Source organism: Tamandua tetradactyla, chromosome 12, assembly GCF_023851605.1.
Source record: "Tamandua tetradactyla isolate mTamTet1 chromosome 12, mTamTet1.pri, whole genome shotgun sequence".
NCBI lineage: Eukaryota > Metazoa > Chordata > Mammalia > Pilosa > Myrmecophagidae > Tamandua > Tamandua tetradactyla.
Window position 1 is genome coordinate 29,213,843 of NC_135338.1, and position 144,179 is coordinate 29,358,021.

The 144,179-nt window shown below is 41.2% G+C and overlaps 1 protein-coding gene, 1 long non-coding RNA gene and 2 pseudogenes across 3 annotated transcripts; 2 read left to right on the forward strand and 2 right to left on the reverse strand.

Moving 5' to 3' along the window:
- Positions 1-7,063: 7,063 nt before the first annotated feature.
- MAP3K9 (mitogen-activated protein kinase kinase kinase 9) lies at positions 7,064-109,926 on the reverse strand. The gene is made up of 11 exons (XM_077122883.1): positions 109,524-109,926; positions 101,104-101,517; positions 43,676-43,856; positions 31,175-31,323; positions 30,075-30,250; positions 25,124-25,364; positions 23,417-23,539; positions 21,700-21,853; positions 17,901-18,013; positions 15,903-16,706; positions 7,064-14,533 (listed from the first exon to the last, which is right to left on the reverse strand). The coding sequence occupies exons 1-11, from the start codon at positions 109,924-109,926 to the stop codon at positions 14,049-14,051; spliced, it is 3,243 nt and encodes a 1,080-aa protein (XP_076978998.1). The 3' UTR covers positions 7,064-14,048.
- LOC143651287 (uncharacterized) lies at positions 51,025-85,592 on the forward strand. 2 transcript variants are annotated; one of them, XR_013159952.1, is made up of 5 exons: positions 51,025-51,082; positions 61,830-61,896; positions 67,262-67,371; positions 77,490-77,660; positions 85,497-85,592. It is a non-coding gene; the product is annotated as an uncharacterized LOC143651287 (long non-coding RNA). The 2 variants fall into 2 exon arrangements; XR_013159953.1 differs by lacking the exon at positions 61,830-61,896 and having other exon boundaries at positions 51,046-51,082.
- On the forward strand, positions 66,354-66,901 carry LOC143652648 (transmembrane protein 87B pseudogene; annotated as a pseudogene).
- A 14,392-nt stretch (positions 109,927-124,318) lies between the features above and the next one.
- LOC143651391 (mitochondrial ornithine transporter 1 pseudogene) lies at positions 124,319-129,617 on the reverse strand (annotated as a pseudogene).
- Between the last annotated feature and the right edge of the window lie 14,562 nt (positions 129,618-144,179).

The window sequence follows — 144,179 nt, forward strand, 5'->3', positions numbered from 1 at the left end:
CTGTCTAAGATGTAGATTACCAGAAATAGAACGAGGGTAGAGAATGGGGAGCTGATGTTTAATTTGTGCAGAACTTTCAGTTAAGTTGGTTGTAAATGTTTGGCAATGAATAGAGGTGACGGTAGCATATTATTACTAGTAATGAGTAACAGTGATGAATTATGGGTATGCTATGGTTGAAAGGGGAAATTTATGGTCGTGTTTATCACTGGAAGGAAAGGTAAAGGATGAAACATGGAACCGTATAACATAGTCAATCCTGTTGTGGACAATGAAGGTGATTATTAGTACAAACATAAGAATGGTCTTCCATGAACCAGAACAAATGTATGCGCCATTGTAAGGTGTTAATAATGGGGTGGTATATGGGGAAAAAATACACCTAATGCAAACTATGAACTATAGTTAAAAGTAATATTGTACTATTTGTCCACCTATTTTAACAAAGGCACCACACCAATATTGTGTCAATAATAGGGTTTTTCTTTTTGGAGGAATGAAAATGTTTTAAAATTGATTGTGGTGATGAAAGCACAACTCTGTGATTATACCAAGAACCACTGATTGTACACGTTGGATGAATTGAATGCTGTTAAAAAACAAAAAAAAAAAACAGCCTATGAGGAGTCGTATGAACATGTCTAGATTTCTTCAGTATTAATTTTTTTCTTAACAAGTCCACATGAAAGCAAGAACCGTGTCTACTTCAATCTCCACTGCAGACATAGTGCCCTGCATAGTGGGTAGCACATAGACAGGTGATTTCCAATCAGTGTTCCTTGAATGAGTGAATGAATGAGTAAACACCAGGGGAGGACACCTGCAAATTCCTACCGGGGAAGGGAGGAAGGGTTGGTATCATGTTACACTCACCTCTCTGGCAGCTCTTTGTCACCTATTTCAGGCTGCCCTTGAAGAGAAAATACTTGGCTTCAAGTTTTCTTTTCCCAATGCCCTTTTATTGTTCCTCAAACAAAGCTCAGTCCTTTATACTGTTTTGTCATCCAGAGGCCCAACTCACGCTCTCAAAGGTAACCTTTTCTCCCACCCCCATCCCCACCTCCTCCCATTTAAGGCTTCTAAAGAGCTATGAGAATAAGCCTCAGGCCATAAGGTTTCTATAATGCACTCCATGCTGGAATGGATCTGCTTAAATTTCACTTTTAAACCCCAGAGATTAATTTTATCTTATTAATAGCACAAAATGGAAAAGATTGAACTTTCAGTTTAATCTTCTTGGTTTCTGAGGCTGCAAAGAATGTGCTTAGTTTTTGTTAGAAGGAAAAAATATACAAATAAGCCAACAGATTATTTAGTATAAATCTGCCTGTCTAATTTAGAGTGTGAAAACCCATTAATTAAATCCTGGGTCTCTCAGGTTTTTTCCCCTATAGAATCTACAAAGGCCACTATTAGGAAATCTCAAACCATAAAACTGAAGACTGCAAATGCCACTTTTACATGTTTTCTCTCTCCCTTTCCTCTCTGCCCTTGCTCTTTCTCATTCTCTCTCTCTCTTAATTACACTTGAGCGGACACACGCATACACACACACACACACACACACACACACACACATGCATAGGGCTCTTTATTTTCACCAGTGCCATCTGGTGGTGTTTCAAATCCTCTGGTATGCTCAAAAATTATTGAGGACCCAAGGAGCTCCTGGGTATGTACATTACATGTATTGCATTATCCATCCTATTAGAATATAAAACAGAGAATTAAAAACAATTATTGAGTAAAAGAGATATATCCATTACATGTTTAACATATATTTTAACGAAAATAGCCATATTTTCCCAAACAAAAAAAATTTATGAGATGAGTGGCATTATTTTTGCACATCTTTTTTTTGGGGGGCGGGGGGATGGTGGTGGTTTTACGGGCAGAATCAAACCAGAGTCTCCTGCATATCCTGCATGTCTGGCTTAATAGAAGACAACTTTTTTTTTTATCTGCTTTTGCAATCATTACGTTTCAATACCTTGTTTTAATTGGAATATATGAAGAAAAAAATCTGGCTTTGTACTGAGGTGTAGTCAGAAAAAGGGATGTTTTAAAAGCTTTTTCAGATAATTGTGAATATTCATCTTCAATACTATACTAAAGCTTAACGACCACTGGTTGTGCACCCTCAAAGCAAACAGGCAGTCAACAGTTCAGTATGATTGTGGAAACAGTTTTGACCTTGCAGCCCCCCAAGGATCGATGGGCCACACTTTGAATACATTGTTCTAGGGAGCAAATTCCCAGTGTGGGCTGGGAAGGAGGGAGGGGCTATTATAGTCTGACCTTAATGCCCATTGCTCAGAGATGGGATCAAGGGAACGATCCCCTATGCGTGGAACCCCTCTCCTAAATCCCTCACCCCAAAAATGGAATGCCATTTTCCATTCCTCATAGAAAGTCTACTTGGAGATATGTTTTTTTTACCTTACCCTCAGGGCAGATTAAATAGCACAGGTGGAACCCAGCTGAAAGCACCACCCACCTATGCAAAAATGTAATTTTTCTTTTTCTCTCTCACTTATCACCTTATGAAAAATAAAAGGCTACAAGAACAAAGTACCCTGTGAGATGAGGCATATAAGAGGCTCATATGTAGCAAGCTGGCAGAGAATTAAAAATCCCTTTTATATGGGCTGTTACCAATACTTGGAATTCCCATCACTGCCACCACCCAGTTGACTAAGTCTTACTTGTTCATCTTTCAGGTCTCAACTTAGACATTGTTTCCCACCTCCTTTAATATATGCATGTATAGATACAATACACACGCACTATATATATATATATATATGCATGTTTACATATATGTGTATACGTGTGTTCTTGTAGTGTCCTTGTTGCCTTACCTGATTTTCCCATCAGATGGTATACTTCAAAAAGGCAGGAGTCATTTTCTGTCCCATTCACTGGCAGAAATTTTAAAATACATTAGTTTTTTCAAGTGAATGCCTTTAGGCTAGGCATGCCTCCTTTCACTCCTGCCTCCCTATCCCGTATCATATTGTCACAAGAGTGCTTCACTCATTGACCTGCCTGGTCCTGTAGAGAATTGGAATTTATTAGTCACACTGAATCATGGAAGAGAGTAGATCCTTAATAAATATTATTAGAGGAACAGAGGGATGAATGGATCATTCTTTTCAGGTTGGATAAAGCATGCACCAAGATGGGGAATCAGCATTTGTTTAACTGGCTGCCACTCAGGACTTCCTTCCACCTGCAGGTGGCCCATGGTGCTTTCTAAGGATTCTTTGGTACATCTCAAGGCATTTGGTCTCACCTGGGAAACTGCAGCCTTCTAGAGGGCAGAATTCCTTTAGAGGGCAGAATTCCAGCCTGTTTTCCTTTCTTCTCTTTCCTTCCTTCTCCTGCCTAACTCTCCCCTGCTCTCTTCCCCCAAGCTTGATCTCTTAATTCAGTGATCACTTAATTACGTTCAGTCTGATTAGATACCTGGGTAAGCAGACAGAGTTTGCTCATAAGGAAGATTGTGCTCTCTCAAGCAGGGGGCCTCGGTTCCTGGAAGATCAACTTTTATAGGAAGCAGGTAAGTGTATGATCTTAGAGGGGAAGAGTTGGGAGCAGGGAGATTGTGATAGCAGTTTGGGAAGTAGGCTGGAACAGATGATGAAGGGACCTCAAGGCCATGCTAAAGAACTGGGAGATTTTCCTACAAACTTTGGGGTATGGCATGATCAGACCTGTGTTTTAGACACATTTTTCCTAGGGCTGATCTTCTGTCCCTCCCCCTTCTCTAGTGCCTCCTATTGAGACTGTAAACAGGCCCTCCTGATTGGGTGGCAGCAGTGTGACCAGCGTTGGAGGAGGGGCAGAACTGAGCCGCAGAGGCAACATTCACCCTTCACCACACCCCCCACACCCCTGCCAAGACATGTTCTCCAACTTGAGCTGGTTGGACTAGATCGGGTGGGGACAAAGGGTTCAGAGGATTAAAACATCAGCCCCAGCCTTGAGTGAAGCACATTCCATAGGCAACTACTCAGGGTGTGGTAGATCTAGGCCTGGCCCAGCTCCTTTCATGGAGGGGTGTGTGCATGTGTTGCAAACTTGCACACTATGTACAAGAGCATGCTATATGCCCATTCAGGACCTGACATTCCTAATCAGCTGTGCCTTCCAGGAGACAGCCACACCTCCTGTGTTAGAACTTTCTGTTTGTGTGTCTCGGTAGGCTCTGCTTGCATTCTGAAGGTGACCTACCTTTCCAGCCCCATTTCTCAATTGGAATGAAAGGTTAAGGAAAGAGAAAAAGGAAGATTCCATTAGGACCAGGAGGCTGGACCTAATCCCAATTCTACCTTCCAAGAGTACGGCTTCTGGAGCTCAGGAAAGGAGGCAGCCATGGAGCCAGTGACCTGGTCCTCTGAACACCTGGAGAGGAAACTAGTGTTGTGGCAAAGTACCCCCAAACCACTTTATTTCACCATTGTTCTGCTGAATGTAAAAGCAATATATAGTCATTGAAAAAGGAAAGAACATTTGTAAATTTTTATTAATTTTATTTCCCCAAAAAAGATATTAATAACTGATTTTATCTTTTCTGCCTGCCTATCAAGTGTAAATTTTTTTAAATAAAAGAAGTATGTATTTTTGTATATAATTGGGATCAAATTGTTTTTGCAGCTTTTTGTATCCTTTTTGTACTAACTTATCATAAACATTTTCCCATTTCCTTAATTATTCTTGGAAATATAATATTAATGGCTACATCTCATATGGTGGTATCATAAAAACAGAGAGGAATGTAGGATGAGATATCACAGGACTTATTGATATGATTCATGACTTTCTGCCTTTTGTCTCCTCCATTCTTTAGGACTGGAGTCCTTTAGGATTCAACTCAAATGTTTTCTCCTTTCTGAAGTCTTCGGTAAAGCCCCAGTTTGAGCTAACTCCTGCTCCCCTAGCTCCCTGACAGAGTGTAACCACATTATATTAAATGAATTTCTTTACATTGCAGTCTCTTCCACTAGTTCAACAGTTCTGTCTAAATAAGCGTGACTCTAGTGTCCAGCCTTGCACATGGAAGGTGCTCAACAAATGTCTTGCATAGAAATGGGCATAACCGACTTCACTGTCAGTCATTTAGATTGTTTCTAATTTGTAAAAGGAGACTTTCATACCCTTATTCTCCCAGATTCTATGTGGGCTAAGAAGGTGGATGTAGATCAAAATAAGCCTGTTTGGGTCTCTTACAGCCACTTGAACCCTCTTGAAAATAGAGCGGGAGTGGCTTGTAAATAAATCTTTGCATCTGACCTGTTCTCATGATACATGTGCAGATGCTAGAATCAGATACCATGGGTTTAAATCACAGTTCCACTCTTTGCTAGTTGTGTGGTCTTGGGCATATTACTTGACTCTCTTAGCCTCACTTTCTGCAACGGTAAAATGGAGATAATAATGGGACGTAGTCTTAAGGATGTTGAGATATTGTCAATGAGATATTGCAGGTCAAGTCTTAGTACAATGCTTGGCTCAGAGAAAAACTGTAACAAGTTTTTAATCACTAAATGGAATTACCAGGCCCATGTTATAGTTTCAAGGCCATACTGCCAAAAGTGTAGCAATTTATATATATATATGCTAGCAAGCTATGGGCACCTTTAATGGCATCCTTTCTAAGGAGTTTGGTCAATTTTTCATCTTTGCCCCATCTGCTTTACAATCTGGACTGATCAAATCTACCATGAGGTTTAGCAAAAGGTCACCATGCCCCCTCGCAGGAATCTATCACAGAACCCCAGCTCACAGGCACTCCTCCCCAAGTGGGAGAGGAAAGTGCTAAGCAGAAAAATGAGAGGTCACAGCATTAAAAAATGAGGGTGTCTAAATATATATTTTCATTCAGAAGACATTTTCCCACGTGCAGCTGAATGATGAAATATGGGGTGCAAGTGGCAAAGAATAACCCCAAACAGGAAATTCTTTCTGTCTGCTTCCACCCTTGTCCCCACCCAATGCCAAATCATAGAAAGTGAGAGCAAAAAAAACTGCTTTTATCACTTTGCTCAAGAAGATCACTTACCCAGAGAGGTAAGTGGTTTGCCTGCAGTCACCAGGTTGACAAGTGCCATTTAAAGTATCAGGCAAGGAAATCCATGCCTCACAAGCCAGCAAATCTTGTCTACCTGTCTACAGCTCCATTTATGTTTGTCCTCTTTGTCCTGTTCACAACACCAGCAGGAATGTCAGGGTGGACAGTGGTAGGGAGTGGAATGCAGCACACACATTTGCTCGTGGCTCTGAAAAGGACAAACCTTTAACTTGTTTGATGGCCAGTGCTTTCCCATACCACGTCAAAAAGGTCCCTGTGGTCCAGCTGCAGCTCTAGCACCCTTCAAAGAGGATTCCCACCCATCCCTTTTCTTGCAAGTTATCTGTCTCTATCTCCATAGTCATTTCTTTTCTACATCTGGAAATTCCCTTGGAACAGCTGTTATCTGGATATCTAGTTTAATTAAAAAAAAAAAAAAAGGAGGGAAGATCAAGTTTACAAAGTGCCACAGCAAACCAGAAGTAATTGTTATAACAGTTTTATTCAAGTCTGTGTGTGCCCTGGTGTTGAGACCAGGCTGAGATCAGCATTACACTGTAATACGATAAGAGGTTTAGCCATTGAACCAAGCCTGCTTGGCATCCCTAGTTAACAATTTACAGTACCTCAAAAAGAAAAAAAAAAAAGCCAAAGAAAAGAACCTGATATGTTTCCTTCAGGACTTTTCTATTTTTAAATATTGTTGACAACAAACAATAACTTAAATCCCAAAGCGAAATGGGAATTCAAGGACACAGGGACAGGACACATGGACAAGCATTGGAGCAGGAACGGTCTTGGGAAAAACTAGTAGCTAACTACATAGGAACAAAATGAATACATATGTGAACTTTCACTTTATCTAGATCAAAGGCTCTAAGGGAGAGGAAAATCCCAAAGAAAGCTTTTCTGAGAACTAAGTCAAACCCATCTCTAACTCCTTTCCTTAATCCTCTAGAAGACAGTCTTGGACTATAAGATGCCTGTGTGTGTGTGTGTCTAGGAGGGGTATTTAGAGGAGGGAAATTTAGAGAAAGTTAATATGTTATTGCCTCCCTTTTTTGCTACAACTTGGGACCAGGGCATGTGGCACGCCACAACAAAAAAGGCAAAAGCCTGATTTCAAATTCCCAATGGGGAGAGACTACGATAAGGCTTCAAAACTCAGGAGCTGGGAAGAGAGTGACTTGAAGCTGTAGTGTAAAGTAATAATGGGGCAATTGTGGGCTGAAAACTGAGGAGAGGGGCCTCATAGGGCCTCAGCAGTGGTGCTAGGACAAAAGCTGTAGAATCACCACCTTCAACTCCCATGTGGTACAAATCCCTGAAAAATCGTGGAGAAGAAACAGTGGAGGAGAAAGCAGCCAGGAACAGAAAGGAAGCCTGCAGAACAAGTCCTGCTGGAGTCTCTAGTCACGCAGGCAGAGGGCAGTTAAGCAAGGGACAAAATTCTCCTTCAGACTGGAGTCATTTCAAAATCCAGGTGGACCTAAGCCATGCAATTTTATATCAGGGCTTCTAACAGAGTGGCCTAAAAATGTGCTCAGAGGAAAAAATGGGAAGACTTTTGAACCAAGAGGATCAGCAACATAGAACACACTAGCCATGTGACCTTGGGCAACTTGCATAACTACCTGAGCCTCGATTTTCACATCCTTTGATGGGTAACACCCACTTCCCAGAATTACAGTGAGGAGAAAAAAAAATAAGAAAGAAATATAAAACACTAGGAAAATGCCTTTGACATGGAAGAAATAATGATTTCTTGTAATTTATTGTTAATCTCCCCAGCTAAGCTCAGGATAAACTCAGGCCTCATTTTGACAGTGATGAAGAAAAAAGCCATGGCCAGCATGGGTTCTGGAACAGTAGGTAGAGATAAATGATGGGAATAAAGAATGACGATAGAGAATACGTCAAGTGAAAATAACACTGGTGGAGGTGGTGTCAATGGCTGACATTTCTGAAGGCTTACGTGTGTGTCAGGCAGAATGCTGGGGGTGCTACTCTTGGCATGCAAGGTACTGAGTGCAAAAGCCTCCATTTCATTCCCTTCTGAAATCTGGGAGAGAATGGGTAGGTTTATTGACCAAAGAAGTTTAAGATGAGACGCTAAAGGATCCATCCCCTCTACTATAATCATACCTTTTGCCCCCAAACACATGTACACCTCAAGTGCTCTCCAGACTTCTGAGAACCTTAAAGGAAGCCAGAGAACATCAAAGACAGTACAGAGCATCAAGAAAAGCTGACCCCAAATTAAAGATCCAAACTTAAAGACTCGGGGAAAATCATCCCAGACGTTTTACTCTTATAAGTCGATACATTCCTTGCAAACACCTCCAGAGAGTTATCACCTTATGCAGGAATCCAGGGGAAGGGTAAGAACCAGGGAGAGGGAAGGTTGGCTAAAACAAGTACACATGGCTGTTCACAGGTCCAGGTGAGGGGCATGCGGGGCTGGGAACGAGAGTGAGGTGAGTGAGACATTCATCTTAAGTGCAAAATTTATGGGGATGGCAAAAATCTCAGTAATCAAGATAGATGATATTTCAAGGTAAAACTTAAAAAAAAAATCACAATTAATTTTAGATAAAGTCAAAATCTGCCTGGGCAGGGATATGTGTGAAGGATTTCAGGAATGTGGGAAACATGACGCCTGAAACCTGCTCTTGGACTTCAGTGGATATAGAGCAACTAATACCAAGTCCCTGAGCCTTCACACACCAGGACCCCTTTTCACAAAACATTTTGACTTCTGGGTTCAGAACCCCTGGGTGTCCAGCCTGCAGGTCCCAGTACCAAAGACCTGTCTTTGAACCTGGAATTGTATTCAAGTGGCCTGTCCTAGGACACTTACCTGTCATGTCCACACCTGCCAATCAGTCCTGTAAAACTATTTGCAGGGAGGGTGGGTCAGATCAGTCAGGGGAAAGGGACATGTGGAAAAGCTCTCAGCTCTGGTAACAGGCTAGGCCCTGAGGCTCCTTTCTCATTTTAGCTACAATCCTGAGCTAACAGCCCAAATCAGGCACAAGGAGTCCTACTAGCTGGAAGGCCTCTTAGGTGCAACCAGCTCCTAAGCAAGGAGGGGCCCAATGTTCTGAAAACCAGACATCAGGTCTCCCTGAGCAGGCTGTGAAGCTAGGGTGCTGTCAGGGCCTAAGACAGGAAATGGACAAGCAGAGGGTGGGGCCTGACCGTCAATATCTTATTTGGAAAACACCAGTTAACAATGTGAGAGGAAGTCATGAGAGGCTCACCTGGCCTGCACAGCCAATCAGAAGCCCAGGGCTAGATCAGGCTAATTAGGAAATTCAGGCACTTATGTTAATTAGCCTTAATTAGACAGGATTCCAGGATACAACTCATGCCTTCCAACACCAGCACCTGAGGTGTTAAGCTCCCTGGAGGGAAGGCTGGAATAGCCCAGGGACTGAGGAAGCTACAGTGGGTTTTCCATTCTTGTATGGATTTTTTATTCATTTGAATTCCTTATCTAGGAAAACTCCCAACTGCCTGAAAGAAGACATGTATCTAGGGGAATATGTTTCAAACAATAACCATATTCTGAGAGGGAGTAATCCTCAGCCCAGAAGCCAAGGAGAGAAGCAGGAGGTCTATTAGGGTGAACCATATGAAACTGCTAATATTCAATAGTTGTTGTCCTACAACCATATGTATATTTACACACAGGTAGTGTTTTCTCCATAAAGGGATGTAATCTGGCAAGGTGAGGCTTATCAGTACTGGACTTGATAGGATAGAAGGGAGGGCAGTAGCACTGTCCCTAATTCATGGTTGGGCTTCTGAGGTCCAGAGTGGGGAAGAGAGATTTGCAAATCACAAAGCTAGTAAGCAGGGAGCTCAGGTCATGAGGCTTCTACAGCTCCTGGGCTGCCATCTTTTCTTATGATCGCAATGCACAGCAGACTCCTCTCACCTCCTACCCAGGTCTACAACCTCTGGCAGAACCTTCAGGAAAACTCTGGTACTACAGAAACAGCAACCTCTGCTTCTCCCTCTAAATCTTTCAAGAGGCAGTAAGCCAGTGTTTCTGACCTGTCTGAATGAGCTCTCACCAGAGGCTCAAGGCACAGGCTCAAAGAGGTGAGGAAGAGGACAAGATTCTGCAAATGCAGAGGACAAACATTTCAATCCTGAGGTGTAGCACTCACAGCCACCCCGTCTTCAGTATCTGCTGCACTTCACTTTGTTAAAAGTAAGCTTGACAATTTAGGAATGTCTAGACAGCTGACTTCCTCCTCAACATATGGGAGGAACAGGGGTGGTAGAAAGAGAAGAGGGTGCTCTATGTGGGAAAAGAGGAGGCAAGAGTTTTGACAAAAAAGTCAGTTCCAGGGTCTAAATAAATAGGATTCTGGGAATGACCATGAGTCAGACACCGAACTACTATTCTGATGTAGCCATCAGCCTCCCCATCTCCCATTTTCTCTTTTAAGACACAAATGGTGAGAATGAGCAGCCTGACAAGTTAAGTGGGGGAATAAGGAAAGGATGTGTGTAAACACCAGGTGCCACATATATGCAGGTAAAAAGCACATGCTCGATCATGGTCTCCATTAGTCATGCAAAGCTAACTCCAAATCAGTCTGCTTTCAGAAGCCAAAGGCAGAAATAAAAGATTGTGAGAACCATGCTTTGTCAACTTCAGCTATTCATCCTGTAAAGATGATGGAAGCTTCCCCTTGGAGCTGGCAAGTAGCCACAGGGCTCCAGTGACCTTCTCTGACACATTCTTCTGTTGCCCTTTTGAGAGAAGCATGTGAAGATTGCTTTGAAGAAAGGGAATTTGAGAGCGGCTAAGGCACAAGCCCAAGGCCATTCCGCAAAAGCAGAATAGAGAATAGAGCCAATAGGTTCAGGTCTCAGAGCCTGGTGCCTGACTCAGCACTCAGTCCAAATATCTTTTTAGCTTTTCTTCACTTGAGTCTTCATTTTTAAACATCCCCCTTTTTCTAAGAGCAAGTACATCAAATGTGGAAGGAAAATAATGTCATTTGTGTAAAGTTCAGGAGGAAAAGTAAGCACTATTTGGAGTGGTCCAAATATGATATTATTGTTATTATTATTATTAATATTAGCAGACCTTAGGAATGCCAAAGGATGCCAAGTTAAGAACATCTCCCCAATCCTCTTAGAAATAATTTAAAAGGACAACATAGACATCTATTCAGCCTTCTGGCAGTGCCTTATGTCCCCAGGTAGGTCAACAGAGCATAATTCTGTTTGGAATCAATAGTAAGAACTGAAGGATCCCAAAGAGATCCCAGAGCAGTATCTGTTTCCTATCACCATCTGCCATGTGGTGAACATAATGCCAAGGGCAGAACAAAAGTATTACTGAGGAAAGAGAGGGAAGGGAGAAGGGAAGGACAGCTTCTGCCACTGAAGTGGCTTCATCCACATCTTCAAGACCAGCTCCTGACCACAATCACGGGGCAAGAAAACCTAAGTGAACAGAAACTAACTCAAACCTACTACTACACAGGTCCCTATCCCAACTCCAGCTTTACCCCCAGAGAGTGTGTGGTAAGCAGAGACTCATGAGAGACTGGGAGGTTTGGCAAGAGCCAAGAGATGGTAACACCCCCATCTTCATGAAAAGTCAAAGCAGTATCTTTAGGATGGCTCTGCTTCTGCTTTTTGCAGGTACAATTCTTCCCTTAGCTCAGCGTTTCCTTGTCTTCCCCTTAGGTGGATGAATTAAGAATTGGGTTTACTTCTCATTCAATTGTAGGTGGCTGTCATTCAGTTTATACTCAGAACTTCAAAGAAAGATGCCTGCAATCCAACAAAGTAACAAAATGTAAAAAGTCAGCAAAAGAAAAATTCCTGCCTCATACCAAAGAGTGCTGCCCAAAGCTGGCATGGTTTCAATTAACACTGTATGGGGCTGCATCCCACATGCCAGCCATTTAGTGGGGACAAGAGTTAACAGATGTGCTAGTGGCTTAGGTGGGGTTATGGAGGGCCTAAGAGAAGGGCACAGAATGGACCATTTGTGCCCAGGAACTGCTGATAGGATTCACATTTTTCCCCCAGCTAGCCAAAGAGTAGGGACATATGGGCAAAAGTATTCTCTTACATATTGGCTTGGCTAAACAAAGATGAGAGAGATGAAATGCAATTTCTCTGTGCAAAACAAATGCAAAAACAAAACCAACAGTGCCTCCCCACCCAAGACTTGGTAGGAGTCTTGCACCAAAGTGCTGTGGGCTCATAAGGCAAGGAGCAACGTGAAAGCCAAGGTCACCCCTTCTATTAACCCCAGAGGAGGATCTCCATCATAGCCACAGAGAAACAGCAGTGACAAAATCCACCACTGTGCCAGCTGAACCACTCTCCCCATTCTGGCATCCAGGCAGCAAACTCAGGGAACCTCCAAATTGGCCTCCAAAGTCTCCAGAGCAAAATTCCATGATAAGAGACAGCAGAGCAACACATAGAGAGTCTTGAGGGAAGAGGAGCATGACCTAAGGACTCTATTTCCAGGCAAGTTGTTATTCCTGTATAAGAACAACTGTTAACACATAATACAGAAGGCCTCGGAGTAAGTAAAATAGCTGAAGACACACATGAGAAAGCTTCCAAAGAAGCTCAACATTCAAGTTAAGGAAACAAATTCCAGAGAAATCAGGGTTGGCTTCTGCTGTCCTTCCTATCTAGCTCATGGTCTAGAACCAAACACAAGAGAGAGTCTTGGTCAATTTCAATGCTTGAAACTTGAAGGCCATTAATAAATCAGTGGGTCACTAAGTACCTTACAAACATCATTCTTTACCACATCCATTTACAGATAGTATAACCAATAGCTCCATTTTACTTCAAAGGCATCATAAAACGGATGGCCCAGCCAAAAAGAAAACCCCAACTCCTAGTGTCCAGGGCCCATCCCATGTCTTCTGGTGCAGTGCAGTGATATTCTGCCAACTATACATGTGACTTAAATTCCACTAATTCCAGGGGTCAGAGAAACAACTGAGGAAAGGGAATAACACATAAAGCTCAGACAACAAAAACAACCCTTTTGATCTTGTCTCTGGCTTCAGAACTGGCACCAGTGAATGAGTCTCCCAAGAAACCATTTCTGGGATGAGCACATGTTTGTATCAGAACTTGGTCTGATCATGTCCTGACCCCAGGTAGGAAGATGGGTACCTTCAGCAGGTGCTGGTTTCTGCCATTCTTTGAGTGTGTCCAGAAGGATCAAAGACAGACTCTTATTCTCTTTACAGCAACTTGACTCTATTTTTCATAACTCCTCCCTGTCCCCCTAGTTCTCACTGAGGCAGTTCCCTGTACCACATGTAGGCTCAAATAAATAGGTAGGGAGCATGGAAGTGCAAGGAGGTTGGTACCAAGCCACATCTATCAATTCCTATGTCCCCACACAGAGGTAACTTGCCTCCAGCCTTCTGGCATGAAAGGGCTCAGATCACAGAAAAGCTTGCATCTCACATCAAAACGAGATTCTGATTCATGGGTGATAAGGGGAGAGAGTTGAAGAGGAGCAAAATCAATCATAGAACATCCAATACCGGTGTTCTGGGAAGGTTGAACTCAGGGCTAACAAGGGACCCCAGGATAGGCTCTGAGCATACCCAGCTGGCCAAGGAGAGGGAGCAGCAGACAGATTTGGCTGGGTGACTGCAGGGTCACCCTAAAGGCGAGGACTACTGCGGAGGGTGGGGAACATGCACGCACCCCTCTCTTCCCTACATAGCCAGAGCTGATGGCCATAGCCTCTCCAGTGGACATGGGTAGAAAGGCCCCACAGGGTATGAGACTCTCTGATGTGGCCCTGTTTCCATCCCTTCCATCTTCAAAGTGCATTATCAGTGCAAGAAGTAGGGCTGGATCTCAGGGGGTCCAACTCTGAGAAAGGGCTGAACCAGCCAGCAACCCCCATCTCCTCCTGCTTCCCCCTTGTTCACCCCTGCCCCTTATCATGCTAAGACCAGAACTCTTGCTGGATCTCATAAGGGGCAGGCCTGTGTGTGTTCAGTTCAGTTCTGCACAGCGGTACAGTGCTGTCCTGACTCTGCCCCTCTGCATCCAGGTCGAGAAGCGTCCGCTCAGCTGGGGGCAGCGATCCTGCTTGGAACGGGAGCAGGGCTGGAAGTCCAGGCCGCTCCTCCACAGTGCTGCTGCTACTAGCAAAGCAGGAGTCCAAATTGCTGGGCGTCTCCGTGCTGGAGCTATTGGCTGGAGAGGCGCTACGGGCATGGCTAGGTGACACGAACCACCAAGGGTCCAGCCGTTGCCGGTTGGCAGAAGGACGTGGCCGAGGCAGAAACTCTAGAGTCTTGGGTCTCTCCAAGGTAGAGTCCTGCTGCGTGTTCCAACGCCTTGGGGTTGGGGGAAAGACCACATTGGGGTCAGGGAGACGGGGAACTTCGCCTGGGTCTCGGCTAGGGCTGGGGGTTTTCAGTATTCCTGGTCAAGGAGGAAAAAGGAGAGGCATCAGGTGATGGCACCATATATCTGGGTGAGAAATCCGCTGTTCCCGCGCCCACCTGGCCATATCCATACTCATTTGGTCAAGAAATATTTACCGAGCACCAACTATGTGCCATGCAGTGTGCTGGAAGGTACCTGGGATAGAATCATGAACTAGAAGGCCATGATCCATAAAAAAGGGACATCTGGGGTCATATCTATAATGAAACATCTGAAGGAAGGGGTCGGCAAACGACAACCAGAAGACTAACCACTTGTGATTGTAAATCAAGTTTTATTGGAACATAACCGCACCCATTCGTTTAAGTATTGCCCATGGCTGCTTTCACACCACACCTGCAGGCTGAGTGGTTTCAACAGAAACTGCATACCCTACAAAGCCTGAACTATTTACTATCTGGCCCTGTTTAAAAAAATTAGCCAACTCCTGACTTGAGGAACTGCCCATTCATTCACTGTTCATTCATTTAATAATAAACATGTGATAGTACCAGAGATAGATATTAGAGAACTAAAGATGAATAATATAGGGTCTCTACTCCCAAACAGGTCACACATCTGAGTAAAAAATCCTAAAGTGGGGAGGAGCAAGCCAAATGGCAAAACACAATCACCACTCACATTCAAATCTTACTGAAAGGGCGATTGCTATTCCTCTCTTCTAACGGACCAGCAGCAGTCTCTAAATCAGATTTAGGTCTTAAAGGGAGCAAGGGATTATGATGGGAAGCATCCAGGATGGCAACGTGTGTGCCTAAGTACATCAGGTGTCAAATGGAGAAGGCAAGTGTTATGCACATGTACGGTAATTTACGCGGACACATGCCCACGGCTGAAGAATCAGGCATGAGTAAGGGGTGAGTGTTGCAGGATATGATGAATGGGTGGAAGCTGCCTTATGAGTGTGTCTGTACTAATGTTATAACGAGAGGCAAGAGCCCAGCTATGTGGCAGAAAATACCTCTCCTATGTGCAGTGCAAGATCCCTTACTGATAACTTCACCTCTTCAGGGAATAACCAAAAGCTAGGTTCCTGCCTTTCCTATCCCCTGAGAGTACTCATGTGGCCTGAATATCCCACAGGGATTCTGGGTTTGATTCTTCCTAGAACCTGCCTGTCTTCTTTCATTCTCATGGGGAAGGACCATGAGGCACAGGACAGAGAGACGTAGGCCAGCCTTGGCCACCTCCCCCGACCCCAGATCTTCTTGACTGGCTAAGAAGGAAGAATAGAGTTCATGTAAATCCAGAGATGGGAAGAGGCAATGAGGCACCTGCAAACATGTCCACTCCCTGGGGAGCCACAAGGAAGGGAAAGAGAGGAGAGGAAAAGGACAGGACTCACCTGTTCCAGGACCGGGGCTCACCCCATTGCTGGAAGGGCTCCTGCTGGCTAGGAGAGCCGCTGGCTTAAGGGCCCCATCAGAAGGCGTCCGCCGGTGACCACTTGGCTGCGTGGGGGCTGTAAGGGTGACGTGGGTGGGAGTCAGAGATTGGTTAGGGTCTCGCTTGAAGCGCTCCACTCGGACGTTAACCAGGGGGTTGTGGGTGCATGGGGTCAGGGGTGGGGCCTCGACGGGGCTGACAGGCATCTCATACACCACAATCTCATCACTGTCGGAGCGCAGCAGGGAGCGGGTAGAATTGCACTCGGAGATGGAGGAGAGAGAGAGCAGCGTTAGAGAGGCAGAGGGGTCTCCTAGCAATAGCATGGGGTCTTCCTTCTTGAAGAGTTTTCGGGAAGGGGGGCTGGTGCTCCGACGAGGACGGCCGGCCCTCTGAAAAAGACCCTCCCGCCTCTTCTTTTCTTCTCGGGCCGGTGGCTCAGGCTCCTCTGGGGGAAGCAGCTGGCACTTGCCGGCTTCCAGCAGGTCAAACCCTAGGCCAGTGGCTGCGAGAACAGCCCCACAGCCAAGTAGGGCTACCTCACAGCGGCGGTGTTGGGTGCCACCCCGCTTGAGGCTATTGGTTGGCGTCAGCTGAGGGGTACTGGTGGCTGAGTTGACAGGGGTGGGCTCCTCATGGACTCCGTCACTGCAGGGCCCATCCCCATCCTCTCCACGAGGAAATGGGATACAGAGGTAGGACTGGTTGGGTGAATGCTGTAGACGACTCTCCCCACTCCTTGGGCCTTCGCTGTCCTCATCCTCTATGAAGGTGAAAGTAGTAGAAGGGAAATAGAAAATGAGAATGAAGCAGCAAGAAGAGATAGAATTTGCTTCTTCCCCCAACCCCAGCCTCTTGGCTAATGTCAGGGATGCAAAAGCCAAACGGGCTGATGGGTGGGACAAGAGCATTGACCCAACAGGGCTCTACTCCCCATACTCAAAATAGTGACCAACATGGGGAAATCATTCTCCACTCCAGAGCCTATTTGCAAAACAGGGGATCTACCAATTTGCTACTTCTTCCCATAGACACCCTCAATATAAGGTGGAAAATAGATCCCAGGTGTTGAGAAACTTCCCAAACATGAAATAGGTAGGACAGACCCATGCCACATCTCTAGATAAAGGGCTAGATAAAGGACGATGTCTGGAGAAGGGCCTGGGTGCCATGTAATGTGGCCCATTCCAGGGAAGCATTCTTTGCAGATTTACCCTTTCTACCCATGAAGCACTTTCCTGAGAGAATAAGAGAGAGAGAGACAGACAGACAGACAGAGTGACAGAGAACACATACATTAGAAGTCATATGTTCAAGGGCAGTATGAGTTTCCTAGAACATTAGACAGAACAGAAATAGTCCTAATTTTTCTTCACCTTAAAATTGGAAAGGACCTTGGCTTTCTAGAAGGAAGGCCCAGAGACTTGTTTTAAGACCAGTCTCCTGCAAAGGATTAGAATCTTCTGTATGGCTGAAAGCAAATATATTCTAAGGACTCAGCTATTAGAACCTTGGAAACTTACAGAGGTAAGCATATTATCTGAGAGAGGGCCTAGACAGCATCTTGCCCACTCGGTAATCACAGGTCAATGCCAGAAAATCCTCCTTGAAGTGAGAGTGTGTGCCTTCTGCCACCATCCCCCAATTGGCTGACTCTTCACATTAAAAGAAGATGAAAACCCAGAAAGGGGAAATGCCTGATTTAACCAGCTCCTTGGGATAGGAGGCTGAGAGCAGGCTCCACAGGTAGAGTAGGAAGAAATTGATTTGGGAAGGCTCAATGAAGTGGAAGTAGGGCAAAGTAGGAGGGAAGAGGGTGAGGGTGGAAGGTAGGAGTTGAATAAAAGAGGAGCCAACCATCGTGAAGTAGTATGAGGGATCCTTAAATCGTCTCAGAAGCTTGATGAAGAATTCTCTGAGGGAACAGGGAGAGAAGCAAAACAAGGGCAATGCTTACCCATCTCCATAAGGCTGGTGAACCCTGGCAGGGCAGGGCTGCTTCTAGTGCCCTTCCCGAGGTTGGGAGCACTGGACGACCACTGTTTGTATCCATCTACAAGGGACTTGAGGCTTAATAAGAGGAAATGGGGAAACTGTTAGAACTGGTTCCCTTACTTACTTCACCTTCAGCGCCATGGGTCTGTGGAAATGTCTCTTCCCATCTGCTCAATTATATCAATACCCAAGAGCCTTGATGTTTAGGCAACAAATCTTACAGAGTACACTTGCTCGAGGGAAAGAAAAGCAGTGGCATGACCCAGTCCCCAACTCTGTGGAAAGAGCTGGTGGGCAGGCAGAAAGAGCAAGGACTGCTCAGCACCAGCCAAGATCTTGCCTGAGCCCATCTTAAGGGAGAGGCAGTCAAGCCACAGACATTGAATACAATCTATTAGTGACATTAGAAGTACTGCAATGCAAGGTAAGCACTGGGCAGATGAGCTAGCTAGTAGAGGTGGACTGGCCACTCCACTCACACAACTTCTCCCTTCAAGCTTGCAGCATGCTTAGGAAACTTTTAAGTCATTCATTCACTATTCAAAAATCAAACAAACAAACAAAACCAACCAACAAAAACTGCCTCCCTAAGCTGCACCAAGCCAGTGCACTTTGGGACAGACCTATGTGGGTATACCTAATGCTATATTGGATTCCTCCAGTTTGGCTGAGGATGGGAGGAGAGGGAAGAGGACCCTGCTTTCAAACACTGTAATCGGCTTATGCTAGTAAGCTAGTAACTTTCCAAAGATATAGACTGGCTAACCCACAAATACCCTCATCTGATGGGGGAATCAGAGGCTCAGAAGCACTGTTTTTTTCCCTCGAGGGCAGTAAGAAGGAGGACCAAGGAATCTGTGGGCTACAGTTGCCAGGATTATAACCAAGGATGGCTTTTTGTGAGGACTAGAATGTGCTATTCAGTTCAAACCCACTTTTCCCAGAGACCCAGCCCATCTTGAGGGACAGAAAGGACCCACTTCTTCCCTGGCCACTGAACTCTGTTTCAAGTGCTATCAGAAATATCCATGAATTCAAGCACATTCCAACCACTGCTGGTTCCAACCAAAATGCAGAGCCAGAGATAAGCATGTCCCTAAACCCAAAGACTGGACTTCTACATGATCCAGCCTTGTATCCAAGGAAATCTGGATCAGCAAAATCAAAATCAGTGCAAAAGATCAAAGGAAGGAAAAATAATCATGTATCATCTCCCTAAAACTAACATGCCCAGGAGTAGCCCCACAAAGGAAGTGGCCAAGGAAGTAAATATCAAAGAAAATTGAGATCAACACAGGAATTTTCCCAAAGTGCACAGTGGTACTGCTTTTTTTTAAAAAAAAAAAAATTAGGCACAAACCTAGCAATAATGAGGCTTGATTCTACAGGATATGATATGAGAACCAGGAAATGGAAGGGGGATTCTTACTAGTACAGGTGATGAAAGGGTGAAGATTAGACTCACCCCAAGTGGAAATGTGGAGATTCTGATGGGGTGCTTAAACCATTAGCTTTCTCCCGTCTCTGAGGGGATCTTCAATGAACAAAGAGAATCAGTAGTAGGCACTGTAGAGGGCACAGCCAGCTTATCTCTCCCATATCAGAAGCCTCAAGGCTGGACTCTAGCCACCAGGCCAGCCGTCCTCCCCACGCCCAGTCAGCAAAGCCCACATCAGGAAAGGTTTTCACAAGATGACCCAGTTGAGCTACCGCAGGTCCAGGACCTCCCAATTTGTGAGATGAAGATCTCTGAGCACCCACAGCATAATCCCAAAGGGCCTGTGAATCCATACATGCCCATGCTCTGTCTATAGACAAGGCATATATTTCCAAAAGATATGCACTATTTTTTAAAAAGGGCTGTGATGCTAAGATCCACAAAACACAGATGCAGTTACCATTACTGAATTCAAGATAACTTTTTGTCATTACGTATTTTATTTAATTGGCAGATACTAAAATATAAACATTATCTTCCAGAGGTTCGCAAAAACCTTTGGCATTAAAGAGGTCTTTACTTGAGATTTTACGTCAATAAGAATTGAGAATCAGAAAAGTTACATCATATATTTTGAATTGTTTTAAAAGTTTACAAGGGTGAATTTACATAAGGAGGAAGAAAATGCCAAAAGTTAATATTTTCTAATGCAAAATAAAATTAAATTAATAGCAAAGCAGGAAATACCTTTAAATGAAGCAGAACCACCGAACCTACTGGAATTTATAGCCACCTTGCAAATCTTATCTGGAATTGTGCTAATGTTAACAATATCAAGGGATTCAGGGTAACTGAGTTTCTCAGACTGAGCTCAACTCCACTCCAGCCAGGGTAGACTAGCTCTTGCTCCTAAGGAACACAGTATAGAAGAGCAACTTGCATTCCATGAAGGTTCAATCACTGAAGTCATTCACAGCTTAGGTACTTTGCTCTACATATTTGAATTTTCCATCCCAAAGTTATTTAATTGGCTTCTGAAACCTGGCTTCAGATAGTCCATCTTTCATGAAACAAATGGTTATTTTCACCTTCAGCCAAAATCTGACATAGGGAAAGAGAGACTTTGCATATGAAATCTTAGTATTCCAAGGATTACCCAGGCCAGTTACAGATTCAAGGCACCTGTAAGCAGGGATCTAAAGCCTAATATTCAATCTCACATGCCCTAAAGAAAGTCACTAAAAAGGGCAGCCAGGGCGAGGGGTGGGGAGGCGTGCTGCTTACCTTCACACCTAGGAAAGTCTAAGTTCTAGACACTCACACCATGAACAAGAAGTATAAACCACTATGGCCATTCTTCAGGTACAGAAACAAAATTGCCTGAGAAGCTGAGAATAATCGCCAGAGCTGATATTTATATATGCTCATGATGAGCCAGACAATCTAGGCACTTCACAAATGTGGATTTACTCGTTTTATCCCACTTTTGTAGAGGAGGACACTGAAGCAGAGGATCACAATAATGGAATAGTGGAGGCAAGATGCACTCCCAGGAAGTCTTGGAGTCAGAGTGATGGGCCTGAGAAGAGCTGGGACCCAGGATAATTTAACTCCTACGCCACAAGGCCACAAACAGAACACAAGCACGAGCAAGATGTCAAGGCGTGCATTGTGCTTTGTTCAGTGGGGGCACACACACATGTCAGTGTGGCTACGGTAGGGGGCCTGAAAGAAGCACTGGTGCCCTAGAGTTACATCCTACTGCACTACCAGGCCGGGTTCATTCTGCCGGCCCCTGCTTCAGTATGAATCTCTAGCAAGAGTTCTGTGATCCCTCTCTTGAACAGATCTTTTAAGAGGAAGAGCCAGGTATGAGTAGCATACTCAGCCAGAACACTTATATCTGGTTAATACCTGGGCTGCTCACCACTTTGAGTGGGACACCTACAGGGGCTGGCAAACTACAGCTGGTGGGCCAAACCTGCCCACCACCTGTTTTTATGAATGAAGTTTTACTGGAGCGCTCTCATTTACATACTGTCCATGGTCCATGGCTACTTTTGCATTACAACAATAGAGTTGATTAGTTGTGTAAGAGACCCTATGGCCTGAAAAGCCTAAAATATTTACTATCTGGCCCATTAGAGAAAGTTTGCTGATCTCTGTCCTAGGAAGTTCCAGAGAACAAAGAGACTGGAAAATTCTGTTGTAAAGATCAGGTGATTTCTCAGAAAGCACTGAAACACCCAACATAGAAAAAGGTATTTTAAAATGGTGCATCCATTTTTCAGTGAGAAAGAATTTCACATCATCTGGCTCTTACCCTTCATCTCCTGAGGCAAGTTCTTTCTGTCCAAGAGTACTTGGCCCCCATGTCCGTCCCTTCTTCTTTGGGGCCCTCTTCTCCTCCTCCTCACCTTCCTCCTTAGGAATGACTGAGCTGCGCCCCCAGGTTTTGCTGCTTTCACTTGGTGTCACTGTGAATTACAAAGGATGGGTGGGATCTGGAAAAAGACACACAGAGCCCTTCCCAGATTAACCTATACTCTGCCAAATAAAATACACACATTTGGAGCTGCAGGGAAAAAGTTAGACTTCATAAAAAAACCTCTGTACCCAAGTAGAGCCTTCCGGGAAAGTAATGGAGGTCTCAGCCACCAATCATTTATCTTTCTCAAAGCACAGAGAACAATTTCCTAAATTCTCCTGAGTCCCATGCAAAGCTGAAGCTCAGACCAACCAGACATCAGAGTTCCAAACAGATCTGACTTAAGCACCTTACTGTTGGGTGGGATGGGGAGGCAAGGGTGGGTGATGAGAAGATAGGTGGGAGAGGAAGAGAAGGGGTTAAGGAAGATGGAAGTGCAAAAGTGCAAAAGAAGAAAAGTCTGGAAACAGAGAAAATAAGGAGTTCAAGGTTAAGGAGAAGATAGTCAAGAGTAGGAGGTGACACGAAAAGAACAGGCCTAGAGAAATACAAAAATAAGAGAAAAGGAACATTCTTCCGACATGGATACCTTAGAGCATCAGTCAAAACCTCAGGGACCAGGCTTCTAGCTAAACTGAGTAAAGTGAGCCAGTTTCCATCAAACAGGAAGTTGAGGGGACTGAGGCAAAATTTAGAGCATATAAAAGCGCCCATCAGTTCCAACCAACTGTGGACTCATGTAAAAGACCCCAGTGATTTGATTTGATCTTTCAACACATGTCATAAATCCTGTTTTTTAGTTTTTGTTTTTTTTTTCACATGGGCAGGGTACCAGGAATTGAACCCGGGTCTCTAGCATGGCAGGAAAGAACTCTACCTGTTGATCCATCATGGCCTGTCCCTGTTTTTTTTTTGTTTTTTTTTTAATTTAATTTTTTTCCTTTTGTTTTGGTGAAATCTCTCTATCTTTAAATTAGGAAAAGCATTTCTTTAATTTATTTTATTTATTTATTTTTTTACACAGCAATAAAAGCAAAATTGGTCCAGGTCCATCTGACCATAAAAAGTATTTAGCAAGTTTCCTCAGGACTCAGACTTTGCAAAAGCCCTTCCCTGGGAAGGACGAACAAAAGAAAAACAATCATGCCCCAAATATGGCAGAGGGCATGCCTGGGCCCCAGGCCAGGGTACCAACCTGTATCGACACAAGACACTAGATTCCAAATCACTTTGCAAATCAGTTGAGCTACCACTGATACCCACAAAATCTTTTGCTGATATCTGACTAAGAATAAAAGGTAGCGGAGGGCGGGCCATGCATGGTGACTCAGCAGGCAAGAATGTTTGTCTGCCATGCCAGAGGATCCGAGTTCGATTCCCGGTGCCTGCCCATGTCAAAAAAAAAAGAAAAAGGTAGAGGAGACCATAGTAAAGTTAATGGAAAGAGACAACAGGAAAGGCTAAGAGTATGTGTATGTGTGTACATGTATATACGTGCTGTCAAGGACAGGTGGCAGAAGTTATGGACGGAGCAAGCCTGGACCCATTGGTGGCTGGACAGAGCAGACACCTGGTGTGTTCTGGCCCCAACTAATTTAGCAAATAGTCTCACACTGGATGGCGCGAAGGCGAGGAATGATGGTGGGGCTTGCAGGAGGACTAGAGCGACTGCTGATCAGACTTTTCCTTTTGTCCATCGTTGGAGATGCCTGCACCGTGAACTTGTGCTGGAAATCTGTTGAGGAAACACAGACAGATGCATGTGCATTTGAATTTTCCCATAATGAAATTCATGTAAGACAACTGACAGGCCTGAAAAGCTCATTGTTCACCTGGAAAATGTTCTCTTTCAGAATCATCTCTTTTTCCCAAAGGCAAGATGGAGATATGGAACGAAGGAAAATTCATTTTCTGAATGACCTTTCATTAGACAGTCTTCATAAAGCTGTCTATATAATACAGACTTACAGGTTATATATGATTATATATCTGGAATAGCTTTTTAGATAATGAGACCATGTGGATTATTCTAGGAAATTTAACTCTATTTCATATAATCTATTAGTACTTGCCCCCTTTTCGCAGGGAATAAAGCAGGGGGACTGATGCTTCTTACTAAGTGGGGGCAGAGGTGGGCATTAAGAACTAGTCCTTGGTGAGAACAACCTAAGGAAATGAGGGAGATGGTCCAAACTCTGATATTTTCCAAAGGCAGTTATGGTACAGCAGAAAGAATGTTGAACTTAAGGACAATAAACCAGAGTTTGTGTTTAGCTCTGAATTTCTGAGTTTCACTTTCCTCATCTGTCAAAGAGGAATAACAAACAGCTGTTTGTCTGCACCTGGGTCTCCCCACTAAGTTGTATTCCCAGCACCCGGCAATATGCTCAACACATGTTAGATGCTCAAGAGGTGCTCACAGACTCAAGGTTGTCTGAAAAGAAAAAGATATGCAACAAGGAGATTGGTAAACACATCCCATGAACGCATTCACTGAATTTCAGTGAATTAATTCCCTTGTCCACACTTAAGCTACCATTGAAAGCCAACCACTGCTGTTCCTATCATGCTATTTTTCCTTAGTTCCTTATACTTCTAATAAGCTTGCTTTCTTGGGCCTTATGTATCAGAACACAACTGAACATTTTTATCTATTGAAACATACACTTGAACACTCACCTTCTTCAATGGGTGCATTATACACCACAAAGATTCTAATTCATAGCTTCACATTTCTTTGCATTTTTCCAAGGCTGTATAAGCCAAAAATGTACATTTTTTTTTTAGCCAATGTGTTTCTAAAGGTTATGTGTAAATCAAAGTCCTATAAGTTAAACATAAACTCAACTGCATTCAGAGAACTAGTCATTTAAATGAACCTTCACATGAGCTATTCTGCAAAGCCAAGATTTCTCTTGTCTCACACATATACACCTTGAAATCTACAAACTGCTCTCCCACCCCACCCCAATCACATGCTTCCTTCTCCAAGTCTGCCTAAAAGGAAAGGTGCCTATGTAAGCAGCCATGGTTCTAGCAGCCTGGACCACACTCACCTATCAGTTCACTCTCTGTGTTCAGTCACAGTCACTAATGCCCCTAAAGTGGGTGAGATTTTCAGCAGGCCAGTGTCTTTCTACTGAACAGAATGACCGATTTCAACAAAGGTCCATGTTGAAACCCTAGGTCTTGTGTTTCCAAAAGCTCAGTCCCCACTATCGGGACAGAGTAGGTGGGGATCCTTGCCCACACCAAGCCCTTGCCCCGCCCCACAACCAGGCTCTCTGTTCTCACTTCCAGCAGGCTCCTGGCCACTGACCAGAGGGAAGGCTGATGCGGTTGCCATCCTTGAGCTTCAGCCGGCTCTTTCTAAACTTGCCCTTGCGTTTTTTCACTCGGGGCTTCTCCTGGCACAGCTGGTGGATGATGATGTTCAGCTCCCGCTCCAGGATGTCGATCTCCCGCTCAGCCAGCTCCTGCTCCCTACGCCGCAGCAGCTCTTCCTGGTTCTTCTGCTGGAGCGCAGCCCGCGTCAGCTCCTCCTCCCAGGTGCGGAGCTCCTGCAAGACAGGTGGGAACCATGAGAGAGAAGCGGGACACTAAGTGCACAGCAGTTAGGGGGGTAAGGCCAGAGAGCCCCGGAGGGCAAGTGCTCATGGCAACCTGAGGGACTGGCCAGGCCCTGCAGAGCTTGCACTAGGTGCCCCATGCTCCAAGTCTCCAGTGGAGAGAGGAGGCTGGTAGTTAACTGATCAATGAGCCCCTAACCACCATGGATGGGGGGGAAACGAAGGTGCAACATAGGCATACTGAGGATGCAGCCAGAGGAGCTAAAGCCACAGGCCAACCCCTAGAGAGGGAAGCTGCGAGCTCCCAGCTACTCCTTGAACCTTGTTTAAAATTGCCTGTGGCTGAAAACTATAGTCATGTATTTGAACTCCACAGTCTTAGTTCTATTTTATTTTTTTTTCATTTTTATAAAGGATTTAAAAAACAGACAAACAGAACCAAATTAATGTGATTTAACTTAAAATATGCCCACTGCAAATCAATCACCCTCCAGGCATCACCTAACATTTAAGTAAAAACAAATATATTTTCAGGATGGCTGTTCAAGAAGTATGTCGGCATGCCATTTAAATCTTTGTTTATTTGGTGAATAAGTCCACTGAGGCACGTGGTTTTAACTCTCATCTGGTCTTAAAGGATAATAATTTGCTCTGGAAAGATCGTGAGAGCACAGCAAGAAGAGAGAACATTCCCTGAAGTCTTTGCCAAAAGCAAACTTGCCTGCTGTTTCGCCACACACCCCTGAAATGAACTTTCAATGAACATGTAAGATGTCATCCCAGAGCAGGCTGTAGCAACACAAGACAGCCAGACAGAGAATCTCAAAAATTGCAGGCAGAGAACTCTCTTTTCCTTCTCAGAAGGAGAGCAGGAGACAGAAAGCTGGAGGAGCAGAAGTGGGGCAAAAATCCCATTTGGAATCCCATATCCTGAGCCAAGAATGCTCCTTTCCACTCTGCTCTGAGAACAGGGGTGGAAGCATACAGGTGGGCAGAGCTCCCTTCCAGTTTCTCCTTTATTCTTCTGCATGAATTTATAAGTGAACACAGCACTGGTTCTCAGGAAGAGGGTGAGGGGTATGGAATCAGGAAACAGGAGAGAAAACAGGAAAGAGAACAAAGGATGTGTATAAAATTTTAAAACCTAGAACACAAACTAATAACACTAGTTCCCCTTTGTGGGACTGAAGTGAGGTGGGAGTTGGAGGTTAAGTCTTAAGAGGACTTAAGGTCATTAACTAGAGACCCACACCTAAAAAGCAGGACGATTCTGTCAATAAAGTAGCCACAACAACACTTTGATGGCTGAAACTTAAATTTTTCCCAACGAAATGCTCCACTACCAGAAGTCATTCTGGACTAAAAGTATAGTAAAAAAGGAACTCAGAGGTAAAAAAAAATATATATATATGTGTGTGTGTGTATGTGTGTGTGTGTGTGTGAACAGGTATTGGGAAAGCTGAGCAGGCAGGTAGAGGACAGAAAAAGCAAGAACAGAGACAAGATATGAATAAAACACTTTTATGAACTTTTCACCCAACTTGCCCTCCATCCCCAAGAGAATGTCAAAATAGCCATGAAAGTGATAGAAAGGAGATACATAGGAAGACGATTAGCACCTTGAAAAGTGTTACAGGGCAGAGGTATCATGGGATTGAGAAAGCCTTCCTGACCAAAAGGGAAATGAGAAAAATGAAGTTCTAGTGGCTCAGAGATTTCAAACAGTAGAGAGGTTATCCTGGAGGTTATTCTTATGCATTATGTAGATATCCCCTTTTAGTTTATGGTGTATTTGAGTGGCTGGAGGGAAGTACCTGAAACCATTGAGCTATGTTCCAGAAGCATTGATTCTTGAAGATGACTGTATAACTAAATAACTTTTACAATATGACTGTTCGGCTATGAAAACCTTGTGTCTCATTGCTCCTTTTATCCAGGGTATGGACAGATGAGTAAAAAAACGAGGTTAAAATAAATAAATAATGGGGGGTGGGGGGGATAAAAGGTAAAAAATTGGGTAGATTGATATACTTGTGGTCAGTGAAGAGGGAGGTATAAGGAGTATGGAATGTATGGGCTTTTTCTTTTTTCTTTTTCTTTCTTTTTCTGGAGTGATGCAAATGTTCTAAAAATGATCATGGTGATCACCAATGTGATGATAATGTGAGTCATTGATTGTATACCATGTATGGACTGCATGTGTTTGAAGATTTCCCAATTTAAAAAAAAAGATAATACAGAAATGTAAAGCCAAAATAAAAAAATGTTACACGGTGGTTACCAATAGTTGTTGAATAATTGTTGAGTCAATGAATGAATGAACTAGAAATAGGAAGAAGAGATAAAAGACAATTTTCTAAATGCAAATCTTTATGTAAACAAAGGTTCATCATAAGTTCCTGAAAGTTGAAATGGAACTTTTCAACTTTTTCTTCTTTAGTGAAACAGATTAATTGCTGCACACCCTCCAAATCCTCGGTTTCCCTGCTTTCGCCATTGAGAACGAAAACACTGGGAAGATGAGGAAAAATTATTCTTAGTTGGATGATTTTTGTTGCCTAACAGAGAAGGCGAAAAGTTCAAGCTAATTTGGACTTTCCAAAGTTCTTCTCTTCCATGTACTCAGGTCTAAGGATAGAGGTTTGGGTCTAACTAAGCCCTTTCCTTCAATAAGCTCAAACCCAGCCCAGAGACCAATGCATTCTCACAATACTTAAAGTAGTAGTTTGAGCCCAGCTGAAGAATAAACTGAACCACACAGTAAACTAGGATGTTTCTGGAGTACTCGTCTATGGCACCATATACCTAGAAGACCTTCAAACATGGTGAACTCCCTACTTGCGAAGCACCTATATGGGAGTCAGTAGCATGCAAACCACATCTCCCATATACAGAATGATTTAAGAGGTTTCTTTCTATAGAGAAAGGTCATATATATCTTATGTTGAAGTTCAACTTCAAGCCTTATAATGGAAAAACATCCTAGCAAGAGCTCTGGAATAAACTGCCTGAATTCAGGTCCCAGCTTCACTATCATTAACTGTGTGGCCGTGGGCAAGTTAATCCGAGAATCATATGTCATAGGGAATGCACAGCACCTAAACAACAGGGTTGTATTATATAAGACAATTAACTCATTACATAAGAATTACTTAGAGCATAACATATATAGCACATGCTTAGAGAATAGCACACAGTATACTAATGTTAGCTATAGTGAGAAAAGACTTGACTTTTCCTAGTACTTACTTAGTAACAAAATCCAACTTTTCTTATTGGCTAGTTTCCCTATAACTTCACTTATCAAAAGAAAGGTAACCAAGAATCAGTGATTCAGCAATTAACAAAAAAAATGTCATTAACTCAGGGGGTTCTTCTAGTTGGAATAGTACTAGAGATAGGCACAATCTCTTTGAATGAATCATTCTGTTCAACGGTCAGTATACGTCCACCCACCAGGACCCATAAAGATTCATTATAAGCTCAACTCCAGTCCCTGCAGGATATTCACGACTTGACAAATAGTGCTGTGTGTAGGACTGCTATGTTGTATAATATGAGTTTAGTTTCTTCGAATCAGTTCCAGAAATGATTTTTGAACAATTTTTTAGGGGAATGACAATGCCTACTGGAAAGAATATAGGATTTGGAATCAGACAGCCCAAGTGTGAGGCTCTGCTTCCTCACTTACTAGCTATACAATGTTAGAAAAGTCACTGACCTTCAGCTATGAGACAGAAGCAGAATGACATCTGCCCTACATATTGGTGGCCATAAGAATCACAGACCTTTCAAGTGAAAGGAATGGCAAACCATAAAGCCATATACAATTTTAACGACCAATATTACTATAGTGCTATTATAAGCTTACTAAATTCCCATAGTGGGGAGTGAGGAGGGAAAGAAGAGGCTAGCCACATCTGTATGACCATCCCTTGAAATCCCAGCTGTGGCCTCACCCACCCCTGAAGCATGAGCAATATAATTGCTTGTGATCAGCTTCACCTGTGTAGTTGCTGACTGCTAGCTAGACACCAAGGGACTCAAGAACTATTCAGAGAATGGTCAACAAAGCAAAAAGGCAGATCCCCCATAGGCTCGGCATTTCTGAACTCTCATGTTGGTTGGGCTTGGAGCCCTTTTCATAAAATCTTGAAAAATGTCCATTTTAGACCTATGTTTTTTTCCAGCTTATATTCTGCTTCTGATTCTGACACCAAAAGACTAAAGAAGGATATTACGATAACTATTCTCCTCAATATTGGAGTATTCCTCTATCAAGTCAACTTTCCTCTAACAGTCCAATATAGAACCCTGAAACCTTTCCTGAAGCCTCTCGTATTTTCAGCCAGTGGGGTAAGATACCCCAGTGGTAACTGCCAAATGGTGCTCTTCCTTGGGTTTAGACAATTAAGTAAATATTTTTTAAGGAGAGGTTTGGGCTCATGACTCTTTGTTCTTATGCCTGGACATCCCCAAAAGAAAAGAAAAGGTCTGTATCATTATAGATCACATCTGAGGCCTGGGGAATTCTCTCCACATAAAACCTGGAAGGAAACAGCTGCCCTGTTAAATCAAACCAGGCAGGAAGGCGCTGCAGTTAGAATCAGGACGGTTAGGCAAACTCAGTCCAGAGGTCCAGTGGAGAAGGTCCACTGATTGAATGCATGCTTTTTTTTTTTTTTTTTTTTTTTTTTTTACCTTTTCTTTGGCCCTGAGTTGGTCAAACATTTCCTGAATCTCATGTTTCCAGTCATCCTGCAGGCAGTGGAAGGAGTCCTTGGGCATTTCAAAGAAACCAGACTCCTCTATGGTAGTTAGCTGGTCCAGGATATTCGTGAAAGATGGTCGTGAATGGGGGTCAGGATTCCAGCAGTCTGAATGGAACATGTGAGTAGACAGAAAGCATGAATGGACAGAGGCAAATGTAAGAATTAGGATATTAAGTGACCTCATTTACTAGAAAACAACCTCTCATTTTTCCTTCCAGAAACAGAGATTGGAATTTAGAAAACCCAAATAGGACTCAGGAAGTAAAGTAAGTGGCCAAAGTCACAACCATTAGTCAAGAGTGAAAAAGGAAGTAAAATGCAGCAATCCCAGTGCCTGTCCAATTCTGAGCAAGCCCAAAGAGTTTTCTCGGGCAAAGTACTACTACCACAATTTACCATGTAACTACCTGATTCCAATCCCAACAATGGGTGGATAACTACCCTCTGGGCCTCAGTTTCCTACAATAAATGAGCTACTCTACCCCACCTCAATGGGATGAAATAAAGGCAAGGATGGAAAAAAAAGCACTAGTGTGGGAGTCAGAAAAAGTGAGTTCTGTCTAATCCCAGCTCGGCCACTAACTAGTGGAGTGACAATCTAACCACTTAACTTCTTTTGGCTTTAGAGTACGCCCTTACAAAATGATGGGGTGAGTAGATGACTTTTAGAGTTTCTCTCTTCTCAGATGTTCTTCATTTCTATATGTAAGATACTTAGAGGTTCTGGAATAAAAGCCCTTAAACCTGTTTATTTTGAATTAAATAATATACTAGATGATGAGCCTCAGTGACTAAGCTAGCTTCTGCAGTCACTGAAGACTGGTTGAAGGGACAACTGTGACATCAACATAGGAGGATGTAGACATCATCTTGAAGTAACTCTTCCAACTGCTCATAGGATTCCTCCTCAGGTGACTCATACTGTATTTCTTCTTTCAGTAACTGATTCTGTACAACTGGCCCAAATCCACTAAGTACTAGTAGGAAAGCAAACTCTCCCCACTCTTGCTCAGGCCAGGGGCCACTTACCTTCCATGAGTTTGGCAAAAGGTTCTGGGCACGTAGAAGGAATGGGAAGGGCGAGTTTGTTCATGGCTACTCCATAAGCTACTGCTAAGCCATCGATTCCTCGAAAGGGCACCTCGCCAGTCAGCAGCTCCCAAAGCAGCACTCCATAGCTAAGGAGAGGAAGAGGACAGAGGCCATGTAATAAACCACAACTACAATCTCCCTGAAACATGAGACTTTACTGAGCATCCTATATTCTCCCCAACACAAAAGGAGGTGAACACAATAGGCGTTCTGGTATAACATAAAAGAGGGGCTGTATCGCATACAAGCTAAAAGCAGAAAGTATTGACTCAAATGTACTTGATTTCAAAGCCATATTCCACTATTCCTTAGTTGTGTGACTCTGGGCAAGTTACTACATCTGTCTTAGCTTCAAACTGCCTATCTGTAAAGCATAAATAACATGAGCAGTTTCCCAAGGCCGTCATGAAATTAGCACAAAGTGCATGCTCAGTTAGGCCACAACTGTTTTTGTTAATGCTGTAAACTGGGTGAAAAGGCAAATTCTCAAAGCATCACATATTTTCAGTTTTAAGGAAACTTCTGCTTTAGTCACAGATACTTTTTTTCTTTGAGCAAAAAACATAGAGCTGACAACCCAGACAAATGGATTTTGTTCATATAAAGTATTTCTTTAAGTGCTCACTAAGTTGAATAGATTCCTGCACCTAAATCAGTGTGAGCAAGTCCTTAAAAGAGAACTCTGTCTAAGGCAAAAAGGAAAGTTTCACAAGGGCAGACCTCATCGGTAGAGCTGAGCAGCACGTCAGCATGGAGAACCTCAACATTCCCTCCCTGCTTTTCAAATCTATATGGAGAATTTCTTTTCTTATATCATATGAGTCAGAGAATGGGGAGTTACAAACCTTTGTGGAATAATTATTCTACAAATTCAGAACCAGGCAAAATTATGTAGTGTTCAATTATTTCAAGAATAAGCCAGAACAAGAAACCATAAATAAAGTTAGGAACAATCAGAAGACTGGCTTTCTTTATATTTTCAACTCAAATCTCAAAGTTCTCATAATGTTCATCAATAGTTTATAATCAGTAATAAAGGTCATATTAATTTTTTTTTTTAACATGGGCAGGCACTGGGAAACAAACCCGGGTCTCCGGCATGGCAGGCGAGAACTCTGCCTGCTGAGCCACGGTGGCCCACCCAAGGTCATATTAATTTTAAAAATAATAATAATATACCCAGCATCTATTTAACATGTTAACATGTATGTGCAAGGTGCTAAGGCACTTTGCAAATATCATCTTTAATTCTCATAATAAACCTGCAAGATAAATGCTATCATTATTTTTCAGATGAGGAAAGCAAGTTTTAGAAAGGTTTAGCAGCATAAGTTGAGGGCATACACAGAGTAGGTCATGGTAAACCCTGGACCAATTCTCAATTCCTTCTGCCTGGAATGCCCTCCTAAATTTCTCTGCTTGGTAAACTCCTAATGTCTTTCACTATCCAACTCAAATGTCCCACTGTTCGTTCATTCATTCATTCACTCAACCAAAATATCTATCAAATATTTACTATGCCTCAAGTTTGATGTCCGGCACTGGAATACAGGATAAAAAACATACAGTCCTTATGCACAAAGAAATTAGTGAGAGGGACAGAAAAGACCATTGGAATAGAGAGTGATGAGTCATGATAGAGATACTGAAGACTCAAAGGAGGGTCACCTAAACCAATCTAGACTAAGAGCAGGAGATGGCCCTTGAACCAAACCTTAACTGCTAAGGTGAAATTAGCTAAGTGAAGGAGGAAGGGCCCGTGCCCCAGAGAGAAGGGTTGGTATGAAGAAAGGCAAGTGATCAAGAGAATGGACTAGTCCTCAAAGAACCCTATGTAGTCTGGCACAGCCAAAGCAGAGCAGTATGCCAACTAATGCACCAGAGATGAAGACAGACCCTCGGAGTGGCCTGGCCCATTTCTTTGGATGATGGCTTTGCCCAGTAAGTTCCCCCAAAGCTCTAATTTTCTCTCTGTATCTTAACAGAAAAAAAAAAAGTCTGGTAGATGGTTGCAGGTCTTGCAACAAGACAAGTAGTTGGATTTTAATCTGAAGCTGACAGGAACCATGCTGGACCCTTTAAGAAGCCTTCCTCGATATCCCCAGGTATTACTGAACCTTTGCTAGGGGCTCTCATGTGTTGTAGCTAGTGTACTTCCCAGTGTATGGGCTCCTAAATGGTAGGGAACATTCCAGGGCCTAGTACAGTCTCTGGTACAGAGCAGGACTTCATATGGTGAGTGAGTGGATGGGTAAGAGAATGAATGCATGGCCAGATGGTCCTGCAGCCTGCCCTGGTGCCCTAGTGTAAGCCCCAAACACCAGCAAGAATCATATGCTGACTCTGACACTTCCTGCCAGCCCTTAATGTGACTTATCCAGACATGGTCATGCTGTGCAGCTTCTACCAAGTGACCTCTAAAAGCCCTCAGCACTGCTGACCATATTCCAAGTGAGGCCGACTCTCACCCATATTTGCCTTTCTTCGGCTAATGCTCTCCTCCCTGGGGAATAAAAACCAAAGTTCCCAGGGAACTCCCTTCTTCCATGTAGGCAAAGACGGGGCGTATCTGAGTTCTAATGGTCGAGTGTTTCAAAGATTCAAACATGTGTCCTGGTTGTGTTCCAGCATCCCTTCTGTGATAGCCTCCACACGTGAGCCCACGATGCCTTGCATCCCATGCAGATGTCTCAGGCAGCCTGGAAGAAGAGGAGCCAGGAAGTCTACTCTCCCCCTCCCCCCAACCCCCTTCACTAAGGGAAGCTCTGCTCTATCTGGCTTGTTTCTTTTTTCTGTATCCAGCTAAGAGAAATGTGAGAAGTGCTGCTCTAGAGGGGGTATGCATCCAAGAAAGATTCAGACAGACTGAGTCAAATGCCAACTTTACTGTTTACTGGTTGATGACCTTGAAAAAGCAACTTAACCTCTCTAAACCTGTGTCCTTATCCCTAAAACAAAGGCAGCAATGCCTCCCTCATAGAGCAGTTACAAGGAATAAATAATAGTAATGACCATCTATGACTGGCAAACACTGCCCGTTTCCCCTTGGAAAGGGTCTGAAATAAGTATGTCTTGAGGTTTAGGTACAGCACTGTTGAGGGATATGAGCATTCAGAGAAGAGGCTCTGCCCTTCAGGGGGTGATCAATCTTCAGTTTCCCTCTGCCAATATTCCTCTTTATTTTTATAACAGAAGGCAGGGGTTATACAGAGTAACACGGACAGAGTGGAGAAGTGTTTGTGGGGTCCTCTTGGGGGACTGGGGAGAAAGGAGATGTCAAACTTTCCCATCTAGGGAGTTTCTGATATTCTCACAGGCAGTAGGGACAAACAATTTGGCAGGCTGAGCCCTCAATCTTGGGGTTCACCTCTATGGAACTTATTCCTGCTGAGGACAGGCTAAGTCTACTTATAATTGTGCCTGGGAGTCACCCCCAGAGAACCTTTTTTGTTGCTGGGGTGTGGCCTCTCTCTCTCTCTAGGCCAGCCCAGCAGGTGAGTTCACTGCCCTCCCCGCTGTGTGGGATGTGACTCCTGGGGATGGGCTGGGACCTGGCATCATGGAATTGAGAGGACTTCTTGGTCAGGGAAGGGAGGAGAGAGATGAGACAAAGTAAAGTTTTGGTGGCTGGGAGATTTCAAGTGGAGGCAAAGAGTTATCCTGGGAGTTGTTCTTGTGCATTGTAAGGACGTCCCTTTTTGGTTTGTGGTGTGTTGGAGTGGATGGAGGGAGGTGCCTGGAGCTGCTGAGCTGTGTTCCAGTGGCCTTGATTCCTGAAGACGATTGTAAAACTGTGCAGCTTTTGCAGTGTGTCTGGGCAATTGTGGAAGCCTTGTGTCTGGTGTTCCCTCTTGTCCAGGGTATGGACAGATGAGTGGGAAAGTGGGGACAAGGGGTAGGTGAATAACGGGGGTGGGGAGATGGGAGGTAGGGAAGATTAGGTGGATTGAAATACTGGTTGGTGGTTGGTGAGGGAGATTAATGGGGGGTATGGGATATATGTGTTTTTCTTCATGTTTCTTTTTTTGGAGCCATGCAAATGTCCTGGAGGCAGTGGAGGTGGTGAGTGCACACCTATGGGATGATGTTGTGGACTACTGATCGTGTACCTTGCATAGACTGTATGTGTATGAAGATGTCCCAGTGAAAATATTTTTAAAAAAGAAGGTGGGGGTATAAACGAAGACCTGGTATTCCTTTGGTATGAAAACAATCCAAGAAGGAAACTGGAGAAACAGAAGTTAAACGGATCTAAGCCCCAGAGATAGATGGGAAGTAGAAATCAACATATTGCCCACCGCCACCCCCACCCACAGTTGAGAAGGTCAACAGATCCTTGCGAGACCATTTAAAAGCTGCCTGGAAGGACAAACTCAGCAAAATCACTGCCTCTGAGTCCAACCCCCAGCACAGAACCATGGGCTCCCTCAGTGCAACCAGTAATTTCCCAGGAGTGCTCCCTGCTTAACCCCAACCCCTTGGGGAATGTGCACTTCTGTCAATTATTAACCACCCAAAGGAGCTAAAAAAAAAAATAATTAACCGCCCCCAGAGGTTCAGTAATCCCTTCAACCATTTGGTAGGGTCAGAGGTGGGGGAGGAGGGAATATTTTATTTTTTCAAAGTAAGAAAAAGCATTCCAATAGATTACAACCCTTCATGGCCAAAGGCACAGCAATTCCACATTTGTGCTGAACCAGAACTTTTTTTTTTTAATTAACCTGCTCTGTCCCTATGACTATCAACTCGGGGGCCTTCATTCTGAAAGGGAAGGGTCACTTTTGAAAGGAGTAGACTGGGGAACCTCTAATACTTGCTAACACATACTCTAGGAACTATACTGACTGTGGTTTTACTTTGGTAAAATCAATCAAACTAATGATAGGAAAGCACTTTCACAAGTTGTAAAGTAACATACAATTATACTTGTTAACAGAACCCTCATTCAAAATGATGATATATTTAATAACATATGACTACATTAATATATTCATTGTATTATTAATACAATAATATAATTAAATCATTGTATTAATACAACTGTTTATTGATACAATAAACATAGCCTGCTTATTAACATGGGAATATGTCTGTGCTGTAATACTTTTAAAAGCAGCTTACAAACCAAAATGATCCCATTTTAATAGGTGAATGACCCTGTGAACAGGAGGAGAAATCATACCAAAATATCAATATAGGTTATCTTTAGACATGGGTTTAGGTGATTTTGTTTATCCATATTTTCTCTCTCTCTTTTTTTTTCCTATTCTGAACAATGTTCTACTAATCTAATTTTTTAAAGTTAAAATTATTAATAAAAGGCCTCCACATCATCCCACATACAACAGGCAGGAAGGCATTGAGGGATGAGTCCTTTGGCTATACCCAAACAGTACAACCAAAGGGAAAAATTTCAGCAATTACTCTTTTCTAGGCAGTTCCCAATACAAGTACATTGGGAAGTTTATGTGGTTGAGGATATCATCTTACCCTCCATCACAGGAAGTGGAGGAGGCTGTGAGAACTGTGATGGAAGAAAACAAACTCAGCTGACCCTGGGCACCTGGCAAGGGGACAGGCCTGCAGCACTCAGGCCCTGGATGAGTTTCAGGAGAGAAAGGGACAGTGGAGGACTCCAACTCAGCCCAGCACCCAGCACAGAGTAAGCACTCAGTAACATTTCATGAATGAATAAAGGAATGACATATCAAATTGAGAACCAGCTTTGTCCCAAGTTTTTAGGCATGCTTTGACCCTCTCTGGGACATCCTGCTGGGTCCCAGGGATAGTGGGCTGATTGTCCTGGAAGAGGCTACTCAAGGCACAGAATCAAGAGAATAGAGATAGGGGCCTTTCCCTTCCCCATGCACCAAACCCAGACTTTCAAGATACGCACATCTTGCCCCAATCACAACTTTACCTCTATTACCTGGGTAAACACAACCACATGACAAACTTTCTGAGCCTCAGTTCCCTCTTCTGTAAAATGTAAATAATACTATACAACTTTGGGGGGCCATTGGGGGGGAAATGACATAAAAGGGCTACAGCATTTCACATAGAGCTCAGCCCTTAAGCATCTGTAGGGGGTAGGTACTGTTATAGGTGTATGTGTATTGCTATATTGTACAGGAATAGGCACAACTTTTCCTCTGGCAAAGATGTGAGATCATTCAAAGCCATGCAGATTGAGTAGCCCTGAGGGATTAAAAAGCCTATCTAGTGGGTTCAATAAATTGTGTCTAAGAAGGAAATCCTGCAGCGTAGATGCTAAGAAAGCTTAAAGGCAGCAAGGTAAATTATGCTTTCAAACTACATTCATCAACCAAGCTGAGTCAGGAGGCTTAAGCCCTGGGAATAATCCTAAATTAGAGACTCACTACAGACCCTGTAACAATTTCCAAGATACTTCACCCAACAGCTGTTGACTTGGAGTTTACCTACAAGCTATTCCCTTCAGAGACTAGAATAACTTCATTAAATGCTTCTCATCAGAGGCTCCTTAAGCTACTCTCAGGATCTGTGCTTAAAGGCAAAGACTGGAGGTTAGCCTTTGGAACCAGGATACTCAGGAAAAGGGAAAGGCCCTGCCCTGTTCCTCCTACAGTAGAGTCAACCCTGCAACGGCCTTGCCCTTCCTTGCCTATTATTTCTGTCACCATGAGAAGACCCTACATTAGGCATTTCGGCTCTTCTTCCCCTCTAAGCATGTGTTTGGATACCTGAGGCAAATAAGTCCAAATCACCGAGGCAGCAGAAACCCTTGGAGTGTGTGCTAATAAAACCTGAGGGATTCCAGGGCCAGGTTTTGCCTAGTAGAATATAGGAAGTAGAAAACAACCATGTTCCTGAGGTATCATGATTTCCCAAAAAGAAGGGTAAACAAAAGTTTAGTGTGGCAAATGGCTAATTGTCCCCCCAAATACATTCTCCCTTTCCTCTACTGTGAGAATTTTAGCTGAGTTTAGCTAAGAGTTGGCCAGCTAGGGCTATCATTTGTCTAACTGCCGTGGAGCTAGGTGTGCCCACAAAAGCAATTACTGGCAATAGGGTGTGTACAGAGGAAATGTGTACACCTTCTGTGTCATATCTGAATTAAAGACAAGCTAGATGCCATGGATAAGCTCTAGTTCCCCTTCTGTGCAGGCTGGAATACAGAAGTAACAGCTATTCAGATCTAACCACTCAGACAAGTACAATGCACACTGAAAGATGGGTGATGGAGCAAAAAACCTAAAAGAACCTGGGTTCCTAGATGATTGCTTGGGACAGAACTGCCCTGCCAGCCTAGACTGACTGGACTACTCTTGAAAAAGGAAACATACTTCTATCTAATTTAAGCACCATACATGTGGGTCTCCTTATAGTAGCAACTTAGCTTAATTAATACATTAACTAATTTCATTTGAACATGGCTAAGCAATAAAAGTATTAAGTTGAAGTACATAAAACTGCTGGTTTTGTAGATAAAAAGCTATTGAATATCAGTATATGGCTCAACCTAACAAGATAAGGTCAGATATTTTTTAAAACAGAAAATTCTCTTCTTTAGGTTAGCTACTTCACCCTGTAATTAACGTGTGGCAAAGTAAGAGTCAATATAAGAAAGCTACAAAACATCACTGAAATAAATTAACAGCTTAAATAAATGTAAATGTTCCTGGACCAGAAGATTTGACATAATTAAGATGGCAATATTCCCCAAATTGATTACAGATTCAACACAACCCTTATCAAAATCCCAGCTGCCATTTTTGCAGAAATTGGCAGTGATCCTAAAATTCATACAGAAATGCAAGGGACCCAAAATAGCCAAGACAATCTTGAAAAGAAAAGACGAAGTTGGAGAATTCACACTTCCTCATTTCAAAACTTATTACAAAGCTATAATAATCAAGACAATTTGTTACTGGCATAATAGATATATAAACCAATGGAATAGAATTGACAGCCCAGAAATAAAACCACATATCTTTGGCCAATTGATCTTTCACAAGGGCATCAAGTTCATGCAATGGGGAAAGAACAGTCTCTTCAAGAAATGGTGGTGGAACAACTGGAAATCCACACGCTAAGGAATGAAGTTGTACTCCCATCTCACATCATATACAAAAATTAACTCAAAATGGATTAATAAGAGTTAAAACTATAAAACTCTTAGAAGAAAACACAGGAGTAAATCTTCATGACCTTCATGGCCATACATTGGTTTCTTGTACAACAAGAACACAAACAAAGAAACAGATAAATTGGGTTTTACCAAAATTAAAAACTTTTCTGATTCAAAACAGGGGTCTAGATTTTAAGCTTTTAGAGAAGACACATTAAGTCTGGAGTGGTGATTATTATTTCTGGATTTTGAGAGGCTGTTTTATATATATAAACTGATATTTAGAGATAAGAATGAAGCCGAACAGGTTGGGGTTAAAGTAATTCAGAACGTAGGGGTAAGGAAGACAGTGTCTATATATTAGAACCACACATACTCTTTGAGACCAATGGAAGAAAGATTTATTTGATTTGGAACTGAAATTTTCTGTAGTGAATAATCTACTTCAACCTATGTGTATAGCTCTTTTGAACAACTGAAACACAGGGAGCACAGAATGAGAAAGAGGTCCTTTAATCCTGTGTAGATTATGGTAATACATGGAAAAATCCTAGAGTATATCAACCAGAATATCAAAAAGTATTGGCAAAGTCCCCTGAGGGAGGTGAGAAAGACTATGGAACTATTAAACCTTACCATCAGGGACTCCCCTGACACTGTGTCAAACTTTAGGGATACCCAAATCAATAGGCCATGCCCTTAATCATGAAGCTCACTCTTGTGAACCTTATGTAGATAGTGGAGAAGCTTAGACTACCTATAGGCATGCCTAAGAGTTATTTCTGGAGCACCTCTTCTGTTGCGCAGATGTGGCCTCAGTCTCTCTAAGCCCAACTCTGCAAGTGAAATCATTGCCCTCCCCACTATGTGGGACATGACATCCAGGGGTGAATGTCTCCCTGGCAACGTGGGAGAGGACTCGCAGAGATGAATCCAGACCTGGCACCATGGGATCAACAATTCCATCCCGACCAGAGGGAGAAAAGAAGTGTAATTAATAAAGTATCAGAGGCAGAGAGAGTTCAAATAGAGCCGAGAGGCTACTCTGGGGGTTGTTCTTATGCAAGCTTCAGGTAGACCTTGCTACCTATCACAACCTGCCAACCCCCAATCAGGACCACTCCAGCCAATTGTAAAGAACACCTGGGGCAATTTCTAAGATTCCACAAGGGTTCCAGGCACTAGAGTAACTTGCCAGAAACCTACAACCTCCAGCTGGGTCTCTGGTCCAGATAAGAACTGAAACCTAGTCCAGCCTCTCCAGAACATCAGATAGTTTCATCTCCCTAACCCGCATTAGTGGAAGACCCTTCCAATATCAAAAATTTAGAATTGCCATAACCCAAACTACCCCAATGAGAGGTATGGAAAGATCAAAGATGATGGTGGAATTATATATAGCAGATAGGACTTAACAAATGAATATGGATGCTGTATTATATCAATTGATATCTCTTTTAGTCTCCAGTATTTTAGAGCAGCTAGAAGTGAATAACCTAAAATTGTGAAATCGCAACCCGTGTCAAAGTCTGAAACTTGTTCTACAACTAATTGTGATGCTGTTCTTGGAAATTGATAGCTTTTTGTATATATGTTATTGTTCACAAAAAAAGAAGAAAAAAAAAGTCGATTGTGGTGATAAAAAAGTATTTGAGTCCTCTAGCCTCCTATATTCTGGAGCAGCTAGAAGGAAAAATATGAGAGGATCATATGGTAGCCTATGACAAACTCAGATCCATCCTGTAACCATTTTTTGAAGAGTGCTTTGAAAACTATTGCTTTTTTATTTCTTTGCTTTGTATGTATGTTATACTATACAATAAAAAAAAATTTTTTAAACAAATTTTAAAAATTTGTCAAAGAAGAGTAGAAAGAAAGTGAAAAGACAGCCAATATATGAGAGAAAATGTCTGCAAATCATATCTGATAAGTGACTTATATCCAGAACATATAAAATAACTACTATAATTTAACAGTAAAAAAAGACAAAAAAAAATAAAAATGGGCAAATGATCTAAATAGACATTTCTTCAAAGATACACAGCCAATATGCACAGGAAAAGATGTTCAACATTATCAGTCTCTAAGGAAATTCGAATCAAAACCACAATGAGACACCACTTCATACCCACTAGGATGGCTATAATCAAAAAGACAGACAAAAACAAGTGTTGGCAAGGATGTGGAGAAATTGGAACCATTAAACATTGCTGATAAGAAAGTAAAATGAGAATGGTACACCGACTGTGGAAAACAGTTTGGCATTTCCTCAAAAAGTCAAATACGGTTAATATATCACACCAATTCTACTCTGAAGTATACACCCAAATGTGCTGATTTGAAAGGATGATGTACCCTAGAAAAGTCATGTTTTAATCCTGATCCATCTTGTAGAGGCAGCTTTTCTTTTAATCTCTATTCAGCACTATAGATTGGAAACTGGATTAGACTATTTCGCTGTAGACATGGTACATCCAATCATGGGTACTAATCTTTGATTAGAGGGAAATGTGACTCCACCCATTTCATGTGAGTCTTGATTAGTTTACTGGAATCCTTTAAAAGAGGAAACATTTTGGAGAAAGCTTGAGAGCCATGAGAAACACGCGAGCCCACGCAGCCAGAGGCCTTCAAAGATGAAGAAGGAAAGGCCCCTGGGGGAGCTTCATGAAGCAAGAAACCTGGAGAGAAAGCTTGTAGACATTGCCATGTTCGCCATGTGTCCTTCCAGTTGAGAGAGAAACCTGAACTTCATCAGCCTTCTTGAACCAAGGCATCCCCTTAGATACATTTTTGGACATTTTTATAGACTTGCTTTAATTTGGGTATTTCTATGGCCTTAGAACTGTAAACCCGCAACTTAATAAATTTCCCCTTTTAAAAGCTGTTAATGCAAACAGTATATTACATTCAGGCAGTTAGCAAACTAGAACACCAAGAGAGCTAAAAGCATACGTCTGCACAAAAACTTGTACAAGATGTTCCCAGCAGCATTATTCATAATAGCCAAAAGTGGAAATAACCCAAACGTCCCATCAACTGATGAATGGATAAACAAAAGGTGTTACAGTCATGCAATGAAATATCTACTCTTCAGCTATAAAAAGGAATGAAGTTCTGATATAAACTATAACATGGATAAACCTTAAAAACATGCTAAGTAAAAGGTTCAGAACAGGCATATTCATAGACAGAAAGTAGATTAGGTATTGCCAGGGGCTAAGGGGTAGTGAGGAATGACTGCTAAAATGTATGGGGTTTCTTTCTGGGTGATAAAAATATTCTGGTATCAGATAGTGGTAGATTGATGCACAACCTTTTGAATATACCGAAAACCACTGAAACGTACATTTTAAAAGTGCAAACTCTATGGCTTATGAATTATATCTCAATAAAGCTGTTATTAAAATAAATATTCATGTTTTATATCATATATATTTACTCATACTTACATTACATTATATTATATATAATTTATTTATACACATACTCACACATAGAAGCAACATCAGGAAGCATCAACTTCATAGACTGAAATTCACTGGTAATCTGTACACCTTTCTTTTATTTGCCAAGGCAATGCGACTGTCCTACAGCCACGAGAATGTATATTCTGTACTTAGCTTTTCGTCCTAGCAGTGGGGACAAGATTTTTTAGATCCATGTCCTCATGACCTCTGGCTGCATTTACTAGGGGGGCTATTAGTCATTTCTAGTCTGTAATTCTACAGTCCTTGGTGCATACTTGGGACCTGTCTTTCCTCATTTCTAAATCAATGCCCAATAGACAAACAGAGCCTTGACCAAAAGATTAACTGGATAACAAGAAAGGAAAATTAATTAGCTCACCAAGCAAATGACAAAAAGAATTGTCATCTGCCCAACAGCTTACAGCAAGGATATTCAGTTGATCCCTTTCCCAAGTCGCTAAAAGCAGTAACAGCCACTAAAAACTTAGTACTGCTGCTAAGCACGCCAGGCCAATCCTGGTAAGGATCTCCAGGAGTGTTGGGATGCTCTCACCATCCTACTGGCCAGAGATGAGAAAAAACATGGCCCTGGAATTCACTGGTCTTTCCCAGAAAGCAACCACAGAGGCCTGTATAAAGGTCACACTTTCCACAGCAATGGAGGAAATTCTGTAGGTGAAAGCATTGGGAACTGTGCCCAGGCAATGTGGTTATTAGCACAGACTGATCTGAGTAGGTCAGGTCACTTAGACCTATCTGGGCGTGGGATCCTTTGTGACTTCAAATTCTTCAAATCGTGAAATGGGTGCACAGCTAAAAAAGACCTGAGAACCCTGTGCTTGTTCCTCCATGCCTTACCTCCACACATCGCTGCCCTTGGAAAACATGGAGGCACGAATCACCTCAGGGGCCATCCACGCGTACGTCCCTGCCGCACTCATCTTGGTGGTCCGGTGCCATTCCCGAGCGAGACCAAAATCAGTGATCTTCAGAATCTTGTTGCTCAGGTCTCCATTCTCCACCTTCTGGAGGATCAATACTGGGCAAGGAAAAGAATACAGAAGAAATCAGAGAGGCTGCATTAACAACAGGGAAACCACTGGCTATCAAGCCCTCCTGTCATCCTCTTGCCCTCACCTATGGGTTCCATCATTCATCTCCATGACTGATGACAGGAGCCATCATTTCTTAAAACCTCAATCGGTTCAGCGTTGGGCCAACTATTTCGCATTATGTTCTTTAATCTTCACAAAAACCTTATGAGGTTGGTGCTATTGCCGTTTTCATTTTACGAATGAGGAAACTGAAACACAGTGCTGTGAAATTTCCCAAGGTCACAATACTAAGCCATGACTAGAAACCAGGCTGCCTGATTCCAGAAGAGCTGTGAGATCCCAGCTTACCCTTCTGAGGAGTGACCGTGTGGGCTTCCTGTCTGCCAGGGTTCCCCAGGGCTGTAACTCCTCACCGACCACAGGTTGCGGAGGGGCATAGCAGATTTTCAATGTTATTTTACCCAGCTCTTAATAAAGGAATGTCTTGATTTAATTGTATACTTGAAATGGATACATCTTATGTATATAAGCGATACCTCAAAAAAATTAATTTTTTTTAAAAGGAAGGAAAAATGTCCTTTGGGGACAGAGACTTTTCCTTATCCAGGAACTTGCCTTCATTCATTGAGAATTGGCCAACAAGTTGGTGAGGTCAGAGGGCACACTCGTGTTCACATCCCTGATGTTCTCTGTGAACACATCCCAGGAAGGAGAAGCTAGGATTGATTATGCTCTGGGCCCTATCTCCCAAGTTCTCACATCAAAACTCTGTAATGTGGGAGTCATCGTGGCTTTCCCAGGAAGCAGCTGAGGCAGCCCCTCACCCACATAACAATCCCAGCAAAAAGCACACCTTCGTGGGAGCCAAACTCCTGAGAAAGAGCAAAAACGCTAATTGAATAAAGTGCTATAAGCTAAGCCAAGGAGCTCTGCCTGACTGAGCAGCTAGCTGATGCCTTGGATATGTGAAGGCCAAGCCTCCATTTTCACAAATGGTTCCAAAAGTCCCAAGCTAGAACAACCTCTTCTGGGCCAGATGTTGAGTCACCCAGAGTTCACAGAGCTCTGTACACAGGACTGCAGAAAAGAAAGAAAGATTTTCTCCTCACCCCTGCCATTCAAGTCCAAACGAAGAATGTGGAAAGAGGAATCTACTGAAGACAGAAGAGCAACTAGAAAAACGTTGACTTAGTTCCACCCAGTCAGCTCTGTCTAGGCAAACAGTAGAAAAGAAAACACTCAAATTAGTTCTGAGCCCTGTTTGTTGCTGGGATACCTCATGGTTTCCAACGGGGGCTTTGTCCACCCTCAGGTGGTTCTACATTTACTTCCACTGAGGAACTCTCAATAGGCTTTCATTTTATGTCTCAGAGGTATTTGCTTTTTTAAGAAGATTCTCTGATAGCGCAAACTCTTCCCTTAGCTAAAGAAAGCAATTTGTGATCATGGTACTTTGGATACCACAAAGATATTTTGGGGGCATTTTAGGGGAGAGACTTTTGGCAGGTTCCTCAAGCCACATTCTGTAGTCCTTTTTACATGCCCCCTGCTAACGGCTACTGAATTATTACAAATTGTAAAAGGACATGAGCTAAAGGTCTTTATGTCCTACATGCTTCTCAGAAAATCAGCAATAAAGAGGGATCACAAGCAGTTACAGAGGCACAAAAGAAAATACTGCCAGCCGCTCCCTCAATCTAATGGACTAATCTTTCTTTTTCCACACTCTCTTCCCTACTCCCCCCATACACCCCTCCCCACCCTGGGCTTCCAGCATCCTGAATGGGTTTGGTCCTTCAAATGCTTGGGCTGATTAAAACAACAACAAAAATATCCTTTCTCTATCTCATCTATTAAAAAAAAAATCTTTCCAGTTCCTCTTTGCCTCCCTCTTCTTGTCTCCAGGCAAAGATAACAGACAGGCAGGCACTCAGATTGCTGGGCAAGTAACACTAAAGAAATCCAGCACTCCCCCTACAACCAAAGATTCAGAGAGAAGCCTTTTCCCTGTCATCCCAAACCTCCAGGTGGCTGGACAGGATGTAAGGGTCACAGTTTCATGACACTAGTTGAGCATCTCAGATTCTCTGCTGTAAGAGGAGGTAGAAAAGTTTAGGTTCAGTTGTAGGAAACGGAGTTTTAGAAATAGAATGGCATACTAAAGATGATTTTGTTTAGATTAGTTGATCAGATGGCTTAAGAAAGATGGCAGAAAAGTCCCCTTGGGGGAATGGCAAGAAAGGGGGAAAATTCAACTTCCCCAAGTGGAGAGTTCTTGATATTCTCACAATCAGTGGGGACAACCAAAGCAATAGGCTGAGTCCTCAATCTTGGCGTTTGTTCATATGAAACTTAACCCCATAAAGGATAGGCTAAGCCTATGTAAAATTAGGCCGAAGAGTCACCCCCAAGAGAACCTCTTTTTTTGCTCAGATGTGGCCTCTCTCTCTCAGCCAACACGACAAGCAAGCTCACTGCCCTCCCCCACTCTATGTGGGACATGACTCCCAGGGGTGTGGACCTTCCTGGCAACATGGGACAGAGATCCTAGAATGAGTTGGGATTCAGCATCAAGGGATTGAGAAAACCTTCTTGACCAAAAGGGGGAAGAGCAAAATGAGATCAAATAACGTGTCGATGGCTGAGAGATTCCAAACAGAGTCGAGAGGTTATCCTGGAGGTTATTCTTATGCATTATATAGATATCACCTTGTTATTCAAGATGTAGTGGAGAGGTTGTAGGGAACTGCCTAAAAAGGTAGAGCTGTGCTCCAGTAGCCATGTTTCTTGAAGATGATTGTATAATGATACAGCTTTCACAATGTGACTGCGTGATTGTGAAAACCTTGTGTCTGATGCTCCTTTTATCTATCTTATCGACAGAAAGTAAAACATATGGATTATAAATAAATAAATAATAGGGAGAACAAATGTTAAAATAAATTTAGTAGACTGAAATGCTAGTGATCAATGAAAGGGAGGGATAAGGGGTATGGTACGTATGAATTTTTATTTTTTTCTGAATCGATGCAAATGTCTTAGAAGAAATGATTATGATGATGAATATACAACTATGTGATGATATTGTGAGTTACTGATTATATATCAAGAATGGAATGATCATATGGTAAGAATGTTTGTGTTTGCATGACGTTTAATAAAAAAAAAAAAGAAAGAAAGATGGCAGAATGATGCAGAAGAGGAAGGAATAAGTCCAGGATCAGTTTCTGAATTGGAATGCCTTTAGATAGTGCAGGTGGAGCTGCCAAGACTTCTTGCTGCTTAGCATACAGCTTATCTCCAGCATTTACCAGTCAGGGCCCAATAGGTATTCAAGATAGGAATCCCTGACTTAGAGGTCCTGCCCTTAACAAAGAAGAGAGTATGCAATTAGAGTCAGCTAGTAACCCTGGAAGAGGGTCCCAGACAATGTTTCTCAATAAATAGTGTTCTAAGATAAGGCATCTATCAAGCATCTATTACTATGAATAATTAAAGCACCAAAGTTTGTGAAAGCATTACTTTTTTTTTCTGTATGCTGTATGGCAGAGATCACATTTCATTCTTTTTTCAAGTGAGTATTCCATTATTGCAGCACCATTGGCTGAATTTTTGTTTGTTTTTCTTTCGTTTGCTTGTTTTTGGGAAGTACATGGGCTGGGAATCAAACCCAGGTCTCCTGCATGGCAGGCCAGAATTCTACCACTGAACTGCCCTTCCAACCCCAAGCTTTACTTTTTAAAACACAAAATAGAGTGGAGCACAGTTCTGTTCTTACAGTGCATTCCCACATGCTTTCTCAAAGGGAAGAGAAAGGTTATATGGACTGCAGCTTTCTCATCTATACTATTGCAGAGAGCCCATTATAATGCCAGGGCTGTGAGGAATTATAGAGCTTTACTTCTTGGCCAAAATCTGGTGAAGTCCATGACAGCATATTCTATAAACCTTACCTTTCATGTGTGGGTCATTAGCAAAAATGCTGAGAACAATTAAGATAGTCCTAACTCAATGAGGGCCTGGCCAGGGAAGATGGGGACAGAGGAGAAAAGATGCTTGTGAACTCTAGATAAGACCTAGTGACTGAGCAGATGGAGAAGGAAGAGGTCTCCAGCATTTTGGAACTGATTGACAAGGAGAATGGTGGTGCCCCTGGTTGGAGGGATTGAAAGAAAATGCCAGTCCAAGGAAGCCAAGTTCAGTTTTGGACATAACGGGTTTAAACTGACAGTAAAAAAAAACTCAGTATGAGGGAAACAGTTTGGCAGTTCTTCAAAAAGTTAAACCTAGAGTTCCCTGAAAGCAGGGACTCAAGCAGACAATTGTACACTAATGCTCTTAGCACCAGTATACATAAAAGCCAAGAAGTGGAAGTGACCCCTGTGCCCACTGACAGAAGAATGAACAAGCAAAATGTGGTATATGCATACAACAGACTATTATTCAGCTGTAAAAACAAATGAAGTTCTGATACAGGCTACAACAAGAAAACATTATGCTAAGTGTTATAAGCCAGACACACAAAGACAAATATTGTGTGATTTCATTTATATGAAATATATAGAATGGAAGATTCATAGACAGAAAGCGGAATAGAAGTTACCAGGGGATTACAGGGAAGATGAAGAGAAGGAATGAGGATTTAAAGCTTAATGAGTATAGAGTTTCTGTTTGAGGTAAAGGAAAAGATTGGGTAATGGACGGCAGTACAGTATGGTATAAAAAGAAATGAAAAATGATTGATTAATGAATAATGACAGCTACTAATTATTGATCACCTACCATGTAGCTGGCATGATGCTAAGAGGTTTACATATATCACCTGGTTAATCCTTAAATTAGCTCTGGGATGTAGGTGTAATTATTATCCCATTCTACCCATCCAGAAATGACATAGAAAGGTTAAGTTACTCACACCCAGTTAGTGAGGAGTAGGGATGGGATCCAAATCCAGATCTTTCTGACTTCAGAGCCATGTTCTTCAACTCTGAACTGTGCATCCAGAGAAGGACAAAAAAGGAATCCTACATGTCCATTAAGGCCTGTGTCAATTTCTGCCTAACCCTCCAAGCTGTTATTAATTACCGAGTCTTCACTGTTCTTCCTTTACCCAAATTATTCCTTTAACTCCTAAAACCAATACTACACAATTTAACATTATATATACTTTTAATTGTTTCCAACTGCTATATATATGTGTGTCTCGTCATTTCCTTTAGACTATAATGCAATTTTCTTTAACTTTTAAAAAAGTTACTGCAGGAAATTTTTTTTATCAACACAGTAAACGGAAAAACGAAATAGTCTCCTAACAGTAGGTGACTACAACTAAACACATATGAAACAAAAATAAATGTTACTAAATTTCAGTAGCTCTTGCTCCTGGTTAAAGTTCTGAACCCATGACTCTTTTTCTCTACTAGAAACAAAAGATTGAGAAGTGTTAGAGAGGAATTAAAGGCAAATTAGCACCAAAGTAAATCTTGATCCTTCATGTTTAGAAGTTGATAAATAATCGAAAAGGGAATTACTTTCTATGGGATTCCATGCTATTTAGTGCCATGTCTGCTGACCACTCAAAATGGTCTTAAGGCCATCATTTGCTAGAGATAACAGAAGGGAAAGAGGAGTCAGCCGAGGATGCCCACAGAGGGCTTGGTGAGTCTGACTAATGTCATTTAGCAGAAGCCCTGGCTCTCAAAACTTGGCATAAGTGAGACTCTCCCATTAGGTCCTAATGGTAACTTAGCTTTGGTTAATGATTTATCATTTTGAGATTTCTTATATATTATTCATTTCCATTAGCACAAGGGGCTCCAATCTGCTAAATGCTCACCTTGGCACAAAGGCTTCTAGGCCTTCACTGGGTTCAGATGATTCAGCACCATCTCACCTAGATTAAGCAATTGGTCTAACTCTGCTTTGAAAGCTATGTTTTATTTGGTCTTAAAAAAAAAATTCTATTGCCAAAGGTATTATACATATAGAAACACGTATAAACCATGAATGTATGGTTTAAAGAAAATAAGATGAAAACCCATGTAAACCCACCCAGTCCTTCAGGTGATCCACATGCTCCTCCCCATGAAATTCCTTTCCTTCTCCCCAGGCATCTTACAGTCTTGACATCTATGTTATTCATTCTTTACGATTTTACTACTTATATACACATCCCTAAATAAGATATTGCTCAGTACTGAAAAACTGAGCGGCAAGCACAAATGTAGCTGTGTAGCAGTAAAACTATTGCCTTTGCTAGATGAAGCCTCTACCGAGAATATGGTTAAGCTAAACAGTCTTTGGTCATGGCCCCAGAGAATTTATAAGAACCTTTGTGGAAAACTCAGTGGACAAGCTCATGGGTATATCCTGGCAAGACACGGTAGGCTGAAAATAAAAACAGGGTGGTGGTGGGCAGGAGGTGGTGGTGGGGAGAGGTATTGGACATCCATCCACCAGGAATATGGTTGGGGAAATGAGCTGTTCTCTATCTCCTGTTCCTAAATTGATCTTGACCTACTTCCTATTCTGGGAGCCAAGCAAATAATTCTGTGGGAGTAAAATCAGTATCTATAGCTGACAGGGTCAGGCAGGGCAAGGAAAAATAAGCAGAAGTCTCAACAGCACATGATCAAGACAGCCAAGAGCAGATAAGAATCTGGACCGTGCTCTCTCAGGTAGTCAATCCTCAGGTTAAACAGATGGTACAGGCAACAGGTAAGCTGGTGATGACAATGCTGAGCCACACTGCTGAGATCTAAACTGCCCATCTCTATGCTTGGAGTGCAACCATTCTCTTGGGGTCCCCCTTTGCGATCCTCAGAAATTTCCCTTCGTCTTTCTCCTGTGTTAACTTCCTGCTTCCCGTATCCCACTTTCTCCCTCTACTCGTTTCTTCTCTTTCTTTGGTAGTGTACATTCTTTAGTAGCTCTTGTGGAAGAAAGTACGGTAGGTACATTTTTTTAAATGGCAGAAAGTATCTATATTCCATCCTCATATTTGGTGTAAAAATGACTGGAGATTTTGCTTCATAATTTTGAAGGCATCCATGCATTACTTTTTCTCACTTCTAACACTGCTGTTAAGAAGCCCTGAGCCATTTTGCTTCTTGATCCTCTGATTGTGACATGCCTTTTCCTCTCTAGAATTGTTTAGTTTCTTCCCTTAAGCCCCAGTGTTCTAAAGTCTTCAGATGTACCTTGATGAGTAGTGAGTATTACAAACTTAGATGCTTTTGTCCTTCAGTTGCAGGGAATTTTTTTGAATTTTATTGCTGATTTCTTCCTTTTTCTATTCTCTCTCTCTAGAACACCTGTTTTTCAGATATTGGGTTTTCAAGACTGGTTCTCAACTTTCTTATATTTTCTCTTCTGTTTTTTCCATTCTCTTTATGGTTGCTCTTCTTTATGGAAGACATCTTCACTTTATCTTCTAACCTTTCTTCTGGGTTTTTCATTTCCATATCATGGTTTTAATACCTAAGAGCTCTTTTTTGTCTTCTGAATATATTTTTTAGTTGAGTGGCAAACACAAATGAAACTGTTAATAGTTGTCTTTACAATACGGGTATAATGTCTTCTTTCATTTACCTAAGTATATTACTGGTGATTCTTTTTTGCTTGTTTCTTTGTTTTTTTCTCAGCAGCTTTTTCTATTCAGGCTTTGGTGTCCAATGCACTTTGTGCAGAAGTATGGAAATCGTTGGTTCACTGCTAATGATTAAGAACCAAATTGGGGTTATGTTTATGTCTTATGTTTTAGAGCAACATACTAAAATATTTACAAATAAAATGACATGACGTTTGTGATTTGATTCAAAATAATCAAGAGTTGGGGAATGAGCAGGGTGGTAGAAAAAACATGATTATCCATAAATTGGTAAGTGTCGAAACTGGGTGATGAATTACCCAGGGATCCACTACGCCTTTCTTCTTACTTGTGTGTATATTTTCCATAGGCAGAAGTTGAAAAAAAAAATTTTTAAAGGACTTTGGGATCAAAAGGTTGACTAGAACCCTAGAACATGTGGGAGAAATTTGTTAACTTTGAGTTCCACTGTAGGGAGATACTGGTAAGCCCAGGCCCAAGTATCCGAGGTCATTCCTCTTGGGTTGGTCAGCTCCCAAATAGAAGTACTCTTCCAAACTTCTGCTAGGAAAGTAAAATTCTAGCTGCCGGTATAGTGGGAATCAAGTTGGCATGAGGGCTGTGGTAGCGTCAGCATGCAAGCTCTTTAGAATATAGAGTGTCACTTCATTTCTCCATTTTTTTATAGAGTATCATACCATCTACTGAACTTGTCTCCCAGTCAAAAAAAACCCTGTTCTATCCTTTCTAGATAGAAGGGCCTTCATGTGGTTGAACAGCATATAAGACAAAGAGAGCCATGGGATCTCATTGCATTTCATACAATTTCTACCAATCCTTTTTATTTTAGCACCCTCCTTAACCCTAGTTCCAGAGGTACCTGGTGCTGCCAGTTCCTATGCTTCTTAGAATTCTGTGGTATACACTGATTGGTTCTCTGCTCTCCCTGCTGTCACCCTTCTCAAATCTCCTAAAGTTAGCTGTTTTCCAGCCTCTGAAACTTTATTCCTGTTGTCTACTCTCCTGTTAGCCTTGTGGGGTTACTGTACTTTTGCTGGGTTTCAGGAGGGAACAAAGGTAGATATAGATATAATATTTATCTGTGTCCAATCTGTTCTCCTAGCCTGGAATTCTGTCTTCAGTTTGTTTGTTTTCTTGTACACAGGAAAAGGAAATTAGCATTCAAAAATACCCTGCAAAAGGCATTCAGTTTTCTTTAGGTGCTTCTTCCATCTTTCCCAATATGCAAAGTCAGGCATAGAAGACTTTGGAGAGTCTTGCTTATTCTTGACAAAGCTTAGAGTTCAACTACTGCGTAGTTACGTATACAGTCCTCTCCTGCCTTAACAAGAACAATTTCTGAGCTGCAGCAAGGCAGAATGAAAAAAAAAAAAAAAACAGTGGATGGAGTCCTAGAATGTCTTAGTTCTGGTTCCACCACTGTATGATCTTCGCCAGGTCCCCATTTCCCTACCTCTAACATTCTGAGTTTGTAATTCCAGGATAGCAGAGTCTGTCTGTAATTCCCTGAAAGCTCCACCAACCATCTGAGCTGAAGAACAGCTAAATCCAGAGGCAAAAATGGTTTAGGAAAAATGAATCTAACCCAAAGAGAATCTGCATTTAGCAGATAGCGCCAGGGCCTTAGGGCACCTGAGCCAGCACTTGAAACATGTATATCCTGCAGGTTGTCTGCCATGGAAGAAGAAAAGACCACGGATCCCATTCTAACACAGTAGCCCAGAAAGCCAACGGACCAGCTGCTAACACAGAGCAGGCTCCCTATTGTGCCAACTCAACAAGAGCCACATGGGACAGCTTGACTCCTGGGCCACTACCATTGTGCATTTTCCCAGCCTCTCCTGGCCCCTGGCTCTTGGCCCAATCTATCCTTCCAGGCAAGGCCAAGAGAAGCCAGACTTGCTTATTGAGGCAAATGACTCACCAGCTAGACTCCTGGAGTCTACCTCAGCAGAGGTGTGGTGCTGCTGGGAGACAGTAGGGAGATGCCAGCAGCAGCTGAGGCCCCAGCCAAGTTCAGCAATATTAGCAGAGCTGTACCAAGTTTCACTGGCACAACAAGAAAAGCTTTGCTTCCCAACAAGCACGGGAGCAAAGATAACTGGAAGTCTGATGGAAGAACTATGGAAAGTGGAGAAACAGGTCCTTGGGGATTTAGGATTCTTCCTCTCACAGTACAAAAGAGGAAACCAGTGACTGGATGTGTCCAATGCACTCCTAGCAAAGCTAGAAAACTCAGCACAGTGACCTTTTCCTATATGCCAGAGCTAGAGCAATAGCTGAAACTTCAGTGGTCTTCCTTTCTATGCCTATAACCTAAAGAGTCATAATAGGTGCTAAATAAACCAGTCAGTCAGTCAGTCAGTCTTAAATGAATGAATGAATCATCCCCCAAATTTTCTGATTAAATCAGTTTAGGCAGTGGACCCCAAATACCTGTTCAAGGGTATTCATCTAGGTGATTCTAATGTAATGATGTAATATAATACAATGATTCCCAACCTTGTAAAATATATCCTTTCAGAACAGGATTGTGGAAAGATGGTAGAGTAGCTAAGCTCCAGGAATCAGTCCCTCCATCAAAACAACTATTGAACTGGCAAGAACTGTTTGAATCAACTATTTTGAAACTCTCTTGTTTCTAGTGGAACACTGTGCAGTATCCCAGAAAGAGTGGGAGGAAGAGGCTGGCTCTGAGGGTAACCATTGTGGCAACCCTCCTGGAGAAAAGGCAGCAGAGGAATTTTAAAGATAGTTACCTTCCTCAAAACAATGGAAAACAGTTAAAGGGCTTGCATTAACCAGGCAAGTGCTAAATCAAGAAAACACAGCTTCAAAAGCATACAAGAAACTCCTAGCACAAAGACCCCTTACCCACCCCCTCCTAAGCTGGAAACAAGGACAGAGCCAGCTTATGCTACCATTGTGGGTCCCTGGTCCTGTTCAAGAAGGAGCAGAGTGACCCCTCTATGCATAATGGGATGCATGTATGTCAGTGCCAATCTCTCAGGTGGCAGTTTGAAAGTCTGAGCCAGAAAATTTGCCTCTAGCTCCAAGAGTTTGCCCCATGGGCAGAAGTGCTGCATGAAAACAGCTGAGCAGCTGTTGAAGCAGCCTGGGACAAAGGACTACCTGGATTAAGTCACTCAAGAGCACATACAGGATGTTGAACGTATATTTAAAAGGGAGCAGTGGGGGTGTTTACTCAAATTTTTATAAACTGTGTACAGGGGAATTTCTAAGTTCTCTGATAAGCACAGGCCCAGGAAATGAGGCGTCCCCTTTCCTCACCCCCAAGGCACCATGTGGCACAGGAGTGCAGATAACACAGAGAGGACCATGCATTTCGCATTTGTCTTGGGTTGATCTTCATAGGAAAGCTATACTCGGAAGGATACCACTGACAAAGCAGAGACAGTTTGCAAAGACTGTGAAAGGTGCTTTTTGTTTTGGTTTGCTTCTTTTGATTAGCCCCTGGCATTCAAGAAAATCTCTGTCCTATCACTAGCTGGATACAAATTTAAACAACAGGCAGCTCAGAGGCTAAATCTCAGAATTTACACCTTAAAATATTAAAATGTACATTGTACAACAAAAAGACTGTAAGATAAAGAAACAGGAAATGATGGCCCATCTAGAGGAACAAGAAAAAAAAACAAAAACTGCCAGTGAAGAAGACTAGACATTGGACTTAACAGACAAAGACTTTTTAAAAACAATGCTCTGTGTACTCAAGGATACAAAGGAAAACTTGGAGAAAGAACGAAAGTATATGAGGAAGACAATGAATGAACAACGTGGGAGTGACTTTGAGATTCTCAGTAGGAACCAAACATAAATTCTGGAATTGAAGAACACAGTAACTGTAATGAAAAATGTCCCTGAGGGTTTCAATACCAGATTATAAGTGATCTCAAAAACAAGACAAGTGAAATAATTCAAGTTGAGAAGGAGATACAAAAATGAATGAACAGGGCGGGCCATGGTGGCTCAGCAGGTAAGAGTGCTTGCCTGCCATGCCCGAGGACCCGAGTTCAATTTCCAGTGCCTGCCCATGTAAAAAAAAAGAATGAACAGAGCTTCAGAGACCGGTGCAACAACATCAAGGATGCCAATATATACACAGTATTGGATTCCCAGAAGGAAAAGAAAGAGAGAAAGGGTGAAGGAATATTCAAAGAAATAATGGCAAAAAAACTCCTGAAATTTAACAAAAGACATGAACACGTACATTCAAGAAGCCTCACACAGGTTAAACTTAAGAGAACCATGCCCAGGGACACAGTAAACAAACTGTCTAATGCCAAGAACAAAGAAATAGCTCTGAAAGCTGCAAGAGAAAAGCAATGAGTTATATACCAGGGAATCACAATAAGATTAGGTGCTAATTTCTCATGAGAAACCATGGAGGCAAGAAGATAGTGAAGCAAAATACTTAAGTGTTGAAAGAAAACAATTGCCAATGACCAATTTTATATCCAGCAAGATTTTCTTTCAAAAATGAGGAAGATACTAAGACATTCCCATATAAACAAAAGTTAAGGAATTTTGTTGCCACTAGGCTTATCCTACAAGTAAAGTTAAAGGGAGTAAATCCTTCAGACTGAAAGAAAGGACACTAGACAATGGATCAAGTGGTGCAAAGAAATAAAAAACTCCAGTAAAAGTATCAGTTTGGATAGTTATAGATGCTAGTACTATCATATTGGATTTTTTGGTATGTAACTCTGCTTCTTACAGATGCTAAAATGCAATGCATTAAAAAGTAATGATAATTCTATGGCTGCAGATATACAATGTCCAAAGATATAATTTGTAACAAGGACAAAAAAGTTGGGGGGACAGAGGAGTAGAGGTACAGTGTATGTACATGCTATTGAAGATAAGTTGGTATCAACTCAAATACGATTGTTATAGATTTAGAGTATTAAATTTTCACTTCATCAAAACCACAAAGAAAATATATGAAATATACACTCAGGAAGAACTGAGAGGAACTCAAAATGGTACAACACAGAGAAAGTCAAATAAATACGAAAAGAGACCTTAAGGGAAGAATTTAGGGTCAAAAAAAAAAGTATAACAGAGACAAAATAGCAAACAGCATAAGAAAGTACAGAATTATCACTAATGGCTTTAAATGTAAACAGATTACACTCTCCAATCAAAAGGTGGAAATCTGCAAACTAGATTAAAAAAAGTATTACCCAACATGATGCTATTTATAAGAGACTAACCTTTAAGTCAAGGAAATAAGTAGGTTAAGAGTGAAAAGATGTAAAAAAATATATACCATGCCAGTAGTGAACAAAAGACAGCTGGGGTATCTATGCTAATACAAGATAAAATCGACTTTAAGTAAAAAACTGTTACAAGGATTAAAGAAGGTCACCATATATTGATAAAGGGGTCAAATACAACAGGAAGACATAACACTTATAAATATATATGCACTTAACAACCCAGCCACAAAATATATGAAGCAAATATTGACAAAATTGAAGGGAGAAATAGATGGCTCTACAAAAAAAGTAGGAGACTTCAATACACACTTTCGATAATGGATAGAACATCTAGACAAAGATCAACAAGGAAACAGAAGGCTTGAACAATACTTTAAACCAACTAAACCTAAGAAACAAGTATTGAGCACTTCAAACAACAGCACAGACTATACATTCATGACCATATCTCAGGTAACAAAATAAGTCTCAATAAATTAAAAATATTGAAATCATAACATATAGCTTTTCTGAGCAAATGGAACAAAGCTAGAAATCATAACAGAGGGAGAAATGGAAGATGTGGAAGTTAAACAATGTATTCTTAAACAACTAATGGTTTAAAGAGGAAATTACAAGGGAATTAAGGAAATATATTTAGGAAAACGAAAATGCAACATAATGGGATGCAGTAAAGGTAGAGCTGAGTGAGAGAGTTATAGCTCTAAATGCTTAGGTTAAAAATGAATCAAGATTTCAAATCAGAGAATGTTTTAGTTTCTTAGACTGCTCCAGCAAATTCCATGAAATGGTTTCCCTTAAACAACGGGAATTTATTCACTCATGGTTTTGAGGCTGGAAAATGTTCAAATCAAGATATAGTCAAAGTGATGCTTTCTTTCAAAGACTGGCTGCCAGTGATCCTTGGTTTCTCTGCCACATGGCAAGGCACATGATGAGGTCTGATGATCTCTCCCTCCTCTTCAGGGTTTTGTTGATTTCAGTTTCTTGCTTCCATGACTTACTTTCTTTCTCTCTGTATTCATTCCACTATAATGGATTCCAGTAATAAGATTAAGGTCCATCCTGAATGATGTGGGCCACATCTTAACCGAAGTAACCTCATCAAATGGTCCTACTTACAATGGAGTTACAGCCACAGAAATGGATTAGATTTAAGACCAAGGGTGAATCTAGCTTCAAACCACCACAGAGACTTAATCTCAAAACTGGAAGAACTAGGAAAAAAAGAGCAAATTAAATCCAAAGTAAGCAGAAAGAAAGAAAGAAATAACACAAGTTAGAGTGGAGATAAATGAAAGAGAATCAAAATACAATGGAATCAACAAAACCAAAAGTTCATTCTTTGAATGAGGATACAAATAACTAAAATCAGAAATGAAAAGGGGACATTACTATGGCCCCCACTGAAATAAAAAGAAATACAAGGAGATACTATGAACAACTAAACACCAGCAAATTAATCAACTAAAGGAAAAAGACAAATTTCTAGAAACACAAACTACCTGCACTGACTCAAGAAGAAAGAGAAGATCTCAACAAACTAGTACTACTGAAGAGACTGACTCAGTAATCAATACTTCCCAACAAAGAAAAGCCCAGGAGCAGATGGCTTCACAGGGGAATTTTACCAACTATTCCAAGAAGAATTAACACCAATCCTGCTCAAACCCTTTCAGAAAACTGATGAGAAAGAAAAACTCCTAACTCATTCAATGAGGCCAACATTACCCTCACACCAAAGCCAAAGAAAGATACCACAAGGAAAGAAAAGTACAGACCTATATCTCTTACGAATACAGATGCAAAAAATTCTCAACAAAGTGCTAGCAAACTGAATCCAACAGCACATTCAAAGAATTATACACTACGATGATGTGGGATCTATACCTGGCATGCAAGGTTGGTTTAACATAAGAAAATCAATTAATGTAATCCACAATAATAACAGAATGAAGTGGGGGAGGATAAAGCTATACAATCATCTTGATTGATACAGAAAGGACATTTGACAAAATCCAGCATCCTTTCTTAATAAAAACACTTCAAAAGATAGGACAGAATTTTCCTCAACATGATAAAAGTCATAAATGAAAAGCCCATAGCTAACATCATACTTGGGGGTGAAAGACTGGAAAATTTCCCTCTAAAATCAGGAACAAGACAAGGATGCCCCCTGTCACCACTGTTATTCAACACTGTACTGGAAGTTCTAGCTAGTGCATTAGGCAAGACAAAGAAACAAAAGGCATCCAAATCAGAAAGGAAGAAATAAAACTTCTCCTGTTTGCAGATGACGTGATTCTATATTCAGAAAATCCTGAAAAATTCACAAGAAAGCTACTAGAAATAATAAATGAATTAGGCAAATTGGCAGGGTACAAGATCAGCATCCCCCAAAATCAGCAGTGTTTCTACACACTATAAATGAACGATCAGAAGAATAAAGCAAGAAGAAAATCCCATTTATAATAGTAACTAAAAGAAATGAAATGTCTAGGAATAAACTGAACGAAGGATGTAAAGCACTAGTACATGGAAGACTACAAAACATCATTAAAAGAAATTAAGAAGACCTTAATTAAATAAATGCCAGGACATTCAGTGTTCATGGATCAGAGGAACAAATATAGTTAAGATGTCAATTCTACCCAAATCAATTCACAGATTCAATACAATCCCAATCAAATTTTCAATGATTTTCTTTGCAGAAATGAAAATGTTAATCATCAAATTTATTTGAGGAGTAAGGCACCTCCAATAGCCAAAACCATCTTGAAAAAAAGAAGCTGGAGTACTCACATTTCCCAATCTTTCAAACTTACTGCAAAGCTACAATAATCAAACCCACATGGTAGTGAGCAAGGACAGCTATATAGGCAAAGAGAATCAAACTGAGAGTTCAGAAATCAATCCTCACACTTATGGCCAATTTATTTTTTACAAGGGGGAAAAGATGAGTTCACTGGGAAAGAACAGTGACTTTCCTAAATGGTGTTTGGAAGACTGGATTTCCACTTGCAAAAAGATGAAGGTGGACCCTTACCTCACACCATATACAAAAATAACTGAAAATGGCTCAAAGACAAATTTAAAACTTTTGTGCCTCAAAGCACTTTATCATGAAAGTGAAAAGACAACCTACACATTTGGGGGCAGTGCACCGGTAGCTCAGCGGTAGAATTCTCGCCTGCTCTGCAAGAGACCTGGGTTTCAGTCACAGAGCCTGCCCATGCCAAAAATAAAAAAATAAAGACAGCCTACATATTTGGAAAAAATATTTGGAAACCACGTATCTGATAAAGGTTTGCTATCCAAAATATATAAAGAAATCCTTCAGCTCAACAACAAAAATACAACGCAATTAAAAATGGGCAAAAGATTTGAATAGACATTTCTTCAAAGAAAATACACAAATGGCCAAAAAACACATGAAAATATGCTTAGTATCATTAGCCATTAGGGAAATGCAAATCAAAACTACTACGAGATATCATTCTACACCCGTTGAAATGAGTACTATTTAAAAAAAAAAAACAGAAAATTACAGGTGTTGGGAAAGGATGTGGAGAGACAGGAACTCTTATTCCTTGCTGGTGGGAATGTTAAATGGTGTATTCCCTATGGAAGACAGTTTGGCAGTTCCTCAGATCATTAAGTAAAGAATTACTATACAACGTAGTAATTCCACTTCTAGATATATACCCAAAATGATTGGAAGCAGGGAGCCAAACATTCGCACACCATTGTTCACAACAGTGACATTATTAACAACTGCCAAAAGATGGAAGCAACCCAAATGCCCATCAAATAATGAATGGATAAATTAAATGTGGTATATACATACAATGGACTATTATTCAGCCATAAAAATAAACAAAGCTGACACGTGATAAGATGGATGAAGCATGAAGCAATCATGTTCAGTGAAATAAGCCAGACACAAAAGAACAGATACTGAATGACCCCCCTGATATAACCTAATTAGAATAAGCAAATTCATAGATTCAGAAACTAGAATAAGGTTGCCAGGGGCCCGGGTGATGGTAAGGAATAGGAAGTTAATGCTAAAATTGTATAGAGTTTCTATTTGGGTTGATGGAAAAGTATTGATAATGGATGGTAGTGATGACAGCACAACATTGTGACTGTAATTAACAGCATTAAATTATATATTTGACTGTGGTTAAATAGGTTTTACATATGTAACTAGAATAATATTTTTATAAAAAGGTAAAAAAATATGTCCTTTCATTCTAGAATGAGCTGGGACTCAGCATCAAGGGATTGAGAAAACCTTCTCGACCAAAAGGGGGAAGAGTGAAATGAGACAAAATAGTGTCAATGGCTGAGAGATTCCAAACAGAGTCGAGAGGTTATCCTGGAGGTTATTCTTATGCATTAAGTAGATATCACCTTGTTAGTCAAGATGTAATGGAGAGGCTGGAGGGAACTGCCTGAAAATGTAGAGCTGTGTTCCAGTAGCCATGTTTCTTGAAGATGATAGTATAATGATATAGCTTTCACAATGTGACTGTGTGATTGTGAAAACCTTGTGTCTGATGCTCCTTTTATCTACCTTATCAATAGACGAGTAAAACATATGGAATAAAAATAAATAATGGGGGAACAAATGTTAAAATAAATTTAGATTGAAATGCTAGTGATCAATGAGAAGGAGAGGTAAGGGGTATGGTATGTATGAATTTTTTTATGTTTTCTTTTTATTTCTTTTCCTGAATAGATGCAAATTTTCCAAGAAATGATCATGATGATGAATATGCAACTATGTGATGATATTGTGAATTACTGATTATATATGTAGAACAGAATGATCAAAAGTTAAGAATGTTCGCGTTTGGTGTTTTTAGGTATTTAAAAATTTTTTTTAATTACTAAAAAAAAAAAATGTCCTTTCAGCTTAAGAAAAAACTGCCATTATGATGGTAGTTGTGCTTTTATATGTGTTGATTAAGAAGAAAACAACCACCGATAATGTTTATAGGCGTGGGCCACCTAATGGACTAAGTGATTTACACTCATTATTTCATTTAATCCTGTCAACATTTCTGGAAGGTAATTACCATTACCATGCCTTCTTTCAGATGGGGAAACAGATTCAAAGAGGACAGTCCACAGGAGATAAGTGACAAAGCAAAGACAGTTACTCAGGTATGAATGAAACGAGAGTCAGGTTTCTAGACCATCATGCCATATAAAGTACCCACCAAGACAAAGCTTTTAAATAAATTTATATTTTGTCAACACAACACCTATACACACCTGAAAAAACAGAAGTATAAATATCTGGACTTTCCACAAACATATTTAGCCTCAAAGACACCTTGCAATTGCCCCCTTATGAGGGGTGCTGCCCACCTTTGGGAACCAGTGATCTCAATTACCGCAACCAGAACCACATTCTGCAGAAAGTGAGCCAGTCACAGCCCCTAAGGAAAGGATCTACATGTGCGCTGTCATCTCACATCCAAACAGGTGTCTGAAAACCTCCAACTCCAGAGGTGCGAAAGGGTGAGAAATCTCCAAGTAAGGGTTAAAAGCAGAAGGACAGAGTCAGCAACATTCATGAGAAAGAGAAAACACAGCAGAAAGGAACTGCTACATGAGCAACCCTGGCAGGCTATTATGGAAGGACTAACAAGGGATTAATAAAAGGAAAAGAGCCTAAAAATCTGTGACCCAGACTGCGAGTCGCCCTTCACTGGATATTCTTCCCTCCTCCCCTGGTAACGGAACCTGGCCATTCATAACTTTAACTACGTTTCCCAGTCTCCTTGCAGCAAGGTGTGCCCAGGTGACAGTGTCATTTGGCTGCTTTTCGTAACCTGTCCTAAAAGATACCAGCTCAGGGCCTTTGACCCTTCTCCTACATCCCTTCCTACATCATGATGCCTGGAAAACGAATGTGATAGCTGGAGGTCTAGCTACCCTCCCAATCATGAGGATAGACCACCCTAGAGTTGGATGAGCTGTGAATGAGGAGTCTAGATCTCTGAGTGTAATGAAACAGAGACACCATACCAGCCAAGGATTGTCTCTTGCAGACTTTCATGCACACGAGAGAAATAAACTTCTCTCTTATTTCAGCCAGTGTTGTTTTGGGCACGTGCTTCTCATAGCGAAACTATTCCATCTAATACAAAGCAGTGCAATTCAACTACAACAGAAATTTCTTTATAGTAAAACAGAAATGCATTGTATTAAAATTGTAAATCTAAACCTACAGCCACATTCCAGTCAACAAAATCTCAGTAAAATACAAAGATTTGGACTGTCTCCCTTAAACTACTGTGAAATGAAATCAACCTAGGGGTATATCGGTATTTCAGTGGTAAAATTCTCATCTGCCATGTGGGAGACCCGGGTTCAATTCCCAGACCATGCACTGCTACATATATATATATTCAACAAATGGTGCTGCAATAATGGGATATTCACATGGAAAAGAATGAAATATGATCCCCACTGCACAGCATGCCAACAAAAAAAAAGAATATACCTAAAACATGTTTCAGCTGCATATTTTATAACGAGCCTGGCATGTTCTATAATAATTGTTGATTTAAGTCTTAAAAAACATGTACAGAAGGTCACTGTGTTAATTACTGGGTGTTCAAATATAAATGAAGCCAATACCCCCCCATTCTAGATGATCACTCTCAAGCCAAGAGGGAGAATCCGGGGTCAGAAAGGACAGAGGAGCAGCAACAAAATGACAAACAACCCAATTGGGAAATGAGCAAATAGGAATAGGAATTTCTCCAACAAAGATATACAAATGGACAATAAGCATAAGAAAAGATGCGCAACATCATTAGCCATTAGAGAAATGCAAATTAAAAGTACAGTGAGATACCATTATACACACTAGGATGGCTATTATGAAAAAAATGGAAATAATAAGTGCTGGCAAGGATGCAGAGAAATGGGAGCCTCTGTACGTTGTTGGTGGGAATGTAAAATGGTGCAGCCACTGTGCAAAACAGTTTGGTGGTTCCTCAAAAGAACTGCCATATGACCTAGTAGTGCCAGTCTTAGGTATATACCCAAAAGAACTAAAAGCAGGGATTCGAACAGATTTATACTTGAATGCTCATAGCCCACTATTCCTAACAGCTAAAAAGTGGAAGCAACCCATGGAGTCTATCAACACATAAATGGATAAACAATGGAATATTATTCAGCCAAGAATAGGAATGAAGGTCTGATATATGTTACAACATGGATGAGCCTTGAAGATACATGCTGAATGAAACATCTGACCACAAAAGAACGCAATTGTATCTTTTCACTTACATGAAAAAAAAACTAGAATATGTGAATTTGTACAGACAGTAAACAGATTACAGGTTATCAAGGGAGGGAGGAGTGGGAAAATAATGCTGAATGAGTACTGAGTTTCTATTTGGGGTAAAGGAAAAATTTTGGTGTTGACTGTGGCAATGGTAGTGCAACATTACAAATGTAATTAATACACTGGATTGTATACTTGAAAGTGATTAAATGTGGTATGTATGCTACCACAATAAAAAAATTTAAAGCAAACAAAAGAAGAAAAGACAGAACAGGAGATCTTAGTTTTTTATTATAAGACTTGTAATATAATCTGGACTTTTAAACTACATATTTAAATGTGATACTTCAAAAAATATATCAAAAAGATACAGCAGGGCGGTGTGACAGTGGCTCAGTGGGAGAATTCTTGCCTGCCATGCTGGAGATTTGGATTTGATTCCCGGACCCTGCCCATGCTAAAAAAAAGATAAAGCAGTCGGTTTAATAATAAAGAAAGATGTGACATACCATAATGAAAACATAAGTATAATAAGAAGGCTGGTGCCGCTGTCCCACAGCCATTCTACTGGTGCCCATCACTGTGCATTGTCCATGAGCCCAGCTCTGGGCAGCCACAGTCAGTGACAAATCAGAACCTTTGCTGCTTAGGAAAACTATGTCTAACTCTACTGAGATCAGGTTTTCTGGGTAAAGAACTAATATCAAAAATCAGAAGAGTTTCAAACCATGAACGATCAATGCTGTCTCTTACATGGCGATTTAAAAAATGACACTTTGATTTTCTTTTTTTTCCTGTGTCAGGATATTGTAGCCAAAACACAGAAGGATGGGTTTCCTATTAAAACAGATGCAAGATGGAACTTGAATGCTTCTCTTTCTCCGAGGGGGCCTCATGGAAATATCTCTGCATCAAATTGGCCTCTAGTGATTTTGTGCATGGTGATGTGTGATATTTATATTTTCTATGGTGTACTCTGACTAATGTGGTCTGCCTGTTACTGGAAAGATATATTAAGAATCCAGTTCTGGATTGCAGCTGTTTTTCTCGGGAATGCTTTGAAAAGGTTTTATAGGGAATACCAGAGCACCAACAGCACTGCACTGCTGACGCAAGCCATGCTGATCCTCACAGAGTTGGTGGCTGCGATGAAGAGGACCTTGGCTTATCACCTGCAGATTGTCCTGAGTTTGGGCTACAGTATCGTGAAAGAAGATGTGGATTCCTGTGGACCCGGGTTCGGTTCCTAAACAAAGTTTTGTTTTCTCTAGTGTACTCCAGAGGGAGGGACTTATCTGAGAGCACAGAAAGTGTGCCTGAATCCCAGCCCCACTGCCGTGGAGTCAGTGGGAAAGCCTTCTCCACACTTGAGAGTGCTGAATGTTACCTGAGATCCACGCTCCTGGAGGACAATGATGGTCAAGGAATTCCCCCATTTCCTTCTGTGTTCCGGGAAAAGGCTGCAAAGAATTCTCTTCCCCACAGCATACAGATAAGACTCACAGATGCGCCTCTCAGTTTGCCTGTGACAAGGTTAGGCACAGACCCTACAAACACACACTCTCTGCCTCTTAAATTAGCGGTACTGACTAATCTGGACAGTAATACCTGCCTGGACAAAACCTAATCTTTAGGTGCTCTCCTTCCCTGGGCCCCTCTATTAGTGGGGCTCGTGGGAACAGCTGACCCCCAGGGGAGCAGGACCGCGAAGGACTATCCAGTCTGACCACTCATCCTGGTGTCCCTGACTCTTCCCAATTTTTTTGCCCCTCCCTACCTAAGGAAGCCCTTTTCTGCCAGATCTGAGATTCTGAGATGCTGGGATATCCTCTCTGTCGAGGCTATCATTTGGATACAGTCTCTCCTTGCCTAAGTCCAGCTTTGTTTTATTTGACATATTTCAGTGGCTTAATTTAGAAACAGAATTGATAGCTGACCTGACTTCTTAATTAGGGTCATCCAGAGGATAAAATGAGAATACACTTAAAAAAAAACAAATTAAGTCAGAAACAAGGTGGAAAAGCAAGGCAAGCGGCATGTTGAGTGCATGCTCTGTTGCAGGAACTTGGAAGCGAAAGAAGGGTTTTTTCTTTGAAGTTTGGCTTTACTTCAGACAAGGGTGAGCTGTTAAGCAAAATCTGTGATGAAGTCAGTGTCGTGACTATACAGTATTGGCTAAGACAACACTTTCTGTTGTATAAGTTTTAAATTTTAGCAACTGTTTAACAGTATTAACTCAGGAAATGTAGAAGAAGATTCTTATTTTTTTTTAAATCTTAACTTTGTTACATATATATTAAACATTCTATTTAAAATGTTTTTCCTTAATGTATTTTACATTTTTGTAAGTTTGGCACAAACTATGAAGATTCTGAAGGCTAAGAAAGAACACAGTAAAATTTTTCTTTATACAGGCACTTTACAAACACTGATCTTTGCTGTACTGGCTTCTCTAGTCTTCATGACATGGACGACTAAGACATTTAGAATTACAAAATGTCAACCAGATTGGTTGGAACGCTGGGTTGACAATGCCTTTTGGAGCTTCCTGTTTTCACTTATCCTTATTGTGATGTTTCTGTGAAGAACATCAACAAATAATTAGGGATATGCCTTCCTGCCCTTATCAGATGATCCCAGTGATGAAATTGAAGAATTCATGGTCACATCTGAAAATTTAACTAAAGGAATAAAATTAAAAGTCTCAAAAACAAATTCCAATGGAATAGCTAAACCCGCTACTTCTGATCATTTTAGCTCTTCCAGGGCTGGTGGACTCAGATGGGGAAATCACAGACAGATACAAAATGGGGAAACAAAATTTTCTCTTCAGTAAAGATCATGGGATTGGGACGCATATAGATGAAACCTGGTTAAGGGCGAAGGGCCATCCTTCCTCGTGACTATAGAGAACTTTCTTTTGATGTAGCTACTATCTTGGAAATGCCTGTGTTAAAGGGGAGAATTCAGGTGGCAGGAGGGCTCTGAAGCCTTTTCTGAGCTGACTCTTGAATGTCTGTTTAATGTCCAACAAATTGCCTAGATTTGGAACTAATCTGAGAAAAGTATTATGATAAAGACATATGTACAAACGTCCTTAGCTGACCACAGGAGGCATATTGTTTCCGGTTCTCTCTCTTTTCTCTGGAAAATATGACAATTACGAATTTTACAAAATTTTTTTAAACAAACACTCTGACACTTCTCTCATTCATCTTTGAGATGGAGAATGTGGTTCGTCCAAGGAGCAGCCCAGCAAAGTCTCCATCCCTAGGCTCTACAGTCCTAGATGCAATCATCACTTTCTTTGACTTTGATAGTGGAGAGACTTGGTAAGACATACAACTTGATTTACTTCATAATGTAAGCATGTTGATCTGTTTAGGGTGTTTCCCCCCTGCACAAAGCCCCTGTCTGTAAACATTACTACACACAGCAGGTCACGGTAAGTCAGATCTTCTCTGTGTGCTGTGTCCTAGGTGCGGAGGGGCGGGCTGGAGGTCTCAAGATCTCAGGGGGTGTGTGCACAAGCTGCTGCTGCTGAACCCACCCACGCCAGGCAGCGACCATCTGGCCACACGCCCCACTCTCCATCCCCACCAAAACACTTCACCAACAGGACAGGAATCTTGTGGAATCTAAAACCTTAACTTGCACATAATCTTAGCATATACTATTTCATAATAAAAAAATGCATATTTAACTGAAAGGAAAAAAAATACATAGTATGATTATATAAAGGATAAATACCAAATGGTAATGGTGTCTATCTCTGGGATTATGAATGACAAGTTTTTCTCTATACTCATCTATATTTTCAAAATAATAAACATGCATCTTTGGTTAATATGAAAAATTAAGCTTTGTAATGATGATGATGATGATGATTTTGTTTTTTTCTTGACTTTATTACATATATATTAAACATATTATTTAAAATGTTTTAAATGGAAAAACATTTTTTCTCCCATCCCTCAAGGGAGCTACTGTTTTTAGCATGCCAACTATGTCCCAGGCACTATATTAAGAACCTGTTAAATGTCACCTCATTCAGTCTTCATGATAGCTTTACAGGATGGTCAGCATGCTCATTTAAAAAAAACTTCATTTTTTATTGATATATATTATATATTCACATACCATGTAATCATCCAAAGTGTGCAATCACTGGTTCACATATCATCAGATTGCTGAGCTTTTATCATCACAATCAACTTTTTTTTCCTTTTTGTGAAAAATGACATACATACAAAAAAAGCAATAAATTTTAAAGCATATCACACCAATTAATTGTAGAACAGATTTCAGAGTTTGGTGTGGGTTACAATTCCACAATTTTAAGTTTTTACTTCTAGATGCTCTAAGATACTGGAGACCAAAAAAAATAATATAATGATACATCAATCATACTCATTTGTTAAACTCTACCTTCTCTGTGTAACTCCACCATCAACTTTGATCTTTCCCCTACTCTTTAGGGGTATTTTGGGCTATACCCTTCTAACTTTTTCATGTTGGAAGGGGCTGTCTATAATATGGAATAGGGAGATGGAACTAGCTGATGTTCTGAAGAGTCTGGCCCCTCTGCGTTTCAGGACTTATCTGGTCCAGGGACCCATGTGGAGATTGTAGGTTTCTGGAAAGTTATCCTAGTGCATGGAGCCTTTGTAGAACCCCAGGTGTTCTTAAGGTTTTGGCTGGGTTACTTGTTGGCAAATTATGATAGGTAGCAATGCTTAACTGAAGCTTGCATTAAGAGTGACCTTCAAAGTAGCCTCTCGAGTATATCTGAACTCTCTCAGCCACTGATACCTTATTTGTTACACTTCTTTTCCCTCTTTTGGTCAGAATGGCATTGTTGATTCCACAGTGTCAGGGCCAGGCTCACCCCTGGGAGTCATCTCCCACGTCATCAGGGAGACGTTCACCCCTGAATATCATGTCCCATGTAGGGAGGAGAGCAATGATTTTACCTGCAGAGTTGGGCTTAGAGGGAGAGAGAGGCTACATCTGAGCCACAAAAGCAACAAAAGAGGCACACAGCTATACCTAAACTAAGCCTCTCTGCTAAATAAATAAACTTCGCAAGAAGAAGCCTCAAGATTAAGGGTTTGGCCTATTGATTTGGGTGTCCCTAATGCTTGACACAGTATCAGGGGTTTCCCTGGTGTTAAAGTTTAATAGCTCCATATTTTTTCTCCCATCTCTGAAGGGACTTTGTCAGTACTTTTTTATTATTTGCTTAATATACTCTGGGATGTATCCAGGTTTTATATCAAACTATGCAGGATTAAAGGCCCTCATTTTTATCCTGGGCTCCCTGTGTTTAGGTTGTTTAAATGATCTATCCAGACAAGTTGAGTTAGATTATGTGCTATAGAACATTTAGATTCTGGACAAAATAAATCTTTCTTCCTTTGGTCTCAAAGAGTAGATGAGGTTCTCAAATATAGACATTGTCTTTCTTACCCCTATATTCTGAATTACCTTAAGACCAACCTGATTGGCTCTGTTCTTAACTTTAAATACCCCATTATACATATATAAAACAGCCTCTCAAAATCCAGAAATAACAACTACCACTCAGGACTAAATGTGACTGCTAAAAGACCTTACAAGCTAAGCCCTTGTTTTCTCGTAAGTATTTTCTAAATGAGACCATACAATATTTGCTCTTTCGTTTCTGGCTTATTTTGCCTCACCAAATGTCCAACAGGTTCATTCACAATGTTACCACATGCTCTTTTTACAGATGAGAAAACTGAAGCTCCAAGTTTAAGTAGATTTTCCACATTAGGAAAGAGAAGGAGCCAGGATTCAAATTCCACTTTGGCTTAAAGGAGCCCATGCCCCTTCCACTAAACCATGCTGTGCTCCCTCCACTTGGGAATCACACTTGAGTAGTTACATCTTTACAATACTCCAAGATGCCTTGTGGTCTGCTGGTCTCTCATACGCCACAACAGGGTGATACATACCTTCATTTTATTTGTCTTTGGACAATATGATATTATCCAAATTAAGTAGGATTAACTAATTAAGTAGGAACCTTACCCAATCCTATTATCCAGTATAGACCAGCACCCACACCACTGCTGAACAGAGCCACACTAAAATTGTTTTTCTATGTAGCACTATCAAGTTCATGGCTACTTCTCATTGGCAGAGATGAGAATGGAAGCTTGTGTTTAGAAGAGAAGAGAACTGGTGGAAAAGCTGCCAAAAGTCAGTCAAAACTAATTCTACTAAGTCTACTGCTCTTTCCACTACAATGCAACTGAGTGTTTGATGAGAACCAAACTACCTGAGTACTGTTCAACATCCCTCTAAGGAAGGAGCAGCCTTTTCATTTAAATGACTGTGCTTTAGAATTAAGGCTGTATACGATGGAATATTATGAAGCTGTAAGACACAATAAAGTTATAAAGGATGTAACAACATGGATAGACCTTAAGGACATTATGCTGAGTGAGACTAGCCAAAAACTAAAGGCCAAATACTGTATGGTCTCATTGATATGAATTGAAATTGGTGAATAAAGTTGGAATATTTAGTTTGTAACAGAGACCATCAGGAGATAGAAATAGGGTAAGATATTGGGTAATTGGAGCTGAAAGGATACAGACTGTGCAACAGGACTGGATACAAAAACTCAGAAATGGACAGCACAATACTACCTAACTGTAATATAATTATGTTAAAACACTGAATGAAGCTGTATGTGAGAAAGATAGAGGGAGGAGGGCTGGGGACATAAATGAAATCAGAAAGAAAGATAGATGTTAAAGATTGAGATGGTATAATCTAGGAATGCCTAGAGTGTACAATAATAGTGAAATGTACAAGGTACAATTTTAAAAATGTTTTTGAATGAGGAAGAACAAAGGAATGTCATTATTGCAGGGTACTGAAAATAGATGGTAATTAATATTTTAAAATGTCACCTTCTGTGTGAGACTAAAGCAAAAAAATGTTTATTAGTTACAAAATTTAAATTTAGACTAGTGCATTTCCTAATATAACTTATGTAGATAGTTTGATTGAATGCCATAAGTACTTGGAATCTCAGGTAGGACATGAGATTTTGCTGGTTTGTCCAGAGTGATGCCCCGATGAATCCCAGAGTGATTCCCCGATGAATCCCAGAGTGATTCGATCAGTGAGTGGAAAAGTATCTGCAAAGCCCCCTTCGGGGAGTGGTGAGAATGGGGAGAAATTCAACTTCCCCAAGTTGAATTCTTGATATTCTCACAAGCAGTATGGACAACCAAAGCTATAGGCAGAGCCCCCAGTCTTGGGGTTTGTTCATATGAAACTTAACCCCGCAAAGGATAGGTCAAATCTACTTAAAATTTAGGCCTAAGAATCACCCCCAAGAGAGCCTCTTTTGTTGCTCAGATGTGGCCCCTCTCTCCAGCCAACACAATGAGCAATCTCACCACCCTACCCCTCTCTATGTGGGAAATGACTCCCAGGGGTGTGGAAGCTTCCTGGCAACATGGGACAGAGATCTTGGAATGAATGGAGACTCAGCATCAAGGGACTGAGAAAAATCCTAGAATGAGCTGAGACTTAGCATCAAGGGATTGAGAAAACCTTCTTGACCAAAAGGGGGAAGAGGGAAATGAGACTAAGTGTCAATGGCTGAGAGATTCCAAACAGAGTCGAGAGGTTATCCTGGAGGTTATTCTTATGCATTAAGTAGATGTCACCTTGTTGTTCAAGATGTAGCGGAGAGGCTGGAGGGAACTGCCTGAAAATGTAGAGCTGTGTTCCAGTAGCCATGTTTCTTGAGGATGACTGAATAATGATACAGCTGTCACAATGTGACTGTGTGATTGTGAAAACCTTGTGTCTGATGCTCCTTTTATCTACCTTGTCAACAAAGGAGTAGAACATATGGAATAAAAATAAATAATAGGGGGAACAAATGCTAAAATAAATTTAGTTTAAATGCTAGTGATCAATGAAAGCAAGGGGTAAGGGGTATGGTAGGTACAGTCTTTTTTTTTTATTTCCTGTGTTCCTTTTATTTCTTTTTCTATTGTCTTTTTATTTCTTTTTCTGAATTAATGCAAATGTTCTAAGAAATGATGAATATGCAACTAAGTGATGATATTGTGAATTACTGATTCTGTATGTTGTTTTATTTTGTTTCTTTATTTTTTAATTAATAAATAAATTTTTTTAAAAAAGAATTAAGGCTGTAAATATTTTGGAAGCTCCCTGATACTCACGATCAAACCACAACACTTTGGAAAGGTGTGGCAGCAAAACTTGCTAGCAAGCAGCATCTAACCTGGCATTACTTAGGACAAACATGCACTAAAAACATCATGGCTGAGATAAATGCTAGTGGGTGTGGGGTGGGGTGGAAAGAAGGGTGTGTACACCAGGTCTGAAACCATTTCAGATGTTGTGGACTTTGAAAAACCCAGGAGCACTTATCTAGGTTCTTTGCCACTGTTAAGGTCAGCAGGAGAACTTGGAAGTGAAAGTATGAGAATGAGAACTTAAAAAGTGGAAGAAACCTTAGCATCCTGAAGTTCTGTAATTTCCATTAGACCTTCAGCCTCACAAAAGGTATGTATGTGGTGTGGAACAGCAGCAGATAGGCCAAATACAGCTGGTCAGTGGAGTGCAAATCACTCTCAGATCTCCACTTCGACCTCCATTTCAGCCCTTTGGACACCAAGCTGACCGAAGAACTATGAAATACTCCAAATGACCCATCTTTAATTTTCTACCCATCTCTAGGACCCTAGTCTTTAACCTATATCTAATTTTCTACCCAACTCATTATGTTCACAGGAGTATCTCCAGTTATTCTCCATACCCAATTCCCATCCACTTGTCATTTCTGTTTTCCAAAATGTGGGCCCAGCCCAGTGATTGAGCTCTAGCCCAAGGAAAAGGCCTCTAGAAAGCTGGAAGGAAGGCAGAGGCTCATATACCAGAAAGGTAAAGAAAAAAATCTCAAGTCCAAAACCTTTGGACCTCAGCTCCACTGTTCACCAACAGCCACAGTCAACCACAGAAGAAAAACTGGTCACTGCAAATTCACCCCAGGCAGGACTATTCTTTTCACTCCAAAATGAATGCCCTTGTTCCCCTCAACAGCCAGGGGTCAGAAAGTCTCCCTTACCATGCAAGCTTGGTGCTATTAAAAGTAGTTAGGACATACGATGGAATATTATGCAGCTTTAAGACAGGATAAACTTATGAAGCATGTAATAACATGGATGGACCTAGAGAACATTATACTGAGTGAGTCTAGCCAAAAACTAAAAGACAAATACTGTATGGTCCCAATGATGTGAATCGACATTCGAGAATAAACTTGGAATATGTCATTGGTAACAGAGTCCAGCAGGAGGTAGAAACAGGGTAAGATAATGGGTAATTGGAGCTGAAGGGATACAGACTGTGCAACAGGACTAGATACAAAAACTCAAAAATGGACAGCACAATAATACCTAATTGTAAAGTAATCATGTTAAAACACTGAATGAAGCTGCATCTGAGCTATAGGTTTTTGTTTTGTTTTGTTTTGTTTTGTTTTTTTACTATTATTACTTTTATTTTTTTCTCTATATTAACATTCTATATCTTTTTCGGTTGTGTTGCTAGTTCTTCTAAACCAATGCAAATGTACTAAGAAACGATGATCATGCATCTATGTGATGATGTTAAGAATTACTGATTGCATATGTAGAATGGTATGATCTCTAAATGTTGGGTTAATTTCTTTTTTTCCGTTAATTAATAATAATAATAAAAAAAGGTAGTTAGGGGCACTGGAATCCTGAAGCACAAAGATTAGAACCTTTCCAGAAGGTTACATGCCTCAGAAAGTCCAATCTTAAGGTGCCTGGCCTGCCCATGGAGAAAGATGGTCAGGATGATGAGGACCCATCCTGACTAAATGCATGATCCACACTATTCTTTAGGAAAGAGGTATCACCACAATGGATGGAAAGGGATTTGAGGCTTACAAAATCCCAGCCCCAGCTAAAGCCTCTAAAATGCAACCAACATCCAGGATAGTCAGTTTTTAAGCAGGAAAGCGTAGTGAGCAGATCTGTGTTTTACCAAAATCACCATGGTTGCAATGTGACAAACTCTCTGAGAAAGTAATACAGGACACTATAAGTAACCTATTACAATTGTCTGGAGGAAGGACAGATGAACTAAGGTACTGGACATGGGAATGATGGGACAACCAAATGGAATAATTAGTTACACGAATACGGAAAAGTGATCAACATGTTCTGGGATATCTCTGGCATCATTCCAGCTGGGTACCTTATGTCATCAGTTTTAAGAGAAGGCACGACCATTTAGTGAGGACAGGGGCTTTTAGTGGTTCTACTTCCCCTTACCTCTGGGCCAACATCCACGCATCCACTTTTCCCTTCCAGGAGGGACTAGACCTTCCCATACTCCTCCAGCCTTCCCACAACCACCCAGGAACATGGTTCCATAATTTCCTGCCCGTTGTAGCCACCAGCTCACACGTCACTACCTGAACCAGCTGCAGACCCCTAGTTTTGGCATACTCAGACCAATCACCCTTTGCTAATGCAGCTCAGTCCTGCATTCATCTGGGACCAACTGGCAAGCCCCAGATACCAGTGCACTGTGCCTCGTGATGTCAGCGAAGACTGTGCAGCAAGGAGCTCAGGGAATGAAGCCAAAGGAGACAGGCTGAAGGATAAGCATCCCAGGGCTGGCTAATGTCTTGCTCTGCAGAGGCATTCCTTAGATGGGTTTCTGGACTTTAAGCACAGTGTTCAGTTCCCGGGGCTTGGCTCAAATCCTGAGAGTGTCCAGGACTCCAGGCCACCCTCAACTCTTATTGGCCATCATGTGCTATGGGGACAAGTGAAAATTTGATACATACATAAGTGTAAACCAGTACTTCAAAAATAATTCACAGAACCAGCTTCTTTCATCATGTGTCCTTTGTTCACCATATGATTCAAAAGTGTTAAGCATGGATTTCTGCTGCCTTGTTGGGATAGAGGGTACATGGGGACATGACAGGGGACTTACATATTTTAGACTAAAAATAGCTGACCTCAAGTAGTCATAGCACATTCATTAGCCTTGAAAATGACCACTTTATGAATGAACTTGGAGAATTTCAGTTGGTAACAGAGACCATCAGGAGATAGAAATAGAATAGATATTGGGTAATTGGAGCTGAAGGGATACAGATTGTGCAACAGGACTGATTGTAAAAATTCAGAAATGAATAGCACAATACTACCTAACTGTAATACAATAATGTTAGAACACTGAATGAAGCTGAATGTGAGAATGACAGAGGGAGGAGGCCTGGGAGCACAAATGAAATCAGAAGGAAAGATAGACGATAAAGACTGAGATGGTATAATCTAGGAATGCCTAGAGTATATAATGATAGTGACTACTTGTACAAATTAAAAACTGTTTTTGCATGAGGAAGAACAAAGGAATGTCAATACTGCAGGGTGTTAAAAATAGATGGTAATTAATATTTTAAAACTTTAACATATGTATGAAACTAAAGCAAAAAATGTTTATTTGGTACAAAATTTATATTTTGACTAGTGCCATTTCCTAATATTACTTATGTGGACAGTTGAATTAAACACCATAGTACATGGAACCTAGAGTAGGGCACGAGATTTTGTAGGTTCGTCCCAAGTGATGGTCCAATAAATTCCAGAGTGATGTGAACAATTAATAAAAAAGCATTTGCCAAGTCCCCTTGGGGGAATGGTGAGAAAGGGGGAAAATTCAACTTCCCCAAGTGGAGAACTCTTGATATTATCACAAGCAGTGGGAACAACCAAAGCAATAGGCTGGGCCTATTTGGGGTTTGTTCATATGAAACTTAACCCTGCAAAGGATAGGCTAAGCCTACTTAAAATTAGGCCTAAAAGTCAGCCCCAAGAGAACCTCTTTTGTTACTCAGATGTGGCCTCTCTCTCTCAGCCAACACAACAAACAAACTCACTGCTCTCCCCCTGTCTACGTGGGACATGATTCCCAGGGGTGCAGACCTTCCTGGCAACGTGGGACAGAGATCCTAGAAGAAGCTGGGACTCAGCATCAAGGGATTGAGAAAACCTTCTCAATCAAAAAGGGGAAGAGTGAAATGAGATAAAATAAAGTGTCAATGGCTGAGAGATTCCAAACAGAGTCAACAGGTTATCCTGGAGGTTATCCTTACTCATTAAATAGATATCACCTTTTTAGTTAAGGTGTAATGGAGAGGCTGGAGGGAACTGCCTGAAAATGTAGAGTGTTCCAGTAGCCAAGTTTCTTGAAGATGATTGTATAATGATATAGCTTTCGCAATGTGACTGGGTGATTGTGAAAACCTTGTGTCTGATGCTCCTTTTATCTACCTTATCGACAGACGAGTAAAACATATGGCTTAAAAATAAATAAATAATAGGGACAACAATTGTTAAAATAAATTTAGTAGATTGAAATGCTAGTGACCAATGAAAGGGAGGGGTAAGGGGTATGGTACGTATTAATTTTTTACTGTTTTCTTTTTATTTCTTTTTCTGAATTGATCCAAATGTTCTAAGAAATGATCATGATGATGAATATACAACTATGTGATATTGTGAGTTATTGATTATATATCAAGAATGGAATGATCAATGGTGATGAATACACAACTGTGTGATGATACTGTGAGCCACTGATTGAACACCATGAATGGAATGTTTGTATGTCGAGAATGTACGTTTATTTGTTAAGATTTTATAATAAAAAAAAAAGGAAAAAAAAAAGAATGGAATGATCATATGGTAAGAATGTTTGAGATTGTATGTGGTTATGTTTAATAAATAAATAAATAAGGAAAAGAAAATGATCGCTTTAATCAGCCCCAGCTTTCCAAGGGAACTTCACTTTCATCCCTTTCTTGGATGCTGTACCCTCTTCCCATGCTACTGCATAAAGATTTCCTACAGTCAAGCTTCTTGTGATTAAAACCGAAAACTAAGTGCCATCTCCCAGGCCAAACCTCCAGCATGCATTTTTTGGATACCACACTCCCTCAAAATCCCAAAATATGACTACTTCAAAAGAGGTCAACTTGGACACCTACAGCCATTGCCATCCTCTGCAAATTAAACTCAGATAACACAACTGCGGTGCCAGCCCTGAGCTCATCCAGACACAGATGTCACCAGCAGGAAGCAGAAAGCCAAAGCAGAGCTTTTGTGCAGCCACTTTCCTTATTAAAAGACAGCTCTTCAAACACAACCCCATGCCCTGAATTTTTCTCCCTTCAAGCTCACTGACTAAGCAAAGCTGCTAGATTCCTGTCATGACTCTAAGACCCCCAGCCACAAATCAGATGGAAATAATTTTTAAAAAGAAGAAGAATATCAGATCTTTGATGATTTTGTCAACAAAACCATCTTTACTTCTTTTCTGGCAGGTGGACCTGTGGTGCTAACTGCTGCACAGACTTTCTCAAGGACGTGGATCCCTGAAGTCCCACCCATGTTCTATGAGCAGGCATGACAGATGGCATTTTCCAAAATGGCACAGCATCTTCCATCTTATACACTTTTCTCCAATGTAAGCTTGACACTCTGCCCATGGAGAGGTAGGTCTATGTCCCCTTCTCTTAAATCTTGACACTACCTGGCTTCTCAGCTAGATCAGAAAAGTTCACGTAGGTTTCCTCTTGTTCGCTGGAACACCTGTGCTTGAAGCCTTGCGCTACTATGTAAAAAGGCCAACAGCCCTGAGACAGCCAGGCCATGAGCAGTCAGCTGACACAGAGGGGTTATATGTAGGCACCTCCACCAGCAGTCCTAGGCTTCAAGTCGTCCTAGCACAAGTTGGGCATGAACACGCCTTCAGATGACTGCTCCTCCATCTGCAGAGTCACCCTCAGCTTTCAGGTCTTCCCAGCTGAGGCCTCAGACATTGAGAAACAGAGATAAGCCACTCCTACCATGCCCTTTCCAAATTCCTGACCCCAAGACTTTGTAAGCATAATAGAATGGCTCGTTTAGGGTGGCTTCTTCCAAATCAATAGTAACAGAAACAGCAGGTGACATACTTGTGAATCTATCCTCACATCTGCTGCTACAGAGAAGCAGGTGCTCTTAGAAAAATATTTTTTTAAAAAAAGAAAAAGTTATCTTTAATTGAGCACTTTGTGCCGGGTATTATGCTAAGGGCTAACATGCATAATTTCATTTAATCCTCATTACAAAATGGGCTCAGAGGTTGAAGAACTTGCTCAAAGCCAGATCTACCTGGCTCAAAGCCTGCAACACTGTATTACACCAAGCTCTGCAGCCACTTAAAGAGAAAAGCTGCTTCTACATGGGGGACTCAATTACCTTGGAACCTGACTTTCTGCTCAATATTCTGAACCCAGGAGAGAGAGGCCCAGCGCTGAAAGACACTTGGCTCTGTCTAAGTTAGGGCAGATCCCCTTCCCTGGAAGGTCACTCCTAAGGCCTACCTACCACACAACCAACCTTCCCTGAATCTCACTCATTCTTTAAGGCTTAATTCCTCCATTAAAGCCTTTCGGCCAATTCTGCCCTCTCAATTTCATGTACCTCCTGGCACACTATTCCACACTGTGTCATAGTGTACAAATAGTTTGGGATGTGTTTAAAGAGCATGGTTCTTGAGCATGGAAAGAACCCATTTTCTCATTTCCTACAGCTTCTAACACAATGGCAGGTACATCAGTTTCTCACCAGGACCTGCTGGATGATTAAATCAGATGAGAATCATAACTCATGCACGATGGCAATGTTCCAGGTGAACTGTACTTCACCCAGGACAGCACAGAGAAGGATAAGAGGGTAGGGGAGGACGCAGCACAACTCACCACAGATACCTTAATTTCATCACCTTCCAAGGCAAGGAAGTCCCAACCAGAAAGGCTTAAAAACTGGGAGTTGCCATTTGAATCACAAGTCCCTAAGAGCCCCTCAAAGCTAGGAAACACAGATTAAAGTTTCCTATGAATCACCGTTCAACCTCTCCATTGAAGAGCAGGGAGGGGCCAATTTCAAGTACCTCCTCAGGCTAAGACAAGGCTGTTCTGACTCACTGTCTTCCAGTCTATACTATGGATGCCTTTTCTAGTTCCTCCCTCCACCTCAGTACTCAGTAGGATAGTTAAGATGAGGCCTGCACCTGCACCTTCCCAGTCAACCTCCAAAGACTTCTCTTCTAATCCTATTCCCCATGAAATCTTACCATGGTCTGGAAATTCAAACCACATGCAGATTCGCAAATCTTGTACCTCAGTTACCAGAGGGAAACCAGGGTGTTTTCTCCTTCCCTCCTACCTGGAATGTAGGCAGAATGGGCATAGCCACAACTTGCTAGAAAATGTTTAAAGCCTTCTCCCCTACCCTTCATGAGCCTCTATGTGGGGAAAATCTTAGAATATCTCCTTTTTCCCTGAGCAGGGATATCCTTCCTCTAACTGAAGGTCATTATCAGTGACCTTCCCACCCCAAGCCTCTCCTCCAATAAACAAATATCAAATCAGGCACCCAAAAACTTATGAGGAACCTAAAAATGGACAAATTCAGAGTCATGCAACTTAGAGTCATGCATATAAAGCCATGGACTCACATGTTATAATCACAGGGCAGTGCTGTGTCAAATTGGGAGGAATAAAAGAGACAGCATCTTAAAGTAAATCAAAATTAGTTGGATTCCTTATTTATTTTTCTCAAGTATCCAGAGGGTTTATAATGGTCCATAGCAACATTTTTCCCAATCTCCCTTTTTCCTCCTATCCATTGACCTTAAACAATGAATCTCCTATCTTCTCAGTTCAAAATTCCTTTTTAAAGAGTACCCTTGCCAGGAAGAATCCACCTAAGACTTCAGATCCCAAAATCTCAAAAGCGCCAGTAGCAGCAAAGTGAAAATTCTCTTCATGAGGCAGAAGGAGAAGGTTCATTCATTAAGAGTCTGGGTGCTGTTCCACCAGCAATCAATAAAAAAAGGAGTATTGAAGAATGAATAGAAAAAAGTAAAATGTGTTTTTCATGGTAGCAACCCCAAAATATAAATGCACACCATAAAATATGCTTTGCTCTCCTCCCTGGGGAATTAGAATTGCTACCTGATTTGATTACAAACGCAACTGCAAAGGCAATGCTCCAGGATGGCCTGCTTACCTCTAAGATGACACCACGTTGAAAGCCATGGCATCAAATAGCCACATAGGATTCTGCAGACATTGAATGTGTCTAAACCCTTTTTGAACAGTTACTTTCCTTTTCTGGTTAAAATAAAAAATCCCACAAATGATCATCTGTGAATTTATCTAAAACCTATAATAGTTCTCTTGTTTAAATAGAAACAAAACCACAACATAAATACAAGCAAAAACAAGAGTCCAATGGCTTCACTTCTGGACAGTGATAGAAAAATATTGATTCAGGGCAAACACTAAAAAGAAGCAAAGTTGCAGCTACTAAATGACAGCTGAGGTTCACATCGGGCCTTGGAGGGACCTTGGAGAAAGGAGAAATGAGAAAGTGGCTCTAGGCTCCTGTGCATTTTCAGGCCATCAATTCTGAAGAGACCCTGGGCTGAAAAAGCAAAAGAGCCCCTCCCTGAAATTCTAGATGTGGGATGACCTGCCCCATAGAAAAGGTTCCATAGACCAGGTATGAAGTTCAGATCTAGCCCATCACAACCAAACTCTGGAGAGGCATGGCATCTGTCCTGTAGAACAAGCTGCTAGAGAAGGGTCTCCTACTGCAATCTGTTCCTAAAATGCAGAGCAAAGTGAATGCCACACAAATTCTCAAGAGCTCACTATTGAGTTCAGGCTCTATCGTGTGCTCGGACAAGGCATCAAACCTCTCTGAGCCTCAGTTTCCTCCACCATAAAATGGGGATGCCACCATGTGCTGGTTTGAAAGGATTATGCACCCTAGAAAAGCCATGTTTTAATCCTGATTCAATGTTGTGGGAGCAATGTCTCTTTTAATCCCTATCAGCACTATAGGGTGGAAACTTAGATTATCTCCAAGGAGACGTGGCTCGCCCAATTGTGGGTAGTAACCTTTGATTAGAGGGAGATCTGACTCTACCCATTCCAGTGGGTCCCAATTAGTTTACTGGAATCCTTTAAAAGAGGAACCATTTTGGAAAATGCTTCAGAGAGCCATGAGAACCACAAGAGTATATGCAGCCAGAGAAATCTGGAGATGAAGAAGAAATACGCCCCTGGTGTTGCTTCATGAAACAAGAAGCCTGGAGAGAAAGCTAGCAGATGCCGCCATGTTTGCCATGTGCTTTTCAAGCTGAGAGAGAAACCCTGAACGTCATCGGCCTTCTAGAACCAAGGTATCTTTCCCTGGATGCCTTAGATCAGACATTTCTATAGATTTGTTTTAATTTGTACACTTTCACGGTTTAGAACTATAAACTTGCAACTTTATAAATCCCCCCTTTTAAAAGCCATTCCATTTCTGGTATATTGCATTTCAGCAGCTAGCAAACTAATCAACCACCTCTGCCTTTAGTACCTCATGTAGATACTATTTCAAATAAGATTATGTCAAAAAAAAGGACTTGGAATTCTAAAGCACCAGTCAAATAAAAATACGATTATTTTGCATCCCATTTCTAGGAATATTAGGAGTAAAAACTGAAGGGTCATTTACTGCTATCACCATGAACTATGAACTATGGAAAAAATCAAATACTATGGTGCTTGAAATTATTACACTAACAATTTCAAATCATCTGAGAGAAGTTTATGTGGGAAAACATTAAGTCCTCAGTTGTTTTCACTGCTATCCACAGGACAGGATGGGGCATCTTTCCTAGTCACCAGCTGCTGTACACTGGGAAAAGTAAGCTAACTTTGTGTGTGTGTGGTGACATATACATAACATAAAATTTACCATTTTAACTACTTCTAAGTGTACAGCACAGTGAAATTACTTTGAGAATGTTGTGCTATTACCACCATCCATTACTGAAACTTTTTCACCACCCAAAACAGTAACTCTGTACTTATTAAGCAATAACTCCCCTCTCCCTTTCCCTGCAGCCCCTGGTAACCTCTAATCCACTTTCTGTCTCTATGAATTTGCTTATTCTAGATATTTCATATAAGTGAAATCATATATTTATCTTTTTGTGTTTGGCTTATTTCTCAACATAATGGTTTCCTTTTTTACGGCTGAATAGTATTCCATTGTCTGGATACACCAGATTTTGTACATCAGTTCATGTGTTAATGGACATTTGAGGCTGCAATGAACACTGGCAAACAAATACTTGTTCAATTCCCTGATTTCAATTCTTTGGGGTATATACCTAACAGTGTAATTGCCAGGCCATATGGTAATTCTATGTTGAACTTTTTAAGGAACTGCCAAATTGATTTCCACAGCAGCTGCACCATTTTACATTCTCACCCACTAAAGGCAAGTTCATTTTATTATCAGTTTAACCCTAATAATTAGAAAAGTTGGGTCTGCTATAGTGGAAGGGGGGCAGAGCTGGGAGAACAACTCTCCGTCACACAATAGTGCCAGTGGCAAAGAGAGGTTATTGACTGATCCACTCTGAGACTCATTGCACAGGTAACTAGGAATTGATTGCTTAGAAATAAAAATATTTTACTGTTTTTTTTTCAATTCCTGAAAATTAAAAGAAGAACAATGCTTTCCTTCTATATATCACAGTAAAAAAAAAAAAGATCAAGTTCATGGTAGCAGCCAGCAAGGGTGCAAATTTTACTTCCAAGCCTTGACCTTTAAGCCTCAAAAGCAAGTTGTCCCCTGACTCCTCTGATGGTGTATGGATCTCCTTCCCGCTGCTGTCCACAATACTTTGGGCTTAGCTAGAAAAGCTGACAGAAGTAACAGGGCCACCATTAGGGCGTATGAGTGGCTGGAAAAAAGAACGTGACAGGAAGTCCAGCAGTGACCTTGGGCAAGTCACTTAACCTCTCTGGGTGGCTGGCGGGCAGGTCATAACTATAAGGTCCTTTTTAGCTCCAATGTTACCAATAAGCACCAAAGAATGTTGAGAATGACTGGAAATGATGGTTTTCCCCCTTCCTTTGAGATTCTGAAGGTTAGCAGAATGCGGAGACCAAAAAAACATAACAAAAGCTGTGCAGATGGCACGGATACAATGACTAAAATGGCAGAAGATGAAATATACAGACAAGAATAGGAAAGTCACATGTAAAAATGAAAACAGTTGCATTTGAACAGTAGAATCTAGGGTAACTTTTTTCAATATTTTTTTCCTGTTACATTGTCTGGTCAGTCAAAAGCAATGCATGCGTGTCAGGTTGCAAACAATCATGAAGAACTGCAGAGAAAGGCCTTAGTTATAGGATGGACGACTGCCAGGGCCTGCTGCAATGGGCCCCTCCCCTCCCTCCAACCTTACTCCTAGGGATGGAGGGACAGTTAGAGCCTTCACAGCTGGGTAATTCCAGAAGGAACAATAGGCTTCTGACTTTCTAAGATGCCACAAGGAACACCTTCCTCTCAGACTCCAAGCTTGTAAAAAGTTTATCAAATGGATATATAAAAGCAAGGGCTTGATAAGGGCAAATAGCTCATTCAGTAAAGAAATCTGAGTCCACTCAAAAAGGAACAAGGGGGTGGGCCACAGTGGCTCAGCAGGTAGAGTTCTCGCCTGCTGTGCTGGAGACCCAGGTTCGATTCCCAGTGCCTGCCAATGCAAAAAAAAAGGAGCAAGGGCAAGATTTCATAACAACATTGGAATTACTGCCAAATATCTGGACTGCTATATGCAAAGCCCTAGATTATGCATATGTTGGGGAGGGAATGGAACTATGGGATGACAGAGAGCAGGGGAAAATGGAAAGAAGAGATATTAGAAAAACAATAACACCTTTACTGTCAAGAATCTTACTGGGATTCCTATGTATCAACGGAAAAAAAATTCCCAAGGAAAGCCATCCCCTTACTCCCCTCCCCCCCACAAAAAAACCTTATTGCACTTGCTTCTAAAAAGTAAAATTAGGGTTTGAGCTTGGAAGGAGACTGACTTTTCATTGTGTTTTGATCCTGTACTATTTTAATTTTTTACCATGTGCATATGTCACATTTTGAATTTAAAAAATCTATTCCATAATTGGAGAGAATATGAGTAAAACATTGAAAATACAAGTACAAGACAAAGTATAAGCATAAATTATGGGTCTAAATACTGAGAGAATAAGAGTAGCAGCTGGAATTACCTAAACAATGGTCAACATAGAGAACTTACTAAGTGCCAGACACTGTTAAGAGTTTCACCTAGATTATTTTATTTAATCTTCACTTCTATTTTATGAAATGAGATAAGAGGTACTATTTTTATTTCCATTTCACAACTGCAGAAACTAAGGCACAGAGAATGTAATACATTTGTTCAAGGTACTCAGTTAGCAAGTAATGGAGCCAGGATTCAAACCTTGACTCACCCAGAGCTCAAGGGGGTTAATCTCCAAAAGCAAAGGGAGTTTACATCCTAAACTGGGCTCCAAAGTAGAAGAGGTGTGGTGTTAATTGGAGAATGTCTGTGAGGTTCAATATATGATTAAAAGCACAATGCATGGGAAAATGCATACTGATCAAAACCAGAAACACTTCTTGAGAACCTACTAACAGCTGGGCACAAACTGATTTGTACAATAGCTGAAGGAAATTAAACTATTATATGGAGAGGGAAAGAGTCAAATACACTTCACCCTCCATCCAAAATAAGATGACAAAACTCAAAATTAAGATCTCAACTCACCTTAAATATTTCAAAGTCTTTAAAAAAAGACTGCCACAAGAATTCTAAGTTGACTCGGGGAAGCCAGAAGGGGGATATGAAAAAAGGCATTTCCTTTGACCTCTGTGGCAGACTGATAAGGTGGAGAAGGGAGTGAGAGAAATTATTGCCTTCCTCCTGGAGCAAAAAGCACTTTAATTATCAGCTGAGAGTTCCAGCAGAGCCATAAAATTGGCCAGCTGTCCCATTCAGTCAGGCCAAAGGCCATAACAGATAGTATGAAGCAGTATTTTCAAGGGGGCTGAGCACTCAGAATTTAAGGCTGGGTCCAGAGGGAACAGAGAGACACAAACCTTTTCCACAGAGGCCCATGTATGGTTAGAAGGGGCTGGTGGGTACTGATTCCTTTCTGCAGCTTAGGCTAAAATAAATCTGCATGTTTCCGTGGGAGGGGACAACTCAAGGCTGCCTAGAATCTTATGCCACTTTAAAAAGGGAAACCCAACCATATACTAAAATAACTAGGAATGGAAAGAAGCTGCTCCTCCATTACTCCTTGGAAAGAGGAAAAAGAAGTGAGGCGCCATTTATTGAATGCAGTGCCCATGTGCTACTTTGCACATATAATTTCATACCATTTCTAAATAATACTACTGTTTTCTATATCATCCACATTTTACAGATGAGATTCCTGGAGCTCCGAGAGGTCAACCACATGCCCAGGGTCAGGTGTACAGGAAGCAGCAAAGTCTGGATTTAAATAAAATTCAAGTCTGTCAGACTCTCAAGCCAGAGTTCTTTCCATTAGACCAAGGTAGTTTCCAAAACAAAGCTTAAGGGGGAAAATGCTTTCTTCTCTGATCAAAACCTCCAAGTTTCCTACAGAGAGCAAAAAACCCTAAGGAAGTCAGGAGGGCAAAGAAATTGCAATCCCCACCTTTTAAGACCTCTGCTTTCTGGCTCATGGGAACAAGGTCTGCCTGTGATCTGTTGGTGAGTGGGGACCCAGAGGCACACAAATTGACCCACCTAGGCTGACTCTTTTTTTTTTTCTAGGCTGATTCTTGAGCCTGCTTTGAAAAAGCCCCATGCCAACTCAGAGAAATGGGTAGGAACAAATGAAGTCCTGAAAATCAAAGCAGCAGCAGCAAAGCTCTAAAATAACCAGAGTTCCCTTGCTCAGTTCCGAGGCATTTGAGTACCTAAACTGCTTTCAGGACAAAGGCTGTTCTTGAGTTTTTTGTGTACACCCTCAGGATTCAGGAGGACGGGGCGGCAATGGGGGAAGGGACCACCTGTGGGCTGCGGTCAACTGTTTCCTCCCCTAAACCACTTGGCTGTGATTCCCTTTCAGGGGCTTCAGCCCCAGCAACAAGATCCCTGGAAGGTGGGGGGGTGGGGGGGGGTACCTGAGCACACTATAATCTGACACACAGGTTCCAACAAACAGTGTAGCCATTACATGTCCCCAAAACACAGACATTCACTCTTTAAGCTACATAATGCCAGCCCTGGAAGGGACCTCAGAGACCAGCTCATGCAAACTTCTCATTGATGGAGGAGGAATCTTGAGGTCCAGAGAGATTACAAGACTTGGCCAAGGTCACCCAGCAGGTCAGTGTCAAGAACAGCACACAGGCCAGGTATCCTTGCGCTGTACCAGTCTACCACTTACCCAGATGCCCAATTTAAGAGGTTCTCTATAATGACTGATTGAACCTCATAATGCAGGTTGGTTCATAACCTTCTCTAAGCCTTGGATTAATAAAAGCTATGGTCTTCTACCTTCAAAATGAACTTATACACATTTTGCATAGATCCTGGGGTGGGGGAGGGCATTGTGGGCCCTATGTTGAGAGTCCTTACTTTATAAGAGGAGCAAAGTGTGGTTCTACAGAGGCTGGTGGGAGCATTAAAGGGGACACCAAGGTAAAGAGAAGGACTTCCTGGACAAGGGAAAGAAGCTGCATTTTGCTCTTCACTCATTCAGACCACAGACATCACCACTTTGCGGTCTCAGTTTCCCTGTCCATAGTGACCCTGAACAAGTTCATAGGAACGAGATGAAGCACCAAGTTAAGAAATGGAAAACTTTCCAAGAGATGTAGAGGAAAGGAGAGATAGGAAGGCTCTTGTTTCATCTCCTTGGAGATTCTGAACTACACATCTTGACCCTGAGAGATGTCAGTGCAGCAGGCCACCTGTGAAAGGTGGAGGTCACCGGCTAGCTGTTGGCAGGTTTGTTTGGTGAAGGATGCAGGAACAGGAAAGCATAATAATTTATTTAACTTTCAAGGCAATAATGGCTCAAGACAGGGGAAATTGAGGTAAAGGGAAAGTGACTAAAGAATCATCTGAAAATCAGAGCCCATACCACTCTCCTAAGCCCTTCCCGCTCTCTTTGGCCCAACCGAGGAATTTAATCAGGGGTCCAGAAACTCCTACCAAAATCTTTCACACAACACCATCTTCCTGCTCCAACTCCAACACAGGCTCTAGAGGTGCCTAAATGTTGCTCATAGCTCCATGCAGCTCCCATGATGGCCAAATAGGAAGGAAAGGCAGGCTGAACTCCAGTCACCTTGGGGATCAATGAAGACATATGTAGACACTGAACAAATGTCCCACAGACAGATCAATTTTCTTTTTGAACTCTAAATACTTCTCAAATGGCTCCACCAACAACAGCAAAGGACTGAAGCAAAAGAATCCGTAGCCGTTTGCCTCCTGGAAGAGGGCCCAGGTTCTCCCTGAACATTTGCATCTGTTGGTCTCCCTGCCTGGAACTCACTCACCCTGCGTATCTCATTCACGCTGTCTCTTAACTGCTCTTCACACCTTCAGATCACATCTGAAACAAAACTTCCCCAGGAAACCCTTCTCCAATGCCTCTGTTAAGACATGCCCCTGTATTCGTCATTCTCATAGCACCAACCATCTCCCCTTCACAGCATTTACCACAGTCATGACTTTATATTTTTGTGTGATTTTGCTTTGATTAGCATGTGTCTCCAAGACCCAACAGAAGGCTCGTTAAGGGCAGGGCCATGTCTGTTTTTTCTTACTGTTTTATTCCCAACACCAGGCACTCAAACTGGAACATGAAAGAAAATTATCTTTGTGTAGGAGAGGGCCACAAAGGCCCAGGGTAAAAAGGGAAAAGCCAAGATTCCCAGCCACAGTTAAAGAACTGAGAAATAGAACGGGCCTCAGGTCATACCACCTGGCCTCACTGGTTTCCCCTGAGTCATGCTTACCTGGCTGGTAGTTTGCTTCATTTCAGCTTACATATTTACTTTGGCTGGCAGAATATGTCTCTGTATTCATGGAAAACACTACTCATGAACTGTTCTCAGTGCTCTGGGACTTACCTGCTAGCTGCTGGCTAACCTTACTTATAGCCTCCTGAAACCAAAGGAAAATCAAATTCCTTAAATGCATATAAGCTTCTGCCAGGAAAAATCCTCAACATGCATCTGTCAACCTCCAAATCTCTGTAAGAGGGAGCTTGTAGCAAAAGAACCACAAACACCAAAATGAGAATAATGGGGAGAAAAATTCAGATTTACCCAAGTCAGGCTGGAAGTATCTCATTTGGGACTGCACTTAAGCAATATCCGTAAGAGTCATTTATTTACCTCTTGAAATTGAATGGGGATTGGACTCTCTAGCTGATATTTTACTGCCTTCCAGATCCACCCTAGGAATAGTCTATGGTTATTTATGGTTATTGTATTCTCTTATGGGCAAAACTGCTTTTATAGAGTTGTTTCTGCCCTATATAGATGAGGGTACCTATCGTGAGTTGCTTCATCTGTGAGGTTGGAATGTGCTGTACGGTATGCTAGAAACAGTGGAAACCTGTGGGTCACAGTGTTCCATAAGCATAGCAGATAGCAAGATCTCAGCCACAAGAAATCCCTGTCAGGGGCTGCGCCGGTTTGAAAGGATTTATATATCTTAGAAAAGCCATGTTTTGATCCTGATCAATTTTGTGGGAGCAACGGTTCCTTCTAATCCCTATTCAGTATTATAGGTTAGAAACTTGATCGGGTTGTCTCCACAGAGATGTGACTCAATCAGTTGTGTGTATTAAACACCAGCCAGTGATCTTTGGAGATGAAGAAGGAAAATGCTTCCCAGGGAGCTTCATGAAACAAGAAGCAAAGAGAGAAAGCTAGCAGACCGTTGCCATGTTCGCCACGTGCCTTCCCAGTTGAGAGAGAAACACTGAACTCATCGGCCTTTCTTGAGTGAAGGTGACCTCTTGATGGCGCCTTGGTTTGAACATTTTTATAGACTTACTTTAATTTGGAGATTTTCAAGGCCTTAGAACTGTAAACTTGGAACTTACTAAATTCCCCTTTTTAAAAGCCATTCCGTTTCTGGTATATTGCATTCTGTCAGCTAGCAAACTAGGACAGGGGCTTTGCCCAGAGTTCAGCCCAAATTTACTACTGGCCTTGGAACATTATTGCCTGAGGTCAAGGAAAGGGTAGAAGCACTGTGCTTCTCAGACTCCAAGAAAGAAAGTCTCCATCTTCCCAACCTTAGGAACTCCAAGAGAAGGTTGGAGATGGCCACAAAGCACATGTGAGTGCAGAATTAGGAAGGGGAATGCAAAAGCCCCCTTCAGAGCCCTAAGTGGGTCTCTGAACGTGAGCGTAACAACCAAACAAACAACTCACAAAGTGGGGCACTGTGCGGAGCACAGCGGGGAAGGCACAAGTTGGGAACAAAAGGTGCACTGAGTTGGATGGAAGAGACTGGTAATGGGCCCAGGCAACACCATGGAGTGGCCTAATCCAACAACACCTGGGAGCCAGGCAACAGCAGTAGAGACAGCAGCCAGAGAGAATTAGTTAGCGCTGACATCCAGGAAGGGGGCTGAGAGAGAAGAGGGTAGGGGCTTTCAAGGTTGGTAACAAATACACTATTGAAATGCTAGGTTCTGGCATTCCAAACAGTTGATGGACTCAGTCAGGAAAGATCAAGGGCGTGGAGATTATAATGAGGATGAAAAGCAACTTCCATGCAAGTGAGGCATGAGAGACATCCTAAGATAAGAGAAGGGGCAATTTTATATTTTGAGATGCCGTAAGTAGATCACTTCAAGTGATATTTCATTCACTCATTTGTAGTCATTCATTCTACAGACATTTATTGAGGGTCCTACTATGTACCCAGAACTATGTTCAATGCTAAAGATGCAAATCTGTTTGGACCACAGGGGATGTCCTTCAAATCACAGTCAACAAAAAGAGGAGACCAATACATGCAACCTGATAATGCAGGTCAGTACCACGCTTTGTTGTGTTTTTCACTGGCCTGTGAATGCCCTTAGGTGGAGCATGCACTCACTTCAACATTCCCACCAAGCCCTATTGTCTGATGCCAGTTATTCACAAATTTACATACACTGGCTGAGAGGCACTAGAGCTTGCAACTGCTGGACTTCAGACTCTACCGCCTTGTCATTCTAATATTCTTCTAAATGCTATCAGGTAATAAGTGTTTAGCACTGAATGAGTACTTAGAGTGATGATAAAGTAAAGAGAAGTAGCCAGGTTTGATTGAGTTGAGCACAGAAAGATGGTAGGGTGTGGACAGGCGGAGAGGTGACGCTAAGGCAGCCCTACAAGCAAGGGTATTCCTACAGCAAAGGTGAGTGTGACACAGACACAGTGGCTCTAAAGCACAGAGTGTGTTCCAGGGGAAAAGGGGAAACCAGTTTGGCTTATGGGAAGAGTATCCCTAAAGGAAGAAGAGGGAGCTAAGGAAGCAAAGACACCTCGTGAGAACTTTAAAAGTTGATATTTGAAAAGAAGGAGGCTTTTCAAATTGTATTGGTATTTTGTGTGGTCCAGTAGTGCTCTAAAAAAAAAAATGTATTGTGATAGACTACACTAAACATAAAATTTTCCATGAGTGACATTTAGTACATTCAGAATGTTGTGCAATTGTCACCAAGTTCCAGAACAGTTTCATCACCCTAAAAGGAAACCCCATACCTTTAAGCAGTCACGTGCTTAATTTAAAAACAGTTCACGTGCTCCACACATACTGGAGGTCACCTAAGAAACCATTTTACCACTCAACTCTACTATTCCAGTTATAAAATTTAGTTGCTTGAAATTTAAAGAGAGTATATGCAGGAGATAAATCATATATTAATGAAATATGTCTGTTAGGGTGTTATGGGCAGAGTAATAGTATTGCTAATCATATAAAACTAAAGTACTACTCAAATGTCCATTAACTGATGAATGGGTTAGCAAAATGTGGTATACCCATATAACAGAATATCATTCAGCCATTAAAAAGAGTGAAGTACTGATATATGCTACAACTTGAATGAACCATGAAAACATCATGAGAGAAGCCAGACACAAAAGGTCACATGTTATATGATTCCATTTATATGAAACATCTGGAGTCTGGCAAATCCATAGAGACAGAAAGCAGATTAGTGATTGCTTGGGCTTAGGGGAGGGACAAATGAGAAATGACTGCTTAATAGGTATGGGGTTTCCTTTTGGGGTGAAGAAACTGTTCTGGAACTTGGTGACAGTTGCACATCATTGTAAATGTGCTAAATGTCACTCATGGTAAATTTTATGTTTCATATAGTCTATCACAACACAATTTTTTTAAAAGCACTACTGGACCGTACAAAACAACATGGTGATAGACCCCAGCTGTCAAACAGGAGTGTACAGGCAATAGAGTGTAGTGATTAGGAACACAAGCTGAGGAGTCAGACCTGGGTTCAAACTCTGGCCTTGCAACATATCGGCAGTGAAACTTTACAGAAATGACTGACTCCTTCTGAGCTTCAGTTTCCTCATCTGTAAAATGGAGACATGTATACTCTTTACTCTATAGGGCTGCTATGAGGACTCAATAAGAATCCACGTAAAATGCTTAGACAGTACTTGACCCATACAGAGCACTCGAGAGGAGCATTAGCTATTGTTACAGTGATGTAGGGGTTTGGCTTAGCTAACGAAATGAAATACTGGGCAACCTTTAAATATCTTGTGGTAGAGGAATATTTATTTATATAGGAAAGTGGCCTGTTGGGGAGTACTGACAAGTGGAGGAAAAAAGTACAAAACAAGCAACATGTTTATTAGAATACTATTCAGTGGAAAGCAAACATAAGCAAACGCACAGAAAAAAAACGGAAAGACAGAAACAGTTTTCTCCTCTATGCTATTCTGCATTTTCTACAAGGAGGAAAGTAGCTGTTTAGAAGAAGAATAAAAGTAATAACGCTACCTTCACTTTGGGTAAGGTTTTTCATTTTCCAAAGCTCTTTTCTATCACCTCATTTGACACTAATTGATGTTTTGATCACCACTATTAACTGCTATTCTATTCTGCCCCATGCCTTCAAACCAAGCTACCTACTATACAAAATCCCCCAATTCATCTGCCTCACCACAAAAGAATGATCTTTCACTAAGAGACCATCTTAGCTCCTTAGCTCACAATCAAGTAACTGGTCTTCCCCAGTTTGATGGAGCAGATGCACATCAATCAATTTTTATAAGCACGGGCTTTTTATAAGTATATAAGCATCCATTCCAAAAGCTTTCTAGCATACCTTTTAGAAGAACAAAATCCAGAAAGCTAAAAGCTACATTTCTCAGACTCTCTTGCCTCTAGGATTCAAGATTCAAATTAGGTTCTGCCAATTAGATGCACACATTTGGAAGGCAGAAGATGGAAACCATATATACAAACTCTCTCCTCAATTAGTTCAGTCAACTAACACATATAATTCCTAGTATTATGTCCTCAAATGACTGAACAAAATTCAACTCTCTTGAAAGATCAAGGAAGGCAGGACAATGTCCCAAGTCTACAAACCACAAAGAAGTTAAAACTCCCAAGCTGGAGACAAAGGGCAAAAAGCGTCACAATATATCTAAAATGATGCTCAAGTAACGCACACGGTGGAATAAGAATAATGGTGTCATTGAGCTTCACATTGTATACATACAATCCCAGTCAAACACCCATCCACAGACAAATGTCTGGAGCCTCTGCAACACTCTGTGGGATTTACAGCAGCTGTCATCATCAGCACCAACATGCAGTCCAATGGACCATGCACATTTCCAGATATCAATCGTTTTGACAGGAACAATTAAAATAGTACCTGTGCTGGCTTGAAAGGATGTATGTACCCTAGAAAAGCCATGTTTTAATCCTAATCCCATTTTGTAAAGGTAACCATTTCATCTAATCCCTATTCAGTACTGTGGTACTGAAATATATTTGAAACTGTAATTAGATCATCTCCCTGGAGATGTGATTTAATCAAGAGTGATTGTTAAACTGGATTAGCGGAGATGTGTCTCCACCCATTTGGGTGGGTCTTGATTACTTTATAGGAATCCTATAAAAGAGGAAATATTTTGGAGAATGCGAAAGATTTCTGAGAGAGCAAAGAATGACACAGTCACAAGAAGCAGAGAGTCCACCAGCCAGCAACCTTTGGAGATAAAGAAGGAAAATGCCTCCTGGGGAGCTTCATGAAACAGAAGCCAGGAGAGAAAGCTAGCAGATGATGCTGTGTTGGCCATGTGCCCTTCCAGATGAGAGAGAACCCCTGACTGTGTTTGCCATGTCTCGTCTCACTTGAGAGAGAAACTCTGAACTTCATTGGCCTTCTTGAACCAAGGTATCTTTCCCTGGATGCCTTAGATTGGACATCTCTATAGACTTGTTTTAATTGGGACATTTTCGTGGCCTTAGAACTGTAAACTAGCAACTTATTAAATTCTCCTTTTTAAAAGCCATTCCGTTTCTGGTAAATTGTTTTACGGCAGCTAGCAAACTAGAACACCATCTCCTGCAAATAGCAGAGCCATGGAAAGGTAGTTTTCTTTCACATGAGCCTAGACTAGACTTCCAAACACAAATTTCATAAAAGGTAAAATCTTGTATATATAGCTTGAAAGTATACTCATAGCTTAAACTTCATAGAGGAACTTATTAATTTTCCAATTCCATCATCCTATCCCAACTTTCTAGATGGGCTTAATTAAGTAAGATTAGGGCTCTTTGCCTAGTTATCCCAGCATGGTATAAGGATATGAGAAAAACAAATCAGTTCTATGTCACCACATTTTCTATCAACACATTTAATTCCTACCCCACCAACCAAAGCAGTCTCTAGGTAGCAATTACTTTGAAAAGGAGTCACCAAAAGTTTTAATTTATATAATACATTTAAAAAAACAGATTTTTGTAGCAGGAGTGGGTATAGCTATAAGATAACAATATAGGATCATGGCAAAAGAAAAGGAAAAACCAGGCTTTTATTTTAGGCAAACTTAAATCCTTTACATACATTATATCAAAAAATATATATCAAGGTCCCATACTCTTGCAAGGACAAATATTTCTATTATTAAGGTTGAGGGTGCATTAGAAGATATAAGGGTACTAAGGGCTGTTTTGTATGCATTTATAATATATATATATAATTTAGATGGACAAAAATATCTGGAAGGATAATTCAAATGTAACAATTGTTCACGCTGAAGGAAAAGAGTCTTAAGGAATCAGGGCCCAGGCCCTGCCCCTTCCTCCACTTTGAGAGCAAGTCACTGCACACGGCAGCCTGTATGACGGGAAAAAGACATGAAAGGTCAAGGAATGTAAAACCCCCCCTCCCCTAATAACCAAATCTCATGAGACTCTGCTGAAACTCCATTGTAATCAAATCCCAAGAGATTTAAAATTTTTTAAGCCATTCCCTGGACATGTCTCTCTCTCTTTTTCATCTTTTGGCTTTGGGTGGAGTGCAGACTTTCATCTGCCACTCGGCTGCCATTGGGAAGACTCTTCTACTGCCAATAAGCCCCTAATTAAACTCTTGGGTAATCTTTTGTCTAACATGTTCTTTGGTCTCGGGTGTGCTGGGCTGGGATAAGAGTGTCATTGTCTTTCTCTTTATTTTACTTATCTACAGTTTCTCACTTTTCTACATTGTACACATACTACTTATATTATTTAATAACCTATTTTTTGGTATAGCGATCAACCAAGATGGTGACAGAAGATGCTCCAGGGTTCTCTTCTCCCACAGAAGCTTTGAACAACTATCAAAAACTGGCAGAGCCATCTGCCTCAAACCTCTGGAAGACTGTTAAAAGATTGAGTAACTAGGCAAGTCAAATGAAGAAAAAAAAAAAGGCAGTATTAAAAACAGTAGGAGTGAGGTACAAGGGTAGTTCAACGGTAGACTTTTCGCCTGCCATGAGGGACCCAGGTTCAATTCCCAACCCAAGTACTTCCCACAACAAACAAATAAACAAAACTCAACAAATGGTACTACAAAAACAGGATACTCACTTGAAAAAGAATGAAATGTGACTCCTGCCATACAGCATACAAAAAAAAGAAAAACAGTAGAAGATGCACAGCACCTTTGCTGGTCCGCCCCATCCCCACCCCACCCCCACTCCCCAGCATAGTGTAGAGTCAGCCTGTGATCCCATTCTGGGTATCTGGTGCTGTTCTATAGGAAGCAGAATAAACTCCTATATGCATGCTGGGGTGCTTGAAGGTTGGCAGACTGAAATGCTAAACCAAGAATCTCCTCTCTTGCCAGTGCAGGCAAAACTTGCCCTGCAGTGAGAAGCAGTTTGCAGACAGCTAAAGCAATTAAGCCAAAACTGCCTAGGGAAAAGGATTACTTGCTTTAAGTCATCAGCAAGGTACCCTGTAGGGGGAGAATGTTTATTTCATGCTGAGTAGAGGGAGCATTGGAATACCTATAAATAGGGGATTTCCTAATGCCACTAGCAAACTCAAGCTCAGGACAAGACAGGGGCTCAGAAAAGATAGAGATGATCTTGTACTTCATATTTGCCTCGGGCTGATCTTCTTGATAAGAGAGCTAAACTTTGAAGGAGATCAACAGCCAAATCACAGCCAATTTGCAAAGAAAGGGTGCTTTTTGCATAGGTTTGTTTTGATTAGCTGCTGGCATTCAAGAAAATCTCTGTTATATCACTAGATGGATACAAACTTAAGAAACAGACTAAATCCTAGAGTTAACATTTTAAAACATTAAAATGTACAGTGTTATTTTAGTTTATAAACTGCCGGAATGCAGTATATCAGAAATGGAGCAGCTTTTAAAAACAGAATTTAATAAGTTACAAGTTTACAGTTCTAAGGAAGTGAAAGTGTCCAAGTTAAGGTACCAACATGAAGTTACCTTCACTCAAGAAAGGGTGATTGGTCTGGGACACCTCTGTCAGCTGGGAAGTCACATGGCTGGCATCTGCTGGTCCCTTGCTCCTGGGCTCCATTACCTTCAGACTCTGTTCTTATGGGGGCTCTTCACTTTGCATCTATGGAGCTGGCTTTCATCTCCTGGTTTCCCTTCGCTCTCTCCAGGTTCTCATAAGTTTGCTTAACATCTTATGGTGACATCTGCTGGGCTCCAAGCATCTCCAAACATCTGTGTCTCTGATTTCCAAGTGTCGGCATCTGTGTCAACTCTGCTCTGGGTTTCTCTTGGCTCTGTCTGTCAGCTCTGACTCTGACCAAAATGTTTCCTCTTTTAAAGGAACTCCAGCAAACTAATCAAGACCCACCTGGAATGGGTGGGGTTACATCTCCATCTAATCATAGCTCACATCCACAATCAGGTGTGTTACATCTCCATATATAATCTAATCAAAATTTTATACTTACAATATTGAATCAGAATTAAAAGAAATGGCTGCCTCAACAACATTGGATCAGGATTAAAACATGGCTTTTCTGGGCAAAAAAAGATTACAAGTAAAGAAACAGGAAATGATGGTCCATCCTAAGGAACAAGATAAAAGTCCAGAAACCATCAACAAAGAAGGTGAAATTTAGGATATACTGGGCAAAGACTTAATAAACAAACAAATAGAACCCTCAATATGCTCAAGGAGATAGAAAAAAAAGATAAATATATAAAGGATTTCAGGAAAACAATGCATGAATTATATGAGAAGCTCAATAAAGTAATAAATTTTAAAAAGGAATCAAACACTGTTCTACAACTAATTGTGATGTGCTTTGAAATTTATTGTTTTTTTTTCCTGATAAAGAAGTTCATTTAATAGGAAGATATAACAATTCCAAATTTATAAGCATTTATGGCATAACTTCCAAACAAACAGCATAAAATGACATAATCTGAAATTCCAAAATAATTGGTGGAGATGTAAGTATAATCAGTTAGTATGCACAACACTTCAATAGCACAATTGCCTAACTTGCCCTAACTAATAATAATAACAGATTATTGTTCCCAGGGTACAGAATTCTTTTCATGTGTCTTATCAGCATATGTGAAATAGTTCATATACTGGACCAAAATAAGCATACCCAGTTGTTAAAATCACAACTAATGACTGTATTGTTTGAGCACAGCTTAATAAAACTGGAAATCAATGACAGAAATGTAAGTAGAATGCAAAGAACCATGGAAGAGCTTATCCTTTTCTAGAGCCATATGAAGCCACCTATTTGTTTGAAATTATACCCATTCATTGTCTGTTTATTTGAATTATACCTAGTCACTGTCTGTTTTTATGCCAAGGTCTACATACCCATTCCAGTGGGTCTTGATTAGTTTACTGGAAGCCTTTAAAAGAGGAAACATTTTGGAAATATTCTAGTTTGCTAGCTGCCAGAATGCAATATACCAGAAATGGAAGGGCTTTTAAAGAGGGGAATTTAATAAGTTGCTAAGTTATAATTCTAAGACCAAGAAAATGTCCCAATTACAAGTCTATAGAAATGTCCAATCTAAGATACCTTGGTTCAAGAGGGCCGATGAAGTTCAGGGTTTCTCTCTCAAGTGAGAAGGCACATGGTGAACACAGTCAGGGTTCCTCTCTCATCTGGAAGGGCACATGGCAAACACTGCATCATCTGCTAGTTTCTTCTGGCTTCCTGTTTCATGAAGCTCCCCAGGAGACATTTTCCTTCTTAATCTCCAAGGGTCGTTGGCTGGTGGCTTCTGCTTCTCGCAGCTATGTCATTCTGCTCTGCTCTCTCTGAATCTCCTCGTTCTCCAAAATGTTTCCTCTTTTATAGGACTCCAGAAACTTATCAAGACCCATTCAAATGGGTGAAGATATGTTGTCAACTAATCCAGCTTAACAACCACTCTTGATTAAATCACATCTCCAGGGAGATGATCTGATTACAGTTTCAAACATACAGTATTGAATAGCGATTATTCTGCCTTTATGAAATGGGATTTAGATTAAAACATGGCTTTTCTAGGGGACATACATCTTTTCAAACCAGCACAAGAGCCATAAGTCATCAGCCATGAGAATCACGAAAGCCCAGGCAGCCAGAGACCTTTGGAGATGAAGAAGGGAAATACCCCCGGGGAAGCTTTATGAAACAAGGAACCTGGAGAGAAAGTTAGCAGATGCCGCCATGTTCGTTGTGTGCCTTTCCAATTAAGAGAGAAACCCTGAACTTCATCAGCCTTTCTTTAGTGAAGGTAACCTCTTCTTGGTGCCTTAATTTGATCATTTTTATAGACTTGCTTTAATTGGGACATTTTCATGGCCTTAGAACTGTAAATTTGCAACTTAATATATTCCTCATTTTAAAAGCCATTCTGTTTCCGCTATATCACATTCTGGCAGCTATTAAACTAGAACAGTGCCTCTGTGGGCTCTGAGCTCTTTCCCTCTCCATGAGCTCTCTTAAAGACTCCAGCAAATTAATCCAGATCCACCCAGAATGGGTGGAGTCACATCTCCATCTAATCAAAAAGTCACACTCACAATTGGGTATGCCACATCTCCATGGAAACAACCTATTCTACAATATTGAATCAGGATTAGAAGACAAGGCTTTTCTGGAATATATAACAGTTTCAAACCAGCACAACTATATTAGTGATAATTGGGTCAGTTCAATCAGAAGACATAACAATTATAAATATATACATGCACGTCATGACAGAGGCCCAAAATATATGAAGCAAAAATTGACAGATTTGAAGAGAGAGAGAGACAGGGCTACATTAATAGTAAAAGACTTCAATATACACTTTCAATAATGGGTAGAAAATCTAGACAGAAAATCAATAAGGAAATAGAAGACTTGAATGATACTATAAAACAACTAGACCTAATAAATTTACACAGAACATTTTACCCAACAGCATGCACCTGAATCATTTTCTAGGATAGAATCATATGTTAGGTCACAAAAGTTCAATAAATAGGTCTCAACAAATTCAAAAATATTGAAGTCATATAATGCATCTTCTTGAGCACAGTGGAATGAAGCTAGAAATCAATAACTAAGGGGGAAATGGAAAATTCACAAATATGTGGAAATTAAACAGTGTATTCTTAAACAACCAATGGGTCAAAGAAGAAATCACAAGGGAAATTAGGAAATATCTTGAGGCAATTGAAAATTAAAACACAACATACAAAAGCTTATGGGATGCAGCAAAGGCAATGCTGACAGGGAAATTTACAGCTCTAAATGCTTACATTAAAAAAGAAGAGGGCGGGCCGTGGTGGCTCAGCGGGCAAAGTGCTTGCCTGCTATGCCGGAGGACCTCGGTTCGATTCCCGGCCCCAGCCCATGTAACAAAAACGGAGAAACAGAATACAATAAAAACAAGAAAATGTTTAAAGATGTTTCCCTTTCTTCCTTCCTTCCTTCCTTCTATCCTTCCTTCCTTCTCTCTGTCTTTCCCTTCCTTCTCTCTGTCTTTCCTTTAAAAAAAAAAAAAAAAAAAAAAAAGAAGAAAGACCTCAAGTGTGAGACCTAACCTCACAACTGAAAGAACTATAAAAAGAAGAGCAAACTAAACCCAAAGCAAGTGAAAGAAAAGGAATAACAAAAATTAGGGCAGAGATAAATGAAAAAGAGAATAAGGAAACAAAAGTCCATGGGGTAGGGGATGGGGAGTTACCGCTTAATTAGTACAGAGTTTCTAGTTAGCACTATGGAAAAGTTTTGGTAATGGATGATGGTGATGGCAGCACATCCTCAATGCAATTAATTAGCATTACTGAATCATATGTTTGAATGTGGATAAAAGGAGAAATTTTAGGGTGCATATATGTTTCTAGAATAAGTACAACACACTGAACCGTAATATAAACTACGGGCTACTGTTAAGAGTAAAATTACAACAATAATGTTTCATCAGTCATAATAAAGTCTCCACATTAATTCAAAGTGTTAATAATAAGGAAAACTGTGTGTTGGGGGAGGCATATATAGGAACATTGTATCTTCTGCATGATTTTTCTATAAATATACAACTTCTCTAATAAAGAAAAAACACTATGTATGTTTTAAAGTAAATAGATTCACAATAGCATCAACAAAAATAGCTCATAATGAAACCAATCTGAAGGATTTCTCAGCTCAAAGCAAAGGATCCAGAGAGAGTGAAATCCCTGGGGCCCCCGCCATCCCCAAAGTCATTCAACTCAAATGCCCTTTTCTCTGGGAAAGATTGCTCATAGTGATCTTAAGCATGTACCATAAGCAACTGTATCCTCTCTACCATTCAGTTTAGGTGAGAGAGGGCACAAATTATCACCCAAAAGAAGCATATTCCCAATCCCTTCTGATTCAGCCATGGTGGGACACTGAAGTTTATACAAGCTAACCATTTAATTATGTTTAAAACCTGTTTTACAACCCAGTTGATGAGTTCCGGGTGTCTGATAAACAGTTACTTCTCAATTCCCTGCTATTAACCACCAGGTAGTTATGGCAATTAATTAATACCATCCCTGGGCTACCAGCCAGGTCGTGCTCTCCAAATTGGCATCATTACCTGAGGTTTGCTTTACAATCTCCTCTTCTTATACTGCCTCCTCTGACTGCGTTTATGTAGAAATTCAAACAGGTAGTATGGGGCTGTTTTACCCATTGTTGCACCCCAGAGGGAAATCCCTTTTGTGATTACAGATGCACCCCTCTCAAGTGGCAAAATAAATCTACATGTTCTCTTGCATAGCACATCAGAATTACACATTCCCAGTCTTGCCTGTTACTATGAGCTTAGAATTCTCCCACCTCCTCAGGTGTTTTATTCCTTTCTTCCTAAATCCATTTTTCCTGGTACCCATTCCACCCCTACATCTCAAGGATGGAATGCTTTCCAGTGAGGAGTTTTACAATCCACTAGGATTCCACTTGGAATCCACTCCAACTGCATCCATGGACCAAGTCTAAAACTGCTCTTAACCCCTACAGCCCCAGCTCTCTATACTCACTGTTGCTGGACTTGAGGTCGCGGTGGATGATGGGGACAATTGCTTCATCATGTAAGTAATTCATCCCTCTGGCAATCTGCACAGCCCAATTCACCAGGATGTCCGGGGGAATCCTCTTTCCAGATAACACTCTATTCAAAGGCCCTCCACGAGCGAACTCCATGACCAAGCAGAGGTTGGGTTCCTTCAGACACACTCCTCGAAGGGCAATGATGTTGGGATGCTTCAGCATAGTGAAGAGCTTGGCCTCTTGGCGAACATTCTCTATGGTCTGGCTGATGTCCTCATCAGGGTCATGGCGAGCTGCTTTCACAGCAACCTCATCCCCTATCCAGAAAGCACGATAGACTTTTCCAAAGCCCCCAATGCCAATAATCTCTTCCAGGGTTAGCTCCGCAAAATCAATCTCTAACACTGAGAAAGAGAGGAAAAAAAGAAAAGAGGTCAAAACATTCTGGAGACACCAATCAACCATCCTAGATAGGTAAACACAGTAATGTGTCTGTTCACTTGGCCTTTTCCCTCTCCCCCATCAGAAGGGAAATGCCCTAAGAGCAGGAACTGTGATTCCCTTATTTTCTGTAGCATTATCTTTTCTGGCTACCCCATAATAGGCACTCATTAAATAAATTCCACTTGGACAATCATACAGAATCCTGAATCAAGACCAACTACTTTATCTAAAGGCAACATTGGGGGAAATCGTTTTTGTAAGACTTATTCAGTTTTTACTACATATCAGGTGGTGAGAGGCACACAATCCAGTGCCAAGGCAGACACACGCAATAAACCAAACCATATATATAAGAAGAAACCTTCAAGGAAGTTTGATCAGAGTATTAGGAAAACCACTAACTTTCACTGTGGGGTAGGGTGAATGGGGAAAGGAGTTGCAGGGAAGGGAACATGTGAAATGGGCCATAAAGAACAAGTGGGTGGGAGCCCGTCAAGCAATGAAGGGCATTAGGGTACAACAGCACAATCTAGGCAGAAGGAAAGACATAAGCAAGAACAAGGGGCGTGAGAGTCTAACTCTCACATTAGGAACTCAAGGGAGTTTTATGAGGCTGGATTATATGCATTAGGACAGGAAATGAGGCTCAAAAGCCTTATTAGTAGAAGCCTGGTTGCAAAACATTTTAAGCCATTCTTTTGGGCTTGAATTTCACACTGTAAATACTTAGGACTCGTATGTGCTTAAGAAGAGGAAGGCATTAGACCCGCGATTCAGAAAGGAAACCAACTTTGGCTGCCATAGAGAATAACAAGAAGGGCAAAGAACCTAAGTAAAAGGAGCTACTAGGAGGCCACGGCAGTTTCCTAGGCCTGAGAACCTGAAGGTCTGAACCTCAGCAGCAGTGAAAACAGTAAGCCCACAGTAAATCTAGGATTCTAAACTTGGTTCTACCAGGACCTGGTGACTATGATATGTGGAGAAGGAAGCTCATAGGGAACATCTTACTCCAGCAGTGATCTGTGCCATGGTTCTAACCCTGATGTGCCCAGTATCCCACACAAGTGCTCACTCTCCCTTCTGAAACCACAGTTTGAACATGAGGTACTTGATTATACCTTTAGCTCTGTTTGGAAAAGACTTTCATGCACGGATAACAATAGCTGCCCGTGATTATAAATCTCGGACCAGATGCGGTGCTAAGTGCCATACGAGCAGAGCATTATTTTATTTTTCTCTCATGAAGACCTGTTCTCTATCTTTCCAGTCTGTCTTTACCTGGCTGACTCACACTTATCCCTCAGGTCTCAGGTTAAATGTCGCTTCCATAGAGGAACTTTTCCTAATCCCCAGACTGTATAAGGTCAGGCTCCTATCACGTACTTCCAGGGTATTTTCTGTCTTGTAAGATTCACCTGGGTCATGAATACTTGCTCAATGCCCATCATATTTGCTAGATTGCAAGATCCACAAGGGCAGAGATTATCTGCCTTATTCATCATGCCATCATGCCAAACATTTAGTAGTTTAGCAACAGACAGCTAAAAGAAGGGAGGGAGGGAATGAGAAAATGAGGGAGGGAGGGAGGAAGAAAGAAGGAAGGAAGGAATGAAGAAAGGAAGGAATCTACTACAGTAGAAAACAAACCAAACTCAGATCAGCAAAAGAAAATTTTATTGGATTTAGCAAGGCAATTATAGAGAACAGTCACCCCTTGCTAAAACACTTATAAAGAAACAAAGATATTTCTGAACTTTTGGCATTACCAAAAGAGGAACTGTCCACTGCTGGCTGTTCCCTTCCTTCCTCAGCCAGCCCTACTACTCCTCCGTTCTCCTCTCAGATGCTGGTAGTGTTCAAAAATCTGTTATTGCTTAATTATAGTTCTTCTATCTCATCTGGGGTTAATATTCATTTGTATTTTGCAATACAACTGGCAATCTACACAAAGGAAACTCAGGAAAAATTGAGTGGACTGTCTTAAGGCATATAAAATGTATAGCTCCTGATCCCAAATGTTCCAACTGTTCAAAAGTTTATCACGTCAGACTTTCTCTCTGTCTAAGCCTAACTCTGCAAGTCCAGTTATTATCCTTCCCCCGTGTGAGATATGGCATCCAGGAGTGTGAGTCTCCCTGGCAACATGGGACATGACTCCCAGGGATGAGCCTGGCCCTATAGGATCTACAAGGCCCTCCTGACCAAAAAGGGGAAAAGTGTAACAAAATAAGGTATCAGTGGCTAAGAGAGTTCAAATAGAGTCAAGAGGCTATTCTGATGCAAGCTTCAGCTAGATACTCAACCAACATCATCCTGTTAACCCTAAAAAACACCCAGGGCTCTATCCTAGATCCTACAAAAGCTGCACACACTAAGTTTACTTTTCAAAAACCTTAAACTTTCAGATGGTTCCTAGGCCAGATTAGTGCTGAAACCCAGAGGGGCCAGTCTCTCCAAGAATATCAACCAATACTATTCTCTATCCCATATTGTTGACACCTCTTTTTAAGATAAAAAAAAGTCATAATGAGTATAACCCAAGCATCTCTAAAGATTGGGAGAAAAATTAAAAGAGAAGGAGGAAGTATAACCCAGAAGTTAGGATTTAACAAATGGGTATGACCACTGAATCATTATATCGATATTTGTTTTTGGTCTTAGAACAGCTAGAAGGAAAAACTTGAAATTGTAGAACTGCAACCTATATCAAACTTTGAAATCTGTTCTATAACTACTTGTCAAAATGTACTTTGACATTGCTACCTATTAAAATTTGCCATACCCCAATCAGAACCATTCCTGCTAATCCTAAAGAACACCTTGCATGTTATACAAGATTCTACGAAGGTTCCATGCACTAGGGTAACTTTTTAGAGACCTACAACCTCCAGATGGATCCCCAGACCAAATGAGTCCTGAAATGCACAGGACCCAGCCTCTCAAGAACATCAACTCATTCTATTCCCCACCCCATATTATTGACAGCCCCTTCCAAAGTGAAAAATTTAGAATGGGCATAGCCCAAATACCCTTAAAGAGTGAGAGAAAGATCAAAGGTGATGATGGAGTTATACAGAGAAGGTAGGGTTTAACAAATGAGCATGATTGCTGAATCATTAGATTGATAATTCTTTTAGTCTCCAGTATCTTAGAGCAGCTAGAAGTAAAAACCTAAAATTGTGGAATTGTTACCCATACCAAACTCTGAAATATATTCTACAACTAATTGTTGTGATGTGCTTTGAAGTTTATTGCTCTTTTATATACATTATTTTTCACAAAACAGAAAAAAAGTACACAGCTATATGATGACATTGTGTACCACTGATTATACACTTTGGATGATAACATGGTATATGAATATATATTATATAGCAATAAAAAAAATTAAAAAAAGATCAAAGGAGAAGGTGGAGCTATAAAAGAGAAGACAGAATTTAACAAATGAGTATGATTCCTAAGTCATTATAATGATATTTCTTTTAGTCTCCAGTGTCTTAGAGCAGCCAGAAGGAAAAAAACTAAAAATGCGGAACTGTAACCCATACCAAACTTTGAAATCTGTTCTATAACTAATTGTTGTAGTGTGCTTTGAAGTGTATTGTTTTTTTGAATATATACTGCATTGCCCAATAAAATATGTTTTAAAAAAAGTTGTTTTCTTGTTTAGCCAATAGTTTTCCTGCAGAATAAATGGAATGATAGATATGGTAGATAAGCAATCAACATTCATTCCAGAATTCTTCTAGCATGACTTTTGGTAGAACAAAGGCTAGAAAGCTACAAACTATATTTACCAGGCTCTCTTATAACAAGGGCTCTGGATACATATTAGGTCCTGCCAACTAGATGCAGACAATTTGGAAGGCAGAAGTCAGATGGTGACCACCGTTGCTGCTGCTTCTCCTGGCAAGCATGGCTGCTGAGAAGCAGAGTTTTCTGGTAACCGTACGTCAGTGTCCAATCACCAGGTCTGTAGATGTGCAGAGGAATGCAGCATTGCCTTTGGACTGCAGCTACAAAAGCGTGTTCTTGAAGTCAACAACAACAGTGGCAGATCCTGATTCTGTACCTTCCCAGTTATGGAAGCAGCAGCTCCCCTGGTGAGTCGGTTCTGCAATGTTGTTCTGGCAGTTATTCCCAGAGGTCCAGCTGACAGCCTCTTCTTCCAGCCCTTCCAACAATTCTGAAAGTGCCCAATTTCCTGTGCTAAATCCCTTTCTGCTTAAAATAGGTTGGGTGTTTTCTGGGTCCTAAAATGAATCCTGGCTAATTAGTAATTCTTGCCTAATCTCATCCTTCTGAATGAGAAAAATATGCCTATGGTTAATGAGAAAGAAGAAACTTTCTTGGACAAATATATAAATTACATAATTACATTCTTGGTCCTGGGGGGAAGGAGTCTTCATTTTTTACCAGCTTTTACACTGATGAAAAGGTCTATGCTTATTTAACAAACGTATATTTACACAACTTATTTGCCCAACTGAATTGAATTCTCCTTAAGGAAATTAACTGTCTTATTTTCTCTTGCACTCTTCCTTCTTTTCTCTGGTCCAAAGCATAGCTCTGAACACACAGTAGGTTTCTGTTTAAATGCAGGAGAGTTTAAAAGACATGATTTCTGAACTAGGTAGGTGCTGAAAGGACAGCTCCTCTGATGGCATTTCACAAAAAGACAGAAAATCTCTGTGGGAAAAGCAAAAGCAATAAGTTCTCTCTCAGTAAAACATAAAATCTCAGCTTCTTGCTATTTAATTAAGGAAATATAAGACCAGTCTTTGAGACAAATATAGAACACAGCTTTCAACCAGAAGACAGAACCAGAAGAGAGAAAAACAGACTTTCTTTTTTCCTTCCTTGCTAAGTCCCTTTGCGTAGGAATAAGACCTTCAGCAGTAGCTGACAGGATGTGGGGCTCTCCTTCTCTTCCCTGCTCCAGTCAAGACCTGGTTTTAAATAAGAATCAGGTCAAGTTACATTCAGTACATTTTTCAGTTTTTGTGGAAGCATAGTTCCAGGAATATTAGGAATAAAATCTTATTTCCTTCATTTTTGGAGTCAAGATGTTATTCCCTCTAATTGTATCCTTGGAAACTGATTGTATAGGTGCATTCTGGTAGGTATGGACAAGTACATATTCTACTCATGTAAAAACCCAAGTACATCTGAGAGTGCATCCTTATGTATCTAGTGGATGTAGGAAAAAGAAATGTGAATTAGTAATCACCTAAATTATGCTCTGCTTGAAAACAGTCACAACTCTTATAAGAGAAACTGTTTTTCCTTTAATCCCTAGGATTGTATTTCCCAAAATGACAAATTTGGGGCTATACATTTTTCATCTTTCACTAAAATAAAGAAGATGAGCAAGTTCCTGAGTTATTTATATTTGTCATCCCCATGGAGAGCTAAACTCTCAGTATCTATAATGAGGGGAATAAAAGCTCATTATAAATGCAAGTGGTTTCTAATGACACTACTATATATCACAAGATTTAGTAATTTCTCCCTCTTCTATTTTAAATAAAGTTTTAAAACAAAAATTTTCACCTTGAAAATCAATATTTAAAACTAAAATGGAACCTTACTGCTTAGCTTAGTGTCCTCTATTCACACTCCCCAGAAGGAACGTTCAAATGGGTTTTTCTGGAAAAGAATCATTAGTGGCTTGATTTTATAGTAAGTCTTTGGAGGTAAGGTTGTTGATCACCTTTGTTTTCTGAATGGCTAAACTAGAAGACAAAGCATATAGGTTAGAGGCGCATCTGCCAGGAACTTCCTATGTCCATTTATATCAAAGCATTGCACTGAAATTATATATTTACATCATCAATTTCCCTCATGTAACTTACACTTATCATTTCTTTATCCCCTAATACCTAACATAGTGCCTATATTTCACTAGGTACTCAATAAATGACTTTTGATGGGAATTAAATTTTCTGAATTATCAAGAACTAATTTCAGTTAAGATTAAAACTCCCAGTGCGATCAAATTAAAGAACTTACCAAGACCTTCAAATGCCATGCACTTCAAGTCAATTCTTTCAATAAGCACAAGATACCTCCTACTACCACTCTATCCAAGGTAACTTATGTTACAATAAAGATAAGTTCTGGGCACCTAATGGAAAAGGAGCTTCTAATGCAGCACACTGTGGACACATCTGGCTCTCCATGGATGGGTCCTTCTGGCCTAAGTCATAGTCACATCTCACCACTCTGACAGCCAAAAGCACAAAATACTAAAGAAACTGAGTTCCTGCTCAAGAATCCTACACTGCTCTTCCACTCTGGTACTAGCCGTCCCTGAAAAATCATATAACTTCACCCAGATAGAACCTTAAAATCTGAATTACTTTCAAAAATACACTATGTTTTCATGGGTTGGTCAGGTAGGTCACTGACTAAATGTGCTGACTCCGGATTTTGATGTTTGGGTAGTTTCTCAGCTTTTTCCTTCCATAAATGGGTATGCTGGTAATATTAGTATCTACTGTATTAAGTTTCCCAGGACTGCTGTAACAAATAACTACAAACTTGATGGCTTAAAAATACAAATGTTGGGTGGGCCACAGTGGCTCAGCAGGTAAGAGTGCTTGCCTGCCATGCCCAAGAACCCGGGTTCGATTCCCGGTGCCTGCCCATGTGAAAAAAAAAATACAAATGTTTCTTACATGCCAGACCATTCATATATCTTCCAATATATGACCAAGTTCATCTTCAATTCTATTTCAGAAGGCTATGCAGGGACCCTTAGCATTCATCTTGAGAAAGTTATTCCCAGTACCAAAAAGATGCAGCAGCACCTTGAAACAACTGAAAGTAATTTGTTGTCTCCTGGCATTATAAAGACGGAACTGTGAAAACATAAGGTAGGAGAGAAAGAGAAATAAAGGACCTAAAGATTTCAACAACAATTTGACATTCAAAATACCAATAAGAAAAGAGGAGCAGAAAAAGATATTAGAATTTTGATTTGATGTGTTAGAGTTCTTCTAAAAAAACACCTAGTGTTACTAACCGAGGGATTCTAATGGTAATTTAACTCCCTTGGAAAATGAAAGAAAATTTCACTACAGGGGGCTGGGACACTGATGAAAGCCAGGACAGTGGGAGAGAGCCCCTGGAAGTGACCCCTGACCACAGTTCACCCTAGACAACCGCCAGCTCTAAAAACAAAGGGTCTGAGGTGAGGAGAAGGGAAAAAATATATCGTCTGAATAGCCTGGGGGTCGAGGGACTGGAACTCAGGCACTGCATTTTAAACTCCAGATCTCTCAAGGGGGAATGAAATATTTTTCCCTCTCTAATAATTTTTCCACCCAACCTCGTCCCCACTCCACCATTCCCCCACAAACTTCCTAGCACATTATTCAAACAGTGAGACTCCTAAAGATACAACCTCCAGGATACAAGATTAGGATCCAAGAAATCAACATGACATTTCAAAGACACTTCAGCCTTGAGCTCGCGCAGGCTTCCGGGACTTGAGAGTCCAGCCCAGCGGGAGACACCTTCCATCTCCTTCAAAGCAGCGGGGACAGGCAGTAGAAGAGGTCGGCAAAGGTCCCAGATTTGGGGACTAAGGTTAAGACAGAAACCACTAGCTTGGTAGAACTTCTTCCAGACTGGAGGGGGGAGGGCAAAGAAATGGGAAATAGGCGAATGGAGAGAGTCTCATGCAGGGGCTTCCGGATGTGGAAAAATCAGAAGCCGAGGCTGAAGTGGTCAGTTGAAGGTTAAGTAGCCCAACCGCCAAAGGTTCCAGGGGGGCCCTGCGACGTCTCTATTTTATCCATCCCACCAACAAAAGCCCCCGCGGCCCCAGAGCGCGCGCACGCATCCACACCTGGGTCAATCGTCCTTCACTCCAAACTCACGCTCCCAAGGGGATCCCTTCTTTCCTGGCCTCAATCACCCTTCCCTCCTCCCGCCGGGCTCCCGCACCTCTCCTCCTTACACTGAATGGGCGGGTAGCAACTGGGGTCCTCGCCGCCGGGCTGGCACCGACTGGAGAAAGCGCTGCGCGGGGTCACGTAGTTGCTGGGGAAGATGCCCACTCGTTGGTTCAGCTGCCCGGTCCACCAGCCCTCGTCGCCAGACACCTGAGAGTCCTTGGACAGCACCTCCACCACATCGCCCAGCCGCAGGGTCAGCTCGTCCTCGCCCGCCGCCTCGTACTCGAACACGGCCGTCCAGTAGGGGAGCTGCGCGTGCGAGACCAGCTCGCAGGGGGCCGCCGCCGCCGCCTCCTCCTCCTCTTCCTCTTCCTCCTCGACCCCAGTCCCCGCTCCATCCTCCCCTGGCGGGGCGACAGCGGCGGCGCTCGCCAGGCAGCCGAGAAGCGCTCTGGAGGGCTCCATGAAGCGGCCGATCCATAGGGTGCGGGGCTGCCGCCGCCCGCAAGAGCCGCCGCCGCCTATTGTTCATGCGGCTCCGCAGAGCTGGGGGGAGCCCCCTCCCCCGACGGCGGCGGCGGCCGCAGGTAGGGCCGGGGCGGGAGGGTTGGGGAGAACCTGCTTGCCTTGGCTGGCGCGCGGAGCGAGAAATGCGCGGAAGGCGAATGCTCACCGCAGCATCGGGGCGCGGCGGGCCGCAGCCCCCGCTTGCCCGCTCCGGCGCCCTGTGGCGGCCTGGCCACCTCCACCGCGGGTACCTTCTCGCTCAGCCGGTGCCCGCCGCCGCCCGCCGGGTGCCGCTCCCCTCTCCGTGCAGCGCCCCACCTCCAGAACCGCCTGCACGCCAGGGACCACCTGACGCGAGCCTGGCTCCGCCCCAGCCCTGCGGCTCCGGGGAGGGCGTGGCTGCCCAGCGCCTGGGCCGCACCCCCCTCTCCCCACCCGCCCACCTTCCCATTGGCCGCGGCCGACCCGTCAGCAGGTTGCTCTGGCTGTGGTTGGGGCAGCCTCGCCAGCCAGCCGCCCGCCTCTCCCCACCCCTTGCGCTTCGACACCAGCCACCCGCCTCGATTCCCGCCCCTTTTTGCAGGCTGTCTCATTCTCAAACCCCTGGCCGACCCAGTTCTCTTTCCTATTGGCCCGCCGCAGGTGCAACCATTGGTCCGTGTCACCTGTCCATTTACTGGGAGAGTTCAACATCTCCCAGCAGGCGGAGATCCTGGCCTCTTTGGGTGCGTGAGGAAGGAAGGGTAGATCCTGAAAGGTAAGGCCGAGCCTTCATTCAGACCAAAAACAATGGAGAGTGGGCTGCTCCCTTTGTTCGCTATTAATGGGCAAGCGCTCGGTTGGGCAACATGGATGTTCTTCGTCTTAAAGGGGCTTTTGAAATGAGCAGAGGATACGTGAGTTGGATATCATCCCTGGGGAGAGCCCCTTCTTCTCCAGCTCCCTCTTACCGTTGGATTCTTCCCTCTTTTGGGTCTGCCTCTGCCCCAGTCCAGCCTGATGGATCAGCTTCCTCTCACCGGGACGGAACTTCATTGCCCCCGCGCTCTCCGCCCAGTAGCCCTTCCTCTCTGATTCAAGTCCTTTAGGTCCATTGGAGTATGTTCCTTAGAAGCAGCATTAAACTACAGCTCTCACCTTTATTAAGACAGCACAGAACTCGCACTTTCTTGGGTTCCTCTAAGAAGAGACTCCAATACTCTCATTTTTTTTAGAAGCCAGAAAATTGAAACCACCATATTAGGGCTTCAACTGGGGCTTGGAAAACTGTCGCGGTGAAGTAGGCTTGGTTCCTCTGGAGAGACTCCAGAGATTCCAAAATCCTTGGGTTTCTTTCTCCCGAGAGAGTTGCATCTCAGAGCATGTGACCTTTATAGTGATCAACTAAGGAGAATCAAAGCAGAATATGCATTCAGGTCCATGCTGCAGTTCATGACAAGGCCTGGACCTTTTCCTATATAGAGATGGCCCCTGTTATTTCTTCTGTTTTAATCCTGTGATAGCTATGTAGATCTCCAATGGGAGATCTAATATTTCAGAGCAACACAGTGCTGAAAGAGCTGACCCTGTATCTACCAAACTGCATTGCCTTTTCCCCTTAGTGGTAAGAATAGACACGATTTGATTAGCAAGAGTTTGTGCCTCACTAGGTGTTCTTTTTAATTGTGGTTTGGGGTTTATCCTTAGACAAATTGGAGATAGTTGGGCATTTTAGAAACATAAGGAAGGCTGGCATCTTCCTGGCATCTGCTCACCCTTAAAATAAGGGGGGTGTACTGCCGGATCTTTTTTCTACTTGTAGTACCGATGTTCTGTGACTAACACTCAAATACGGCTACCCTGTCATACCCAGGCATCCCACATAGTTGAGGTCTTGCAAAAGAGATGTGACACAGTGCTGTTGCAAAGACTCTTGGGAGTTAGGTCTTGAGAAATTATTTCTGAAGTAAATGCCCTAAATCAATGTCCAGTTTCTTTTGTACATAGGACTAGTGAGCTGGAAAGCATGCAGATTGTTTTTTGAGTAAATTCTCTAGGTTTCATTTAAGACAAAACCATTCCTGCCCAAGTATGTGAGAGTAAAGGTAGAGATGCTTTGTGTTTTAAAAAGACCTTAAGAAAAAAGATTTTTCTTGATACAATTTTAATTTGGAAAAGAAGGAATTTTACAAACAGGATATACATATGCACAAACAGAAGAAAAAGCACTATACATAAATATATAGGAAATTGTCAGTAGTGGGAATCTCTGTGTAGTAGGATTTTGAGTAATTGGGTAATTTTTATTGTCATTTTGCATATCTCTCATTTTTATGTTTTATCATCCAGCTTTTTTGTGTGTGGGGAAGAGGAAGAAATCCTTGATCCTTCTCAGGAGGAAAATTCTAATTCCCTGTATGACTTAAATCTGTAAAACCATAGCACGTGTTTAGGACTTCATGAAGAGTCATTCAACAAACATTTCAACAAGTCCTTCAGTAAGTATTAGTTGAATGAGTAACAGTTAGGAATTCAAATGAGAGAAGATCCTTCAGGCTAAAGTTGTCTGGAAGGGCTTCATAGAAGAGGCAGAACCAGAGCTGGTCCTGGGAGGGTATGGGGTCGAGGAACAAAGAGCCCACTTTCAAGAAAGGAAAGAAGATGTGAGCCCAGCCACCCAGGTGGGAAAGCATGAATAGGACTGTTTGGATGGAATAAAAGAAAGACAACTTGAAAGTAGATAATAGAATGCCTCGTAATAACTTGATTCACACTAGTAATTATTTAATTGATTATTTATAATTATTTATTTACTGTCCACTGTGTTCATCATAAGGGCAGAGACCCAGACTGTCTTGTTCTCCACAGTTTACCCAGCACCTAGACTGAGTAGCATATCACATCATGGACTCTCAGGACATATTTGTGATTAGATGGCTGACTGGAATACCAGGCTAAGAAACCTGGCTTTTTTTTTTTTTTAAGCACATAAAAGGTTATCATTGAAGGTTTTTGAGCAGAGCTGTGAGGTGATCAAAGGTTACCTTCACTGAGGACTAGAAAAGTCAGAGGATCCCTGATAGATGAGGAGGTTTTTAAGGTAGGTGTTAAAGGATACATACCTTTAATTGATTGATAGTGCATGCAATGGAAATGGAAATGAATGCAATGGGTGGCATATTAGTCAGGATTCTCTAGGGAAACAGAACCGACAGGAGTTATCTATAAATATTATGGAGTTTTTATAAAATTGCCTCATGCAACCACGGGAATGCACGAGTCCAAATTCAATAGGGCAGGCTTCAAGCTGGGAACTCGGATGAAGATTTTCAATGAATTCCCCAGGATTCTAGCTAGTGAAATAGAAATGGAAATTCTCTTTTCTGACTGCTGAAATCATCTGTTCTTTTAAAGGCTTCAACTGATTAAATGAGACATCTCTCATTGTTGAAGGCAATCTCCTCAGTTGATTGTAGATGTAATCAGCCCTAGATGCCTATGGATGATTTAAGTTCACGAAATGTCCTCACAGTAACAATCAGGCCAGTGATTGCTTGACCAAACAACTCAACACCATCACCTGGCCAAGATGACACACAAACCTAACCATCATATATGGCAGTAATGATAATACCACCCAGAGAAGAGGAGAGAGTGCCTAGAGGGAGTAATGGGAAATTAAATTGACTAAGTAAAAGAGGGGCAAATTATAAAAAACATTGAAAGCCAGATGGAATAACTGAGATTTCACCACTATTAAGTATTTGAGCAAGGGGTTGAGAAATATCACTCCCAAAGGGACCGTTTTCTCTGCCACACTGGAAAGTATAGCATAAGTCAAGGATAAAATAATATCAATCAGTGATACGAGTTGACACTAGAAGCAAGTCAGAAGGTCATGGTTTATCCTGGATCTGTCCTTTAAAAATTGTGTGAATTTGGACAAGGCACATACCTGTCTGAACCTCAGTTTTCCTCATTTTTAAATAGAGGTAATAATGAAATCTCTTTTTTATAGGATTAAATGAAATTTAGACAGACAAAAGCTCTTATAATGCTTCTTAGCACCCAGTAAACATTCAATACATATATTTCCTTCTTTCCTCTGCCCTTAACCCTCAGAAACACCCTCTAATTGCACCGAGAATGGCAGAGGCCTTGACTGGAAGTTGAATCTAGGGTTTTTCCCAATTGAAAAAAAAAAAAAAAACCCAAGGAAGAAGGAAAGGAGGGAGGGGAGTGGACGGGAGGAGAGAATCAGACAACATAGACTGATGGTAAACAGTATAGAGCTTGAATTCTGACTGAATTTAAATCCATACTTAATAACTGTGTACCATTAGCAAGTTAGTTAATCTCCCTGTGTCCCAGAAAATGGGGATAACAATCCATCTCCCTGGGCTCTTGTGATGATTAAATGACATTGTACATAATCTGTGTCTAACACAGTCTTGCATGCAATAGTTTTTTTCCTTATTATTATTATTTGAGCCTAAAATAAGTTTCAGTAAATTAACATCCTCTCCTCGGTTCTTTTGGGAAATATTTTAAATCAGTAACTTTGGTTCTAAAATACCACAAGCAGACAATGAGATAATTTCTAAGAGTCAGCCAACCCCTCACCTTATACCATTTTAGGAAAGGGGCCCTTATTCCTGATTCACAAACTCTGTTTGCATTATTTTCTGTAAATGTTTTGGGAAGGCATGTGGTGGGCGGAGGGAACAGAAGTTTTGGAGTCAAACAGACTCATGACTTTGGGAGAGGAACTTTACCTCTTTGAGCTTCCATTTCACCATTCATATAATGAGATCCATACCACCTATTTGGGGGTTGTTGTGAGAATTAAATGAAGTAAGAAGCACCTGGCCATACCTGAAAGGCCACACCTAATGCTAGGCCATACCGAATATTGAGCATCTAATAGGTGCTCAATAAATTTTAAATCTTATTATTATAACTGATGGTATTTTAATTGCTCTCTTCTGAATGTTAATGAAGCTGAAACATCAAAATGACAAGAAATCTTCCCTCCTTTCTCTTTTCTTCTCCTTCCTAATTCCTGTGAAAACCTCAATTCAGGGAAGGACTTTCTATGGTGGTCGTTAAGAATGTCCCACCTCTGGAGAGCAAGTCACATTTAACAGTGATCAGTTCCTTTTACCCAGGATGAAGGTCAAACAATTTCTTCCTCGTCCCATCATCCAGCCTGGTTGCAAAGCAGGGTCTGCAAGGACCCCAAAAAGGTTCACTCAAAAGAAAGGCGATTCCAACAGACGAGTAAAACATATGGAATAAAGGTGAATAATAGGGGGAACAAATGTTAAAATAAATTTAGAGTGAAATGCTGGTGATCGGTGAGGGGGGGAGGGGTGGGGGATATGGTATGTATGAATTTTTTTCTGTTTTGTTTTTATTTCTTTTTCTGAATAGATGCAAATGTTCCAAGAAATGATCATGCAACTATGTGATGATATTGTGAGTTACTGATTATATATGTAGAACGGAATAATCAAAAGTTATGAATGTTTGTATTTGTTTGATGTTTTTTGGTATTTTTTTAAAATTTTTTAATTAATTTAAAAAAAAAAAAAAAGGAGATTCCATCAAAGAGAAAATTATCCCTACATTGGGGTTTTAGAGGAACATATAATGACTGGGAAAATGTTCACATCAAGTGAGAAAGAAAAGGAAAACTATCTGTTGTAATTTTAAAATAAATTTGATAAATTAACAGAAAGAACTATATATGTAATACATTCCTTCTTTTGTGGAAAATACATGCATTAATACTATTAAAGGAAGTATATCAAAATATGATACTTGCAGTCTAGGAGTGATTTTTTTTTTCTTTGTCCTGTACTATTCAGTATTTTCTACCATTAAAACACACAGATTTTTCTGATTAGAAAAAGTATGTTGTTGGGCAGGCCACGGTGGCTCACTGGCAGAGTTCTCGCCTGCCATGCTGGAGATCCAGGTTCTATTCCCGGTGCCTGCCCATGCAAAAAAAAAAAAAGAAAAAAGTATGTTGTTGTCATTAATGATCAAGGAAAAAGTTTAATGACATGGAAATGTGCACAATATAAGTAAAAAAGTATTTTAAAAAAGTCTTTTATACGGTATGACCATAAATTTGGTGGGGGGCGGGTATCAAAGTCATCAAAGGCTATTTTTGGGCTGAGGGTTAAATTATAGATCATTTTTATTATTTTCATTTTACTTTTCTTTATTTTCCATATAGCTAAAATAGTCATGTAATGTATCTGTAATTGGAATAAAGGACAACAAACCCATTTGTATTTTTTGTAATAATGAAATAAATTTCAAGTTGAAAATATTGTTTGTTAGAGAGATGGTAGAAGAGGGAAAAACAGAACCCAAAGATGACAGTATTTATAATTTAACGATAATGATAATGGATACTATTAAATAGCTTACTGTGTGTCAGGCCTAGTCACAATCTTGTTTCATTTATCAGAAGCTTTAATAGCTCTTCCAAGCAAACAAAGAGGTCCTGGAATTCAGTCCATTCATTCCCTATCCCTTCTACTCCTGGAGCAAACAAATCAACTCTCATTTTTGTTATAGGAAAACAGATATGTAATTTCTCACTTTTAGAACTAATTTAGAATTTAGCATAGCTGTAGCCTCTCACCTAACACTGCATAGACTTGTTACTTTTTCTTATTGCAAAAAAAATAACATACATACAAAAAAGCAATGAATTTCAAAGCGTACCACAACAATTAGTTGTAGAACAGATTACAGAGTTTGGTAGGAGTTACAATTCTGCAATTTTAGTTTATTCCTTCTAGCTGCTCCAAGGCACCAGAGACTAAAAGAAATATCAGTATAATGATTCAGCAATAAGACTCATTTGTTGAACCCTATCTTCTCTGTATAACCCCACATTCTCCTTTGAGCTTTGTCCCAATCCTTAGGGTTATTTGGTCTATGCCCTTTCTAACCTTTTCACATTGGAAGGGGCTGTCGATAATATGGGATGGGGGGTGGAACTAGTTGATGTTCTGGACAGGCTGGTCCCTCTGCATTTCAGGACTTATCTGGGCAAGGAACTCATCTGTAGGTTGTAGGTTTCTGGAGAGTAATCACAGTACATAGAACCTTTGTAGAATCTCAGATAAAGCCCTAGGTATTCTTTAGGGTTGATAGGAATGGTTTTGGTTGGGGTTTGGCAAATCATGATAGATTACAATGTCTAGCTGAAGCTTGAATAAGAATAGCCTCCCGAGTAGCCTCTCCATTCTATTCAAACTGTCTTGGCCACTGATACCTTATTTTGTTACAATTCTTTTTCCCCATTTGCTCAGGCAAGCATTGTCAATCCCACAGTGTCAGGGCCAGGCTCATCCCTGGGATTCATATCCCACATTGTCAGGGAGACTTTCACCCCTGGATGTCATGTCCCACATGGGGGGAGGATAATGATTTTACTTGCAAACTTGGGCTTAGAGAGAGAGAGGCCACATCTGAGCAACAAAAGAGGTCCTCTGGAAGTAACTCTTAGGCATACCTATAGGTAGGCTTAGCTTCTCCACTACATACATAAGCTTCACAAGAGCAAGCCTCAAGATGAAGGGCTTGGCCTATTGATTTGGGAGTCCCTAATAGTTGAGACAGTATTGGGGGGGGGGGTTCCCTGGTGGTAAAGTTTAATAGTTCCATATTTCTTCTCCCATCACGCAAGGGACTTTGCCAATACTTTTTTATTATCTGCTTCAGATAATTATCTTCTTAAGAGTATTCTGGGATGTATCTGGGCATCACATTAAGATATGCAGAATTACAAGCCCTCATCCCCATTCTGGGCTCCATGTGTCTGGGTTGTTTAAATTATCTATCTAGACAGGTTGAGTCAGATTATGTGCTACAGAAAATTTAGGTTCTGGACAAAATAAACGTTTCTTCCATTGGTCTCATAGAGTAAGTGAAGTTGTTTAACAGTTGTTGTATGTGGCGATGCTGACCTTCAGAACTGCAGAACTCCTACTCTGAGTCTTAGTTGTCACAAAGGTACCAAGAGTTGCAGGGAAATACCAGGTTATACATCTATAGCCTAGCCTCTCAAAATCTACAAATAGCAATTACCGCTCCAGATTAAATATGACTGCTATAAAAGCTTACATTCTAGGCCCCAATTTTCTTATAAGTATTTTCTAAATGAGACCATGCTATATTTGCTCTTATGTTTCTGACTTATTTTGCATTACATAATATCCCACGGGTTCATTCACAGTGTTGGATGCCTCACAACTTTGTTCCTTTCTGTAGCAGCACAATATTTGATTATACATATACACTATCATTCGCCAATCTACCTCTCAGTCAGTGTATCCTTCAGCCACCTCCATCCATTGGGCATCATGCATAATGTCTAAAACCAACAGTCCATCGACACTTTCAATTTCACACAATTTTCATTGCTTCCAAGAGAGAAATAACTGATAAAGTCTCCCTCACTAAATAGAAAACCCAAACCTCCCCTTAACTCTTGTCCCTCTCCCCATTATTTACCCTTGGTATTGCTGTGGTGCTGTTGATGTTTTCCTGTTAAACATAGCCCATAGCATGCAATAGCAGTTTCCCCCCATACCCTGATATCATGCATTCTTTGAACAAGATTCAAACCTTTGAAGTACTTCATGCAATAACTTATTTATATTTGTAGTGTTAATCAGTGAGACACATGGGTCTATACAACCCCTTTCACTCATGTTCACCTTCAATATGGCAGTATTACTTATAGACCCACTAGTGAAACACCTTCACTTTTATCCATTCCTTTACATTTAAGTTCAACATCATTAGCTAACCAATCACCCATCTCCACCTTCCATGTATCTCTAGGTCGCGTATATTCTGTACTATAAGCCTCTGAGTTTACATTTACCATGGTTATAAAAGCAAAATCATACTGTATCTAGTTTTTTGTGACTGGCTTATTTCACTCAGCATTATGTCCTCAAGGCTCATCCATATTGTTGTATGCTTTAGAACTTCATTTTTTCTTACAGCTATATAATATTACATAAATGTGTACATATATATATACACATTTTGTTAATCCACTCATCTATTGATGGACACTTCGGTGGTTTCCATCTTTTAACGATTGTGAATAATGCTGCTATGAACGTCAGAGTGCAAATGTCTGTTCATTTCACCACTTTCAGATCTTCTGGGTATATACTGAGAAGTGGAATTGCTGGGTCATAGGGCAACTTGATATTTAGTTTTCTTATGAAACACCAAATTGTCTTCCACAGCAGCTATAGTATTGTACGTTCCCACCAGTAGCACATAAGCGTCCCAATTTGTCCACATCCTCTCCAACATTTGTAGTTGTCTGTTTGTTTAATAACAGCCATTCTTATAGCTTTGAGGTGGTATCTCATTGTAGTCTTGATCTGCATTTCCCTTATACCTAATGAAATGAACATCTGTTCACATGCTTTTGAGCATCTGTATTTGCTCTTCAGAAAAATGCCTATTCATATATTCAGTTCATTTTATAACTGGGTTGTTTGTTCTTTTGTTGTTGAGTTGTATAATTTCTTTATGTATATAGGATGTCAAATCTTTATCCAATATGTGATTTCCTAATATTTTCAAAGGTGAGTTGGCTGCCTCTTCACCTTTTTAACAAAGTCTTTTAGACTTCTTACTTTTATTGTGTGGCTATTCAACTTTTCAAACCTAAGTCTTTAAATCATGGTGTTAAGTAAGGCTTAGCTGAAACTTCACTTGCTGGCTGTTTTGGTTTTGAAATTTATGCCTTCTTATCTAAAACAATATCAAGTTAAAGATTTCTGTTATTTGTTATTTAAACAAACCAATAAGATCTCGTAAATGAGCAACTCTTATAGTTGTCTGAAAAATATGCTTCACAATAGCCAAGCTGAATAGTTACCGAGTTAGCAGGGCAATACCCTCTTTCTGACAATGGCAGACAACTCAACTTTACCACCTTGTGGTCATGAAGGGTATGGCAGACACTTTTTTTTTAATTGCATTTTTTCTTGTTTTACAATTTAAAAACTGAGGGTAGCCTTATTGGTCACTGGGTGGAGCGCTTTTAATGTATTGTGGAAACTGAGACCCAGACAAGTGGACTTGACAGGGCTTAAACTTGCACTGGTGCTTGATTCCAAATCTTCAGAGACCCTTGCCTCAAGGTCTTTCTGGCCACACTGCCACTTCCAGTTCTTCAAGCAAGCTCAGGAATGGCTGCAAATCAGCCGGAAGGGACCTGAGAGCTATCTAGTACAAAAAAAAAAAAAAAAGATTTCACAAGTGAGGAAACAAAGACCTAGAGAGAATAAATGATTTGCTAAAGGGTCCGCAGCTCATATTTGGCCCCTCATTTTTTATTCATTCACTTATTCCCCAAATATTTATCCAACATATTCAAGGCACTGGAGATCCAGTCATGAACAAAATAGGTAAAAATCCCCTCATAAAGCTGACAGTCCAATAGGGAAGACAGACAATGAATAAACAGTGAAATATAAAATATTTTGGAGAAGGATAAATGCCAAAAGGAAATAATAAAGCAGGAAAGGGAGATGTGAAGCCTCAGAGGGCAGTGGCCTCCTAGAGAAGGTAGCTTTCAAATACAGACCTGACGGACTTGAGGAAACCTGCAATACAGACATGGAGAAAGAGCATTCCAGGCAAAGGAAATAATAGTGTGAAGACCCTGAGGCAGGAATGAGCCTATGCATTCAAGAAAAGAGCCACGAGGCCAACTTGGCATGGCAGGAATGAGAGTTCAGTGAGGTATGAGAGGTAATGGGGGCAGGGGGCGGGCAGGGAACCCACCGTGGGGGACCTGTTAGATCAATAGATAACTGACTTTTACTTGGAGTGGGATGGAAGTCCCTGAAGAGTTTAAGCAGAAGAGTGGTGTGGTCTGATGTGCTTGATGATCGGATTACTCTGGCTGATGGGTGGACTGCAGGTGGCAAAAGGCAGGGACGTGAGACTAGGAAGGTATTCAAACAATCCTGGCAAGAGAGAGTGGCAGATTAGACAAGGGAGGTGGGAATGGCTATGGAAAGAAGTGGTCATATTTCTAAAATATATATATTTTTTGTTGTTCTTGTTACATGGGCAGGCACTGGGAATCAAACCCGGGTCTCCAGCATGGCAGGCGAGAACTCTGCCCCTGAGCCCCTGTGGCCCACCCTTAAAATATATTTTGAGGGTAGAGTGAACAGCATTTGCTGATAGGTTGGTAGGGGTGAAAGAAAGAGAAGAGTCAAGGACGACACCAAGGTTTTGGCCCAAGCAAATGGAGGCATAGCACTGCCATTAATGCAGACTGGGGGAGAATCTCGGCAGCTTACTTTTAGACATGCTAAACTGGAGAGCACAAGTCCACACCCAGGTGGAGGCAGTCGGATAGACAGAGCTGGAGTTCAGCCGTGAACTGTTAAGTACTAATAGTCTAGTTAGCAAAAAATTAGCTCCATAAAGTGACAAAGGACACAATAATGATTAGAAAACATTCAGATTCAAACAATAAAATACTTCATAGTTTAGTATTGGGTTTTCCAGATTTCTACTCCCCCAAAACCTGTTTCAATGACCCTGCCTCACATGGTGGAAGTCTGTTTCATACATGGACTCTCCACGCCAGAAGCATGAGTCTCTGCAGTGGTTTGGAGTCACTGGTTAACCTTTAGGATAACATTTGTCTGTGCTTTAGGTTCTCTGGTTAGCCTGTATGAAGTCAATGGGAGTCCTTAAGGGCAGCCTGTGACACCCTCCCAACATCAGAGAAATGATCTCATGCATCCTGTTTTGCTAAAGGTGGAGGAGATCCCAATTAAGCTTCTCTTTTGGCTTCCTGGAATCCTGTTGCTGCCCAAATCAGGTGCAACTGCTTGCAGCTGTGTGTCTCTTTTTATTATTTTATCACTTGCCCTTCCCCTCCGACCCCCCTCAATGTCTCTGTATGTGAGAGAACTGGCATTCTTTCTTCTGCATTGTGCGCTCACCCTCTTTTGGACAAGAACCAAGGAACTTAGAGTTACTGAGAGTTATATTGAGTCCCAGGCAGTAGGTTAGGAGCCTGATACACATGCCATTACTTAATATAAGATGACACCACTGACCTACCAACAATACCAATGATCGAAACAACATTTCAACGGTATTTCACAGTCCAGAAAACTCCTTCACAAATAGACACTATCGCATAGTGAACCAGATTGCGGAGTTTGAATGCCACTTCTTTTGTTACTTTCTGTGTGCTCTGGGACAATTTACTTAACCTTTCTGTTGTCTCAATTTTATCAATTGCAAAATGGGGATAAAAAGTCATGTTTACTTCTTGAGGTAGTTTTAATGATTGAGTGAGAAAACACCAAGAGCAGTGCCTGAAACACAGTGTGTCTTCATTAAAGGAAGAGTGATTATTATACTTCTTTGGGACCTCAAAAATATCCTGGAAGTAGACCATCATCATCATCATTGTGCTCTTCTTTTAAATTTAAGATCCATTTCTTGCAAAAACATTCAGCAAACCAGAAATCGAAGGGAACTTCATCAACCTGATAAAGACATCTCTAAAAAACCTATAGCTAACATTCTATTTTTACCTTCTTATTTTGATATAATTTCAAACTCACAAGACAGTTACAAAAGTAAGACAAAACCAATACAGAGAACTCCAGTGTACCTGCACCCAGGTACCCAGACTTATCAGCTTTTAACATTTTGCTACATTTGGGATACCATTCTATATAGCTAGCTAGCTATTCATACATCTCTTTTCTAAACACTTGAGAGTAGGTTGCATACATCATGCTCCTTCAATACTTAGTACTTCCATGTACCTTTGAACAAGGTATTCACTTATGTAACCTCATTAAGTACCATTATCAAGTTCAAAAAATTTATAATTGATATGAAGCATTCAGTCTGTATTTCTCTTAGCTTGCTAATGCTGCTGTAATGAATACACCAGAAATGGATTGCCTTTTACAAAAGGGATTTTTTTCAGTTGACAATTGTACAGTTCTAGGCCACGAAAATGTCCAAACCAAGGCACCAATAAGAGGATACCTTCCCTCAAGAAAGTCCACTCACGTTTGGGATTTCTCTGTCATGCGGTGTGCCGGTTTGAATCTGTGGTGGACCCCAGAAAAGCCATGTCCTTTAATCCTCATTCAATACTGCTGGCTGAAAGCATTTTGATTGTTCCCATGGAGATATGACCCACCCAATTGTGGGTTGTAACTTTTGATCAGATAGCTTCCATGGAGTTGTGACTCCACCCATTAATCCTTTAAAAGCAGAAATGTTTTGGAGAGAGTCCCTTTTTAGAGCCATGAGAAAGCCAGCAGATGCCTCCATGTTCGCCATGTGCCCCACCAGTTGAGAGAGAAACCCTGAACTTCATTGACCTTCTTGAACCAAGGTATCTTTCCCTGGATGCCTTAGATTGAACATTTCTATAAGCTTGTTTTAATTGGGACATTTTCTCAAACTTAAAACTGTAAAGCAGCAACTTATTAAATTCCCCATTTTAAAATCCCTTCTGCTTCTGGTATATTGCATTCTGGCAGCTAGCAAACTAGAACACATGGGAAGGTACATAATGACATCTGCTGACCCATCTCTCCTGGGTCGGTTTCAGAATGGCTCTTTGAGCTTCTGTGGGTCTCTCTGGCTTCTGCTGGGGCATTTTCTTTCTCTAAGAGTTCATGTGTCCTCACTTAGCTTCTCTGGGCCAAATTCTGAATTTCACCTCTTAGCTAGCATCTCCCAGGGCATTTTTTGTCTCTAAACTTTGGCTCTCTTGAATCTCTTTAGTCTGTGAGCTCTTGCTTAACATCCCTCAAGGCAATTCTGCCTGAGCTTTTCTGTGCTTTCTCCAAAAGGTCTCCCTCCTGTAGGACTCCACTAAATGGATTAAGACCCACCTTGAATGGATAGGGTCACATCTCCATGGAAACAGCCTAATCAAAAGGTCCCACCCACATTGGGTGAGTCATATCTCCACAGAACTAATCTAATCAAAAGGCCCCATCCAACAATAAGTCTGCCCCCACAGGATTGGATTAGAAGAACATAGCTTTTCTGGGGTACATATCAGTTTCAAATGAGCACAATCCCATTTATCCATTTGTTTCAATTATTCCAATAATGTCCTTCTGGGCATTTTCTCCTCCATTATCAGATCAGTCCAGGATCATGTAGTGCATTTACTTGTCATTGTCTCTTTAGTCTCTTTTTAAACTTGTGAAAACACATACACAACATAAAATTTTCCATTTCAAAAACTCCCAAACCTCTAATTCCATGGGATTAATAACATTCACCATTTTACACTGTACCCTCACCATCCTTTACTAAAACTTTTGTTATTCTTCTTAGCCATCTCTGATGGCTTGGAGTTACCCCATAAAAACATATCCTTAATCTTAATCCATTCCTGATGGTGTGAACCTTGTGTTGAGGTTAAAGTGTGGCCCAACCGAATGAGGTTGGGTTTTAATCTGAAATACTGGAGTCCTTGGTAAGCAGAACAAAATTCAGACAGAAAGAAGCCCCAGGAAGTAGCCAAAAGCTGCTCCTCTGAACCCAGAGGTGAAGGGAAAAATATCATCATGTGCTTTGCCATGTGACAGAAAAGCCAGGGACCAAGGCGCTCTGGCAGACAGCCCAGAATTCCACAGTTCCCTGGGAGAAAGCATCACCCTGCTGATGCCTTGACTTTGGACTTCTCTCAGCATCAAAACCATGAGCCAATAAATTCCCACTGTCTAAACCAACCCATTGTATGGTATTCATTTTAGCAGCTGGGTAACGAAAATGCCATCTTTGCTAAAAAGAAACTGAGGCTCAGAAAGGCCTTCCAATCAGACCAAGATAACATTGTAATAAGTAGCAGAGGCACGAGACCCAATCACAGGTAAACAGCCTGCAGTCCCCAAGCTCTCCCCAAGTCTTTCAGAATCCATTTCTCTGAGAGTGATAGTGTATTTGTTTCCTAAGGCTCCCATAATGAAACACCACAAACTGGGTGGCTTAAAACAACAGAAACGTATTGTCTCACAGTGCTAGAGGCCTGAAAAGTTTGAAATCAAAGTGTCAACAGGGCCTTGCTCTTTCCAAAGCTCTGTGGAAGAATCTGTTCCATGCCTTTCTCTTGGCTTCTGATGGCAGCCAGCAATCCTTGGTGTTCCTCGGCTTGTGGTAGCATAACTCCAATCTCTGCTTCCCTCTTCACTTGACTTTTTCTATCCTGTGCCTGCTGTCTGTCCATAATTCCCTCTTATAATGATACTAGTCCTATTATAAGGGCCCATCCTAATCTAGTTTGGCCTCATTTTAACTAATCCATCTTCAAAGAACCTATTTCCAAATAAAGTCACGTTCACTGACCCAGGGATTAGGACCTGAACATGTCTTTTGGGGGGAGGGGATACAAAAGTCGACCCATAAAAGACGATTTGGTGTTAAACAAACCAAACTTCTCTCTTGCTGTCCTCTGGCTCTGTCTTCGTGAAAGTATATGCTACAGTTTGATGGCAATAACAGTAAAAATAGTATTTCTTAGGCACATCAGTGTGTCAGGCCTACATCAAACATTTCACATGCTTTTTATCATTTAATCTTCAAATCTCCACAACTTATGGACTATGTCTTTTTCCTTTTAATTAGGTAAATAATTTAATGTTAAAATGCCCAAATTCCTTTTACGACAATGTTTAAGTGACCATATTTTTCTCTGAAGTACAGCTCTGAAATGGTGCAAGTTGAACCCCAATATTAAACATGAATTAAGCAACTTGAATGAAAAAAAAACTCTCCTGACATAAATCCCTTCCACTCATTCCCCTCTGCTCATTCTCACCCATCTGAAATTACTTCTATTTAAGACACCTAGTTAAATCTTTAACAGACAATGTTGGAGGAAAAGGTTTGCTGACGACAAGCTGATACTGGCCACAGGCCTTGGGCAGGACACTATGGATGTGAGCCACCTGCTTTCTGCCGGGAGCAGTCTGTTTTCTGTACTGTTTTAGACCATCCGGCTCGGATGATGGGGCACTTAATAGCTACTGATGGTTTGAGTATGGAGCGGAAAGTAAAGCAGAAAACTGTTTTCTTTTGGAGAGAAAGCAAATGGAAGGCCAGCCTACAGCTCTGCCTATGGCTGTACTTCAGGCATCACGCTCGGCAGCCCTCCCAGATGTCTGCATGTCATGTCCGCATGTCTGCAGCAGCTGGCTTCCCTGACCGTCTTGCTTCTGGCACTGTGACCCCAGCTACCACAGAGGCCTTGTGAAGAGCAAAAAAATTAAGGGAAACTGAAGGTCTGTGACATGCCAACAGTGACAGACACACGTGGGACAGCAACTTGGTTTCAGCAGTACCGGCTTTTAAGAACAATTTTAATTGGGGGAGACGCTGCTGGTCTTGGAGCAGCATGGGATGCTGAGGCTTACTTTAGTAGTGACAAGAACGACCCTCACACCAGATGGCCAAATAACAGCTACGCATCCCCGAGCCTGTTCACCAGATGAACCGTGGGGCCGTTGTGTCGGTGCACATCTACACACATATGGGAAAGGCTGATAAAATTGCTTTACTTATGTTTCATGACTTCCTAAAGTCACACCCTCTACCAAATCACTAAAATTCACCGACTTCCAGTACTCAATTTTAGAAGGCCCCAGCACTTTTACAGCAATTTACCGCAAGATAAATTTCAGGATGGGTTAACCCTGGCATTACGGCCTAATACAAGCACTGAGGTCTATTCCATGCTGTCTGAGAGGAATTTAACAACAAGTCCTGACACTAGATAATTACACAGAGGACAAAGGCTTCTCTTGGAGGTTCTGGCACTGTCTGTTCTCTGGAAGGGTTTCTAGCTGGTAGAGGCAGAGAGGACAGTGAATGGTCCAAGGAGATCGACAGCTCCTTAATGGGCCAGCAAGAAGCATGTCCAGGCCAGGACCCAGAAACCAGAAGCTAAAGCTGCTGTCAGCCTCTGGGTCTCCAGCATGGCAGCACAGCGCCACCCCCTCGGCTCCCTCCTCCACCTAAAACCCAGCACAGCAGACGTTCTCTTGGAAGGGAAAGCGGGGTAGTTGACACTGGTGAAGGCCATGCTGCTTCCCAAAGACCTGATGTTCTAGGCCACGCCTTACAGTAGTCAGAGTGAGGAATGCGAGCCCACTCAGGACCTGAGCTGACACTAAGGTAAGGAGCAACTTGGGAAAATCCAGGCTGCCAACTCTGAAACTTTAATCCAAGCATATGGATGCCACACCAGAATGCTGCCGGCTCAGATGTAATTCAAGCGCATGGACGCCACGCCAGAAGGCAGGTATAGTCCCCTCTTAAAAATCTAGATGGAGATTTTGGTTCTCAAGCTCCACATAAAAACTTCTCCAAAATTTTCACTACGTAATATTGTATACATGTTAAACAGACTTTACAAAGAGACCCTACATCTTCAAAGGGTAAAGCAATCGTTTATAACCGTTTTTCACAGAACATGGTCAATGCTGGGTTTTTCTGTGATATCTGAGATTAAACATGGAACCAAATCGTGTTTCCCTCAGCACATGACTAAACTGCATGTACACCTACAAGCTTATGCAAAAACCCTGATACTCCTATATTTGATCTCTCGGAGAAGGTACTTAGAGCCTGTTCTAGTTTGCTGGCTGCTGGAATGCAATATACCAGAAACGGAATGGCTTTGAACAAGGGGGATTTAATAAGTTGCTAGTTTACAGTTCTAAGGCCAAGAAAATGTCCCAATTAAAACAAGTCTGTAGAAATGTCCTATCAAAGGCATCCAGGGAAAGATACCTTGGTTCAAGTAGGCTGATGAAGTTCAGGGTCTCTCTCTCAAGTGAGAAGGCACATGGCGAACACAGTCAGGGCTTCTCTCTTGGATGGAAGGGCACATGGCAAACACGGCGTCATCTGCTAGCTTTCTCTCCTGGCTTCCTGTTTCATGAAGCTCCCCGGGAGGCATTTTCCTTCTTCATCTCCAAAGGTCACTGGCTGGTGGACTCTCTGCTTTGTGGTGCTGCAGCATTCTCTGCTCTCTCTGAATCTTCCTCTGAATCTCCTATTCTCCAAAACGTTTCCTCTTTTATAGGACTCCACTAAACCAATCAAGACCCACCCAAATGGATGGAGACATGTCATCACCTAATCCAGTTTAACAACCACTCTTGACTAAATCACATCGTCCAGGGAGATAACCTGATCACAGTTTCAAACATACAGTATTGAATAGGGATTATTCTACCATTATGAAATGGGGTTTTGATTAAAACATGGATTTTCTAGGGGGCATAATTCCTTTCAAACCAGCACAGAACCCCTGGCTCAGCCTGTTTATTCCACTTAGGACAAAAGTAGCAATCTCTATTTCTGTACAATCATGGGCAGAAATGGTATGATGTAAAATAGAGGTCCTTCCACAAAGTTTAAGATTCAGAAAAGGGGAAGACAAAAACACAGAACTCCCATGAAGCTAAAATAATTCCACATTGGTCTCGAACTCAGTGAAACCCTGAGATGAACTGTACTCCCTAAACATGTGTACTTGGACCCAGTTTCACCAAGACACTTCGACAGGTTTTAAACTGGATCATCATCAGCTTCCTGCGAATTCACAGGCCAACACACCGCCCCACTGGCTAGCTACTGGGTGAATCACAGTAAGCTTCAGTCTGAATATAGGGGTGTTATTCCTTCATTTCTCACAACACTTTCAAAGCTTTGGATAAATCCTGCCTATTTTCCAACCATGGAAAGAACCTGAATTCTGGATTTGATAGAATCCACTGGGTATACAGCCAGCCCGAGGCAAATTCCACCAACTCGACCACGTAACATCTAAGGAACATTGCCTAGTTCATCTTCTGGTCTCACTAACGCAAGAAAACAATCAGATCAATTCATAAACACCGAAGAAGAAGAAATCCTCTGGCACTCTTCAAAGTAAAGTGCTGGAAACGACCCTGGTAGAAACTCGAGGGGCCATGCTCTGTAAGGATGTGCTTCAGACAGACCAAACTGTATTATGGCTTTTGACAATCTTTCTCCACTTCCTACGCAGTCTGCAGGCTGCACCTGAGGAGCTCAGTGTACACGGGCACCGGCGCAGCAGAGGCAGAGGCGACCCAGTGGGCGGTGGCGTTCTGAAGGCTACTCAGCTTTACCTGCTTGTCCAATCCACCCACCTTCCTCACGACTTAGCAGAAGCTGTAGCACACAAAGAAGACGGAGTTCTCGGCAATGGATCGGCGCTCAGCGTGGGACCGATGCCCTCGTAGAAGCCCCGGAAGCTCACCGGCAAGTAGGCCTTGAGGCAGCGGTGGGTGCAGGCCAGGGAACGTCTGCATCTTCACCTTAAACCTGTGGACGGGCTGCTCGGCCAGCACGCCTGCGGCAGCTTGCACAGCAGGACTGGCTGTCGTGTTCACCCACTCGTCTGTTGGATTCCGTGGACGTCAAGTCTCCGGAGCTTATGGTGGCGCCTGGTACCTCTCCCTGCAGCTCCCGGTCCGCCCGGGGGTGCGCACACTCTGTGCGGAACGAGCTCCCGGGGTGGCCGCGTCCTGCCAGGTTCGGTAGTCTCCTCTCGGCTCCTGTGCCATGTACTTACAATACTCTTCATATATAAAAAAAGGCACTGAGCCATTCAGTAATAGGAATGGTCCGCGTTGGAGGCAGAATCCGACCTCAGGTATCTTTGTCACCCAGAACAGTTTAAATTTGGGTAAAAGTCACTGTACTCTGGAGGCTCTTTTTCAGGACGCCATGGGCATGGAGGGGAGGTGACTCGCCTCACACCCCTTTATCATAACTTTTCCCCTGCCAAGCCACAGCCTGCCAGTGACCCTGGGGTCAACGTTGCCCACCCTGGAACCTGCCCTTCCTATTCACCCTAAAATTAAAGGCTGGGCAGGGTGCCTCAGCCTCCAAGCAGGGTTCCAGGCTAAAACTCTTCACTCTGGCTCAGCTTAGCTTCCAGAGGTTCTCCCTAGGCATGGAGCATGGGCTGAGGGTCTGTTAGTGTCCAAGGAAAGTGAAGAGGAAGTCTGAGGTTGAGACTCAATTCCCACGTTCACCATTTCTGACCAGGAAGTCACAGCTCCACTCCGCCCTCCCGGGTCAAGGTTGGAAGTCTGCATTTATTATGCCTTGATGTTTAGATTTCTATGCTTCACTTCTGGGCTGCTGGTATGAAATGAGTAGAGTTTCCCTTTGGTAGTAAATGGAGCAAGCAACTATCCCATTCAGACGTGAGGCTGGAAATGTGAGACTAGAAAGCCTCTGAGGAGGTGTATTAGTTTGTTAAGCTGCCGGAATGTAATATACCAGAAATGGGACAGCTTTTAAAAAGGGAATTTATTAAGTTGCAAGTTTACAGTTCTAAGGCCATGAAAATGTCCAAATTAAGGCACCAGCAAGAGGTTATCTTCACTCAAGAAAGGCTGATGCCATCTGGAATACCTCTGTCGGCTGGGAAGCCATCTGGCTGGCAGCTCCTAGTCCCTTGCTCCTGGGCTCCACTGCTTTTGGCCTCTGTTTCCAGGGGTTTCCTCTCCAAGTGTCTATAGGCTTTCACTTAGCTCCTCCAGGACACAGTTCTGGGTTCTGGCCTGCTTAGTATCTCATAGGAAGGCATATGGCTATATCTACTGGGCTCTGCTTCTGCAAATGTCTGGGTCTTGGGTTGGCTCTGAAACAGCTGTTCTCCAAACATCTGAATTTAGTTTTCTCCAAAATATATCCTCTTTTAAAGGATTCTGATAAATTAATCAAGACCCACCCTGAATGGGTGGAGTCTCATCTCTATCTAACCAAAAGGCCACACCCACGGTTGGGAGCAGCATATCTCTGTAGAGATAATTTAATCAAGAGGGTTTCTGTTCTACGATATTGAATCAGAATATAGGACATGGCTTTTCTGGGATACACAACACTTTCAAACCAGTACAGGGGGTTAGCGTGTACTTAGTTTTTTTGTGTAAAGCAATTTTATTGAGATATATTCACATATCACACAATCCATCCAAAGTGTATAATCCATGGCTTGCAGTATAGTCATAGAGTTGTGCTTTCATCACAATAAATTTTAGAACATTTTCATTGCTCCAAAAAGAAAACCCCATACCACTTATGTCCCCCAATTGTTGACACAGCTTTGGTGTGATGTCTGTTAAAGTTGATGGGGGAATATTACAATATTACTGCTAAATATAGTTCATAGTATGCATTAGGTGTATTTTTCCATATACTACCCTATTATTAACACCTTTTAATAGTGATGCACATTCACTCTAGTTCACGAAAGACCATTCACATGTTTGTACTGTTAACCACAGATATTGTCCACAATAAGGTTTACTACGTCCAGTCCCATGTTTTATCCTCTCGCTTTCCTCTAGTGACATACATGACCCTAAACTTCCCCTTTCAACTACAATCACACCCATAATTCAGCACTATTAATTACACTCACAATAATGTGCTACCATCACCTCTATCCTTCTTCAAACATTTGCAATCAACCTTATTAAAAATTCTGCACAAATTGAATATCAGCTCCCCATTCTCTACCTCCATTCTATCTCCTGGAACCGATGTTCTAGATTTTAACTCTATAAATTTGCTTATTATAATTAGATCATATTAGCGAGATTATACAATGTTTGTCTTTTTCTGTCTGCCTTATTTTATTTTATTTATTTATTTTTTGATGTGATTTAGTCACTGCTGAGTGAGTGATGTCCATGAACTAAGAAATCAAAAATGGATACTTCTAGCCTGAGTAATGGGAGGGACAATCCCTTATTTTAAAATCTGAGGCTTTTGAGAGCTTACATCATCAAAATCTGTTTGATGAATTCATTGACCTTCATTAATAAATGCTGACTAAAGTTGTGTGCGCTTTTTTTTTTGAGGGGGGTGGGGGGTGGGTGATGCAAGGTCCAGAAATCAAACCGGGGTCTCCCACCTGGAAGGCAAGCATTCTACTGCTGAACCATCCGTGCACCCTGTGTGTGCTTTTTTTAATGAGAGAAGGAGGTGAGAGCAAATCTTGTACTAAGCAAAACCATAAGAATATTCATTTTGACTAAACATCATTTAGTATTTTTAAATTAAAATTTTCCTCATCTGTAAGATGAAAAGACTGAACCACATAATTCCACTTTGAATCCCACTCCAAATTATACTTTAAACAGCTGTCCACTGATTTTACAAAATCCAAATTTTCATTTTCACTCAATTCGTTTGTTGATTTTTCCACCAAGCATGTGTTGTATGTTCTAAGTATAGCAATGTCCAGGTACCAAGAAAGATATAAAGGAAGCTGATGGAACCATAATATTAGTGATAACTGAGCCCTTTAGGTTTCAATCACTGTGCTAAGAATTTTACACAGATTATTCCTATAGTATAATATGGTATAATATGATACATATAATATTTCCTATAATAATAAATTATTCATTTATTCCTCCAAAAGGGTACTATTATTTTCCTCATTTACCAGATGAAGGAAACTGAAACCCAAGAGTGGCTAAGGAACAACTATGTGCAATGGTGCCTCCCTTATTTAGCTGGAAACATGAAATCCATCTACAAAACATCTGGAGAACAAGTCCAAGAATATAATACAGCAATTGGCACTTTTCACTATGTGTAATCATTGAAGATATTTAAATTCAAAGAAGGAGAAATATGCCTGTGGGCTACAGGTAGTTCCAGAGGGTTTCACTGTATGCGTAATGAAGCTACTGCCTTTAACAGGTAACCAGAAACCATGATTTTTAAAGTGCTGGCTCTAGCTCTAGGGTGCACACATCAAACTAACAAGTGTAAAATTAAATGTCCAGGTTCGGCTCCTTAAAAATATCTTATCTCCCTATCACCCGACAACTTATGGGTGAGCAGCAAGGAGCTGGCATATACCCCAAACCCTAGAGCCATTTGCAGTGCTGGCTCACATTAAAAAAAAAAGATTTATTGTGAAAATATAACATATATTCAAAGTACATTGTAGCAAGTAGTTATGGAACAGATTTCAGAGTTTGGTGTAGATTGCAGTTCCACAATTTTAGGTTGTCCTAGCTGCTCCAAGACACTGGAGACTAAAAGAAATATCAATATAATGATTGAGAAGTCTTACCAATTTAAGTCCTATCTTCTGTTATAACTCCTCTTTCTCCTTAGATCTTTCTTCCAATCTTTAAGGGTATTTATGCCCATTATACCTTTGTCATGTTGGAAAAGGCTACTGATAATATGGGATAGGGAATGGAAGTAGATGACATTCTCAAGAGTCTGGCCCCTCTGGGTTTCAGGACTTACCTGGCCTATGAACCCATCTAGAGGTTGTAGGTTCCTGGAAAGTAATCATAGTGCATGGAACCGTTGTAGAATCTCAGGTGGCACCCTAGGTGTTCTTTAGGGTTGGCAGGAATGGTTTCGGATGAGATTTGGCAAAACTTGGTAAGAGGCAGTCTCTTCTGAAGCTTGCAAAAGAGTAGCCTCCAGAGTAGCCTTTCGACTCTATTTGAACTCTGTCAGTCACCAAAACCTTATCTGTTGCACTTCTTTTCCCCCTTTTGGTCAGGATGGCATTGTTGATCCTATGGTGCCAGGGCCTGGCTCATCCCTGGGAGTCATATCGCACGTCACCAGAGAGACTTTCACCGTGTAGGGGGGAGGGTAATGATTTTACTTGCAGAATTAGGCTTAGAGAGAGGCCACATCTGGGCAACAAGAGGTCTTCTGGAAGTAACTCTTAGGCATAAGAGGTAAGCTTAACCTCTCCGCTACATAAATAAACTTCACAAGAACAAGCATTAAGATCAAAGGCTTAGCCTATTGACTTGGGAGTCTGTAATGTTTGACAGAGTATCACGGGTTTCCTTAGTGGGAAAGCTTAACGGTTCCATATTTTTTCTCCTGTCCCTCAAAGGATTTTGCCAATGCTTTAAAATTATCTGTTCAAAATGTTCCAAGAAATGATCACGATGATGAATATGCAACTATGTGATGATATTGTGAATTACTGATTACATATGTAGAATGGAATGATCAAAAGTTAAGAATGTTTGTGTTTCTTTGTTATTATGTATTTTTTTTAATTTATGAATTGGAAAAAAAAATTATCTGCTCAACATATTCTGGAATGTATCCAGGCATTATATTACACTGCACAGAATTACAAGCCTTCATTCCTATTTTGGGCTCCATGTGTCTGGGTTGTTGAAATAATCTATCCAGACAGGTTGAGTTAGATTATGTGCTACAGAAAATTTAGGTTTTGGACAAAATAAATCTCTCTTCTTTTGGTCTCGTTGGGTAGGTAAAGTTCTAAAATACGAACAATGTCCTCCTTACCCCTGTATTCTGAATTACCTTAATCCCAAACTGATCAGCTTTGTTCTTATCTCTAATTGAAGCCTGGTCTCTTTTTCTTTTATTCTCAGTTTCTTTAACAGTTGGTCTACGTGGCAATGCTGACATTCAGACCTGCAGAACTCCTACTCTGAGTCTTAGATGTCACACAGCTACCCAAAGTTTTCGAGGAAATGCCAGGTTATACATATATAGCACAGTCTCTCAAAATCTAGAAATAACAAATACAGCTCTAGGCCCAATTTTCTTATAATTATTTTCTGAACAAGACCATACAATATTTGCTCTTTTGTCTCTGGCTTATTTTGCATCACATAATGTCCCCCAACTTCATTCACCTCATGGCATGCTTCATGACTTCATTCCTTTCTGTAGTTGCACAATGGTGAACTTCAGTTCACCATTTAACTCAACATAACGTCCTCAAGCTTCATCCATGTTGTCAAATGCGTCAGGACTTCATTCCTGCTCACACCTGTATAACAGTCCATCATACGTATATATACACAGACCACATTTTGTTTATCCATTCCCCGGTTAATGGACACTTGGGTTGCTTCTATCTTTTGGCAACTGTGAATAATACCATTCAGAAAATCGATGTGCAAATGACTGTTTGTGTCCCTGCTTTCAGTTCTTCTGGGAATATACCTATTGATGGAATTGCCTGGTCATATGGCAGTTCTATACTTGGCCTCCTGAGTTACTACCGAACTGTTTTCCACAGCGGACACACCATTTTACATGCCTACAGCAGTGAATGAGTGTTCCTATTTCTCCACGTCTGCTCCAACACTTGTAGTTTTCTGTTTAATAGTGGGCATTCTATTTGGTGTAAAATGATATCTCATTGTGATTTTCACTTGCATTTCCCTAACAGCTAGTGACGTTGAAGATCTTTTCATGTGCTTTTTAGCCATTTGTATTTCCTCTTTGGAAAAATGTGTATTTATGTATTTTGCCCATTTTTAAAGTGGGTTGTTTGTCTTTTTATTGTTGAACATATTTAGATTTCTCTAAATATGTTTCTCTCTTCCTCTCTCTTTTCTTCTCTCTTTCCTTCTTTTTTATTAAAGGAATAGTTCACCATGATCTGTTGTACAGATCTCAGGGACAGAATTGCAACATCTGACTTGAGCAAAGATCTTTTGACTCCCACCTAAGGCTCCCCCTGACTAAATGGGGAAGTCGGGTTCAGAACAATCACCTTATACACTGCAGGTGTCTTTTGCTCAGGGTTTAGATTTAGCTAGGTATGATGGTTCTTCTGCCCTTAATTTAAGCTACTGGTATGTTTTAGTGTCTGTTAATAGCCGTGGTCCATACCTTTGCCTTCTGTCACTCCATTACTCCAACAATGATTCCTGCCCTCCTCCCCATAGTCCCATATGCACATGGTAAGCAACCTGTAATATTGTGAGTCATAGCTGATTCCATCTCTGTGTCTGGTTTCTCTCCCTCTCTGCCTCACATTCTCCTTCCCTCACTTACTTAGTCCCTTACTCCTACTGTTATTCTCTTCTGGGGCTGTGACACTACCTCACAAAGGGTTTAAGAAGAAAAAGAACCAGGAAAATAAAATCATATCAGTGTATTCTGATAAACCCTCAAATCCTCAAAATTATATACCTGAGTTTCTTCCAGTTATTTGTCATGAAGACTGCAGTCCTGATTCTTGGAGCTTCCGAGGATAATGATTTAGACAGGGAGACTTTCCACCAGGTAGAATTGCTACATTCATTGACTCCACTAACAGTAAAGGAAGTTCATTTTCTTGTTAATGAAGACTTCAGCCCTCCTATTCTGTTTGCTTCCTCTCTGTCTCAGACTTTCTCCTTTTTATGACCTGCTATCAAGAAAAGACTTGAGAATTGAAGAACAAATAAATAATATCTCAAAATTATTACCTAAAATGGATTTGCAACTTAAAAGGGAGCAAAGGAAAGAAGCATCTTGATAAAGGAGAAAGGAGAAATTTAGGTGAAACAGTCCTGGGTTCTGTTTACCCAATTACCAGTTGTAGCTTCTCTGGGTCACAGTTGGCTTATCTATAAAATGGGAATACCCATTCCTAGGGGCAAAAGATTGTACCAGATGATTTCTCAAGAGCTCTTCTAGCTTGGAAGAAAATAAGTTGAACAGAGGAATGGACAGTATCAGCAAATTTGGGGAAAGGAATCATGATCTTGCCTCTGGTATCAAAAGGCCTTCTTGATTGGTTCCTCTGAAATGAGAATAAGTGTGGTCAGGAGGGCATACATATAAAGGCTCTGACAATACCTGACAATCATAATATTACATTCAGGCCCTTTCATGATTCCATCTCTCCAGAGCCACCCTGTCATAATTCTACCACTTCCTGAGGACACAACTTTCTCTACTTGGTGAATTTCTTATTCATTCTTTAAGACCTAGCTCAAAAGTCCTGCACTTTGGGAAACCTTTCCTGATTCTCCCAAGCAAAGCTACAGGAAGATCTTCCACTCTGGCTCCCACAGGATTGTCTCACACTTAAGGCCTTCACCACTTTACTGCTGTTAGGGTCCCCCTCCCTTAACCATTAGATCCTTGAGGAAAGGGACTTTGCTTTCTTTATCTTTGCCTGGCACAATTCCTGTTTGTCCTTCTTTAAATGGAAAGTAAAAATACTTACATAATGCTCTACCATCTGTAAAGGGCTTTGACTTACCTTAGCTCATTTATCCCTCACAAATCCCTGGAGGATGAATGCAGAGAGGTAGACCGGCTTGCCCAGGTTATCTTGTAAATGGCAGAACAGGGTTCAGAGGCCATTAACCCTGGCCCACAGATGTCCTGGCCTCCCACCTTCCATGTTGTAGGTGACTTCCAACAATGGCAGCATTCGCATCACTTCTTTCTCCTCTCCTCTTGCATCCCCACCTAGCATGAGTGTCAGCTAAGCTAAGATAGCTGAGTCAACTCCCAAGAAAACACAAATTTTAATAATCTGCTCTCCTAACCTGCTTGCCTTCCTCTGGGAGTGACCCTTCTTGGAGGGCTGAGATTATTTCCTGGAGGCCATCAGACTTTGGACTTCTAATGTCAGCCTGGGCCCTCTGCTTTAAAGCAGGATCTGTGTGTGTTGCTGAAGACCCTGTCTTTCAACTAGGAAGCTAGTGTAAGCCACAGTATAATATAAGGATTCTCAGGGGGCTTACCTGAATTATTAGGAATCATCCATTGGATATATAGAGGTTCAAGAACTAGGCTGGGATTTTTCAGGTTCTCTTCCTTCCACTCCACTTACTAGTTGTGTGCCCTGAAGCAAGCCATTCAGCAGTCTGAATCTCAGTTTTGTCATCTGTAAAATGGGAATTCAATTGAATAAATATCTGTTAAATGCCCCTATGTACAGAACCCAGAGCTAGGTAAATAGGGACATAGATGAAAGATAACTAGGATATGATCTCTGCCATCAATATATAGAGAGTCAAACAGGGGAGACAAAATATTTCTAAAATTGAACCCAAGAAGAACAAAATTAAGTAGATAGAGAAGACTATTCTCTATCTAAACTGGATTAGGTGGAGACATGTCTCCACCCATTCCAGGTGGGTCTTGATTAGTTTACTTGAATCCTATAAAAGAGGAAATATTTTGGAGAAAGCTGGAGAATCTGAGAGAGCAGAGAACGGCGCAGCACCACAAAGCAGAGAGCCCATCAGCCACTGACTTTTGGAGATACCTGACTTGGATAACTCATAAAGTAGTGCCTGACTTGGATAATTCATAAAGTAGTGCCAAGAATCAAATGAGATTAAGAATATCAAATTTTCTTAAAGGACTGTATAAATGCAACCAAATACTGTTATTATTTGGATTCTGTAGGAGACACCTAATGGGGTATGTACTCAAATATCTCTTCTCTTCCAGGAGCTGCATTTTTAGCCACATGGTAACAGACGTGGGTCCCTGGGAGGCATTTTGGCCATTTTGGCCCCAGTTGATTTAGCTAGGTGCAAACTCCTGGACCAAGCTGGGCCAACTGGACTCCCTGCTCTGGGAGTATGGAACGGGAATAAAGGTAACTCAGCCTCAGTCACTCTGAGCTCTTGAGTAGAGGAGCTAAAAATTCTGAGGTATGGACAGCTATTTTCTGACATTGTGGACTGAAAACAGAGAATGCTGAACGCAGCAGGAGGAGAAAATGGTGCAGAGTTCCAGAAAGGGTCAGAGACAAAAGGTAGATGGTCCACATTCAGGCCATGGTGCAAATCTGTCCCTGCCTGTCTGAAACAGTATCCCTGCAAGGACCATCTTTTGCTAAAGATAACTCTAATGGGCTTCAGTTGCTTGCAACTGAAAATGTTGCAATTAAACAGCTTTTAAACTAATTTAACCCAGGCTAATGTAGACCAGAAGTCCTCCCTAGGCCCATGTAAGAGTTGAATCATTCATTCATTGAATGCGGCTCTAGTTTGCTAGCTGCCAGAATGCAATATACTAGAAACAGAATGGTTTTTAAAAAGGGGAATTTAATAAGTTGCTAGTTTATAGTTCTAAGGCTGAGAAAACATTCCAATTAAAACAAGTCCATAGAAATGTCCAATCTAAAGTACCCAGGGAAAGATACCTTGGTTCAAGAAAGCTGATGAAGTTCAGGGTTTCTTTCACAAGTGGAAAGGCATATGGTGAACATGGTGTCATCTGCTAGCTTCTTCTTCAGCTCCCCAGGAGGCATTTTCCTTCCTCATCTCCAAAAGTCAGTGGCTGGTAGACTCTCTGCTTTGTGGTGCTGCGCTGTTCTCTGCTCTCTCAGATTCTCCAGCTTTCTCCAAAATGTTTCCTCTTTTATAGGATTCCAGTAAACTAATCAAGACCCACCTGGAATGGGTGGAGACATGTCTCCACCTAATCCAGTTTAACAACCACTCTTGATTGAGTCAGGTCTCCATAGAGATAATCTAATTAAAGTTTCCAACATACAGTATTGAATAGGGATTAGAAGACATAGCTGCCTTTACGAAATGGGATTAGGATTAAAATATGGCTTTTCAAGGGTACATACATCCTTTCAAACCAGCACAAATGCCAACTATTGACAAGTCTCACAAGAAGAAAAAAAAGTTGGCTGCACTCATCTATAATATTAACCTGCTTCTGGATGTCAGCTGCCTAGTTGACTGGTTCACAAAGCATTGCTGTCAAGAATAAGCTCACCTGCTCAATGCACACAGAAGCCAATACAGAGTCACCAGGATTTCAAGAAGAGGAAGAGTTTATTGCATAGTCAACTAACAAGGAGACTGGGGGGACACCTCTGATCAGTCTCCTGGAACAAAGTAGAGTTTGAGGCTTTATACTATCTGGGGAAGGCAAGCTAAAGGGAGGGACTAAAGATGGGATAAAATTATGTGAGCTAATCCACTTGGAAGAAGGTAGACTCGAGTGGCAGGGTTTAGTGGAGCTCTGTTGCAAATCATGCTTGGTCTTAAAATGGAGGCTTAGCATGCTCAGTGTCTAGAACTGGTCAGAACTAGCCTTAGCAGTTGCTAAAAAGGAAAAGGAAACAGTAACTTTCCTTGCAGTGAAGCAAACTTCTTCTGAATAAACATAAGGAGGTGGGAACTCAAACAAAATAAATGGAAACTTTTTCAACCCAGTAAGGGAGGGGTTACTTTAGTGGAAATAGGGGTTGATGGGTGGTGGTTTCAGTCCCTCCTTTTGTTGTTAGAGTCTTCAGTCTTGAGGGATGAGAGACAACAACAGCTCTATTTATTTCACGCTGTTTAGGGGCATTTTCAGGAGGGTTTGAGGAATGGAAATGTTTTGCTTGCATATGTCGATATTCTCGGATATCTATTGTGGTGAGGTGCTAAGGTGCTAACGTGATAACGACTTGTGAAACAGGAGCAGTCCTAAAGCTTGAAGCTCTTGAGAAAAAAAATTGTATGATTAGTTTTGTTTGTTTGTTTGTTTTTTACATCAGTAGGCACTGGGAGCCCAACCCAGGTCTCCCACATGGCAGGTGAGAATTCTGCCACTGAGCCACTGTCACACCACTCTGTGTGATTAGTTTTATTATGAGTGGTCCAAAGCAGAGAATAAGTAGGATGAAGTAACCTTAGAGTGGTATAGAGAATACCACTAGGAAGGCTTTTAGGGAGATAAGATTTTAGGTTCTCCCAAATAACTTAGACTGAAGGGTTTTTTACTTCATGAAACCATTTACAGTGGCAATGTCCGTGCTATATTCTCCAATTATCCAAACACAGAAAAATACGTACCCTCGTGGGACACACACTGGAGCCCATTGTTGATTCCATCTAGCTGTGTAGCTGGTTTTAGTGTCTGGTATCCTTAGGGATTTCAGTAGCATCGCTGCTTGAGGCTCTGCACATTGTGGAAACCTGCAACACCTGGTTGAGACCTGCATAAGAACAACCTCCAGAATGACTTCCCAACTCCATTTGAGATATCTTCGCCATAATTTAACATTTCCCCCTTTGATGAAGAACCTTCTCCAAAACCATCACTGGTCAACACTGGTACTAATTCTTCATTGCCAGGGAGACTCATCCCTGGGACTCGTGTCCCACATAGGGGGTAGGGAGTGAGTTTGTTTGCAGAGTTTGCCAGAGAGAGAGAGAGAGAGAGAGAGAGAGAGAGAGAGAGAGAGAGAGAGAGAGGACGTTTAATCAACAAGGGGGTTTTCCAGGGGGTGTCTTGATGTCTAGCACAATTAAGCTCAGTGTCATCATCACAGAAATAAGTTTCATAAGTGAAAACTTCAGGATCAAGAGCTAAGCTTAATAACATAGCTCCTTTTATGAGGCATGATTCATATATTCCAGAGTTTTTCACTGGTCTTCCAATTATAAGTTCAAATAGGATCATTTATGTTTTGCAAAAGGTATAGATCTTGAATTTAGACCATGCAAAGTTCCTTGTATACAATTTCAGTAAATCAGGAGGCCTATTGCTCAAGAGAATAGCAGGAATTCCCCAAGTGGGAAAGTCTAATAGTTCCCCAGACCCAACTTTGAAAATACTTTTTCATTTTATACCCAAGACACTCTGAAATGCATCAGGGTATTGTATCAACCTGTACAGAATACCAAGATCTTATTCCCTAATCTAGTTAGGTTGTCCAAGGAAACTGACCAGACAGGTTAAATCAGGTAGCATTCCACAGAAAATTTAAATTTTAGATAAATTAAATCACTCCTCCTTTGGTCTCACACATAACTTAAAGTCTTAAAATATAAACAATATCATCCTGTACCCTGTATTCTGATTCAATTTAATCCTAACCAGATCAGCCCCTTCACATCTGCCATTAAAGTCTGATCTTTTCTCACCTTCCTCAACAATTGCTGTATGGAGCAATTCTGCTGCTTTAGTACCTCCAGAGCTGGAGAGCTCCAACTCTGAGCCTCAGGCACACACACCCAAAGTTCCGAGGAGCAACCACGTCTCACATACATAGAGCAAAACACCTCAAAATTTAGAAATAACAACTAAGGCCATGGAACAAATGTAGCTGCTGCAAGAGCTTACAATCTAGGCCCTAATTCCCTTATTCACATTTTCTACATGAAGATATTTCCAGAAATAAAAACATTTGACAATTAACTTTTACTGGAGTCATCAACCAACAGACCGTAGCAGAAGTTTCATCTTGTCTCACCTTCACACTTCTACCAGCATTACATTAATTAACAAGTAGAACATATATATATATATATATTTGCCTTGCTTCTCTTTTAAGATCCCTCCTTGTTGAAGATGAAGCTTTATGACCTACAGCTAACTGCATGTCCTTTTAGAGAAGCATCAGTGTAAAACAATATCACTGAGAAGGAAATTGGGATGTCTTGTGACATATAGCACTTTCTAAGAATAACAAAAATTATGACTAATAACATTATACTGTTTAATATCATGCAGATTAGGGTCAAGATATTTCATGGAGAGTGAGAACATTAGATTCTAGAACATTAGAGGAGAACATATAGTTAGGAATTCTATACAATTTCTAAACATTTTACCCATACAAATTCAACCTACAGAAGGTTAGAAAATCCCTTTTGATTTGATAACAATTCCCATGCAACCCATAACATATCACATTTCTATTTCTAGCACACCTCTTTTACAAGGCAAAAAGAACAAATTCCCTGCAATTTTATAATATATAAAAGTATTATATAGATATCCCTTTTTAGTTATGGTTTATTGGAGTTACTAGAAGGAAATAGCTGAAACTGTTAAGCCGTGTTCCAATAGCCTTGATTCTTGAAGATGATTGTATAATGATATCACTTTTGCAAAGTGTGTGATTGTGAAAACTGTGTGTCTGATCTCCTTTTATCCAGGGACTGGAGAGATGAGTAGAGAAATAAGGGTAAAAATAAATAAATAATAGGGGGATAAAGGGTAAAAAAAATTGGGTAGATTGAAATACTGGGGGCCAATGAGAGGGTAAGGAGTGTGGGATGTATGAATTTTTTCTTTTTTATCTCTTTTTCTGGAGTGATGTGAACATTCTAAAAATAATTATGGTGATGAATACACAACTATGTGAAGATATTGTGAGCCACTGATTGTATGCCATGTATGGACTGTATGTGTATGAAGATTTCTCAATAAATATATGCATTTATATATACATATAAATAAGCAGTCTTGTCTTCTAAAATACTAAAGAATGATAAAGTCAATATAAACATTAGTAAGAATATTATTCTGATATGACATAGCATTTTGTCTTCTAGGCAGAATACCAGATGGGAAAAACACTTTTATAATTTCTCACCAAGAGTAGACTAGCGATCTAAACTAGGAAACTTCTTCATTTTAATAGAAAGAAGATCAAACTCTAATTTTTTCATGAATTTCTTATTTGATATGAAAACTTTTAAAAATTATATACATAAGTCTATCAAATCTTAGTCAGCATTGACTGTAACAAATAAAATTCACTTTCACAACCTTTCTATAAATTTCTATATCTACATTCATGTTTCTCATTTTGGGAACACCAGTCATTTTACTTTAGTACTGAACTAGCCCTCTTTTCTTTAACAAAGCATACCCTGCATACATTATATACCTCATACCTGCCTACCTTAAGTTACCAAAAATATCTTTTAGTTGTCTTCAAATATTCTACATAACATAATTATTCTTAAGACAAAGTTTGCCAAAGTATAACTCAATTTAAGTACAAATTTACATTTTACATCATTTTAAAGATCTAATAAATATAATGTTAGCTTATTTTATTAGTAAACCTATATAAATTTAGGGAGAACATACCTAAGTAGATAAAATTGCAGGGTTTTTTTTTTTACATGGGCAGGCACCGGGAATCGAACCTGGGTCCTCTGGCATGGCAGGCAAGCATTCTTGCCTGCTGAGCCACCGTGGCCCACCCAGCAGGTTTTTATTATACTTATCATTGATAGTCCAGAAGACATAGTTGTTTTTGGAGACAGTGTACTAGTTTGAGGCTGTTATGTACCTCAGAAAAGCCATGCTCTTTTTCCCTAATCCAGTCTTGTGGGGGCAGACTTTTGTTCAGGGTGAGACCTTTTGATTAGGTGTCTTCATGGAGACATGGCCCACCCAATTGGGGGTGGAACCTTTCAATTAGATGGTTTTCATGGTGATGTGTCTGCATCCATTCAAGGTGGGTCTTAATCCACTTACTGGAGACCTTTAAGAGGGAACCATTGTGGGAAAAGCTCATAGCCCTCACAGACAGAGCTGTTTAGAGATGCAGAGAAAAATGCCCCCAGGGAAGTTGTTTGAAACCA

Bases quoted from the DNA above. Each gene is read 5' to 3' on its own strand.
- MAP3K9 (XM_077122883.1), bottom strand. From the start codon at position 109,926: ATGGAGCCCTCCAGAGCGCTTCTCGGCTGCCTGGCGAGCGCCGCCGCT. The intron at 101,518-109,523 runs GTAAGGAGGAGA...TCTCTTTCTCAG, and splicing joins TTGCTACCCGCCCATTCAGT to TGTTAGAGATTGATTTTGCG. The intron at 18,014-21,699 runs GTAAGAGCCAGA...CCTCTTATTAAG, and splicing joins CTTGCCTCAGGAGATGAAGG to CCTCAAGTCCCTTGTAGATG.